The 122,852-nt window shown below is 36.9% G+C and overlaps 23 protein-coding genes across 32 annotated transcripts; 13 read left to right on the plus strand and 10 right to left on the minus strand.

The window, feature by feature from the left end:
- Positions 1 to 2,394: 2,394 nt before the first annotated feature.
- On the minus strand, positions 2,395 to 3,906 carry LOC117612461 (F-box/kelch-repeat protein At1g23390). The gene has a single exon (XM_034341147.1). It carries the CDS (start codon positions 3,851 to 3,853, stop codon positions 2,636 to 2,638), a length of 1,218 nt encoding a protein of 405 aa, XP_034197038.1. The 5' UTR covers positions 3,854 to 3,906; the 3' UTR covers positions 2,395 to 2,635.
- An 8,364-nt stretch (positions 3,907 to 12,270) lies between these two features.
- LOC117638465 (ATP-citrate synthase alpha chain protein 2) lies at positions 12,271 to 16,180 on the minus strand. The gene is made up of 13 exons (XM_034373592.1): positions 16,049 to 16,180; positions 15,847 to 15,947; positions 15,235 to 15,411; positions 14,957 to 15,118; positions 14,739 to 14,819; positions 14,420 to 14,471; positions 14,219 to 14,333; positions 14,016 to 14,097; positions 13,386 to 13,481; positions 13,176 to 13,277; positions 12,885 to 13,001; positions 12,674 to 12,790; positions 12,271 to 12,559 (listed from the first exon to the last, which is right to left on the minus strand). The coding sequence occupies exons 2-13, from the start codon at positions 15,943 to 15,945 to the stop codon at positions 12,488 to 12,490; spliced, it is 1,272 nt and encodes a 423-aa protein (XP_034229483.1). The 5' UTR covers positions 15,946 to 15,947; positions 16,049 to 16,180; the 3' UTR covers positions 12,271 to 12,487.
- A 4,813-nt stretch (positions 16,181 to 20,993) lies between these two features.
- LOC117616454 (E3 ubiquitin-protein ligase BOI) lies at positions 20,994 to 25,080 on the minus strand. The gene is made up of 5 exons (XM_034345781.1): positions 24,690 to 25,080; positions 24,536 to 24,594; positions 22,708 to 22,888; positions 22,159 to 22,520; positions 20,994 to 21,699 (listed from the first exon to the last, which is right to left on the minus strand). The coding sequence occupies exons 3-5, from the start codon at positions 22,811 to 22,813 to the stop codon at positions 21,139 to 21,141; spliced, it is 1,029 nt and encodes a 342-aa protein (XP_034201672.1). The 5' UTR covers positions 22,814 to 22,888; positions 24,536 to 24,594; positions 24,690 to 25,080; the 3' UTR covers positions 20,994 to 21,138.
- A 3,518-nt stretch (positions 25,081 to 28,598) lies between these two features.
- LOC117616777 (DNA-directed RNA polymerases I, II, and III subunit RPABC5) lies at positions 28,599 to 29,944 on the plus strand. Its single transcript, XM_034346188.1, has 4 exons — positions 28,599 to 28,753; positions 28,908 to 28,966; positions 29,423 to 29,517; positions 29,628 to 29,944. Exons 1-4 carry the CDS (start codon positions 28,718 to 28,720, stop codon positions 29,651 to 29,653), a joined length of 216 nt encoding a protein of 71 aa, XP_034202079.1. The 5' UTR covers positions 28,599 to 28,717; the 3' UTR covers positions 29,654 to 29,944.
- A 3,139-nt stretch (positions 29,945 to 33,083) lies between these two features.
- Positions 33,084 to 34,070, plus strand: LOC117616776. Its single transcript, XM_034346187.1, has 4 exons — positions 33,084 to 33,293; positions 33,375 to 33,480; positions 33,593 to 33,670; positions 33,862 to 34,070. Exons 1-4 carry the CDS (start codon positions 33,231 to 33,233, stop codon positions 33,909 to 33,911), a joined length of 297 nt encoding a protein of 98 aa, XP_034202078.1. The 5' UTR covers positions 33,084 to 33,230; the 3' UTR covers positions 33,912 to 34,070.
- Positions 34,071 to 34,567: 497 nt separating this feature from the next.
- Positions 34,568 to 36,486, minus strand: LOC117616775 (axial regulator YABBY 4). The gene is made up of 7 exons (XM_034346186.1): positions 36,350 to 36,486; positions 36,062 to 36,199; positions 35,787 to 35,925; positions 35,644 to 35,692; positions 35,479 to 35,554; positions 35,276 to 35,380; positions 34,568 to 34,879 (listed from the first exon to the last, which is right to left on the minus strand). Exons 1-7 carry the CDS (start codon positions 36,428 to 36,430, stop codon positions 34,802 to 34,804), a joined length of 666 nt encoding a protein of 221 aa, XP_034202077.1. The 5' UTR covers positions 36,431 to 36,486; the 3' UTR covers positions 34,568 to 34,801.
- Positions 36,487 to 38,901: 2,415 nt separating this feature from the next.
- LOC117626616 (ubiquitin-40S ribosomal protein S27a) lies at positions 38,902 to 39,638 on the minus strand. The gene has a single exon (XM_034358393.1). The coding sequence runs from the start codon at positions 39,565 to 39,567 to the stop codon at positions 39,097 to 39,099; it is 471 nt and encodes a 156-aa protein (XP_034214284.1). The 5' UTR covers positions 39,568 to 39,638; the 3' UTR covers positions 38,902 to 39,096.
- A 147-nt stretch (positions 39,639 to 39,785) lies between these two features.
- Positions 39,786 to 43,631, plus strand: LOC117626609 (CRS2-associated factor 2, chloroplastic). The gene is made up of 6 exons (XM_034358380.1): positions 39,786 to 40,615; positions 40,717 to 40,844; positions 41,011 to 41,236; positions 41,613 to 41,740; positions 42,084 to 42,225; positions 43,163 to 43,631. The coding sequence occupies exons 1-6, from the start codon at positions 39,958 to 39,960 to the stop codon at positions 43,567 to 43,569; spliced, it is 1,689 nt and encodes a 562-aa protein (XP_034214271.1). The 5' UTR covers positions 39,786 to 39,957; the 3' UTR covers positions 43,570 to 43,631.
- Positions 43,632 to 43,965: 334 nt separating this feature from the next.
- LOC117614202 lies at positions 43,966 to 47,134 on the plus strand. Its single transcript, XM_034342928.1, has 9 exons — positions 43,966 to 44,307; positions 44,909 to 45,260; positions 45,415 to 45,448; positions 45,704 to 45,904; positions 46,034 to 46,123; positions 46,208 to 46,273; positions 46,362 to 46,453; positions 46,557 to 46,604; positions 46,740 to 47,134. The coding sequence occupies exons 2-9, from the start codon at positions 44,938 to 44,940 to the stop codon at positions 46,849 to 46,851; spliced, it is 966 nt and encodes a 321-aa protein (XP_034198819.1). The 5' UTR covers positions 43,966 to 44,307; positions 44,909 to 44,937; the 3' UTR covers positions 46,852 to 47,134.
- A 549-nt stretch (positions 47,135 to 47,683) lies between these two features.
- Positions 47,684 to 48,513, minus strand: LOC117614204 (cytochrome b-c1 complex subunit 8-like). The gene is made up of 2 exons (XM_034342929.1): positions 48,305 to 48,513; positions 47,684 to 48,010 (listed from the first exon to the last, which is right to left on the minus strand). Exons 1-2 carry the CDS (start codon positions 48,472 to 48,474, stop codon positions 47,962 to 47,964), a joined length of 219 nt encoding a protein of 72 aa, XP_034198820.1. The 5' UTR covers positions 48,475 to 48,513; the 3' UTR covers positions 47,684 to 47,961.
- Positions 48,514 to 49,334: 821 nt separating this feature from the next.
- Positions 49,335 to 52,722, plus strand: LOC117625655 (pyrrolidone-carboxylate peptidase). 3 transcript variants are annotated; one of them, XM_034357184.1, is made up of 5 exons: positions 49,335 to 49,614; positions 49,982 to 50,286; positions 51,520 to 51,624; positions 51,745 to 51,792; positions 52,291 to 52,722. In XM_034357184.1, the coding sequence occupies exons 2-5, from the start codon at positions 50,026 to 50,028 to the stop codon at positions 52,528 to 52,530; spliced, it is 654 nt and encodes a 217-aa protein (XP_034213075.1). In that variant the 5' UTR covers positions 49,335 to 49,614; positions 49,982 to 50,025; the 3' UTR covers positions 52,531 to 52,722. The 3 variants fall into 3 exon arrangements, with proteins under 3 accessions (XP_034213075.1, XP_034213081.1, XP_034213086.1); XM_034357190.1 differs by having other exon boundaries at positions 49,491 to 49,638; positions 52,291 to 52,720; XM_034357195.1 differs by having other exon boundaries at positions 49,491 to 49,614; positions 50,017 to 50,286; positions 52,291 to 52,720.
- A 126-nt stretch (positions 52,723 to 52,848) lies between these two features.
- Positions 52,849 to 55,234, plus strand: LOC117625629 (putative pentatricopeptide repeat-containing protein At3g05240). The gene has a single exon (XM_034357161.1). It carries the CDS (start codon positions 53,125 to 53,127, stop codon positions 55,204 to 55,206), a length of 2,082 nt encoding a protein of 693 aa, XP_034213052.1. The 5' UTR covers positions 52,849 to 53,124; the 3' UTR covers positions 55,207 to 55,234.
- Positions 55,196 to 58,929, plus strand: LOC117625637 (probable polygalacturonase At1g80170). 4 transcript variants are annotated; one of them, XM_034357172.1, is made up of 10 exons: positions 55,196 to 55,304; positions 55,920 to 56,098; positions 56,292 to 56,420; positions 56,608 to 56,778; positions 56,890 to 56,910; positions 57,018 to 57,225; positions 57,530 to 57,611; positions 57,778 to 57,886; positions 58,075 to 58,191; positions 58,375 to 58,929. In XM_034357172.1, the coding sequence occupies exons 2-10, from the start codon at positions 55,925 to 55,927 to the stop codon at positions 58,690 to 58,692; spliced, it is 1,329 nt and encodes a 442-aa protein (XP_034213063.1). In that variant the 5' UTR covers positions 55,196 to 55,304; positions 55,920 to 55,924; the 3' UTR covers positions 58,693 to 58,929. The 4 variants fall into 4 exon arrangements, with proteins under 4 accessions (XP_034213063.1, XP_034213069.1, XP_034213065.1 ...); XM_034357178.1 differs by having other exon boundaries at positions 55,233 to 55,299; XM_034357174.1 differs by lacking the exon at positions 55,196 to 55,304 and adding an exon at positions 55,341 to 55,753 and having other exon boundaries at positions 55,905 to 56,098.
- Positions 58,930 to 65,287: 6,358 nt separating this feature from the next.
- Positions 65,288 to 69,580, plus strand: LOC117616779 (polygalacturonase At1g48100-like). Its single transcript, XM_034346190.1, has 7 exons — positions 65,288 to 65,725; positions 66,587 to 66,718; positions 66,822 to 67,049; positions 67,156 to 67,200; positions 67,309 to 67,516; positions 68,256 to 68,446; positions 69,006 to 69,580. Exons 1-7 carry the CDS (start codon positions 65,288 to 65,290, stop codon positions 69,396 to 69,398), a joined length of 1,635 nt encoding a protein of 544 aa, XP_034202081.1. The 3' UTR covers positions 69,399 to 69,580.
- Positions 69,581 to 70,066: 486 nt separating this feature from the next.
- On the plus strand, positions 70,067 to 72,721 carry LOC117616781 (1,4-dihydroxy-2-naphthoyl-CoA synthase, peroxisomal). Of its 2 annotated transcripts, none has more exons than XM_034346193.1 (9): positions 70,067 to 70,521; positions 70,631 to 70,753; positions 70,911 to 71,012; positions 71,104 to 71,142; positions 71,304 to 71,402; positions 71,606 to 71,653; positions 71,755 to 71,850; positions 72,049 to 72,171; positions 72,269 to 72,721. In XM_034346193.1, the coding sequence occupies exons 1-9, from the start codon at positions 70,261 to 70,263 to the stop codon at positions 72,383 to 72,385; spliced, it is 1,008 nt and encodes a 335-aa protein (XP_034202084.1). In that variant the 5' UTR covers positions 70,067 to 70,260; the 3' UTR covers positions 72,386 to 72,721. The 2 variants fall into 2 exon arrangements, with proteins under 2 accessions (XP_034202084.1, XP_034202085.1); XM_034346194.1 differs by having other exon boundaries at positions 70,192 to 70,521; positions 70,920 to 71,012; positions 72,269 to 72,573.
- A 289-nt stretch (positions 72,722 to 73,010) lies between these two features.
- On the plus strand, positions 73,011 to 80,212 carry LOC117616780 (phosphatidylinositol 3-kinase, root isoform). Its single transcript, XM_034346192.1, has 18 exons — positions 73,011 to 73,292; positions 73,383 to 73,485; positions 73,568 to 73,664; positions 73,816 to 73,974; positions 74,070 to 74,279; positions 74,528 to 74,706; positions 75,170 to 75,317; positions 75,743 to 75,838; positions 76,216 to 76,351; positions 76,529 to 76,650; positions 77,386 to 77,580; positions 77,704 to 77,874; positions 77,964 to 78,101; positions 78,322 to 78,476; positions 78,874 to 79,017; positions 79,171 to 79,318; positions 79,408 to 79,590; positions 79,952 to 80,212. Exons 1-17 carry the CDS (start codon positions 73,181 to 73,183, stop codon positions 79,543 to 79,545), a joined length of 2,451 nt encoding a protein of 816 aa, XP_034202083.1. The 5' UTR covers positions 73,011 to 73,180; the 3' UTR covers positions 79,546 to 79,590; positions 79,952 to 80,212.
- A 602-nt stretch (positions 80,213 to 80,814) lies between these two features.
- LOC117615486 (ADP-ribosylation factor 2) lies at positions 80,815 to 83,944 on the plus strand. The gene is made up of 7 exons (XM_034344568.1): positions 80,815 to 80,956; positions 81,490 to 81,652; positions 82,174 to 82,244; positions 82,397 to 82,516; positions 83,061 to 83,179; positions 83,263 to 83,344; positions 83,556 to 83,944. Exons 2-7 carry the CDS (start codon positions 81,505 to 81,507, stop codon positions 83,559 to 83,561), a joined length of 546 nt encoding a protein of 181 aa, XP_034200459.1. The 5' UTR covers positions 80,815 to 80,956; positions 81,490 to 81,504; the 3' UTR covers positions 83,562 to 83,944.
- Positions 83,945 to 87,810: 3,866 nt separating this feature from the next.
- LOC117615142 (galactinol synthase 1) lies at positions 87,811 to 89,451 on the plus strand. The gene is made up of 4 exons (XM_034344155.1): positions 87,811 to 88,315; positions 88,437 to 88,757; positions 88,858 to 88,992; positions 89,091 to 89,451. Exons 1-4 carry the CDS (start codon positions 87,974 to 87,976, stop codon positions 89,310 to 89,312), a joined length of 1,020 nt encoding a protein of 339 aa, XP_034200046.1. The 5' UTR covers positions 87,811 to 87,973; the 3' UTR covers positions 89,313 to 89,451.
- Positions 89,452 to 89,691: 240 nt separating this feature from the next.
- On the minus strand, positions 89,692 to 94,462 carry LOC117615141 (type 2 DNA topoisomerase 6 subunit B-like). 3 transcript variants are annotated; one of them, XM_034344153.1, is made up of 11 exons: positions 94,380 to 94,462; positions 94,164 to 94,272; positions 93,948 to 94,031; positions 93,831 to 93,857; positions 93,611 to 93,719; positions 93,407 to 93,503; positions 92,924 to 93,120; positions 92,606 to 92,750; positions 91,721 to 91,914; positions 91,479 to 91,602; positions 89,692 to 90,645 (listed from the first exon to the last, which is right to left on the minus strand). In XM_034344153.1, exons 1-11 carry the CDS (start codon positions 94,413 to 94,415, stop codon positions 90,340 to 90,342), a joined length of 1,428 nt encoding a protein of 475 aa, XP_034200044.1. In that variant the 5' UTR covers positions 94,416 to 94,462; the 3' UTR covers positions 89,692 to 90,339. The 3 variants fall into 3 exon arrangements, with proteins under 3 accessions (XP_034200044.1, XP_034200043.1, XP_034200045.1); XM_034344152.1 differs by having other exon boundaries at positions 91,479 to 91,608; XM_034344154.1 differs by lacking the exon at positions 93,831 to 93,857 and having other exon boundaries at positions 91,479 to 91,608.
- A 2,159-nt stretch (positions 94,463 to 96,621) lies between these two features.
- Positions 96,622 to 100,412, plus strand: LOC117616180 (pantothenate kinase 1). Its single transcript, XM_034345419.1, has 10 exons — positions 96,622 to 97,018; positions 97,132 to 97,323; positions 97,806 to 97,852; positions 97,945 to 98,061; positions 98,474 to 98,593; positions 98,694 to 98,788; positions 98,877 to 98,970; positions 99,158 to 99,289; positions 99,452 to 99,564; positions 99,876 to 100,412. Exons 1-10 carry the CDS (start codon positions 96,937 to 96,939, stop codon positions 100,099 to 100,101), a joined length of 1,218 nt encoding a protein of 405 aa, XP_034201310.1. The 5' UTR covers positions 96,622 to 96,936; the 3' UTR covers positions 100,102 to 100,412.
- A 277-nt stretch (positions 100,413 to 100,689) lies between these two features.
- LOC117624628 lies at positions 100,690 to 104,117 on the minus strand. The gene is made up of 6 exons (XM_034355995.1): positions 103,797 to 104,117; positions 103,124 to 103,269; positions 102,891 to 103,040; positions 102,311 to 102,433; positions 102,021 to 102,164; positions 100,690 to 101,411 (listed from the first exon to the last, which is right to left on the minus strand). Exons 2-6 carry the CDS (start codon positions 103,256 to 103,258, stop codon positions 100,959 to 100,961), a joined length of 1,005 nt encoding a protein of 334 aa, XP_034211886.1. The 5' UTR covers positions 103,259 to 103,269; positions 103,797 to 104,117; the 3' UTR covers positions 100,690 to 100,958.
- Positions 104,118 to 104,235: 118 nt separating this feature from the next.
- Positions 104,236 to 107,016, minus strand: LOC117624619 (probable nucleoredoxin 1). Its single transcript, XM_034355982.1, has 4 exons — positions 106,652 to 107,016; positions 105,897 to 106,376; positions 105,272 to 105,748; positions 104,236 to 105,132 (listed from the first exon to the last, which is right to left on the minus strand). Exons 1-4 carry the CDS (start codon positions 106,745 to 106,747, stop codon positions 104,482 to 104,484), a joined length of 1,704 nt encoding a protein of 567 aa, XP_034211873.1. The 5' UTR covers positions 106,748 to 107,016; the 3' UTR covers positions 104,236 to 104,481.
- A 1,985-nt stretch (positions 107,017 to 109,001) lies between these two features.
- Positions 109,002 to 113,143, minus strand: LOC117638705 (probable nucleoredoxin 1). 2 transcript variants are annotated; one of them, XM_034373801.1, is made up of 5 exons: positions 112,870 to 113,143; positions 110,750 to 111,229; positions 110,146 to 110,625; positions 109,330 to 109,972; positions 109,002 to 109,220 (listed from the first exon to the last, which is right to left on the minus strand). In XM_034373801.1, the coding sequence occupies exons 1-5, from the start codon at positions 112,981 to 112,983 to the stop codon at positions 109,198 to 109,200; spliced, it is 1,740 nt and encodes a 579-aa protein (XP_034229692.1). In that variant the 5' UTR covers positions 112,984 to 113,143; the 3' UTR covers positions 109,002 to 109,197. The 2 variants fall into 2 exon arrangements, with proteins under 2 accessions (XP_034229692.1, XP_034229699.1); XM_034373808.1 differs by having other exon boundaries at positions 109,002 to 109,972; positions 110,750 to 112,770; positions 112,870 to 112,985.
- Between the last annotated feature and the right edge of the window lie 9,709 nt (positions 113,144 to 122,852).

Here is a 122,852-nt window from a genome sequence, read left to right on the forward strand (position 1 = left end):
CACGACACGACCCATTACCATCTCTATCTTAAAACAAATGTCTCATACAAAATCCAAGTTCACCCTAGCTAACATATAATATAAGCAAGGGCACTATTTACAAACACAACAAATTAAAAATACTTCTTTAAAAAAATATGTATGCTGAACTGTGATTGGCATAAAAGTATAAGTTGTCACGGAATAGTTTTAGTTGCTTATTGTTTTCAGTAGTGACTTTGAGGTATTTTATTGGGATATGTAGGTATTTCTCCCAACTCACACCAACCCTTTGAGCTTGTTGTTTTCTTTTGGGTGAGGAGATAGAATTTGAAGCGATTGACATAAATGGATAGGGCAATTCGAGCCAGAGAGTAGCAAGCATGATTAGGTAAATGCTTTTTTGGAACCTTTTCCCTTTTCAAAAGAGAAACAAAAGCAGACTTTGAATTATTACGACCAACCTCACAAAAGAATACTAGAAAGTGCGACTTTCAATAATGAAGTTAGCCCCAGTGGTTGATCAGATCATTTCTGCTTCATTTTTCTTCATTTTTAAAGCTTAAAAAAGTTTAGTTGCTTGGTAATCCCTTTTTCTCCAGTCAAAGTCTCCAAACAGACAGGTAATAGTAGCAATCCCATTTTTCCAAACCTAACATTCACTCAATAATGATAATAATACATAATAATACAAATTACAATCACATCGAAGATTTTATTTTATTTTATTTTAAGAAAATATATATAATATTGGGTGAGTTGAACGACCATTCCTATCTGGGAAAATAAATCAAGGAAGGAGAAATGATTTGTTTTGGGCCTATAATTTACATGTTGGGCTAAGTGGGTCCCTTATGAGGTGATGTGCCTGTCTTGGTGGGCCAATGGCTGAACCCTATAACTCACATTCTTCATTCTTTTATTTCTTATTTGTCATATTTTAATTTGATTTTTCCAACTAATCTGTGGATGGTGTGACGCTGCACTGATCAAAGATTGACAGCGATTCCAGCGGGTGGAGCGGGCTGAGTGAAAAAGGACTTTATTTTGTACACTAGTGACATCAAGTTCAAACACCCTTAAAGGGTTGTATTTATGAAAAAAGAAGATTAAAAACGATGGTTGAGCTCTCAATCCCCAATTGCATCAGCATGAGTACACAAAGCCCACACAAGGAAGCTTTCTGGGCTTCATAACGTTTTGGTTGTGAAGTGGGGATCCTCAATCAGACTCAACTTTTTTTTGTTGTTTTTTCTGTAGGAGTAGATGCTTTGTAAAACAGAAACACCAGAAAATAATATAAATCCGAAACCCAAATGCGAGATGCATGAATAATAACGTAATCTTTAAAAATGATTAGCAGTCTGAACCAACACACAAGGACAATAATCTCCTTAACAATCTCTTAATTTAATAGTACTTCTCTTTTCAAGGTTGGAAGAAGTTGAAAGTTGGATGCCTCAAAGCCCAATTAATGAAGAGAATGACATACAATTACACAGCTAAACATAATAATATATATATATATATATATAAAAGAGGATAATACAAAAAGGATTGAATTCGAAAGGAAGAAGATAAGTGGATGTGATGGGCTTAAATTTGCCTGCCACGGCCCATGCGTGTATCGTTTATAACATGACAACTGAGGTATCCAAAACAAGTATCCATCAAAGCATAGCATCATTTATACTAAAAAAAATATCTTAGTTAGGCCCCTCCGTCGTGACAACTACTCATGGTTCGATTTGAAGCACACAATAAGATATCAAGAAACTCATTGGTCCAACTGAAGATTCCAAACTGTTGATGCAGCCATTGCATTTCAATTTCGTTTGAAAACTACAAGTCTTTAAATTATTGCTGGTTAAGAATTTTCGTATATATATATATATATAGGTGTTGATTTCTGGGAGATTCACTATTATATACCCAATATAGTAATTCAAATTATATATTTTTAAAAAATTATGTATGAAATAGACTTTAGAAATACATTCAAAACTCATTTACAACGTGATAAAAAGACTTTCAACTTCTTTTAAATCACAAAACTGCTATTGATTTCTTAAAACAAACCCAACTTTAATTCCAAAACCTCATTATAAAAAAAAAACTCAAAACACTCAATAGAGTGTCAAAGTAATTTAATAATCAAAATTAAACCTGTCATGTTTTGAATTTGTTTATAAAAATTAAATTAAATGGATTTGTGAGTACCAAATGTATGAATTACGAGATGAGTTGAGGGGAGTTGTCATTATTTTTCCACTACGCAACCGCAATGTTCAAATCTTTGAGTGTTGAGGTCAGCCTACCTAAAGTTGAGACTAGCAACGGAAAGTATTGAGAGTTGAAATGTACACGACTAAAATTCAGTAAGTGAATGATCACGTTACGAGAAACATATGTACATTACATTACAAAATTTAGTTATATTGCTAATAAAAACGGTGGACAACGATATTAGGAGAATTGATGAGAGCCGGTATTAATAATCCAATCATTACTCTACGGAAATAAGACGGTACATTATTAAAGTAGGATTAATTTTGCCACAATACATTGTTTAATGGGGATTAATTTTCATAAAATAAAATTAAAGTAGGATTAATCTCTCCACCAATAAGACAAAGATGAGTGATGCCGCCGCTTTTCACACGATTCTCGGTGCTCCAACTTGTACGGCTTTATGCAAATCCGGCAAACCAACATTCGAACACGTCACCACCAACCTCTGCATTCGGCTCCCGTCATTCACGACGTCGTTATGTACGCTTACCCACGTGCACCCTCCGCCCTCAAGCTCGCAGATGATAATCTCCGCCGGTTCCGCCGGGTTATGCAAGCACACCGAATTTCCCATGCAACTCATCCCGATCGACGTCACGCAACCGCTCTCCCCCTTTACCATCTCCACCATCTCCGCCGGCATCTCCCCGATCATCTCCTTGCGCTCAAGCAACGCTCCCTTCACTTCCCACACCTTCACGCCCTTCAAATTCTCCGCATTTCCCACCGCGCCCACCAAAATCAAACGGCCGTTTGCGAATCCGATCACGGAGATAAATACGCTTCCGTCGGGGCGCAGATCGTACGGTCCAAACCATGCCTTGGAATTCGGATCAAACGAGTAGGTCACGCCTGAGATTTTCTCCGTCACGTACATTTTGCTGTCGTCAACGGCGACCGAGAGCCATGTGGAGGCCGCGGAGTCCTTGAGAATAGCGGGCATGGAGTCGCACGTGTCCCACGTGCGGGTCGTCACGTCGTACATTTCCACCGCGAGGGGGTCGTCCTCGTAATCGCACGTGCCGCCAGCGACGATGATCCGGTGGCCCACCAGCGCAACAATCGGGTCGGTTCGCCAGACGAGCGGGGCGGCCGCGTGGTGCCACGTGTGGTGGAGTGGGTCGGTTGAGAAAGCAAACTTGGAGGGGGAGAGCATGTAGAGGAGCGTGGAGTGCGAGGATCGGAGGATGGGGATGGACGGGATATTGGACGGCTGCGGATGAATGTCGATCCACACTTGCGAGGCGGGGTCGTAGGCAAGTGCGGAGGTGACGTAGGGGTACCTGGTGGTCTGAGTGAGGACAATGAGCCAGGGCTTGATGTTTCTGTGGAAGTGGCGGAGGGAGGAAGAGACGGCGTGTCTCCAGGACTTGGACACGTGGCAGGCGGGGACTAGGTGGAGGAGAGGGACGTGAGAGAGGATGGATTCTAGGATGTCTCCGTAGAGTGGAGCTTCTTGTTGATCTTCTTCGACCTTGGACTTGGTGGTCTGAGTCTGAAACTCGGCCATTGCTAATTTCAGAGAGAGAAAGAAGAGGGAGATGAGTTTGAGTGGCAAATGTTTGCGGGTGGGGGTATACATTATATAGGAGAGGTAGGCCCAGCAGATATGGACTGTGGAGCCTGCACTGCTGGATGGACTCTGGATCCGCTTACGCTATTTTGAATTTTCATTTTTTAAAATTTTATATTTCCAAGTAGTTTTTATATTAGAAAATGCTAGCAATCTTCTCTCTAACCTTGTTCTTTGGACATTCTCCCTTTTTTGTTTGAAATGTGCCATTCTCCTTACACTTAAAACAATGTCATTAATATATTATACAAGTTAACTTTTGTTTTTCAAATTTACCCTTATTAAATGTATTCAATTTTTCTTTAAAAAATTCACAACTTTTTTTTTAATATTTATAAATGTCAATTATTTTTTTAAAGAAAATATATGCTTTTTAAAAAAAAAAGAGGAAATGTCCCTTTTTTTTTAAAACACAAAGGTTTTTTTTTTTTTTTTTCTATCTAAACCCTTTGTGTTTTTAAAAAAGAAAATAAAAAAAGGGACATTTCCTCTTAAAAGCAAATATTTTCTTTGAAAAAAATTAATAAGATAGTAAGAAAGTTGTGAATTTTTTTTGGATAAATTGAATACATTTAATAAGGGTAAACTTGGAAAGCAAATGTTAACTTGTATAATATATTAATGACATTGTTTTAAGTGTAAGAAGAACGACACATGCCAAGCAAAAAAGGGAGAAGGTCCAAAGAAGAAGGTTAGAGATAAGGTTGCTAGCATTCCTCTTTTATATTTGTGCATGACATCAGGAATAAATGAAGTTTTGAATGCACTGAAAAAGAAATCCAATGGGATATTAGTTGGATAAGATTTTGGTGCGTATTCAAGTAGTCTGGGTTCAAGTCTTCATGATACCCATGTGTGAGTTTCTCCCCTCTTCCTTTCTAAGAAGTTTGACAAAAAAATATAAATAAATAAAATTTGTTCACCGTAAAATTCAAATTTTGAATTAGCCTCAAAGTTTTAAATAAAAAAAATAGTATTTTTGAAAATTTTGTATGATTCATAGCTATTGAATAAAATAACATGAATGTAAAGCAGTGTAGCGTATATATAGGTACAATGCATTGTACTTTGTATGTACACATACACGTGTATATATAAATACAATGCATTTTCCAAACAAAGAAAAGAAGGTCAGTAGAATGAATTTTACGCAGTATTTGTTTGACAATGACATTGCAATGAAATAACATAAACGTATATATACTAGGTATGCAATACAATGTAAGTTGAAATATAATTATGAATTTGATTTTATAATTAATAAAAGAATGAATGAAAAGACAACGGCAATGGCGTGGGGTGGCCGGTGTGATGGGGTGGGGGTATTGTGGGTGGACCTGACCACGATCTGATGTTGGTGAAGAAATTATAACAAAAGAAAAAGAAGAAATCCCTGCCGTCCGTTTTGGGGCTTGACCATCAACCAAGAAGAGTGTGTAATGATCTAAGCCCAAACCAACGAAAGGCCACCATGGAAATGACATCTGTCTACTTTCAAACAAAGAATTGAGGGGTGCCACTGTTTGAATATTTTGGTCCAGGACTTGAGAGAGAATTATTTAGAGATATTTAGTGATATATCCATTTCTAGCACTAATATTATAAATAAACCCTACACAATTGAATTCCTATAAACAAACCAAAAAAAAACCCAAAAAATGATAGCTAGCCTTATTGAATTTAATATTGATTATTAAATTACTTTAATGCCCTATTGAGTGCTTTGGGTATTTTTATGAGATTTTGGGGTTGAGCTTGTTTTAAGAAATTGATGGCAGTTTTGTAATTTATAAGAAGTTAAAAGCTTTTTTGTTATGTTGTAAATGGGCTTTGGATGTGTTTCTAAAGTCCATTTTATATAGGGTATTTTTATAATTTGGGCCCCCATATTGGGTATAATAGTGAATCTTCCAATTATTTATATGGGTTGGATGAGAGAGAGAGAGAGAGAGAGAGAGAGAGAGAGAGAGAGAGAGGATTCAATTCAGTGCTGCTTGCTAAACCAAGGCAACCCAAAACGACCAGTTACCTAAGTCTAACGACTTTGAGAAAATGCAATCTGGATGAGATCAACCGTAGACTTTATTCTTTATTTTATTTATTTAACTACCAGATTAAATGTTATAAAATATAAATATATAAAATATCTAAGTATATAAAATACCCAAAGTTAGAGGGGTCAAAGTAAAAAATACAAGTATATAAAATACTTAAGTATTCAATAATTACATGTTTAGAGCAAAACATTTCTATTTTAATCATGTCTAATTTGTTTTAGAAGAAACTTTAATTTAAATTATAAGTAGTTTATTACAAATTATATATGTTATATATAATATCATAGAGAAGAAGATAAAAATTTGGGAGGGCCAGGACCACTCCAAATCTAGGCCGCCACTGAGCGTGGTCCCATCTTTGGGACCACAAGAGTCCAAGAAGAAAAGCCTAGACTTAAAAATAGAATGTGCCATTCACATGTCTTGAACCAAAGGGATCAAAATTATTGATTTCTATTTACCACACGTGGAGAACCAGTGTTGATTTCTGTATGCCTTTTGCTAGGGACCATTTTTTAGGCTTATGACATTATTTTATGTACTGTACACATGGACAGTATTATAAAGAGAGTCTTAAATTAGGCAACTCTAATTAGCATTTCTCTTGATTTAAATATATCAAATAAGGATACGAAAATATTTACAAAAGTGTTTATGATCGCTAATTGATGAGGCATATTAAATTGTGGTTGAGTAGTAAAACAACACAAATTGTGGTTTATCCATAGACCTATCTAATTAAGTAGCATATTATTCAGTCTCTTTTCTTTGTCCTTTCCTTTTGGGGATATTATAAAGCAACTCATCCCTATCCATCGTATGTTTTTGTAGGGGACATAGGTGAGTGAACCTAATTATATAGTAGAATCCCAAAAAAAAATTTAGTAGAAAAAAGCTATAATTATATCCATAAATTAGGCACAAAGATAAATACAAATACCCACAAAGGGGCATGGCAGAGCCATACAGGGACCAGTGTGGTCCTAAGTCCCCCCCTCAATCTGTTTACCCTTTGCATTTATATTTTATAATATATTGGATTAGGTTCTTTTGTCTAAATTGACCATTAAACTTCTTAATCACTCTTGTACTGTCAATTAAAACTACTAGGATAGATTAATATTCCACTGCAAATGGGTAATACAAATATGGAAGTATAATAATCACACATGGTTACTCGAGATACCATAGAAATTTTAACATAAAAATCACATGCCTAACAAACCAAACATAAATTGTTGCCCCTAAATCTATCAATACAACAACAACTTTTAAACCCAAATTTATTTTATATAATGAAACCAAGGGACAAAAAAAAAACACAAAGAAAATAGTTTTTGAGTTATTCTCAGTAATTACCAATTAAGATTACAGTGTGGCATGAGGCACCGACCTGTGCATGCCACCTCATCTAGATATATCTGAATCATATTTTGGTTTTAAATCAGCATTTATAACACATGTGAACTAGAACCACAGAAAGCAATACCATACGAACCAACCTAGCTGTCCAAACAGCAATGGATGATACATATGGCAGGCCGGAAAAAGAAAGAAATTGTACATGATCTGATATTATATACTCCGTGGGTCAAATTATGCGTTATTTGCATTAACGCCCCCTCGAATTTTTGACTTTTTCATAAATTTTTTTGAAGTTTTATAAATTACACGAACATTTCAAGTTGTTTTTATAAAACTCCTTTTTGTTGATTGTTCCTCTAAAATTTGATAATTTCATTTTAAAAAATGTGCGTAAATGACAAAAGCAACTTCAGTGAATGTATGTGCAATCTAGTTTCAAAGGCTAACTTTGTATTTTGGATAAATTTTTATATATAAAATCATCAAATTTTGGACAAAAAATCAATGAAAATGGATTTTGTGAAAACAAATTTAAAATCTCAGGCATCATAACATGGTCACATGTTCTAATGTTTTTTTTTGGGGTCAAGCGTAACATGTTGTGATATTTATTCTCAATTCTATGATCTATCCTAGTTATCTATTTATATATATAAAGCAAAACGCAGAGAATGGTGAAACATTCAAAATATCAAAAAATGTCCTTGGCTAATGCAAAACATTAAGAATTAAAATTATTAATTAAATGAGGATAATATGGTAAATTCACACTTTTTTCATATTAAAAAAATTAAAATTAAAAGAAAAATCAAATAATGAATCCTATTTTTATAGAACACAACCCATTATATTTTTTAATCTAAAAAAATTTAAATTTTTTAAAAAAAGACCTCTCGCAGGAGCAAAAACACGTGCTGAAAGGCTAGTATTTAGAAAATAAAAAGAAAAAGATGATAATAATAATAATAATAATAATAATAATAATAATAATAATAATATATTTACATGGGTAAGTTTTTGTTGCTCCATCTTTATCACTTTTTAGTAATCAGGTTTGGTGGATGTAATGAAACCATATTTAGACTGCATGATATCCAACTTTTAGAAAGCAATGTTTTTTTTTTTTTTGGGGTGAAAAAAGCAATGTTTTGGTCGGCAGTCGAAAGAACTTGGAAGATCCAATAAATAATTTGAACTCAGGGCTGTTAAAACCTACTAAAAATAGAAAATTCAACTTAGGGCTGTTAAAACCTTCTTGTAGTCCTACAATATAATGACTTCCTAAATGTATTTTCCGACCCCAAAATAAACTTAGAAACAACACCCAGATGTAGGATCATGAAAAAAACTATTAAGTATTAGAGGCATTAAGTATAATGTCAACTATTAATTTCATATTCTCTATAACGTGACATCAATTTCAGCATTAGATGATGTAATAAACCATATAGAAGGAGACAAATTTACAATACTTGTTATAGAGGAAAGGAACTAAAGAATACATCAACAAAATTTTGTCTGAAACAAATGAGTAAGGGCCAGTTTGGCATTGCTGTGCTTTGAAAATAATCGCTGTTAGATTTGCTGTGAGAGAAAACAGTTTGGTGTTTGATAAACTTTTTGTTAAAAGTATTGTTGGTACTGATTCCCGTATAATCAGAAAATGATTCATGCATAATCATTAAACCCAGTGCCCATTTGAAACTGATTCTTGCATAATCAGAAAATGAAAGTATCTTATTAGCTGATTTCCCTTATAGCTTTCTCTCACATCAATTTTTAACAATAAGTGATTTTCTTATAGTTTACCAAACGGGCTGGTCTTCTCAAAAATTTTAAAAAATCACTTATCCCCCAAAATAAACAATGTCAAACGGGCACTAAGAAGAAACTACAATTTACATAGATATTGAAAATAATAATTTTTTTGGTATGGACTACAACCTATACAGTCCACAACGTAAATTTGTTATGCGTGTAACATGTGTGAATTTGGTATACTATTATCCCTCTCCTAAAAAAATATATAGATAAATTCTCAAGGATTATATTTTACGTTACAATTTCAATGACTGGTTACTTGCGGCTTCAAAGTTGGTAAAGGTGAAGCCGCATATGGCAACCTAGAAACTAAGCTCAGCAACCAACCACCAACAACCCAAACAAGTCTATATAAATGTAATGTTACTGGTATTTAATCAAACAAATATGGAAGATGCATTTTAAAATATTTTGTTTTGTTGCTTGCTACGTCTTTTCATTATGTAATTTGTCCAAAGCGTTACTGCATGAATGGTGCATATACACCCACCCCGCCCTACTCTCGTATTAGTCTTCAAAGAAAAGAAAACCAATAAAAGAATATACATGGGTCATGTGTCAACATTAATATCAATATTTCATATGCATGATATATACACAAATAATTTTTATTTATTTAAATAAGACACGATAAGAATTTTGTATAGAAAACTACAAATATAACAATATTATTGATTAATTTGATTTAATGATTAAAAGATAAAGTCGTATCTAACAGCCTTAGATAATTAATGAGTTTGAATCAAGCTTTTGTGTTCATTCTGGTCAAGTTACTCTTGGTCAACTGTTGTTTTGAACCCCCACCCAAACCCATGACGGAATATGAACTTAGAAAAAGCCCATGCTCGTTCCCCCATTGTTTTTCATTTGCGGCACATTAGCATTTTGATGCACATTTCGACTTTGGTTAAGGTTTTTGGCACTGACAAGACAACAAGGATCTCAAAATGCAGAGAAATGAGTACGCCAATGTAAACTTTTTATTACAGTAACAAGGTCACACAGTACAATCACGCCACTATTACCCATTAGCACGTACAAACTACATTAACATGGTCACATGTTCTAATGTTTTTTTTCTGGGGTCAAGCGTAACATGTTGTGATGTTCATTCTCAATTCTATGATCTATTCCAGTTATCTATCTATATATATAAAGCAAAACGCAAATAATGGTGAAATATTCAAAATATTAGAAAATGTTATTGATTAATGCAAACATTAAGAATTAAAATTATTAATTAAATAAGTATAATATGATAAATTCACACTTTTTTCATATTAAAAAAAATTAAAATTAAAAACAAAAACAGATAATAGTTCATACTTTTATGGAAATGACAATGTCCTCCTCATTGGCCCCACATTCCAATCATTCAATTTACTAGGGAGTGGCTGGCGGCTAACCGCTCCAGGAATTCTATGCCTTCCAAACAAAATCTTAAGTTACATTGGTCTCCTCCTTGTGCTGGCTGTTTTAAAATTAATGTGGATGGCAGTTGTTGGGATCTATTAGTACTGGAGGCATCATAAGGGACTCTATGAGTGGATGGATCAAGGGCTTTATTACAAATTTGGGGTGTGGTAAAATCCTTGAAGCTGAATTATGAGGTGTTTTCAGAAGTTTACTCCTTACGTGAAGGTATCCGAAGAATTTAAGTGGAGCGTGACTCTTTTATTGCTGTCTCCTTAATTAATGGAGAGACTAGGTCTAGTCACCCTCTCTCTAACCTCATCCATAATGCAAAGACATGCTCTTGCGTGACTGGGAGTGTTCCATTTCTCATATTTATAAAGAACAAAACATTGCTGCTGACCATATGGCTCATATGGGTCAAAGTTCCAATTTGGGTTATCATGTTGTTGATCTTTCCCCTCCTTCTATTGTAAGTCTCTTGGCAAATGACTCTGTTAGGATGACCACTGCTAGGCTTGTCCCAGTGTAGTTTTCTTTTTGGTTTTCTCTTGGGCTTCGGCCCTCCTTGTAACCAATAATTAAAAATTAAAAAAATTAAAAAAATAAATAAAAATCAAAGAGTTCCTAAATGTATTTCCCGACCCCAAAATAAACTTAGAAACAACACCCAGATGTAGGGTCATGAAAAAAAACCATTAAGTATTAGAGGAATAAAGTATAATGTCAACTATTAATTTCATATTCTCTATAACGTGACATCAATTTCAGCATTAGATGATGTTATTAACCATATAGAAGGAGACAAATTTACAATACTTGTTATAGAGAAAAGGAACTAATAGATCAACAAAATTTTGTTTGAAGCAAACGAGTAAGAAGAAACTACAATTTACATAGATATTGAAAATAATAAATTTTTTTGTATGGGCTACAACCTATACAGTCCACAACGTGAGTTTGTTCTACGTGTAGTATGTGTGAATTTAGTAATACTATCATCCCTCTCCTAAAAAATATATATATAGATTCTCAAGGATTATATTTTACGTTACAATTTCAATGACTGGTTACTTGCGGCTTCAAAGTTGGTAAAGGTGAAGCCTCATATGGCAACCTAGAAACTAAGCTCACCAACCAACCACCAACAACCCAAACAAGTCTATATAAATGTAATGTTACTGGTATTTAATCAAACAAATATGGAAGATGCATTTTAAAATATTTTGTTTTGTTGCTTGCTACGTCTTTTCATTATGTAATTTGTCCAAAGCGTTACTGCATGAATGGTGCATATACACCCACCCCGCCCTACTCTCGTATTAGTCTTCAAAGAAAAGAAAACCAATAAAAGAATATACATGGGTCATGTGTCAACATTAATATCAATATTCATATGCATGATATATACACAAATAATATACTTTTAAAGTAAGACAGGATATGAATTTTGTATAGAAAGCTACAGATATAACAACATGATTAATTAATTTGATCTAACGATTAAGAGATAGAACCGCATCTAAGGATCTTAGATAATTAATGGGTTTGAATCAAGCTTTTGTGTTCATTCTAGCCAAGTTACCCTTGGTCAACTGTTGTTTTGAACCCCAACCCAAACCCATAACGGAATATGACCTTAGAAAAAAGCCCATGCTCATTCCCCCATTGTTTTTCATTTGCGGCACATTAGCATTTCGATGCACATTTCGACTTTGGTTAAGGTTTTTGGTACTGACAAGACAACAAGGATCTCAAAATGCAGAGAAATGAGTACGCCAATGTAAACTTTTTATTACAGTAACAAGGTCACACAGTACAATCACGCTACCATTACCCATTAGCACGTACAAACTACATTAACTTCGCTGAGGTTTTTGATAGAACGAAATTCGTACAAGGATTTAATGGAGACATGGAAACTTGCCACAAAATAAAAGAAAAGAAAAGAAAAGAAAGGAGAAGAGCGAGCAATCTGAAGAATGACTTATGCAGCAACACTGATGCACTGAATTGCCTGTTTGCAAATACCGGTCATTGTTGCTTCGGGTCCATAGACCTACGAGAAGAGAACACAGAAACAGAAGAATAAATTTCAGTGAAGTTCTTCTGACAGGCATTTCAAGTATTTGCATGTCTGCTAAAACAATAGAGATTTAAAAAACATTGGTACCTCAATTGGGATGCCGATTTCCTCTCCAAGTGCCCGCATTTTTGCGAGGCCCCTCTGGTAGTTGGGACCTCCTCTCCTGACATAGAGATGCATCCTTGCGGCTTTAAGCTTTGATTCCTGAGTAATCAAATATGTCATCGTCAATTTTCACACTTGGAAAGGACATTAAAATAACAAAGTTAGGATTCTTAGTCCAGTAGATTAAGCTCACCTTCTCCTTCAAGGCTCGAATGATACCATTGAAAGTTGCAGCTACATCGGTAAAGTTAGCTATTCCTCCTCCAATTACAAGGGCTCTCTTACGGCCATCAGGGTCTGACGTTGCACACTGTAGAAGGAATAAGATTATTATACACAAAACCAAAGTCTGAGTTGCGTTGGCATGTGTTGCCGAATGTTTGCATTTTATGAACAAAAAAGATGCACAGGTCAAATATGAAAGTGAAAGTGATACAATGGACATAGTAATACAATGCTAAGAGTGAAAGTGAAGAGTTCTTACATCAATCACAACTCTGGCATACTGCAATACCTCCTCTTCATTAGGTGCTCCACTGTATTCGGCATAGTTTCCAAGTTCATCAGCAAAGCCAAGATCTCCAACCTGACCAAGGAATATCAATTTGGGTTGGGTATGAGCAATTAATGCCAATGAAAAACAACTTTCAAAAAGCAACAAGGTTCAAATATTCCAAATCTTAGGTAACCGCACCGTGTCTGCATAGATGACACTTGCACCTCCTCCAGCTACCATAGTCCAAATTCGTCCCTTTGGGTTGAGAACTGTGAATTTCAAAGATGCACTAGTCTGCAAGCAAATGACAAATATACCTGATAAATAAACAATGACAAGGCTACTAAGTGGATGTTACTTAATGAAATGTGATGAGAGTTACCAATATAAAATTACAATTGAGAGACATTAGGGGATCATTTATCCAAATTCAGACTAAAGACATGCATACCAGTTGCTGAAAAAATAGGGCTTTATTTCTCAAAGATTTGAAGACACTGAACTTTAGAATGCATTTCTATTGACATTCATTTAGATAAACAACAATGGCAGGAATCCCAGCTTTCCTGCTAGATAATGGTTTAAAAAAATCATTTGAAAAACTAGGGATCAGCTGACTTGTAAAAATTTTAACGGAGGGATTTGGTAGTGCCAGGACCAAGCCATTTCCTTTCCTACTTAACAACCATGGATTTGGACAAGAAACAAGAAGGGTATTATTTAAGAGTATCAAAAGAAAGTATAAATACATGACTCAAATCTTCCATGGAAAAGTTCATTGACGAGATGTAAAGATTTCATCTCAAATTTGAAGGCATATGTGTGTACCTTTTCATCCAGGCCATGAATAAATTTTTCTGTAGAACTCATAACCCTTCCAAATGGCATTGGAAATTCAATACTGCCCCACCTGAAACAATTAAATAATGTAAGGTGTTATAGAAAGTGGTAAGCTAAAACACCAGTAAAGAGCTTGGCATATGCATGACGAAACAGAGAAGGTAATAATAACTAAAGGAAATGAAAGGTACTTTTTGAAGTTCTTGAAAGCAGCAGTGTCATCCAGCTCGCCTCTCATATCCAAAGGATATGGCTTTCCATCAACCAGTGCAAAAGGATTCATCTCCAGAAAAGTGAAGTCCAGATCTGAAACATACTAATAATTAATAATGTTGTTCTTACGTCTTGCAGCTCTAGTACAAAATGGAATGGTCAAAGAATTGTTAACACACCTTGAAATAGAGTAAAAACGACTTTGATAAAGTCCTCAAGTTCTCCTTTGATCTAAATTCAAGAACAATAATTGTCAACGACTTTCAATTTAAGCCAAAATGAACATGAACTCAATTGACATATAGCATATCATTGCACCAAACCAGTAATAAATTAAGCAAAATCAAGTAACATATTTGTTTCTTCCTGGTCAGAAGTGAACTGAGTATTGAAGTCAAGAAAATAGAAACCCAATGGTAGAACAAAGTTGAACATTGAATTCCTACAAAACAATAAAGAATAATGAAAATATGATATCAATGACTGCCAAGGAATTACCTCCAAGGGAAGGGTTGCAACAAGTGGTGCAGATACTTCTGATGTGAAAGGAGTTCCTGTAGGGACAAATATGGTCTTGACCTGCATCAAGTACAATTCTTTTATAAACATGAAGTGCTAAGACAATTTTATACAAGAGACAGATAACAAACAAAACGCTAAAAGTGCATCTTGTATTAGGAAGAAATATTGGGAAACAATTTGACATCCTAAAGTACCTTATCCCAGTTCTCCTCAATATCAATTCCTCCACACTCGGAGAAGCTTATGCTGTTCCCAAGTCGGTCTGAGACAATATTAAGGTAAAACTCCTCATTGTGGGGAATGAAGGGTTCAACTATGAATGTTGTTATGGGTCCTTTGCAACCACCCATCTCCACCTGTAAATCCCAAATGAAACATGTAATCAAAATTCTAAATTCTTAAAAGTAAATGATAGTATGAACTACAAAACACAAGAAACTTATGTTTAAGAAACAATGGGAAGATTAAATACCTCTTTGCCAAGGCGCTCCTTCACAAAGGTGGCAACTTGAGCGAAGTCAAGGTTCAAAGCAACCAAACCACTCTTCCCACGCTTTCCAAACAACATGTCAGGTTTCACAACCAGTTTGGAAGATGAAAGCCAAGATTCCTTCTCAACTAGCTCATTGAGATCGGTTGATTCAGTAATCTGAGGCGCGAGCCAACAAAAAACCCATCATTGAATTACAGTTTACAACATAATGTATGGCAGGATCAAATTTACTTCGACTGGCATCATACAATTAGATTGGTTGAATCTTAAACAACCCAGTTAAGGCCATTCAAACCCAACGGGGGCAAAACCCGATTTAAAATCAATACCCTCTTAATGAATAAATCTATTGAGCTCGGACTAGATCTATGAATCAAACCACATACTCCACAATTGGCATTTAAACAACACTTTTAACCACATGATCTCTTTTGTTTTAATTACTTATATATAAATCACAACGAAGAATCTTTCAAATCTTTCCAAATGGACCGCCAAAGTTTGAAACTTGAAGATCTAAATGCATAACAAACAGACAAGCACTAAGCAGAGAGTAAATCAGGAATCTGAATCAAAGAAATAAAGACTTACTTGGGCTGATTTAAGGGGCAATTCACGGCCACCGAATCTCTTGAAGTGTTCCTTCAACAACCTCTTGGAGTCGTACTCTCTGATCTTCTTGCGTGCCATGTCTGATTTTTTTTCCCCACACAAATCATAAGCCAAAGATCCAAACTTTATTTGATCAAATTGGAAGGGAAGCTTTGGGTTTCTGAGAAATGCAAAAACTTACCGTTGAAAAACAGAGAAGGAGAGAGGAGTGCGTGTTGGTTCTACGAACAAGAGTTAGGTAGGTAGATGCAGAGAAACTCACAACTGAAATCCTTGTGCCAATGGACTCGTCTATTTATAGCTACCAAAAACAAACGCAAATGTTTTTGGCCTTTTTCTAATTTTTTCTTTTTTTTTGGTGGGGGTTTAATTTGAAAGGGGTAGGTTGGTGTGCGCTGAAATTTAATTTTAGCGGCAACGTATTATTTTTAGACGTACCACTCACTCACACACTTAACAAACACATGCGGCACCTACCGATTTGGACCAGGGATTCAACCCCAGCCTGCCTGTTTTTGTAATTTTCTAGAGGGCTTTGATCCCCTGCTTCGCGAGTTACCATAAGTTGATGACTTTGGTGGTGTGCATCACCGTTGATCTCTTATACTTTTTAAGCATTAATGTCAATTGCCACTCGCTCTAGTCCAAAAATGGGAACTTCACAAAGGTTCGGACTTTTATCGTTTTCCTATAGATTGTGTGTAATATAAAAATTAGAGTGCGAAATATAAATTTTACAAAAAAACCAAGCATGTAAACTCTGATTTTTTCAGCAACCATTAATTATTAGTCAACTAGTCGAATAAAAAAAAAATCAATTTAATCAGTCATACAGTATCCTTCTATTAAATGATAGGGACACTTTTAAAGTACCTAACGAAATTTTTCTCAACGATCTAAATAGTTTATGTTTCAAGTATTCATTTATGGATTATTCTTATACAAAATCAAACAAATTGAAAATCATTAATGCATATAATTGAAACTGAGAAAATTAATAAACACGGTATTTCAAAAAAGTACTTAAATTTTAATAATTTAATTGAATAGTCAAATGATATCGGATTCATGTAATTTTTTTTAGAAATGATATTTGAATGAATATCTACAAAATAAACGGCTTGGATTAGTGAAATACAATGCGAAGTATGCCTTACAAGGATGTCCATCAAATAAACTTATTTAAGAAATCCCTCAACGGAAGCTCACTCCTAACTGTACCAAAAACAAATAACTTTAATAGCTTACCTTCTGTTATTTCCAAGTTATTACTTTAAATGATAATGTTAATAATTTGTCATTACATATAATCCACAAAAATTATTTTCCACAGGTCACATGTAACATATTTTAGTATTCTAATTTGGACACCATATGGTCAACGTCGTAGCGCTGCAAAAGTGGCGGTCATGACAAATTTTCTGCTTATGTTATTAAATGCTTGGCTGCTTTGTGTGGTGGGTTCCTTTATTTGTATGCATTCATGTTTTTCAAAACTAGTGTGCTGCTAGGCGATATGACTTATGTTATTTGCTACTTTTTGTTGTTTGTTATAACATCATCATCTACACCCATTTTTTTAGCGATTGAGAATTTTTTATTTTTTTTGGGGTCAAATAATAAAACCTTTTTATGAAAAACAAATAAATATACTTAAATTATGAGTGCTGCTAAACGAACTTTAAAATTAACTGAGTACACCCTAATATTTAAATTATAATGTAAAATTAATTAAGTTTACCTTATTTAACTACCAAAAATACCCCAATTACATCATAATACACCATTATAAAAACCTAAAACAGCTTTGTTTGTGTGTGTATATATATATATATATATACACACACTCAAATATGCTTTTTGTATGCATTGGTGCAGAATGATAGAGTCCCAAAGATGCGGAAACTGGAAAAAACTTGTTCTGAAGGCTATTGAAGAATCAGACATAACAGATTATGAAGCCAAACTCAATTCAAGCTCCAGATTTAAAGTTGAGAACAAGCATAAGCATGTTCATTTGGTGGCCAAGGATTGAAATACAATATGAAGTGGAGTAACTGGGAATCACACTGTAATGTCACCTTTAAATTTACAACGTTGTTGGCCTTGGTTGGCTAGAACCTCATTCAAATTCAGAATCAAATGCAAATGGTTGGCTAGAACCTTTTTTTGTATGCGGAGTAACAAGTCTAGGACTCATATTTTTTCTTCTGTTTGAAAAGTTTTCAGAAGAAATATCATCATTGTCATTAATTATGCAATTCTATATGAATCAGACAGACATTGTGATGGTTGTCTCATAGTACAAGATCCAAAAAAAAAAAGTTCAATTTGGTTGAATATGATGAGTAGGGTGTACTATGAGACAACCATCACAATTTTTTTGTATGCGGAGTAACAAGTCTAGGACTCATATTTTTTCTTCTGTTTGAAAAGTTTTCAGAAGAAATATCATCATTGTCATTAATTATGCAATTCTATATGAATCAGACAGACATTGTGATGGTTGTCTCATAGTACAAGATCCAAAAAAAAAGAGTTCAATTTGGTTGAATATGATGAGTAGGGTGTACTTTTTATTTTTTTAGAATAGGGTGTACTTATTAAAATTACATTTGTTTCACAATTTAATATATCCTTTTTGGTCATTTTATATTAGGGTAAATTAGTAATTCAATAAATAATTTGGTACTAAGGTGTACTCAGTTAATTTTAAAGTTCGTTTAGCAGCACTCTATATTATCTGTTAATACATCAGTAAGTTAATTGAATTGGACTCAATTTGAACTAGAACAACATTCATGTCGAAACATAAAAGAGGTAATTAAGTGTGCGGCTCCATTAAAAACGCATTGAAGGTATAAGAGGACCACAATCCTCAACTAGTTTGCCAATCTCTTAATATCAAACCCAAGCCTTCCACCATGACATCACTCGCCGTATCGGCATTAAACATATCAACCAAAACTTTTTTTTGAATCAGTTTCAATCTCCACCTGAAGAACAGCCTCTACACACTCATTTTGCCTCCATATTTTAATTAATATGTACATATAAGGGCGTTATGTGTAAATACAGAGTCAATCTTATTCATAGTAAAACCCAAACAAGAAAATAAAATAAAATCTGAGAGGGCAACTTCGATATAGGAGTGTATGATAAATTGTATTGTTTGATGAATCCTACCAACCCTAGTCAAAGGTGAGTCCTTGGTCAGCACTGCACAGCTGCTCTCTCTAGTTGACTCAGTTTTGCAACTAGTTTTTTTAGTAGTGAATCACAATAATTGTAGTGTTTATCTATACAAATTATACCAAAATTATATATTATAAGTAACAATCTATTTCTTTGGGATTGGGGATTTGGGATTTGGGATAAAACACCATATTAGCACCAACACAACACTTGAAACACTATACTGGCCTTGTATTTAATAAAACTTGATTCCGAACATAAACAGTATGATAATTGGGAGAGAATTCGAAAATAATAATAATAATAATTGATGAAGATGAAAGCTAATTGTAATTGCGTAAAACGTGAGACTTTTTCAGTATTTTTTGTTTTCATTTTACAAAGTCATTGTCTTGGCGGTGTGCACATTTGAATATTGGGTTTTTATTATTCATGGGCCGACACTGGTGAACATTGACTTGATGCCTTGATCTTGATGGCTGAATGCTGCTCATCATGCATGCATTATTATGCTGCTGCTGCGCTGCATCACATAAGTTTAATTCAGTTTTGGCCTTTTTTTTTCTTTTTTTTTTACCTACATTTCATTAGCGTTTAGGCTTTATCAATTCAAGGAGAAGCCACAAATCCAATTTGAGTCAGTCATCATTCAACACCGCAGTCAAGTCATAACCATATCAATGCGTGTGTGTGTGTGTGTGAGAGAGAGAGAGAGAGAGAGGGGAAGCGAGTGTGAATGGAAAATCTACGTTCTTATACTCAATTTTGTTCATGCTTTGCTTGCTTTCATTAAGTAAATAGAAAGTCAATCCTGCACTCTGTTGACATTTGGGTTGCAACTTGCAATTCTTGGTGGGTTTTTTGGTGCTGTTTTGCTAGACTCTTTGCGGGCCATGCTGCTAATGGGTCCATATGCTTTGGACCACAATAGGGTGGCTTGGAAGCCCAATGCTGGTAGGAAATCGGCTGAAAGCAGAAAGCCTGAAACCCTGTGTTCTGAATAAGTCATTCTATAGTGAGGACCTTAGATCATAATGTCTCTAGATGAAATCCTATCTCTTAACTATTGAATCAAACTAACAAATTTGATCTAACGATTAACAAATTAGACCTCATATAAGGTCTTTAGATAAATTCCTCACTATAAAATTCTACCTTGTGGATGCATGCATATAAAATATCCTTAGATATGTAACAGATTTTCTGCACTTTAAAATTTGATTTCACCTAAAACTTGATGCACCAGATCATAGAATATTGATTTGTGTGTAAGTCTGGATGATGCCATGGCTGCCTCTGTTTGAGGAATAATGACCATGTGGAGGCAGGCAGGCTGCACCTGATTATAATAGGAGGCCTCAACCAATGATCTTTCTGACGCTCCCTTTCCCTAATCTTTATCCTGGCTCAAAAATAAATATTATTATTCTTTCACATGAAATGGCTCTGCAAGGTAGGATGGTGCCAACCTTGGGTGGCTTCAACTAATTATTAAAGGAAGCAAAGACACCATGGTGGTGGTGGTGGTGATATGGTGACAGAGATGAATGAGATTCTTGCAACTAGTTTATACTATTAATCTTTTATTGCCACTATTAACATATTAGCAAATGCAGCAAGAAACTTTAACATGTTTTGTTTAGATATTTTGATGCATCACTAGCAGTAAAAAGTCTTAATGTTTCTTGAAAAGTTTTGACAGTCCAGTTTCTGCAAATAACAAAAGGAGGAGGCCAACACGAGCTGTAACAAAGTAGTCATTATGAAGAAAAGTTGAATTTATTTTATCTAAAAAGAAAAAGTCTTAATGTTTCTTGAAAAGTTTTGACAGTCCAGTTTCTGCAAATAACAAAAGGAGGAGGCCAACACAAGCTGTAACAAAGTAGTCATTATGAAGAAAAGTTGAATTTATTTTATCTAAAAAGAAAAACTCAAAACAAAAGCCTAAGCTCATTTTATGAAGACAACTAGATCCTCTACATACAAATTTTGATCTCAATGAAACAAAATCACATACATCATATATCAACAGTGCACATGATTTTCCCTTTTTAAAAGTTTACTAGCTTTCATAAGTTAGGACAAGTACACTTGGAAACTGGCGGTTTTCATTGACTCACATACAGGGCAAACACTCACAAATCCATCACAGTCCTTACATAAACACAGGTGCCTACAAGGCATCAACAAGATGGAGACCTCCTTAGCTTTGCACGCCTTGCATGCTCTGGAAGCCATTTGCTCCTTCAAGCCTAGGTAATTCTTGGATACAGATTTCACAGGCCCGACTGGAACACTCAGGTAGTTATTTGGATCAATGTATGAGGCCGCATCATCAACTTCACTGTCGCCAAATCCCTCCTTCCCTTGGTCAGCACCCTGTGAAATTGCTTGCTGGAGGTTGCTTTTCAGGACATTAACAACTGACTCATTGTACTTTGCTCTGTAGTGCCAATTTTGGGCTTCCACAGCTACCTGTTTAATTCTATCAACCAGTTCTCGGTTCTTACGGTTCATGTTCTCAATTTCCAAGTCTTTCTCACGTATCTTTTTGCTGACACCTTTCTCTATAGCAGCAAGGAAAGAAGCCATATGTCTCTGCTTCATGTCCCTTACCCCCTTTGCCAAGTGTTCCTCCTGTTGAATAAGAATCCAAGATTAAATTTACATGAGCAAATAAACCCTTGAAAGTTATAGCATGATGTCCACACACAAAAAAGAGATAAAAAGGGTAACACACCACGACCTGTTCGAAATTTTAAGCCATATTCAGATGGGATTCATCATTTCTTAGTTCAAATGATTATCTAGGTTTAGTGAATGGATGATTTGTTATATCATAAGTAGCAGAAATCTTTGAAATTCAATCTGTATGAAGTAGGATGATTGAAATGTCAAATTGAATGCCACATAATGAAGAAAATAGAGTAATTGGATTTTTTTTGGATTCGGGAGGGGAAAAAGGAGAGAGAGAGAGAGATATATATATATATATATATGGAAATTTGTAAAAGGAAACAGAATGGCCATTGATAAATATGGAAATTTGTACTTGAAGATCATAAATACCTTCTATTAAAAAAAGATCATAAATACCTGAATTTTGATGTACTGATCAAACTCCTCCTTCTGCCGATCCAGCTCAGTTCTGATATTGTCACCTAAGGATAGGATCATTGAAGGTGATGCTGTCATACTTCCACTTGCAGAAGTAACTGTTGAGTTGCGCTCATCGTCATCATATGATAGCCTTAACCCAGTTGATACAGGGTTTGGGTTTGGAATGCTAGCCGAGCGATCAGCTTCATCTTGACAGACATTATAGTTCAAAGAAATCTGAAGCTTCTGCTGTCTTGAGATATCTTCTATTTCCCTGCTTCGTTTATTAGGCCGAAGCATGGGAGTGATGTGCTCAGTTCCAAAATAATTTACTGGATCAACATTACATCCAGCTGGTACTGCAACATAAATTAAACATTCAATTTTCTTAGAAGGGAAATTTTGATGCTGAACAAAGATTGAGTTACATGGTCTACATATGAAGGAGTAGAGATGATTAAAATCAGAGAATCTCAACTATGTGGAAGTTCTAACCGGAACGAAGAATGTAGACACAAAGTCTAGCAAAGGCTACAGATAACTCACCATTTCCAAACAACTGCAGCTGACTTGAAGCATTTGTCGGATATGGGAAGCGATTTTCATCCAGGAAAACAGGAAGCATGGCGTTACCATTGTTGCCTCCTAACATCTTATTAAACAAACTATTCTACCTCAAATTGTTTTCCTGGGGCAAACGCTGGTAAAATAAACAGCAAGAATCCACCTGGATAGAGGACAATTAAATCTTAAATTAACAGGCTGGCAGTGGAAAAAACTGAGTGCTTTTAAAGGAGGCCTATGCAGCAGCCGATGCACAACAACAAATAATTCAACCAAGAAACTTTTACCCGATTCAAGAACTAATTACCTAAAAGACATGTAAGGCTCACCCTTACTACGGGTGGGCCTTTTTAAAATGAAGTACATTGAGAGACTGAGTTACAAAGAGAAGTGTCGGTTCATGTCTTACTCCGCACACTTCTCTTTGTAACTCAGTCTCTCAATTAGGATATTCTCTTGAAAAATACTTACGTACAAGAATGCTTTATCATAAATATGGTATAGGAGATGAAAATAATAAATGTGAATATAGAATATGCATGAAAAATATGAAGCAAGAAAATACTTAGACGAAGCTGGCAACCCACAATTTTACTTCATTCAATTGAATACATTCCTTCTAAGGCAGGTCTACAACTTAAGCATAACTTCAATAGGTCTTTTGTGTTCATGTCGGAAACCCATGTATATTCTCAATGCGAGAATCTAGGAGACAAAAAAGATAGGATCAACTCTAGGAATGAGAGTAGTCCATTAATTATAAATGACAGCCAACAGATGCCATGTTGATCTTGAATTAACATAAACAATATGATGCAAGTAAACAATAGAAAATAACCCTCAGCATATTCAGACAAATACATAATGATAAAGTTAGTGTCTAAATTTATTAAGTTTGTCCTAATACAACGTCCTGTTGCCCCCGAGTTGGCTCAAGTTATAATGAGTTTGTTGGTGTCGAATTAGGTATGAAGAGTTCAGATGTACAGTTTAAAAAGGAAAGGAACTAAAGTGCTTCATTCTGTTTTCTATATAAACACTTGAGAGGATGCACATGTGTGTATGCAGAAGCATGCAAGAAGATAATCATCCACAACATAAACCTCTACATCAGCTACATCCAGAAATTCAAAAAAATTGAAGATCAAAACAAAACGCTTGAATGTATAACAAATTCACAATCCATGCAAGTTTTAATATTTTAGATCAGCTGTAAATTTAAAATCCGTAACTTCAAATCATGACCAATATATTTAAGGAGACAATGAATTCAAGCAAGTCGTCTCCTGCACTGGTGTTGGAAACAAGAAATACTGAACATTACTCTGGACATGATCGGGAGGGGAAAAAAACAAAAAACAGCCAAAGAAGTGATATTTTTCCTAGAAATCAACGGCATCCACCAACAAGAACTGCAATCATAGATACACTACATACCACATACGGTGAATCAAGCAAGGACAGACACAAATGGAAGCTCGATAGATAAATCAATAGTTGCATAAAATGGATATGATGGGAAAGATATGGGATTGATATGTCAAGTGGTGTTTTCATTTTTTCTTTTTCAAATAGAAAATCCTTTCCAAGTTAAGAGGTTGGGAATCCTAAAAATCAGGTAAGTCAACAAGATACCCATCTCAACAAGGAAAAAAATGCAAGCTTTCGATCTTTTACGCTATGAATTCAATGTCAATCTCATCTCATACTGAAAAAAGATTCCTTTCCTACATAATATTACTTCAAATCAACAACAATCAATAACCCAAAAAACCAAAAGTGCAGCAGCATCGCAGATAGAACAAGTTACCTAAATATCCAAAACCGCTTTGATTCAGTCAGAAAGAAAAACCAGTGCTGACCCAGATCCTGCAATCCCATGCCAACTCCAATCAGACCCAGAAACGAAAAGAAAAGCTTTGAAAAAGAGTTCCCAATAGCCAGAAAGCAACAATAATACATACCTCCTCAGGAAATGCACCTGCTTTTTGGAAAAGAGAAGGGCACCGATCGTTTAGGATCTTCTGGGATATGATTTTTAAGCGCCACTAAGCAAACCCATCAGCAGTGAAATGCAAAAACCAGAAAGGGATGAAAAGAAGCGATTTTTGGAAGAGAGAGAGAGAGAGAGAGAGAGAGAGAGAGAGGGATCTGGAAATGGTAACGGAAGAAATAAAGAGAGTGAGTTATTGGGATTCAGAAGGAGATGGAGATGAAAATGGAGAGAATGATAATGGGGAAAGAAGGAAGGAAATGGTAGGAGGTGGATGAGAGTGGGAGAGAGTGCCCAAGCTCAAAAAATATTATTCATCCAATCAAACACATTGATACATACATTACATATCTCCCGTGTGCTTGTGGTTACGCAAACGGATTGCCGTTCTCTGCTTATTTTCCATAAATAAATAAATAAACAATATTTACACAAAATAGAAAAGCAAAAATGAAGCGTCCAAAGATAACAAGGGAGAGCGGACCCCACAAAGTTTAGAGTAGAAAAATAACTATTCTTCATGTGAGGATAAGAATTAAAAATAAAATGCTGGTTTTTTTTTAAAAAAATTTATCTTTAAAAAGTTGATATTATTATTCCAATTGTAACCGTTAAAATCGTTCATTTGTGTAACCCGAAAAACCAAAAAAGAAAAAGAAAATTATTGTTCACTTGAACAGTTCTCTGCCCACTACTCACTTTACCGCCCTCCTTTGTTTTTCTTTTCCCACCACCACCACCAATTATTACCTTATTTATTGGCAGTTCCTTATTTACTCAACAGTAATTGCGTTTTTTTTTTTTACTGTTGGAGCTTCAGCTTCGGCTGTTGAGTCCGAGTCATAAATACAATAAAAAAAGAGTAAAATCCACTAAAACAGCCATTCCCAATTTTAAGTTTTATGGGAAATAACGACGGATCGATAAACGACGGCACAATAACGGCCCAAAAAGGGGTCGTTTTCGAGACTCAAGGGCAACGCTTAGTTGGTAACAAAGTCAGGGGTAGTTTGGTAATAACTGGAAAGCATTTCCATTTTGACGTACAACGAATTTTTTTGAATTGCATTTGTGGCTTTTGTCAGTCGGTCAAGATAGTGTAATTGTCCTCTTATACTCGAGTTTGATCTCTCTTTAAATGCGTTAGAGTAGTTTATCATATGAAGACGTGAATTATGTCAGTTAGTCAAGAAAGTATGCTTATCCTTTTGCCCTCGAGTTCGATCTCCATTACGTAATTTGTTAAGAGTATCTTCTTGTTAAAATTAAATAATAATAATAATAAATTTGGGTGTTTTCAATGATTTAAAGGTGAATTATTATGAGAGGGTACGCATTACAAGTCGTGGTGTTGTAGTGTGGGTGTGGTGGGTAGAAGGAGAAAAAAGAGGAGGCCCATGAGTCAGAGGAAATTAAATATAAAAGCGGGAAAAGGGGGGGTGAGTTTTTAATAGCTAGCTGCCTGCCCTGCCTCATAGCTCATGGCTGACTGAATCGCATGGATCCCACCACCGGGGCCCCATGCACCCGCTTTGTTGTTGGCGGGTAATTTTGGCGGGTGAGCGGACAGACGAGCCATCATCATTCCTCAGCATCCACCCCATCATTCACGGAATTGGACATAACGGACCAACCACATCCACTTCAACCATTACCATTATATATTTAGTCTATTTCAAAATATATCTTTTTTTAATTCTTTTTTATTTTTATAAATAGAGTATTAAATTTCAAAGGTGACGAAATTATAATTTTGGTTTTTAGAAGTTGGGATGACATCTCAAGACACCTCTAAAGACTAATCTAATGCAATTCTATACAATTATCAAACAAAATCAAATCAAACCGTATAATTGAAAATGTGTGCGTTGAACAAGTACTTTATAAAAATCAAATCTTCAAGTTATTTAGACCATATACTTAATACATTTACAATGTAAACCTTTTAAAAATAAATAAATAAATATTATAGTAATCGGATAGGCAACTAAAATTAGGCTATTCAAAGGTTAAAAATTGTGAATTGTAAAGATAAAACGCCATGTTTCATCTTTTTCTTTTTCTTTTGGTGAGGTGTTGTCTTCAATAAATTAAAACGAAACAAAATCATGTGACTCTTACCTACCAATAAAAGATGTGTGTGAATGACTTATACTTGCAATAAAAAAAGGATTTACTAAAAATGTATATACTTGGGTTTTTTCTAGCATGCATTTATGTCAGAGTATTTTTGGCCTTGTGTGGCTTTGAATGGAAGTATGAGTTTGATGTTGCGGATGCATCCCTTCGTCTGTGTTGCTCTCGTGACATAGTTTATAAATGCAATTTGCGCCCCCCGACAAAAAAATAAAATTAAAAAATTGTGCTCCACAAATAAAATTTTGGCTTTGTAAGACTAAAAAAAATTGACCATTGAATTCACCTTTATTAATGTGAATCTATCTCCCTCCACCTATAATATAGTAAGAAATAATAAATTGGAAGGTGGACAGAACCCAAAAGAACGGCAAATTAAAAGTTGTGGTTGGTTCTTGTTTGCTTGCTTGGATGAAAAAGTAAATATCATTTGGCATGCCATATCTGAATTTGTTTCTTTCTTCTTTTTATCTGCTCCTTCAAGTCTAAGTCCAAAGTCCAAGTTCAAATTCTAAGTGCCATGCCAATGCGATGATGTTGATTATGCTACGTAAACCCTAATTCAACTCTCTCTCTCTCTCTCTCTCTCTCTCTCTCTGTGCGCATATACCATATAGTACAAAAATGAAATGATATATAGTGGGTTTCGTCAAAAAGGCGTGTGTGTGTGTGTGTGGATGGAGCCTCACATGCTTTGAAGTTTGAACACGTCATTGAATGGAGGCTTGGCCTGCAATGCATTACGATTTTAGGCATATTTTACTTTTGATTTTTCTTCTTGGACAATAATGGAGGGGTCGGTGGCTTTCATTCATCTTCCCCAACATCACAACACACGATATTTCATACACTTACATTTTCCTTTTTTTTTTTTTTTTTTTTTTCTTTCTTCTTCTTCCTTTTTAATATAAAAAATATATAGTAGATATACTATCATTTGTATATAATCTTGAGTGATATCTACGGCTAGACTTGGTATGAAAAAGGCAGATTTGTGAAAGGACGAGAAGGGTTTATTTATTTGGTGATGGAGAACCATAAGGATTTAGATTTCAACGTGATCTTTTTTGTCTTTTTGTTATGTCGACGTGAATTTTTGGTGGCGGATAAACATTATATAAGATCATTTATTATTAAAGGAAATAGATTTCAAAGTAAATGCATGCATATAGATTGAGATTCCTTCATGAACAAAAAAGATTAAGGTTTCTAGATGTTAGTGGAAGAAAATCGATCTCATACAAGGATGGATGACTCCTTTTTCTTTCTTGTTCCATTCATATTTGGAGTCATTTTTGAAGGATTATTATTCGCATAAAAATCAACCCAATTAGAAATACTTTGATAATATAAATATTTTGGTATTTAATTAAAATATTATGTTCATCTGTATATTTCATAGTAACCTACAAAATATACGATTTAAATCACAATATCAAGTTGTAGGATGAAAATAAGAACGGAAAAAGTATCTAACATTCCTCCATATAATAAGCATTTAGAGTCCCTGATTCACTGGTTGATCAATCACTTTAAGAACATAATATATACAACGTCCACTGAAAAAGAAACATAATAGATAAATCCCAAATTCTTCAACTTCATATAATTTTATCTTAAAAATATATAACCTAAATACAAATAGATTCTTTTTGTTCGGAAGGCCAAATTACAAGATTGCCCATAGATAGATCCAACCATGTCACGGCCCAAAACTTAAAACCCGGCCCAAGTCGAGGTCCGTATATAAAGTATAAACCTCGTAAAAACCCTCCGATTCTACAGACACGCAAAGACACGTGACAGCGGGAGAGCTGAAGAACGAAGGGGACTCCACAACCCAGAGACTTAGGGCAAAACAAGATGATCATCCCAGTGCGCTGTTTCACCTGCGGAAAGGTACCCCCATTCGCCCCTTAAACTGACCCTAGGGCTAGGGTTTTCAACCCCTTCCGTTTCGTTAGACGTTTCGATATATCTGAAGTTGCTGCCTTTTTGGGGCTGATCTGAGTGCTTCTAATTGTAAATTGGTATGTTCTATGTTCAATTTTAGGTGATTGGAAACAAATGGGATACGTATCTTGACCTTCTGCAAGCAGATTACACCGAAGGGTGAGTTGCTCAAATTTGAAGTGTTTTGCCCTAATTTTTGAAATTCAATAAGGTCATTGATTATTGCATTGTTTTCCTTAGCGGTTGAGAATGAGCATATAGGGCTGTTTCGTGTTGTAAATTGCACAATATAACGCTAAAAGTAATTTATTTTTTCATAAATAGTCCAATATTTTTTCTCTTAGTTGATTCCGGAGGGGCTTATAATGATATGCATTTAGGAAGATTTGGGAAAAACCCACATGATTAAATGAGCTTTATAATGACATGGAATACAAGGTTTGTAGATGGGCAATGCTCAATTTTCAATTTTGACAGAGTAATCAGTTGGGTGAAGTTTATAGTCTTCACTGGTAGTAGACAGCCAGTCTTATGAAAATTAGGGTTGGAATAAAGATATGAAAATTAGGCCCTACAAGAGAGTTTAGTTAATGGTTCTAATTTCTTTGAGTGCAGAGATGCACTTGATGCATTGGGTTTGGTCCGTTATTGCTGTCGGCGAATGCTTATGACTCACGTCGACCTCATCGAGAAGCTTCTGAACTACAATAGTAATTTCTCTCTCTGTCTCTGTCTCTCGCACACACACACACACGCACAAACATTCTACTACAAGTTTGGCTGATGAGTATATTTCTACTTACACTGCGCTTTGTTACAGCTTTGGAGAAGTCTGAAAACAGCTGAGGAAGCGTATGGTGTAACAATCGACCCGATTTCTGGTTTTATTTGAATTTTTGTTTAAGTGCCTGAGTGTGTGGTACATGTTCCATATCTGTTTGTCTGTTTCAGTGTTTGGTCCTTATTACCATAGTTGGAATATGTCTAATAGGATTGTGCAGATGTGGGGAGATGCTTATGGATGCGCGTAAGGCATGTATGTTAGTGCACTAGTTTATGTTTAGGTTGTAATGTGTATGAACTTATTAAATAGAATGAATGACTGAATGCTTGCGAGGCATCGTGTTAATTTAAATATTTTTTGTTGCTCGGCATATATGATAATTGCTATTTGCTTTGCATATAATGTTGGCATGCGTATATGTCACAATGATGGCTTTCTTTAAAGTTGAGTTTGTTGCCCATGTTATCATAGATGCAGGATTTGCTTGGCTAGTTCGTAAAAACAGAGCGTTTTTGTTTTTAGCAAAATGGTGGGAAGGAACAGGTAAAGGAATAAGATGTGAGTTCATTTTAAAACTAATTTGCACAGTCCAGCTTTCCATCTGTTATCATTTTCTTTTCGTTTTCCCCCACCTGCCCAGAAGTAAATTCCTTCAACTCATTACATGTTTCTTGTTGTAAAAGTTCACTAGGCCCATCGGCAGTGACACCTAATTCCAACCGCACAACATGATGCATATGTATTTGGTTAAGTAAATCACACAATTTTGCGCTTAATTTGGAAGAAATGTCGTATGTCTGTTGGAAAACACGTCAGTCTCATAAGCAAACAAGTTATTCATCAATGTTTTCTTCTTGGCTGAATTCCAAAGTCATAAGCAAACAAATGCATTTTAGTAATCAAACTAATTTCAATTCCGATTTATGAGAATTTTGTAGATAATTTATAATAATTCGATACAGTTCCTACCCTGATTCAACATGGTTTAGTAAACAACTTTAATGAGAATTCATAATCTAACTCCTCCTCAATTCAATTCCTCCTAACATGATTATAGATTACTAAACATGTATCAATGTTTTCTTCTTGGTTGAATTCCAAAGTCATAAGCAAACAACACCTAATACAGACCCACCAAAACAGATTTGAGTTTTAAACCATGAATTTCAATTCTTGAGAATATAAATCATTGTGTTTGTTTTTACGCGTTTTTTCTTGTTCTTTTCGTAATGGTTGGTACTTGGTTGATTAAAGTTGAACTGGAACCTCTTCCTGTTTTAGGGGAATAAGTTCCCATTTGGTTGCATCTTACAATGTTGGTCTCAGTGGTTGGTTGTGCTACTTGTTTCAAATAAACGTGGTTACAAAGAGAACGGTTGGCAATACAATAATCTATTCATTGATGGTGGTATTATTATGTGTAGCATAATCAATTATAAAAATGCTTGTTTGTTTGATAATCTGGTGGATTGGCTTTATGTCAATGGATTGACTTGTCCATCCGTATCTCATCATCGATAGTGGAATTTGGAACTTGGAAATGCATTTCCATGACATGTTTGCTTGTAATGAAGGCAATGAGGCTGGGGCCAAAGTCTTGAAGAATAAACGCACCCATAAAGGAAAGAAAAAACCAACCATTATCATACAATGGCAACATTTATTCGATGCACCTTGTTGTACAAGGTTCTTGTTTTCTAGGCCAGCAATTATTTATTCCCACAAGCGAATAACTTATGCCCTTCCAAGTGTCAACTTGGTGATGATTATTGTTATCACTAATGTGAATTATGATTTGTAGTTGAAGTGATTAAGAGCAGTTGTCTTTGTAATTCATGTTCTGTATTCAAATCTTTGTTATCTTAATATCGCTTGTGAATAAAAAAAATTCAGCATGGTGCTTAGAATTAGGACCACTAGCTACACACATCGTTAAGAGCACCTCCAGCGCAAGCCCCAAACCCTTGTAAATGATAGCCCCAGGCCCCAAACCACCCTCCAGGGCTCAAGGTCCAACCCGGGCAAGAATCGACTGGGCTGTTGCCCAAAGGTTGCTGACGTCAGTGGTTGATTTTTTTTAAAAAAATTACACACGCCAATAGTAATTTTTTTTTGAAAATCAGCCACTGACGTCAGCACTGACCTACAATTGCCAGAAACCAACGGCTACAAGCCACATTGCTTCTCCTGGAGCCCAGATCCAATCCAACAGCTCTCCAAGTTTGGCTTTAAAAAAATTGAAAAAAAAAATTGAACATTTTTGTAAAAGATATCAAAAAAATTCTAGAAATTTTTTCCATAAATACCCACAAATATTGTTCACTTTCACACCAAATCTTCATAGAAATTCATCTCCCTCCAATCTTTTTCACTTTCCACACCAAATTTTCTACTACAAAAACTCCATTTGTGCAAAAATACAAATGGCCTTTTCCATCAAAGTCGGAGGGTCGTGGACAAATGTTCGAAGAGGTAAATTTTTTTTTAAAAAATATTTTATTCAATTTAATGTCTTTTTTTAAAATTTTTTAACTTTTTAAAAATTTCTTGCATTTCTAATTTCATTTTTTAATAGATTATTCAAGGCAAAACAAAAAAGAGGAAAACCATTACACATGACTCCTCAAGTGAACAATCCTCGCAGTTGGTTCCAGTGGTGCGCTCCGTGTCTGAAATAATGGCACTATTACGTCATCCGAAGGAAAATACTCCCCCATGTCGTGATTTGGTGGAATTGCCTTCGCCAATTATTGAGTCGTCCTTGTACTCGATTGTGTCGGACTATGAGGACTGAGAGTATTTCAATTGTATGATAAGTGAGTAGGTATTTAAATTGTATGATGAGTGAGATGTGAATTTTATAATAAATATGGACACATAGCAACCGAAAATCTTATTCGAAAATTTTATAATAAATCATGACACATGGTAACTAAAAATTTTATTGAAAATTTTATCAAAATTAATGGTTTAAGTATAAAAAATAGAAAATAAATTAAAGTAAATAATAATTGCCCTTGTCCTTACCCTTTGGGATGGAAACAAAAAAGATAAGGCTGCCACTATTTACATAAATAGTGACAAATTTTACCTTGCTTTTGCCTTACTTTTATCCTTTGAAGTGGAGGTGCTCTAAGTCATGGAAATGGGAATATAGAGTAAAGAATGTTTGAACAAAAAAAAAGAAAAAAAAAAGAGTAAAGAATGTAGGACCCGAAAAAAAAAAGCAGGTAACAAATGGTTTTGATAGGGCCTAGCTTAGCCAAGGGTGATGGGTTTTAAGTCCTGATCAAGTGGCTAGAGGCCTAGCCACGCGCACTTGCCATCATCATAAACGCAATTGTTTTGTTATCTCTTTGGAGATGAGGTGTGAATCTATCGTTCGGATTTCTTGTGCTCTTTTGGCCCCTCGCTTGGATTTCTGTGGATAACATAGCAATGTGCCATTTTAGTATCCTGGCTCTTCTATTTTGTATATGGTCCTCCAAATATCTTTCCCATCATCCTTGCACTTTTTGGGCTTTCTTTGTTTTCTTGCTACCTCTCTCTCCCTCTCTCTTCTCTTTTCTATTATATCCTTCTTTTCAGTCATTCATGCCTTTTGGTTTTGTCTAAACCGTACTCAAGACTCAGGAGAAAATGTATCACAACCATCACCTCGGTCCCTGTTTGCTTTGCAACCCTCACAGCTACATAAGAATGGTATACTCTCTCTCTCTCTCTCTCATTGGACTTATGCATGGTCTTACTTTTGCATGGAAATACTGATACATGTAAAAACAGGTTCAACATCTTATAGAGAGATGCTTGTTACTTCACATGAGTTGTGACCAGTGCATAAAGGCGCTAGCAGAGCATGCAAGCATTAGGCCAATTGTCACACTTACAGGTTAGGCTCTCTCTCTCTCTCTTCTCTCCAACATTATATGTATAATATGTATGGATTCACTATTTATTAGTTAGTTGGTTGGTTTACACACACATGTAAGTTTGAATTGCAGTGTGGAGAGAGCTACAAAAGGAGAATAGGCACTTCTTTCAAGCTTATTTCCACTCTATCTCTCCCAGGCCTTTAATGGGTAAGATCCCAGCTCATCTATACTTTTCTTATTTTTTTTCTTTCAGAAGTTGCATTCAATACCCTCATAAATTAATCCCACAAAATTAAATATAGGTATATCTAACCACAACCATAGCAATATCATAACTATGTATCCATTCAATGCCCAAGATTTCATACATATATGTTGCTGTATTTTGTTTTTTTCAGGTAGTTATATTCAAAGGGGGCCAAGATTTGCAAGAAGGAAACACTACTGAAGTGAATTGAAACGTACATATATATGTTAAAGCTACTTAATTAGAACTCAAAAACTAGATGATTTTGAATATCCTAGATTGTAATTACAGCTGCTAAAATAAGGTTCCATGGTTAAAGTGGATAAAATCCCACTCAGGTATGAAATATTTTTTTATACTTTTGCTGACCAAATTCAAGGTGTATCATCACCACTTTTCTCCTCAACACTTGACACATGTTTATGGACATAATAATATTTAAATCTTTACTTTGTATTTGTGGAACCATAATTATACCCATAAACACGTGTCAAGTGTTGAGAAGAATAGTGATGATACACCTTGAGTTAAAGTAGTAATAAAAAATGCTCGCATTCACTTGTGTCTCAAGAACATGATTGAAGTTTATTATCTACCTGTCATATGATTCATGAGTATTTGATGCAAAACACATTGGAAAATTAAACTTAAGCAAAACCATGAGAAATAATTATTGAAACACATCCTGAATCTGAAATGTCTCATTAATTAATGTCTGTTTATAAGAGTTTCAGCTAGCAGGTAACCAATTTTCTTGCACATATTGTTGAGGAAATCTAGCTGTCTGTCACAACAACCACCATGGAATTGCATGCAGTCCATAACCATAAAGAAATTTGATTTACTTGGAAACAGAGTAGAACTAGAAAATTATGTCTGCTTTGAACTAAATGGATCAATATTCCATCACAATCAGTAAGCTCATTTGAAAGCTAGACTACTTCTTTCTGTCAGTGAAGACTTGTTCAATCAGAAACGAAAACCACATTCCCTAGAGAATCTAACCCTAAAATAGCAAGTGACTTGAACCCAAATCGTGGGCCTGAGAGAGAAACAGCTTTCTTGTTATAGAAGTTTAGGTCAAGCCTCATTCACTCGAAGGGTGTCCTTGCCCATATGGAATGCCTTGGGGCCTTTCTCTCACGGAAAACTTTGCCATCTTCATGGGCCTGTAAAAAATTTCACAACAGAAAGTCATGCATACATACATGAGTGGCATAAATTTTTAAATAATTACAAACACGTAATATCTAGCAAGCTAGGGATCAAAAGGAGCCTTGAGTCTTTTGACACTGCTTTCAAATAATAAATTTGGCATTTACTCGTTGAACCACAAAGAAAGTGACAACCTTTGGGATATTCAATATTCTGGTGTGGTGTGGTATGTGTCATGGCTAATTCTGATCATGAGCTACATTAATTTATCAGATTAATATGATGTTTAATTAGGTTTTGTAGGCCATGGTCTCCAGTTGGATATCTATTCTGGTCATCATGATCAATGTCCTCCACTAATCATTTCAATCATATATATGCATGGTGATGGTGAATGACTAAATATTTACCTCAGGAACATCAGAATCCCATGTCACATTTTCCTCTCTCTGGCTAGTGCAGCTCTCTCCATCAGGACCATCTCCTTTGTACTGAATTGGAGGGAACTGGGCCCACTACATACAATCAAACATGCATATTCAGTATTGAACAGTCACTTAATGAAAAGATTTAACTTCATTATTACTGATCTCGGCTCTAACTTAAGCTTTACATTTTTTGCAGCTGTGCTGAAAGCTTCCTTGTGAGTCATGCTTGGATTCTCAGCTTTAAGCCTCCTGATCTCTTCTCTGATTTACACATAAAAGATTCACATAATTAAAACTCCCAAATGCATCACATTCACATCTTCTAACTTATTATAAGTTGCAAATCTTACTTGATAAAATGGTTGTAGGCCGACGGAGCACGTTGTCTCTTCTCTGGTGCTGCATAAATTTAATAACAAGAAACTAAAAAAAGTTAATACAATCCAGCCAGTTTAGTTGCACCAGATTTTATATGACTTATGAACGTACGTACGCTTGTTAACTATGGGATTCATAGAGACTGTGTCCTCCTCTTCATTGTCAGAATTGGAAATCACCATGGATGGGCTGCGCATGTCCAGGGGGTTGTTGTTCTGTTTGTCCACTTCTTCTAAGCAGAGTTCTTCTCTTTGCTGCAAGAGATTAAGATTAATTATTAGGACTTGATAAATACTCAGAGAACAGTACTATAATATCGATTATGATCACTTAAAAGTGACTAGGACTTGATATTCAAGATTTGATGAGATTGATGTATGAAACAGTTACCTCATCTTGGGTAAGGGAAGCTAACAGATGGAGGGGAACAAAGGAGGCCTTCATCATGTTGACAGATAGGAGGCAACTGCAGTGACCACATCTGACCGTGACGGCCAACATTGACAAGCTGCTGCATGGGACACTTACCTACATTTTTACGCAGAAACAATCGGTCAAACTTGGACAAAAATGAAAAAAGAAATTAAGAAACAGATCAAAACCCAAGAATTAATGCAGTCATGCTATATGACTCTTTTTCAATCTATTAGTACAGAGTTAGAGCAAATGTTGAGCAACCAGTAATATGGTGGCGCAGAAACCACATTGGACATAGCAAATCTGATCGGGGAGATCGAAGAGATGGTTCAGTGCAGACATGTTTGTTACGTTTGAGCTTGTGTTTGTATGTGTTTCAGAGAGAGAGAGAGAGAGAGAGAGAGAGAGAGAGAGCCGAGCAGAGCAGAGGGAAGTGTTTAGTTATAGAAGGGAGAGGATTTATAGAAGTTGAAGGACACAAATCATTAAGAATTAATAATCACTAACTCTCTTTGATGATTATTTAGTTACGGTCAAGTAGAGTACTTTAATGATTTTATCCTTGTTGTTTAAAGGAAAAAGACGTGTGCTAGGTTTCACATGAGTAAATAAATGTTGAAGCATTTCAGAATGTTTCGAGTCTGGGGTTACTTAATCACTCCTTGGCAAAATTACAGTCACACCCCTGACCCTAAATGCAGAACTGGTAGCAATTGTTGATGTAAAATGACTAGGAAAGGAAGAGAGCTCCTTTGTTTTTCATGTGTTGTTTTCTCTCCATAATTGACTCTCTCTCTCTCTCTCTCTCTCTCTCTCTCTCTCCCACATGAAAATGAAAGTGAAAGTGCAGCAAATTTTACCAAATTAAAAAAAGTGGATGTGTTCTAGAAGGATGCATGGAGAAGGAAAAGTGGCATCTTAGAGTTTGTCTGTTTCCTGAAAGAGAGGAAGTGTTTTTGACATGAGAAGCTCTCTCTCTCTGCTTTTTGTGCTATGGATTTTTGGTAACTTTCCCATTGCTTATATTTTTCGGCTGTTTCTCATAATGACCACATCTACTGCCTCAGTTACCGTTTTAACTCATTCACATTGATCAAGCTTTCCCCTTCCCCATGTGATTTGTAAGTGAGAGTTGAATTGAAGCTCTAAGGTCCCCACTTTCCCCACAGTGATTGAAAATTGAAAACTCAAATGCATTGCATTGCATTGTTTGAAAACATTTGCTGTCGCGCAAAAATAAGTGCCAGTCATTGAATTCAACTTCAACTAGAGTAACTCTGACTCAGACAGGCAGACCAAAATAATTTTGGACATGTAACCAATCAGTTATTCCCACGTCAGCAGCACAAATCTGGACTGCTGGAGAGTGATCCTCTCATGGCACTGGCTAGATGAAGAGGGCATTTAAGATTGGTGATTGAGGACTGAATTGCCACAGCGTCTACGTAATGAAAAAAACTGGAATGCATGGGCTGCTCCTGCTATCATTCTTCATCAGGTTTGTTCTGCACGACTGTTGAGACCAATGTTGTCAGGCCCAGTTCAGTCTATGGGCTGGTTCGGATTATGGGCCAGTTTGATAAAGGGCCCTTTTGAACCCTTTATCTGAGTTTCTTTCGTTGGATCTCTCAGCTAGGCTCAACAAATTTGGGCACCACTCCAATCCAAAAGGTCTCCCGTAAAGTCTTGGGCCACAGAAACCAATTTCGCTCGTTTGGTACTAAAACTCTAGGAAATACTATGCTCATAAGAGCTTCTAGCGAAAGCGCTTTATTATAAAAATGTTGAAGTTTTCATTAACAATCCAAGTGCCGGAAAAGCACTTGGGAGTACTCCAGAAAGTACTTCTGAATTTTTCTGTCAAATGTTGTCAGAAGCGCTTTAAACCATTCCAGAAACATTGTGAAAAGTGCTTTTAACCATTTCAAAAACACTCCTGAACAAGACCTTACTCTATCCCAACATGAGACTTAACCTAGTGCGTGGAATCTCAACTCTTTCTAAACCTTATCACATCTCGCGAATTTAGTGGCTGAAATCAGTGAAATGAAAGTATCCTTGCAGATTGTTGGTACAAAATCATTACCACTTTCAACGGAGCTTTGTAAATTTTTGTAGTTCCTTTCCCTTCTTGTTCTTTTGGGCATGGATGATTTACAACTAAATGGACTACAACACGAGGATTGTATATCGTTGTCATTTCTGATAATATAACCAATGCGGTGTAATTCTATGTTCAGTTGAAACACCATTGTTGATTACAACTAAGATGACAATCCTAAGATTACGTAGAATGATCAACATGGTACCACATTGCCAATTTATGATCTCACAACATGGGTATCAACTGGGGCAGCAATTTAGCATGTAATGTTCTATTTGGAGATTTTATTGCCCGACTCAAGTTTTGGGTTGAGCACAGATAGTCAAAAGGGATTCGAGATATCATGACTGACAATCTTCATGTCTTTGACCAATTCACCTTCTTAAGAAGCCCAAATACATTCTAATCATCGGCAACATAACAAGCATTTAGATAACAAGGAGCTATATGTGCGATGATGGTCCTCTGCCTCAACGTAAAAGATGTAAAAACTACACTACAACTACATAAGAACATCCCTCTCAGAAAACTAAACCAAAATCAATAACACAAGACCAGCAAAATTCTTTGATATCAACCCTGACAAGCAAATGAAACCAAACACATTGCAAATTAAATCCAACTCAAGTCAATTCCATCACCAAAACCTGTGTGACTTAACTTTCTCAAAACAAAACCCAGCATCATTTCACAATTATCAATCAGCCAATGAACAGCAGAACACGAATCATAACAAAATTAGGATAATCATTCCATCTGGCATATGCAATTGAAACAACGACAATACCTAAAATTTCAGAGGTTTTTCAAGCATGAAATTGAAACCGAAAATACCATCATAAAAAAAAAAAGCAGCAAAATTTAAATCCAAAATGATATATTTGAAATTTAAAGTTCTAAATCTCTAATCACCGCCAGCCTTCTGGTAAACATAGGTCAACCCACACTTGCCGCAGTAGTGCCTGTCGAAGTGGTTCGCCATGAAAGTCCCGGCTCCGCACTCAGCATTAGGGCACTCTTTCCTCAGCCTCTGGACCTTCCCAGAATCATCAACCTTGTAGAACTGAAGCACCGCGAGCTTGACCTTCTTCTTCTTGTGCTTGATCTTCTTTGGCTTGGTGTAGGTCTTCTTCTTACGCTTCTTGGCTCCACCACGGAGGCGAAGCACAAGGTGGAGGGTCGATTCCTTCTGGATGTTGTAATCGGCTAGGGTTCGGCCGTCCTCGAGCTGCTTGCCGGCGAAGATGAGGCGCTGCTGGTCTGGGGGAATGCCCTCCTTGTCTTGGATCTTGGCCTTCACATTGTCGATGGTATCAGAGGACTCGACCTCTAGGGTAATGGTCTTACCCGTTAGGGTTTTCACGAAGATCTGCATGTTTGCGGCCTCAGAATCGCAGAGAAGGAGAGGGAGGCGCAGGGGCTATGAATGGGACTTGGCAAAATGGAGGCTCTATGCTTATATACTGGTTAGAGTCTAGGGTTTGGGGAAGATTCGTACGCTCATTATTCGCTGCTGTGCGGGTACATGAGGGTTGATGTGGTCGCGGAAGTTCACAAAAATAAAACGACGCAAAAATATATGTCGTGCGAGAAATGAAAAATCCCCCACTCAAAATATCATCCGTCTCTTTTCAGTGGAGGCAAAAGCAACAGAAAAACCAGAAAACTCCATGAAAGCTTATCCTATCTTCTTCTCCATTTTGCCTGGCATGCCTACATGAAGAGGTAAAAGAAGAGGATTTGGCTTGTTGGGTTTTGAATTTCCATGGCCATAGTTGCATCACTACCAGGCTTCAACCTCTTCTCTTCGCTCCCTTCAAACCCACCCCCAAACGACCCAAATTCCAGCACCACCTCTGCTTCTCCTTCCCCACCAATCCCAATTCCTAAATACCCTCCTCCCCTCAAAAAGTCCCAGAATGCCCCTCCCAACCCGGCCCTCAAAACCGTCCACCGCCGCACCAAGTACTACAAGCCCGTACGAGACGGCGTCATCTCCTCCGACGGCGACCGAGCCGTCGTCATCGGCGAAAACGGCGTGTCATATCTCCTCCCCGGCGCACCCTTCGAGTTCCAGTACAGCTACTCCGAGACCCCAAAGGTCAAGCCTTTGGCCATTCGTGAACCGGCCTTCTTGCCCTTCGCGCCGCCTACAATGCCGAGACCGTGGACCGGCAAAGCTCCATTGAAGAGCGCCAAGGAGAAGAAGCTGAAGCGCAAAGTTCCGCTCTTGGACTCGTTCGGTCCAATGGCGCCTGGAACGAGTGGAGTGAAGGAGGTGGTAATGGCGAGGCCCGTTGAGCTGGGCAAGTACCCAAAGCAAGAAAAGACAAGGGAGGAGATTTTAGGAGAGCCCTTGAAGAAATGGGAGATCAAAATGCTAATCCAGCCCCAATTATCAGATAATCGCCAAGTCAATCTCGGTCAGTTGTTTACTGTTTTGTTTCTTTTTGGTGTTTTTTTATCACATCATTTTCATATTCGGCGTTGAATTGAAAGAATGACTTTGTTTTTGTTGGTTTAGGAAGAGATGGGTTGACTCATAACATGTTGGATTTGATACATTCGCATTGGAAGCGGCGACCAGTCTGTAAAGTAAAATGCAAAGGTGTTCCAACTGTGGATATGGATAATGTTTGCCGTCATATTGAGGTATTGGGTATTCCTTTTCAGCTTCTCAGCATCATACCCAATTGTGGTTGCTCTGCTTTTCACTTGCACTATTACATATACATCTGAAATTTCAACAATGCAGTTAAAGCTGATGACGAGTCTATGGAGAAACTAGATGAAACTGAGGTTTTGTTTATGGTTACAGGAAAGAACTAAGGGGAAGATCATTCATCGAGTTGGTGGTGTAGTTTATCTTTTCCGTGGAAGAAACTATAGCCATAAAGATCATCCTCAGTACCCATTGATGCTGTGGAAACCAGCTGCTCCAGTCTACCCCAAACTTATCCAAGAGGCTCCAGAAGGGTTGACAAAGGATCAAGCTGAAGAGTTTCGGAAGAAAGGGAAAAGACTTTTGCCAATATGTAAATTAGGTAATGCCCCTACTAAATTGCACTGCTTATTCTTATACGTGAACTTATTTTCATAGAAGGGTGGTTTGCTGACTTAGTCTGCCGTTTTTATATTGTTCCAATCCAAGTAACTGGAGCCATAAGATGTGAAGCAAGGCTTGTTGAATAACATGACATAGACACTTTATATGGTTTAATATTCCAAAAGGGTGTAAACTTGATCCTTCAGTGACACTGGTCATTGCATTCCAAAATTCTTGTGGCTTTATAGCGTTGCAACCATTTTCTGTATCACATGGTTTGACTGAATTAAGATTAATAGACATAGAACCAAGGCTCTTTTTTTATAACTTAGATGTTTGTTTCAAACTATTTATAATGTTTTGTGCAATTGCAGCCAAAAATGGAGTATACATCACCTTGGTGAGAGATGTTAGGCATGCTTTTGAAGGAAGTCCTTTAGTAAAAATTGACTGCAGAGGGATGCATGCAAGTGATTACAAAAAATTGGGTGCTAAGCTTAAGGTTTGTATGCCTCTTCTGTTCCTGCAATCTTCCTCCTGTATCTTTTAGCCTGTTCCTGTAATAAGACATGTAACAAAGAGTTGCGTTTTTAAGGTTTTACATAAGCATATGGTTTTCTCTTTAATTTCTTCGTTTCTTGCTTTCAAAACCTTTCGGAGGTACTTATGTCTGTTTGACACCCAATGAACAATAAGTGGATGTGGATGGGAACTGCTGTACAAGTGCCAGATAGCATTTTTAAAATGTTGCTTGGTTGTGTGTATATTATGCAAAGAGTTACCTCAATCATTCTGTCTACCAATCTCTTGGTTTCCTAACCCTTTTCATCTACACTCGTGTACAGGAATTGGTTCCTTGTGTTCTACTTTCTTTTGATGATGAACATATATTGATGTGGAGGGGTCCAAATTGGATATCAATGCACCAAGCAGCACCTTCACCTTCAGATACTGCTGATTTTGATATTCTATCATCAACAGGGAGGGGTACGAGTTACAATCCATATGCATGAATATTTTTAGACCAATTAGAAATTACTGACCGAAGAATTAATAGATAATAAAACCATGTTTCAGGAAACTTCATAAGCTGATATTATCCTAACATCGTATCTAGATAAGAGTGGGATGATTCTATTGCAGGGGAACAGTGAGGCACTTGATTCTTTATCAGTTTATAATCTCCTATATTGATCATGTTCGTTTTTAACTGGAAAAATTCACAGATAGATTTTAATTAAGGGCTTTAAGATGATTTCACAAAGTCATGCAACATCATTTGGGGCCTTCTGTTATCAGCATCATGGATGGTAGATCTCATGATTAGAATAGACATGGTGGGATATTTTAGGACGTCTCATCCAAGTTGAAGGAAACTTCTGTTTTTTGTTTTGAATATTAGTTAAATTTAGTTGATATTACCCTTGTAGCTACCAGAGTTCAGTATACATCAGTCGATAAGACCATCATTACCATGTGGTTGGCACCCACCACTTTCAAGGAATCTTGGAAAAGGCAGTTATAATTGCAATCTGTTTGTTGGGAAAAGTACATATCAGTTGCTGACAAGAGAAGTAGTATCCTAGAAATTGCATTTTTGGGAACTAAATTCTTTTGAACTGACCTTAAACAAAAGACGCAGCATCCTAGAAATTGCATTATTGAGAACTAAGTTTTATTGAACCAATTGTAAGAAAGTTGCTCTCTCTAGTTACCAATTCGTTAGGGATTGATGTGGACAGTCTTTATAGTGTCTATAGCGTGATACATTGTTTTGTTTTCTTTCTCAGTAATAATACAATAGCAACTCAATTTAATATTTGAAACACTAAATTTCTCTTGTAATACTAATGCAGTCATTCTCGATTGATTTTACAAGGCTCTGGCTTTGACTTCCATTTATGTTTTGACCCTGCTTTTTCAGGCAAGGATTATGATAAACCTTGTAAGCCTGATACCAAAACAGTGATGACAAGCCCCAAAATGATGACACTTTGGAAACGCTCAATTGATTCAAACAAAGCCCTGTTGCTGGATGAACTTGACCTTGATCCTGATGCGCTTTTGAAGAAAGTCGAGGAATTTGAGGGTGTTTCACAGGCGACAGAGCACTCGTATCCAGCATTGATCGTGTCAAGTGAAGATGGCACGAGCAGCTCAGTTCAAGTGTTTGAAGAGGTTCCTCAAAGTGACCCTTACAGTGAATATGACGATTACAGCGACAATTATGATTATGAGAGTGATGATGATGATGCATTTTATGATAGTGATTCCATCCCCTTGGGGTCATTACCTGTTGATGTAATAGTAGAGGAACTGGATCATGATTAATTTCAATAAAATCTACAAGGCAGCCTCTTCTGGTTTATAGTGTCACCTTGTTATTTCTTTTAGCCCCTTCTTGGCATTTACCCTGCTCATATAAATTATTATCCCGTTTAATTTCTTAAATATTGTTAGGTTGGCAGATGATAATAACATCCCTGGATTTTTCTTTAGCTTATTTTCAAAATACAATTTCCTTGGTTTAATTGATATTATTTGGTCCTCAGATATTAACTAGAACCAACAAGGAACTATAGGAGGAAGAAGCAAACACCAACAAAAGGATCAAATTTTGTTTGTGTTCATGAGGTCCACGTGGAATTGTTTGAATGGTTTGCTCGTTCTGAAAAAAGAAACGTGCATCACCTAATCACAAACAAATTTGAATAAAAAAATGAAAATTTGTTCTTGACATAAAAGAGGAAAAGCTTGTTCTGTCTTCTCTTCGATCTTCTCCAATCCCGCTACTGCAAACATCAGACAACAAAACCTCCCGCGAACCCAACAAAAAAGAAAAAAAAAAAGAAACAAAAGGCAAACTCTTCCAGACCCTCCATTTACCCTCTCTATCTCTCTCTCTCTCTCTCTCTCTCTCTGAGAGAAAGAAAGAAGCAAAGCATCTGTCTTTTACCTTTGAATTTCGTTAGCGAACACACCTTTCATTTTCAGAGGAATCAACCTTACTATTCTCGTTTGGATGTGATCGTGAATTCGTGACATTCTTTGGGTAAAACCCACTTTAAAGTAAGGAATCTCTCTCTTCTTCTTTTCTTAATAAATTCATGAGAAACCATAACAGTCCTTAGCTCCGGTATCTGGGTTTTGCCTGCATTTGTATATGGAATAGTTCAGCTATAAAATTATACTTCATTCATTCTCTGTGTGTACATATTCAAATCCAAAAAGTTTTGGGTTCTTCAACCTCTAATTTTTAAGTACTTTGCTTGTAGATTTTGTATTTGAAGATATTTTTCTTTATATTTGATTTGTACTTTCAAATACTTATCATTACGTATTTGATAAAATGTTTATGTTTTGTTACAACGGACTAACAATGAAGCTTACCTTAATACTGGGTCTAAGTTTCCAACTGAGTTCAATTTATTTATTTATAATCCTTTTAACATTTGGAACTGCTTTTGGCTAACATTTCACATTTCAACTGTTGTCACATTTGAATTGTTTTGATTTTCATGCTTTCTGATTCCACTTTCTTTGAAAAAATTTCGGCATAGACTTGTTCATGATCATTTAATTTAAACACATAGCCTTTGAATCCAAATTGACTAACATAATTTCTGGAGCAAGTACAAGTGAAGTGAGTAACTTATGAGTTTCTTAACAGGATCTTCGAACCATACTTGGCAGCCCGTCATGACTGCCAATACTACTGATCCAAGTTACTGGTTGAACTGGAGGTTCCTCATCTGTGCAATATGGATCGCATCTACTATGGTTGTAGCCTCAATTCTTATATGGAAATATGAAGGTTTCAACAAACTTAGAACGAACAGGAGGGCAGCTCAGCGAGAAACAGTAGGGTCTTTGTATGAGGATGAAGCCTGGAAGACATGCCTTAAAGGAATACATCCCAATTGGTTACTTGCCTATAGAATAATTGCTTTCATTGTGATGTTGGGCTTGATAGTTGCCAATGTTGCTCTTGATGGATTCGGCATCTTTTACTTTTATACACAGTAAGCTATCTATCTGTATCTGCAGTTTTCATCTTCATAATCACAAAAATATCTCTTTGAGGAGCGGATGCCAACAAATTTGAAGCTCATTGCACTAATTGTATTTGCACGATTTATATGCTGATGTAGTCTGTTCCCTTTTTGCGCTTAACAGGTGGACATTTACTTTGGTCACCTTTTATTTTGGGGTATGTTTTTCAACTCTTGAAGGTCTTGAACATAGCATTTACATTGGTGACCTTGGATTGCTCAGGCCAATCTTACCACTCAAAGATGCTCAATAGGATAAGTCGGCAGCTTTTCAGTTCAAAACACATAAAACCCTTCTATCTGTTAATGTCCCAGTACCTTTAATCGATTAATGAAGTATGGCAAGCATTATGCTTAGTTTACTTGAATGTCCCTGTCCCTAATTTACTTATTCTCTGAACTTCATTTTGTAGCTGGCATCTTTGCTCTCTCTTCGTGGAATTTGCAAGTATCGCAATAGAGTTGGTGAGGATGAAGAACGAGGTACTTATGTTGCTCCAACACTTGGGGAGAATAGTAATCCATCCAATGCATCTAAAAGTTTAACTGACGAGGAATATCATGGCTGTGAAGACGCAGGTGCATGTGTTTATATCTTTCAGATTATTTATCAGGTAGGTTTCCTCCTATAAGGGGCTGTAGTTCTGGTTTAGAAATGAGGACTTGGATTCTTTATAAGTTGTGTAATTTCTGAGTTCTGTTATCTCAACCTGGTCATCTCCTTCCCTTTGTATCTGTGTTAGATGTGTGGAGGTGCCGTTGCGCTCACTGATTGCATATTTTGGCTCGTTCTGTATCCATTTCTAACAGCTGCAGATTACAAACTGAATTTTGTAAGTATACAAGCCTGGCAATTTCATTGACAGTTTATCTGTTCTTGTCTTCTTGTAATGAGTTTCCTCTCCATTCAACTGCAGATGATTGTCAGTATGCATTCAATCAATGCTGTTTTCCTCCTTGGCGAGGCATTGTTGAATTGCATGGTAAGTTTGGTTCCTTATTCATTATAATGGCATTTCTGCTTATTATTTCACCATTAATTACAAAAATTCAATTGTCTCCTCCTTCCAGCGGTTTCCATTGTTTCGAATCGCTTACTTTGTGCTATGGACGGGTATATTCGTGATATTTCAGTGGATATTACATGCTTGCAAATCTATGTGGTAAAACTACACTCGAAATTGTCACATTTCCTTGGGTTGTTACATTTCTTTTAGAGATTGAAGAAATTTAACTATTGTTCATAATATTTTAACTTTACTGCAGGTGGCCCTATCCATTTCTTGACTTGTCATCCTCATATGCTCCTTTATGGTATGCTGTTTACCTCCTTATCGTTAATTGTAGCAAAGTAAATTCGAGATGAAATTTACCAAAGTAAATAAAAACTACTTGCTAGAAACTGTTTCAGCTCTATCATCGTTTACCTTACGATCACTCACCTTGCAGGTATCTTGGGGTTGGATTGATGCATATCCCATGCTACGGTGTCTTTGCTTTAATAATTAGGATGAAGCAGCTTTTGTTGTCAAGAGCATTCCCGAATTCTTATCAGAATTGAGAGATGAAGAAAGATTGGTGCCACAAATTGCAGAACCATTTCATATAAAACGATTAGTGATGTTAATCTTTTGGCCTGGATAAAGAGGAAAGATTGGCTTCAGGCTTCCAGTTGTAGTTAGCCGCACTGCACATCATGATTATCTTCAAAAGCAGCCATTGATTGCAGATTTGCACATTCAATATTATGATTAATTATTCCATCATTTGGTAAATAAAATTTTAATTACAAGCTTGAATTTTAATTTTAATTTTTAAAATTTTATGAAACAGCGTGTTGTATACTTTCGAGTTTCTGCTGTGGATGTTTTTGACAAGTTTTAAAAGTGTTCTCAAATTGTAAAGTTTGCCTGTGATTATTATTAAAAATAAAAATCTGCAACAGAGCCACACCTGGGTTGGCGAGCTTTAGAACAAACCGTGGGATTTTAAATAATAGATTGGTCGTTCCCTATAATGATAAACCAACCCATCACAGTCCTTACATAAACACAAGCTTCATCAAACAAATTAACCTGCAGATCATACGTCCAAACCAACTACAGCTTTACAGGCATCACCACATTACTGCACAGGCAGCACCCCATTTACCGAAGTTGAGACCTGTATGGTTAGGATTCATGGCATCAATTTTTGCTTTGATGTCCGAAGAACCTTGCCATAATGCAGGTTCTTCATTCTTGGCCTCATGCTCTCATTAAGAGGTTAGCATCTACCAGCAGAGGACCAAGCACCTTGCATCAAACCTGCATCTAAACTTAACCCTAGGAATATTTTGCTCATCGATAACGAACAGCATGCACTCATTATCTACTACACATTTAAAAGCAGAAGAATGAAATAGAGCCTGCACTCTCAATTTATTATGCAGTTTGAATTTGTATATCAACTTCAAGAATCTGACAAACAAATTACAAACTTGTTTACAGAAGAATAAAACTCAAACCCTTCTGCAATTCACTGCAAATGTCATCTCATTTTGATACAAAACAACCAAATTACAACCAGTGTAGTTTCAATATGAGACGAGAGTCTATCATTCATTGCACACAGAGTTGCAGCTAAAAAGAAATTTTCCAATATTTGTTTGCTCAAACTAAGGCCTCCATCTTCAGTACCTGTGTTCCAACTTCTCCTTCTCTTGGTATTGCTGCACATACCTGCAAACCCACCCCAAAAAAACACTCACTTGATCTACTAATTCAGCTGATCTTAAAGTCTAAAAAACAATCCCCAATTCAACACCTATATCTATAGATAATCAAATCAGTCCAAAATGCAACATTTTGACCATAAATTTCAACAGTTCACCGCAAATACTTATGACCTGCTCCTAATTCCCATTACCAATTGAATATTCATACCATTAATTAACTAATTAAGCAACATAATTGAAAAAGAAAACCCTAATTTTTCAATCTGTCCAAAACGATAGAGTTAGATCGAAGAATTACGTGTAGGTGGCGACGAGAGGAGCGAGAAGGAGAGTGGCGCTGAGCCAGTTCTCGGAGACCTTGTGGTGGATCTTGCCGGTGAAGTCCTTCCACAGCCCAGGCATCACCTTCTGCTGGAACGGCGACAGCGAGTACACCACTGCTCTCATCTGCACCGGATGCTTCCCCATTTTCTCAATCAATGACCTGTCGTCTGTTCACTCCACGCTCTATATACTACTCAAATCAAACGACGAGACAGTCAACGTCGTTTCCATCTCATGAATGACGGCTCGAATCTGATTGACGTTATTCATCCAACCAGAAGATGCCACGTTCTCAGCTACTCAATAAACCAAAAAATTATTGTATGATATTGAAATAAGGTGATGTGATGAGTAATCCACATGACATATTAAAGGACTTACTAGCGTAGTGATTTGAAATAATTGTTTTTTAAGATAAGTTCTTAGGTTTGAATCTTATCATATGTGTAATGTGTGTGAGTTTAATATACTATCACTTCTCTCAATTGGAAAGATCCTAAACGTGATATAATTTGTTCGCGTATTATAATATTGGTGTAGTCAGGTACTCAGAAAACTGAGAATATTATATACTACTGGAATATTAGTATAACATGTCCACATGTCATCACATATATGTGTCATTAGGTACTCAATAAGCTGAGAAATTATTATGTGGTATCGAAATATGACATGTGATTTGTTCGCCATCTGCCATTTGAATAAGGCTATGAGGTTTGGTTGGATTTGCTCCCCAGTTCGAGTTCCAGCAGTTGCAACACCTGATGGCCAACGGCAGGTTCAATTTTGTGAGTGAGAATTAGTCAAGGTGCACGCAAACTGACTAGGACACCAAATAGTACTTACCAAAAAATAAATATATGGCTGGCATGTGATAAAATCTATAATTTGGTTGGACAATGTAGTTAATCTATTACTTTTAAAATATAATATTAATAAATATTCCCTTATATATTATAACACGTGAATGAGTTATCCGTGCAATCATACTCTTGTACCAGACTCTAATTAGTCCAAATAACCGGCGACTTTTAATTTAAGGAGGATGACGTATCCCACCGCCTTACTATGGCAGTACTATAATGTGGATCAGACACACCATCGTGGCATTTTCGTAAAAGATTAACGACCAAATGGCTATTTAATTGAGACTCGTTTCCAACGAGCAAAGTAAAAGAGTAGGCTGAAGAGACCAAAACTAGCTTTGCTTTCTCCAACTTGAGGACGGCATTTTCGTTCCTTGAACTCTACACGGAGTTGAGAGTTCCGTCCTGAATTTCAAAGGTCTGCTCCATTCCGACTCTGCAAGTACATTTTTTAATCCATTACCTTATAGATTTTCAGTTTTTTTTTCCTCTGTTTTCATTGTTTTTGTTAAGAAATGCTGATCGGTCAACTGCCAATTCCTAAGCTAATTTCCATTTTTGGCTGTCAAAGCATACAAATTTACTTAAATTTTAACTAATTGATCGGCCTCGTTGAAGGGTTGATATGATGCTTGATGCTTAAATCACTAGTGAACCAGCCTGATTACTTCAAAATCTTTGCTGGGTTTTTGTCTTTGACAAAAAAGTTTGAAACTTTTTCAAAAAGAAAAGTCGGGTTATTGTCTAATAGCATTGAAAATTTGAACTTGTTGTGTTGGTAGCAGAATTATCGAAGATTGGGAACTGTATTCTAGTGCAGGACGAGGAAATGGGATCAGAAGGACCGAAGAGTGTTGTCATTCATGTGAGTGGATTCAAGAAGTTCCAAGGCGTTGCTGAGAATCCCACAGAGACCATAGTTAAGAATATAAAAGGCTTCGTTGAGAAGAAAGAGTTGCCTGCTTGTCTTACTCTGGGCAGCTGCACTGTTCTTGAGACTGCAGGAGATGGCGCACGTCCTGCTCTTTACAAGACCATGGATTCCGGCGTTTCAACAACTGATTCTACCACTAATGAACAAGTCGTATGGGTCAGTGTCTCATTTATGATTGCTAAATTGACTTTCCTTTTGGAGGTTTGAATGGTCAAAAATTAAAAGTTAAAAAATTCCAAACCATTTTGAAATGTTAAATGCTATTCTCTGACTGTGTTTCGACGGGGTCTAGCCAAGGAATTGGACATGTTTGGGATATTGGGGACTCATTGGTTTCAAAAGAATTCAGAAATATTCTCAGGAGTTAGGCTGGCCTTGAATGGTGTTCTCCAGGATGCACTTAAAGTAAATTATAAAGACCTCAGTGATTTGAACACTACCAGGGAAGTTACTAACTCTTCCTAAGAGTCATTCTATAGTGAGGGCCTTATATATGGCCCTTCTTTTTTGGGTCTTATCTCTTAACTGTTGGATTAAATTCGATAGCGGTTCAATCAAATTGGTTAGCATGATCCAACGGTTAAGAGATAGGGCCTCACCTAAGGGCCATATATAGGGCCTCACCTAAGGGCCATATATAAGGCCCTCACTATAGAATTCTTGGAAGTCCTAAACCAGTATGTTTTTTCTTTTCTTTTCTTTTTCCTGTCAATGTGGGTGGGGAGATTCGAACCTAGGACCTCTTCCAACATTTGGAAGAGAAATACCACTAGATCAAGAGCTAGTTGGTTCCTAAACCACAATCCGTTAATGACTCCAAGCACATATCTTAGATTTAGTAATTAATTCATTGCTGGTTCCTTATCATCTTTATTAATATGTCCAGAAAAGTTATTGTCTTTGGGACTCTATCACACGAGGAACTAACTTACAGTGTAAATTTTATGCATCTATTGAACTCCCCTTATGCTTGGCTTGTTTGGCCTATGAGAATGTCTGCTTTGTGAGGACCTAGAGGACATTTTGGTCTCTGATTGTTTAGCTGCTTTTGTTAAACGCTGAATCCAATAGACCTTTCAGTTCCAATCATCATTATACTTCAATGATCTAGCCACTCTCCTGCCATGAATCAATCATATGTAGCCAAAGTTTAAGGCGAAAACATTGATATCTAACTCGCCTTAAACTTCTTGTGCCTCACCAAAGTCTTCTCGTCAGGTTTTGTTGCTTTGCAGATAAATCTTTAGAACAATGATCGTATGGCTAATTTTATGAAATTGTGTGAACAGTTTGCAATAGAAATTTTAAAAGGATGGTCATGTAGAAGCAGTATGCTAGTTTCAGTCCCCAGTATCTTCTCAAAATACTTAACCTTCATTGCTTTTTCAGCTTCACTTGGGGGTGAATAGTGGGGCTCTAAAATTTGCTATTGAGCGGCAAGCGATAAATGAAGCCACTTTCCGTTGTCCAGATGAGTTTGGATGGCAACCTCAGGTGGGTGCGGTTCGTTGTGTTTTAATGTTTAATGGTGTGTTGTTTATTTATTTACCAATGTTTATATTATCTTCACTTTTACTTGAACTTAATATTTTAAATTTTTTCTTCCTTTTCTAGCAACTGCCAATAATCGCCGAGGATGGAGGAACTTCTCGAGCAAGAGAGGTACTTGTATAATCTGTTTGCAATGTTATTCATAAAATTAAAAAGTAAAAAAGTTTTTCATTCTTTACTGAGCAGTTCATTTCCATTATGATGGAAAAAAAGAAGTTCCTATTTAGAATTTTGATACGCTGTGAGTTCATCAATACTTAGGGAGGGACTTAAACGTATAGTTTGAGTTGTACTGAATTTTCATTTTGCAGAAATTAGGGGAAGGCCTCAATTGTGCAGGTTTTAACATTGATTTATGTAATAAGTAATGTTATTGTGACATACTGTGATGTGCTTAATTTATCCAACCAATAAATTGTTAGATGAGTTGTGGCTGAAATAGTCTCGTCAGTTATTGCACTAGTTCTAATTAGAACTGAAAGGGGAACTGCTGCTTACCCTAGGAAGTTTTGTTGTAAAATTATAATATTAACAAATTAGTAGTCCATACCGTTTCTCTCTCTCAACTTGTCCATGTTGGCTAACTTTTCCACCATTTGGTTCTTGAAGACTTCTTGCTCGACGGAGGCAATCCATAAGATCTTGAAGAAGAAAGGATATGATGTGGCAATATCAGATGATGCAGGGCGTTTCGTGTGCAATTATGTCTACTATCATTCCCTCCGTTTCGCTGAAGAAAAGGGTCACAAATCTCTATTTGTCCATGTTCCTCTCTTTTCAAGAGTTGACGAAGAAACTCAGATGCGCTTTGTGGCCTCCCTTTTGGAGGCGATTGCAGCAACATGTTAATGTTAATGATCTGAATGCTTCTTTTTGTGTTATCTTGCCATCTGCTGCTAAATGTAAATCAAGGGTGTTAATATCATTACAATTGTAAAATAATCTATATGAACGTCTATTGCTGTTTGCTTTTTGGGTGAGGGAAATTGCTGTCCTTATTGTCCAGGAATGTCATTATATATTTAAAAAATTTCAGCTCCATCGTGTGACGGTGTACAAGTATTTGCTACCATTTGTCTGATTATTCCTTTTCCAAATACATCTTGTGTTTTTCAATTTGCATATGTCAGGCTTTAATTTCTAAAATGAATTGATTGTCTGCAAGTGGATCGAAGATAAGAAAGTTGTATTAGCATGACGTGCAGATTTTCCATGATTTTGATTCTTTTTCTTTACAGTTTGGTTTGGACTGGAAGACAAGTTGGTGGGAATTGTGCTGATAAAATGCAATTTGCAAGCAAAGCAAAGCCCTTAGCTTTGTTGTTTGGGGATGTTACTAAGTTTGGTTAGGTCAAAGAAGGTGTCTTTGGGTAAACCAAAAAAAAGTGTCTTTGCATATAGTCAAAATTCCTTTCACGACAGCGAGGGTAATTAAAATGGTCAATGATTAATACGAATCATAATTTAGATTTTCAAATGTCGTCAATTTCACTTCGGAAAGGCGCATGGGCAATGCGAATTGCTAGGTTGCTATCTTCTGTACGTTTCAAAACGACGTTTGCACCAAACTTTAACGTAGCCATAACCTCATCCACCTCATCTCTGCATTTTGACTCGTACTGTGAACCCAGTGCTCAAGACCATGTTTACTTCAACAACCGGAAAATAGACAGCTTGATCAAATCCGGGGACTTGAACTCGGCCCTCAACTGGTTCGATGAAATGCTTGTATACGACGTGGTTACCTATAACTTGTTAATTTCTGGGCACGGCCGATATGGTTTTCCAGAACAGGCTTTTCACCTCTATACTGAAATGGTTTCACAAGGAATTAGAGAGAGTGCTTCTACGTTTTCTTCTGTTTTGGGTATTTGTGTTGACGCAGGGTTTTGTAGAGAAGGAATTCAAGCTCATTGCAGGGTGGTCTCACTTGGGTTCAGCTTGAATTTGTATGTGGGGAGCTCCCTTGTTGACCTTTATTTGCATATGGGACTAGATAATGTAGCTTTGAAGTTGTTCGATGAGTTGCCTGACCGAAACTTAGCCATATGGAATTTGTTGTTACGTGGGTTTTGTGAATTGGGTAGGGTGGATGGGCTATATGGTAGGTATTCTAGGATGAAATTGGATGGTGTCGAACCAAATGGGCTAACTTATTGTTATTTGATTCGCGCATGCAGTAATAGGAGGCTCTTAGATGAAGGAAAGCAGCTACATTGCTATGTTGTTAAGGACGGATGGGTAGAGTCGAATGTATTTGTTGCCAATGCTCTGGTGGATTTATACTCTTCTTGTGGGAGTTTGATTGATGCAACAGAAGCATTTAAAGCTATTCCAACGGAGGATGTGATTTCATGGAATTCAATTGTCTGTATCTACACCGAAAATGGTTTACTGCTTGATGCTCTTGAATTATTTGCTAAGATGCAGTGCTGGGAGAAGAGGCCATCAGTCCGTTCCTTTGTTGGGTTTTTGAATTTAGCTAGTAGGACTGGGAATATTGAACTTGGAAAGCAGATGCACTCTTATGTTGTGAAATCAGGTTTTGATCGTGGTGGGAATGTTCATATTCAATCTGCTCTGATAGATATGTACGGGAAATGCAGCGAGATTGAGAGTTCGGTGTCCATATATGAAAGTGTTCATGAGAAAACTTTGGAGTGTTGTAATTCATTAATGTCCTCTTTGTTGCACTGTGGTGTTATTGAGGATGTGGTGGAGATGTTTGGTTTGATGGTTGATGAGGGAATTGGTCTTGATGAGGTTACTCTATCTACGGCCCTGAAAGCTTTATCGGCATCTGCCATGGCAAGTTTGGGCAGCTGCAAATTGGTACACTGTTCTGCAATAAAATCAGGTTTTGAATCTGACATCGTGGTTTCATGTTCACTCATCGATGCATATGCGAGATGTGGCCATGTCAAGCTTTCTCGCCAGGTCTTTGAAGAACTTCCTTCACCTAATGCTGTTTGTTTTACATCGATAATACACGGATATGCCCGAAATGGAATGGGAAGTGAAGGTCTTCATTTGCTCCAAGCAATGATCAGAAAGGGCCTGAAACCTGATAAGGTGACAATTTTGGGTGTGTTAAGTGGGTGCAACCATTCAGGGTTGGTGGAAGAAGCAAGAGTTCTGTTTGATTCAATGAAAAATCTGTATGGGATTTCTCCGGACAGAAAGCACTTTTCATGTATGGTTGATCTTTTAGGCCGGGCAGGTTTGCTAGATGAAGCTGAAGAGTTGCTGCAACAGGCACCAGGAAATGGCGACTGTGTGATGTGGAGCTCATTGCTGCGAAGTTGTAGGGTACACAAGAATGAACTAGTGGGAAGGCGAACAGTAAAAACTTTGTTGGAGCTTGACGTTGAAGATCCTGATATTTGGTTGCAAGCTTCAAACTTCTACTCTGAAATTGGAGAGTTTGACATTGCAATGCAAATGAGGGAAATTGCAACAGCACGGAAAGTGAAATGGGAGATGGGTCACAGTTTGGTCGAGCTAAACACTCACCGTACGATTTAGATCTTGAAATGATGGAACCACCTGACCAGATTCTTCATTGACCCCCAGATTCTTCAGCAACAATTTCAAGAAGCTGGCCTCTGCTTGTAAGTTGTAAGGTGTAGTCTCCCTCAATAGAATTATTATTACTGTAGTGTTTTTTACTTCTTTTTATATTTTTTTCTGGGTGAAGCGTTTGGTGTGCATGCAGTGAATAAAAAAATATGCATCTGTGTCCTTGTGTTTGGTATAACTAACTCGTTGACCTTTTCTTTTACTTTTTTCTTCTTAGTAAGAAATTCATTTAATTTTGTTGTAACTGTACATTACTGTTATTATTATTTCAAATCCATCAAATTCTCATTTCCCTGAAAGTATTGCACTTTGCAGATTTCAGTTTTTCTTTCCTTTTTGCTGAAAGAGATGCCACAGGCTGAATCCATGAACACTATTACTAGTGCATTTTTGTGCACTGATTTAAGAGTAAAGCAAAGAACAAATTTTCCCTTGCTTTAAGTGTGGGCTTGTAGAAAATGTAACATCTTCATCTACTTCCAAGGCAAGCCATGTAGGCCAGAAAACCCTTAAACTAATCTATACATATAAATTATAACCCATTGTTCATTGAAATTATACAAATCAATCAATCTGCAAAACAACAGAAAAGACAAACATGGATAAATTATTGATGGTTTCCTTTCTTGGTATGCTGATGGCAGTTTATGGAGTTGCAGGAAACATGGTATATGCCAACATTGGAATGCTTAATGAGCTTGAAAGCTTTGACATTGAGGAAGACAATGAGGTGAACGTTTTCGACATCCCGTCATGGACAAGTGAACGTGGTTGCAAGGTTCTTGTTAACGTGGATAGCTTTGGTGCAGTTGGAGATGGAGTTTCTGATGATACTCAGGTGAGAATACACAGTTGTATATTTGGACATTTTTTGTCATTCAAGTGCACTTCATTTATTAATTTATTGCAAAGAGGACATGACGCTTCACAGCTTTAGTGTCTGAACTTGCCAATTTTTAACCGCGAAAAAATCATTTACCAGAACTAGTTAATTGTTGATATTTATTCTTCTACAATGCCATTATTTTTAGGCTTTCCAAAAAGCCTGGGACATTGCCTGCTCTACAACACAATCGGTTTTCTTGGTACCCCTGGGACGCCAGTATCTAGTAAATGCAACAAAATTTCAAGGGCCATGCAAAGATAACCTAGTCATCCAGGTAATCTGTAATACAATGTTCACGTCTAAACGAACATCTACCCTTCTTAGATCTGTTTTGCAAAGATAACTCTTTGTAATCCATCTCATTTGTCATCATCGATGATAACTCTTCATATTCCATCTCTTTATACTCCTTACAATGTAAGACAATGTTCATGTTTGTAAATGGTACGATTGATTCACAGATTGATGGAACTATAGTAGCACCAGATGAGCCTAATAACTGGGATCCAAAATTCTCACGAGCATGGCTTGATTTTTCTAAATTGAATGGTGTCCTTTTCCAAGGGCATGGAGTTATTGATGGCTCTGGCAGTAAATGGTGGGCCTCATCCTGCAAAAAGAACAAGTCAAATGTATGTTTTTGGATTTTTATAGTTTCTACCGTATTCAAGTACTTCAATTCAGGAAATGATCATTAACAATTTGACATTAATTTATCTTCCTGTCTCTTCCCTTTTCTACAGCCTTGCAGAGGGGCACCAACAGTATGTACCTTTCCCTTATTTACAACCATAGTTTGAAAAAAGAAATCATTCAAATCATATGGGACCATGATCACTGGATAGAATTGAAGTTGAGGTTTTTATTGCAGGCATTGACTATTGATAAGAGCTCAGCTATAAAGGTAAAAGGCCTCACCATCAAGAACGGCCAACAAATGAACTTTGTCATCTCTCAGTGTGACTCAGTGCGAGTTAATGCAGTACAAGTCTCGGCTCCAGGAGACAGCCCCAACACTGATGGAATCCATATAACTTCCTCTACCAATGTGGTTCTCCAAGACTGCAAAATTGGAACAGGTTCTTAAACTTTCGTCAACATAATTTCTCATCTCACTTTTCATAGCTCAAAAGGCAGGAACTGGAATAAAAAATGAAACCAAAATGGTTATATGGGGAATGAATATCATCCTGTAACATAGTAGTTGAGAAAAAAATAATCTTTGAGTAGATAACCCGAGCATTAAGCGATGGGAAACAAGTGAGTACAATTAACCTGAAATAAATCTCGCACATGCATGACCAAGTTCCTCCGAGTGAAAGGTGCACAGCCACAGCGCATTCATATTTCAACAAAAGGTACTGATGCGTTGTGTTTCTTCAGGGGATGATTGCATTTCAATTGTCAATGGTACCTCCAATATTAAGATGAAGAGAATCTTTTGCGGACCGGGACATGGAATCAGGTACCATCTACTTTTGTTGTAGGCAAACCATACAGTTTGTGCCCCATGACCTCCCAAAGAGATATATGTCAGGCTGAAAATAATCATTCATCCTTTAATCTTTAAGTAAATGGAACTGAAATTTTTATGCTTATTATCTTTGTTGGTACAAACCTATGTTACTTAGCATCGGAAGTCTTGGGAAGGACAACTCCACTGCCATAGTCACAAAAGTGGTCGTGGATACAGCATTCCTCAGGGAGACTGCCAATGGCCTCAGGATTAAGACTTGGCAGGTTTTTAAGCTATTAATTGGAGACATTTTTCTTTATTTTTCATTTTTGACACCTCTCTCTTATGGTTACATTGTCAATGTCTTTTCGCATATAACCCGAACACATTGTCTCCTATAATGACTGACTAATTTTCCTTCTTTTTTTATTTTTTCTTCTTCTCTTTTTCCATTTGGGGTGTCCTTGTATAGGGTGGTTCTGGTTATGTTCGTGGAGTCCGTTTTCAAAATGTGAGGATGGAAAATGTATCAAACCCCATAATTATAGATCAGTTTTACTGTGATTCCCCCAAATCTTGTCAAAATCTGGTAATGCTTCAAGTTTCTTTCCTTCATCTCTAATCTCTGTCATTTGATTTTGATCATATCATAAATTATTAACTCTTCACCTAGATCAATCATAGCCAAAATATTTCAGGCAATGTGTTATTACCGTCAAATTTCATTAACTTGTGACCGTGCAAGTTGCTTATCTTATTCATGGTATTTCAGACATCAGCTGTGGAAATAAACCAAGTCATGTACCGGAACATTTCCGGGACTACAAAGAGTGCCAAGGCCATGAAATTCGCCTGCAGTGACACAGTTCCATGCAGCAACATAGTCCTGACTAACGTCAACTTGGAGAAGAAGGACGGCACGGTGGAGACATATTGCAACTCTGCCCAGGGCTTCGGGTATGGCATTGTGCATCCTTCAGCAGAGTGTCTAAATTCCCATGACAAAGACTCTATGGTCATCACCGATCCGGCATCCGAAGTTGAGCTTGCAGATCTCAGCAGGGAGGAGATTGTGCACACTGAACTCTGATTTGGTTCCTTATATGCGCATAATTAAATAACTGTTTGATAGTATACTGAACAGGGTTAATGAGCTTGTTGAGTGGTCTCTAGTAATGTTAAGGATTGTTGGAGGGAGGTTTGAGTTGCTCTTGTCAAATTTTAAGGGAAGTTGCGGACAATGTGATCATATATGTAGTTATAGATATAACCAAACAGAAAGTACCAATGATTATCTTATAGTTATATAAAGAATGATTTCCTACTATATCTTGTCCAGTTTTTGAAGAAGTCCAAATTTTGTGATTTGACCCTGGGCCGATACAAATTTTCAGGAAAAATCAGCCCCCATCCCAAAAAAGAAAACAAAAAAGGTCCATGACCATTCAAAAATGGTATGAACTACGCGCTGTTGGGTATCTTTTTTTTGGAATAGGGACCACTGGGATATTAAAATCCAGTCTGACTGAAACTCTGATTTGTCTGCATTCTGCACTCTGCAAAATAGAACCTGTGCATCATAAAAAATAAATCACCGACTGATTGGTGAAGTTTCTGCTTGCTAATTGACAAATGATTATATTTTTGTTAATCAGCCTACATATTTAGTGTTAACACAGTGGTCCTGGCAAGCAAATTTATAGATGGATTGAGTATAGATGTCGTGTGCTGATTGCTTGAAGAAAAACCAGCAATTCTGAACTGTTCTTTCTGTCGCCTCATTATTTTAGGAAAAATTCGATTGGGATATAGATGGAGAAGATGAAAATACAAAAGCATGAATCAGTCCTGTCTTTTTCTTCTCTCTGTTTTTGTTTCTTGCAATTATCATAAAAAGAAAAGCAACAAGGCAAGAACAAGAAGAAAGGGTGCCACTCCAAACAAGAGTTGGGCAAATAGGCATCTTAAGCTTGGATGAGATTGGACCCAAACTTCTCTTCAGAAACACACACAAAAAAACAAAATTCCAAATGCGGATGAAAAGGGGCCACCAAGATGACAAATTTGTCTATAGCCTATAATTTGAATTGGGTCCAGTCTAATAATGACAGGCCTGGTAGATAGGGTGCAACAAACCTCATACAAGTACCGCGTATGGTTTCAAAGAATGTAATGAATTTAGTTATATACCTATTCTTAGCATTAGTGATATATATAAATATCATACTATTTAATTTCTATAAATACACACAAAAAAAACTCAAAAAATAACAGTTTGCCTATTGAATTTAATTTTGATTATTAAATGACTTTGATGCCCTATCGAGTGTTTTGGATTTTTTTTTTTAATTTTTAATGAAGTTTTGGGGTTAATTTGTTTTAAGAAATCGATAACAGTTTTTGTTATATTGTAAATGGGTTGTGGGTGTGCTTCTAGAGCTCATTTTATGTAGGATTTTTTTAATAATTTGAGTCCTTATATTGGATATAATAGTGAATCTCCTATCAAACAAAGGCATCTATCTCCAAGTCATCACAAGATATGGCGACCTAATACAAACACAGTCTTTTTAGTTGCGAAGGGCCAGTCAATCGGCAAGCATAAGATACAATTCAAGTATGTGAGTGAGATTCAGCTGATCAAGGCAATGTGTCTATTTCCTCAACATACATAAGAATAGTTTTAATATCGCATGGGTTGTTTTGTCCTTGAATCTTGAATCCTGATTGTTTGATTACAACATATATGTGTGTGCACCACTCGAATGTACCAGATGGATCATGAAACAATAGACGCACGAATTTTTTTTAAATTTTTTACTCGCATTTATTAATGCAACAATGACCCCTTGGAAGCATTGAAAAGCAGCAAAACTATACCATGCTGATTTGACCGCACAGTAATGTCAATGCAGACAATCACGTTCTTGAGCATCGTCGATCAAGGAGACAGACTCGGTATTCAATTATTTTACCATGGACCATTTTTTTCTTTTCTTCTCTGGTGTGTTTTAAATTTACCATATTTTATATTGCAGTTTTCATGTTTTAACAGCCATATTCTAGAAGGTTAATTAGTAGGTCGTAGTACTGATGGTACTTGCATCATGCCTGATACATTCCAGACTGCTCAATAGGGATGCACATGTATGCGTAGTTACCTTGCACCGTCATCATAACCCAATTCCCAATTATGGTCTTTCAATTCTGATCAATTTATCCGTCTTGCAGTTATATGTTATGAAACGGTGAATTTAGTATTTCTGAGGGAGGTAAATTCGAATTTGAGTGAAGAGAACATGTTCACTGTCCTGACTAACTAGTTTAATTCACATCCGCTTCGAACGTGTGGTTTAAATTCACATTATTGTGTATATATAATTAATGTGCCTTTGATTATGAGCAAATGTGTGGCTTGGCATGCATGCATTATATGTTTGGTCAGAGGGAGAGAAGAGAAGCAACAGAGCAAAGTCTCAGGATCTTGTCCCCAAGGAAACAATTTAAATGGTGCAAGGGAACTTCGTCAGGGGCTCAAAGCGATCCGTGATTGTAGCTAGAAACTGCGGTTCAAGGTTAACTTCATACAAAACAAAGAGGTGGGGACAAAAGCGCTTTTGTCTTTGTGAAATATTTTAAGAATATGTTGAAATCATGGACATAAGCAAATTAATGGGTGTTTTTCAAACTGAAGAATTCACATGCACAACAATGTCACGACCCATGCCATGAGGAGGGCCATCACCCTATCGTCAGCATCTGAGCTTAGCAGCAACAACAATGAGAAACACTAAATGGGGAAGCTTTAGCTCTGATGCTTTGTGCTTTGTGAATAATAATAATATCTTAAATAATAGCTAGCTTATTAGCGTAGCTTAGCTTAGCTAGCTCCAAACTTTAGAAAGATCCGTGACCCTTTGCTTACAAGCTAATTTCAATCGGGTCATTGCCATCTGTAGGACCTATTTGACATGTAATTTGGATGGTGATATGTACTGATGTTATTGAAATGTGTACATGGTCATGGTAGGTTTTGTCAATTTTTGTTTGTAATTATCTTTAAGATCCACATTGGGACTAAGTAATTAGACCCCACTGTGATTAATTAATGAAAAATGCTTCTCTTATTATTCCGTAGGTAAGAACTCTTACATTCTTTTTAAAAACAGTTTGACATATGTGTTGATAAAATTATATATATATTTTTTATAAATTATTTTTGCACATGTATCAAATCAAATCGTAATTTGCAGAAATGAGTAGTATCTCTTTTCGAATAAGGAGGTAGCAGTATCCTACCAACTGCAACATATAGATTAATAGCATGAAGCTTCCGAGTTTTCCAAGGCACAATGTTTTTAGGTGATGGGAAAAAGTGCTTTTTCATCTCGTAAGTATTTGTATTAAAGTTCCAAAGGGCAACAATTATTGCATTCAAAGATTGAAAAAGTAATTTGATTAGATGCAGGGATGTAAAAATTAACTTTTGTGTTGTTGCTTTTATTCCCAATATTTAATTCAAACTATTCGCTTGTGTAAATCTCCTTCGAACATGACAACACGATGTATAGTCCAACCGAGAGACCAGAGCTTTCAGATCCATATACATACAAAGTGCACGTATCACCAAATTTACATGCAACCAAACTTAATTATATTGGATGGGACTTCTTGATCGCTTGATTAGTAAAATTAATATGATTAGCGGAGTTAATAGATGTTGCATGAAAAGTTTGATGCCTTGGCGAGTGACCAAAACATTGTCTCAAAATAATAATGGAAGAGAAGAAACCCTAATCATCTATTTGTACGCATGGAGGAGATGGAGAGAGATCACGAGAGGGCTCAAAAGTTCACGAGCATGAAATTTAATTGAAGCACAAAAAGACGGCTAAGAAGGTCGTACAGTAGCAATCCCATCCCCTCTCACTCCAAGTGTCCATATTCTATTCGCTATAATTGGCACCCAAAAAATTATTAATTAAAAATAAACAAACCAGCCAAATTGGGATTAAAAAAATAATGAAGAAACGTTACATATGTATATCATGTGTACGTTTGTTGTTTCTTATTGTGTAAGAAACATTTAATATAATTAATTATAATTAGTTTGTTGAGTTTATGGGGATTCATTTGACCTTACGTATTCTTTTTGTTTGATTATGATTGGGGATTTATGTGTAATAACTAAAATAATTAAAAACATGCACTGGTGCATAGACCTGCAGACCAACAGATTTGAGAATATGTCAGGGATTGACAGCAAATACCCAATTTTAACGGTTTTCAGCCCAAATTATAATGCTGCAGATTAAGAAGAGTTGTAATATGCTAAGCAATTTTAATTTTCCATTTGCGAAATAGAGATAAAAATTCATAAATACTGAGAAAAGTAATGTATGAGAGAGAAGAGAGAGCTTTTTTTTTTTTTGGGGGTTGGAAATCTAAGGGGAAAGGGACGGGAAGGAGGAGGTCAAGGGGCAGCTTGGGTTGGGTTGTGGGTGATGAAATTGAGGTGTGCATGTCATAGCTTCGCAGCTCTGGCATTTATTGAGATTCATAGCCACAGAAATATAAAGCAATAGCGATGGGGACGTTCATGGCCTAATGTTTTCTTCAAGCTTTAGCTACCTAGCTCTATTTGATGAATCATATGAGACACATCCAACTTAATTCAACGGAAACTAACCGTAAATATTCCAACTATATTCCCGCTGTTTTTTTAGAATTTTGGGAGGCCTAAATAGGGGTAAAACGGACCGAACAGACACGAGCATAGTAAGAAAGTAACGTAACATATATAACATGAAACATATCAAGTGAAAACTTAAAAAAATAAACAGGGAAGAAGAAAATAGGGGAAGGCCTAGTTTTAGTTGTTTGCACATGGCAATAAATATTCGAGAGATTTCCATCATGCACAAAGAATCTGATCAAATATCGAAGATGATCGATGCTGTTACTGCAATGTTTATTTATTAGTTTTTATAAATAGAAGTAACGCCAAAATTTCCGCACGCTGTAAGCCATTCTTTCTTGCTATTTTATGTGAAGTAATCTATTATTATCTGTCTTCCAAAAGCCAAAGCAAATCGCAAAATATTGGACATGTGACTTGAAAGAAAGAAATGTTTTCCAAATGTTTTTTTTTTTTTTTTGACAAATTAAATTCAATTATTAACAGTTGTTGTACTCTCCTTTGGATGCTTTGTACTATTTTTGTTATGCCCTCAGAATTCCGTATAAGCAGGAAAGGCAAAACCATGTGCGCATGGGGTTTTCTTTTTAGAGATTATCTTATTTAAACCCTGATTAATACATTTAATTTCAGTTTTTACATCATCATAATTTGTTTTGGAGTCACTCATACAATAACAGATTTTTTTCATATGCGGACGTCTGTTTTCTACTACTTCTTTCTGCTTTCCTCAATGTCTACAATAGTATCCGCATAGTAATAACGTTCAGTTGAGAGAAGAACTAATAGTATCCATAAGTTTAGCATGGTTTAATATTATATAAACCCAAATACAAATTACAATATTCATAGAAAAGAGTGATAATATAAAGATACCGTAAAAATATGGCAAAAGAGTAGTGCAAACACCCAATCCAACACTTTTAACTCAAGCCCTAGAACTATAAGACAAATCTCATCTTCTTATGAGAAAAGAAAGATTTAATTTCTTTATTTCCGCCAGCAAGCAAGCTCAAATAAGCAATAATTAAATGAAAGAAAAAAGAAAAAAATTGGGAGGAAATTGGAGCAAGTTCATTTGCAGCCATGGCTGCGGGTCAAGAAGACAAAGTACAAAGAAAGAGTAGCCCGTGAACGTTGCATGTGACCATAAAGTGCTGTTATAATCAGTGCCGGGCCTTGCCACCTAGACCCACTCACGTGTGTCCTTTGGCTTTTACATCCCCCTGCTAGCTTAAAATAATTTATTACTGCTTAAGCAGCTCAAAGCTAGAAAATAAAAACATTGCAGACACTGCAGTTGTTTAAACAACGTTAAAATTCGAGTTTTAGGTTAGATCAGTTGGCTAATGCAGTTTATCTATCCTTTTATATTCGAGTTCGATTCTTCTATTTATACATTAAAATAATTTAGAATATCGTTTCGTCAAAAAAGAAAACATTGCAGATAACCATATTGGAGGCCTTACAAAGAAAATCTCCACAAAATAACATCCATTTGAGATTGGTATGTTTAGCTTGCCATATAGTTGGTTATTAGGACTAATTAAATAAGATTAGCAGAGCACAAAGTGTTCGCATATAAGCAATTGAATGAGAGAGTTGCAACAAACAGCTGCAATATTGGCATGTGGCATGAGATGGGCCCTGGTTGCGAGGCAAAACAAATTCCAACTATAATTTCATACCAACTATAATTCACAAAAAAGAAAACATGGTAATTAATAAAAGAGAAGCAGAGGATGAAATGAGAATGAAATTAATAAATTCCTAGCATTATCAAAATTATGCGTTTTCCCTAGCTAGCTTAAGTTTGTCTTTTCTGTCTGCATAACAGTAATCTCATACTGCTCAAGTTCTATATAAACACAGCCACCACATCTTTTAGCTATCTAAAACTAAAGCAAGCCCTCACACACACAAACACACACCTCTGCCTCTCTCTCTCTCTCTCTCTCTCTCTCATTTCTATCCACATTACGCTAAAATGAGGGAGATTAGCTTCAGAAGCCTCACATTCATGCTTTTAATTGCCCTTCTGGTTTGGTCATCTAATTTTGAAGCTTGCATGGCCAGAAGAGGCAGGCATTGGAGGCAGAGCAGAGCTGCCTCTGCTTCTTCTGTTTCAAAGAAAAAAGGAAAAAGCAGTCACGGCGGCGGCAGTAGTCACCACAATAGTGGTGGTAGCAGTGGATCAAAACCCAAGTCCCCATCTCATAACAAGGCGCCATCTCCATCTCATAACAAGGCGCCATCTCCCTCTCATAACAAGGCACCATCTCCACCTCATAACAAGGCACCATCTCCACCTCAGCTCCCAAAGCCAAGAGATGACACTCCACCAAGCACACCGCATAAAGGCTCCTCCTCTTTCAATGTGCTGGATTTTGGTGCTAAAGGAGATGGAAGTACCGACGACACAAAGGTTTGTTAATTCATATGTGCTCTGTCTCTCATCATAATTTTTTATCTGTTTCTTAATTAAGAACTAATTAATCATGATCAAGGGCTAATTGAAAATGTTGCTCTTTTGAGCTCATCATGTCCATGAAAACGACTAGAAATTCCAACATGTAGAAGGATATCTATCTGTGACTCTGTGAGTGAGGTACTTGACAGGTAGTAATGGAAAAAGCAGCCACTTAATCATTGAGAGAAACAAATAGTTATTTTGGTAAACTTTATGCCTTTTGGATCAGTTGCACGTGACTGTTCTGGGTTGATAACTATAAACGACATGCGTCGGGTTAGATGGTCATTTTGCCCAAATTATCGTTAAGAAGCATTGTGGTCAATTTAATTAATTTTTATTGGTTTCATTAATCATTAATTAATGGGAGAGCATTTCTTGAACAACCGACTAATTTTGTTTTTAACTTTAGCAGTGATAGGAGAAAATGTAAGGTGTACAAAACTTACAGGTGAGCACAAATTATAACACCAGAAGAGGTTAAAGAGCAGAGACAACAGAACAGGCCAAACTGGGTGGGGCCCTTGGGCCCACTAAATAAATTTATATTCTCGTTACGGCAGTTGGGGTCACGAAAGATGATTCCAAAAATAGTTATATACAGTTTTGCTTTGTTGTAGTAGTTTAGAATAATTATTTTTTTAAAAAAAAGTTCTGAATTTAAGCGTGAATTTAATATACTATCGTCCTTTTTAATAAGAAAGATTTAAATAATAATAATAATAACAACCACAACAATCGTATTTTCTATGTTTTTAAAGTTACTTATTGTTACATAGTGTAACGAAGATATTTTTGCTATGGTGGAACGCGCAGGCTTTCCAAGCTGCGTGGGCTGCTGCTTGTAAAGTTGAGGCATCACAGATCATTGTTCCGGCCGCATACAAGTTCCTTGTGGGGCCCATCTCCTTCTCTGGCCCATACTGCCAACCAAACATCCTATTTCAGGTAAAAATGGATTAATGACTCCACCCGTATGGACGACTGTTGTTAGCATTTATCTAATTATCATTTCCGTTAAGACTGATGAGACGAATTATTAATTTCTCAGTTGGATGGCACAATCATAGCTCCAACAGACTCCAAATCCTGGGGTAAAGGTCTGCTGCAGTGGCTTGAATTTACAAAGCTGAGAGGAATAACAGTTCAAGGGAAGGGTTTAATTGATGGAAGAGGCTCATCTTGGTGGCAGGACACTCCCTATGGAGACCCTATAGATGATGATTTCAAGCTCATTGTGCCACTAAACAGCACAGCCCAACAACACCCGCCAATGCCGGTACTAAAACTAAACTTAAGATTGTCCATTCTAATTTATGCATTAAATCTCTTTGATCATCCATCTTAAAACTGATCATCATTCTGTGGCTCAAATTCTGCGGCAGATAAGAAGCGAGCTGAGTGGGAAAATGCCAAGCATCAAACCCACGGTAAGGACCACTTGGGTGTCAGAAACTTGAAGCTGATATGATCTTTGAGTCTTGACCATGCAGCTTCAGTAACATAATTGTTGTATTTTTTGTGTGGATTTTTCACAGGCACTGAGGTTTTATGGAAGTTTTAATGTGACAGTCACGGGGATAACAATTCAGAATAGTCCCCAATGCCACCTCAAGTTTGACAACTGCGCGGGAGTGTTGGTCCATGACATGAGCGTCTCGTCCCCCGGCAACAGCCCCAACACAGATGGAATTCACCTGCAAAACTCCAAACAAGTGCTCATCCACACCACCAATCTTGCTTGTGGTAACTACAATCCTTACTCTATAATATCTAGTCTCGGCAGTGCAATGTATCGGACTCTTATTAATACTTTGTTAATTAGATCTTGATACGTTAAATACATAAGTAAAACCTGCAGAATTATGGTGTTTGCTAGTAGATGATTTGAGAAATTTCATGTTCAATCTTATCCCGCCTGCAGCCTTATGCATTGGTTGGCATCTATCAACAATCCCTTACCACTAGGAGTTTGACACATGGCAACAGGCAATCTACTACATTCCAAGAATTATAGCCAACCTATTATATGATGATGCATTTCACACCCTTAAAACATCAGCGCGCTATCCAATGTAGGATTAGGTTTCAAACCCCACTGACAACTCTTGTTCTGTAGTACCCCTGAGCCTCAAATCAATATTTTGTCTTCATCAGATGTTAGAACTACTACCAAATTCCCCTGCCCTTCTGTCGAGTTCAGCTTAAATAGTGGACCACATACAACAAAGAAGAGATAAGAAATTCACATGTTTCAAGTAGAGCACTTCACATCACACTTTTGAGCAGTAATATTGATCATTCGTATAAACCTAACTATAAACTGAAATTTGCACATAAACGTTGCAGACAACACATGAAATAGGCACCAATCTGAAGGCAAAGTCAATTAGTATAACATGGATAAAAATGATGATCATAAGACAGGTTTACTCGTCAAGTATAACTAAGCTAAAGGCTCTTACATTCTAAATTATTTGTGCAGGCGATGACTGTATTTCCATACAAACGGGGTGCTCAGATGTGTACGTACACAATGTGAATTGTGGACCTGGGCATGGAATCAGCATCGGAAGTTTAGGAAGAGATAACACCAAAGCCTGTGTCTCAAACATCACCGTTCGAGACATCATCATGCACAACACGATGAATGGTGTCAGAGTCAAGACATGGCAGGTATGGATACCATCTGCAATTCCTACATGATTTTGGAACTTACCAAGTAATGAAATAAGACTGGTCCAGAATATGGTAAATGAGCCATGACAAAATAGCATCCATAGCCAAGTACAACACTTCTATTTTTAAGCAGAGCCAAGATTTAAACCCTTCATGGCTTGTTGAATGCCTCATTCAGGAACTAAACATACAAGTCAATAAAAATTTAAAGGGGTTTTAAAACCTCCTGATTATGAGTCATTTTAGACTTTCACATTTCAAACATAGAACTCTCTTCTACATAAAGGTTTTCAGAATTCAAAATAGTCTTAAGAGAAAGAAGAAAACGGAGATACTGTTTGATTTCTACCAAGAATAAAATAATCAAATGTTACAATCTCAGTAATCCATGCACCTCCAGCTAGATCCCAATGCTAAAAATGAGTCAGTCGACTCTTAAAGAATTGTGTTCTTTATGAACTAAATATTGGTTCTTCCAACACCTCAAATTAGTTACTAATGCTTGACAATTTACCTTTTTATTTTACATATACCTGATTCAATTCTAAATCTGCAGGGTGGATCAGGCTCTGTTCAGGGAGTGCTGTTCTCAAACATTCAAGTTTCTGAAGTTCAACTTCCTATTGTGATTGACCAATTCTATTGTGACAAAAGCCAATGCAAAAACCAAACTTCCGCTGTGGCTCTATCGGGGATCACCTATGAGAGAATAAGAGGGACATACACCGTAAAACCTGTACACTTTGCCTGTAGTGACAGCCTACCCTGTGTAGACGTAACACTAAATGGCATAGAGCTGAAGCCAGTGCAAGAGCAGTATCACATGTATGAACCCTTCTGCTGGCAGACGTTCGGAGAGTTAAGAACCCCAACTGTCCCACCCATTGCTTGCTTACAGATTGGCAAGCCATCAAGCAACCGAGTGAATTCAGATCATGATGTATGTTGAGATCATTTTAGTACTAAGTATATATATATTTATATAAGATGATGATGGTGCATTCGCTTTGTGTGGTCGGCATGATTTCCTGACCCCTTTCACACCATCAGTTTGTTTGCTCTATAGTGTGTATAATTTGGCAGTCCTAGTTTACAGGAATTCTTCTTTATAAGAGGCTTACATTTATTTCCCATTGTGATTACAAGAGAACATACGAGGAGGAAGGCGTGTTCTGGAACAATTTCTATATAAATCATGTATGACATTTTCATCAAAAAATAATAAATACAGAACTTGCATCAATTGCCTACAGCTCAAAAAGCAAGCAAATTCAATAAGCACCATAATAGTTGTAAACTAAGAAAGAAGAAACCCAAAAGAAAATTCATTCTAAAGATTTAAGCTTTAACAAATTAGGGACTGAAATCTAATCCAAAGCAGCAATTAAGAAAGCAACAAAGTTATTGATTCATTTCATTTTATAATTAGCACAATGGAAGCATCAGAAACCCATCAATGCAAGTTCACAATTTGTTTCACCTCATGATCCGAACAAAATTTTCACATGAAGTTTGAAAACGTACCGTTTTCGTCTTTTCCCGGGATTCCGATTTCTGAAATCTGAATGCACACACCCTGCTTGCAAATTGCAATTGGTTCCAATTTTAGGTCGTGGAGCACCAAAACGACGCCGCATTCTCTACCAGGTTTAGTGAACAACATCCAAAACGCACCGTTCTAGTGTTCGCGCCTTATCTTCTTTATCCAATCCAAAAGGCTCATCTTCAACCTCTCCCTAGTCTCCAAGTCCTGAACTTTACTCAACAACAGCTCCAATTCCAAAGTGTGATCTTTTCTCAGTTTTCCATCAATGGCTGAAAGTTCAGAGAAGAACCTCATGACCACCATGACTAGGAGAGTGGCCTCCATCGCTAACCATCTCAGACCTGTCCATTCACCTCCCAACTGCATCTCAATTTCTCTATCCAATGCTTCCATGAACGACACCTACCACCGGACTCACGGCGAAGTCTCCACCCACCAAATTGTTTGGGAAAATGTTCGTGACGATTCCTCCGAGGCCTTCACCGACATTGTCTACGAGAAGGCCGTCGGCGAAGCCATAGCAAAGGTCAGGCTCCTGAGGTTGGTTTTGATTAATTAATACTAATTACTGATTAGTTTGATATGGAGATTATGAGATTTGATATGTCACTAAATCTCGCGTTTTTTGTTTGTAGATTACGATTAATAGGCCGGAGAGAAGAAATGCGTTCCGGCCTCAGACAGTTAAGGAGCTCATTCGCGCGTTTAACGATGCCAGGGACGATGGTTCCATAGGCGTCATCATTCTTACTGGGAAGGTACCTCCTTCACGTCAAAACTTAAGTAAGGAAATGCATTATGGATGTAAAAGGAGATAATATTTTTTGGGGTTTGATTATGCTGTATGTAGCTAATAATTTGATGCACATATGTCAATTTTGCACTTTGTTTTGTTGGTAATTTTGATATATTTAGGGAACCAAGGCATTCTGTAGTGGGGGTGATCAGGCTTTGAGAGGCAAAGATGGTTATGCGGATTATGAAGATTTTGGTCGTCTTAATGTTCTAGATTTGCAGGTAAAAGAAATATTTTGGACCTTTTAAGTTTAGGCAGTGAACTAGCATTTGTTCTTCCGCTATATAAATCATCTCAATTTGCTATGTTTAGGTCCAGATTCGTCGTCTTCCGAAACCAGTAATAGCCATGGTATGCCCTTTTCAACCCACATTGCAAGTTTAGGGCTTTGTTGTTGTTGGACAGTTGGGGAGCTGTGAAGCAAAAATATTGCTGGTTGTCGAAAACTTTGCCAGCACCCCAAATTAGTGAACTACATCATTAACCCTTGTTTGTATTAAATGGGTTATCAGGTGGCAGGTTATGCTGTTGGGGGAGGGCATATATTGCACATGGTCTGTGATCTTACCATCGCAGCAGACAATGCTATTTTTGGCCAAACTGGTCCTAAGGTACTCACTTTATCATGTCCCTTAAATCTGGTTTTTCACAAGTAAAGTTTTGGTCAGGGTGCTACAGGAACTGATTGAACTTGGCATACTTGCTTTTTGATCACCATCAATCTTTCATCAGTCCTTTCATCTTCAATCTAGAGAATGGGTAAGAGCAGCATGCTAACAGCATATAAAACCTCCCCAACTTGTACATTTGGCAGGTTGGAAGCTTCGACGCTGGTTATGGGAGTTCCATCATGTCCCGTTTGGTAAGCATTGAAGTTGACTTCTGCTCTGAAATTACTTGTGTCAAATTACTTTAACTTGATATGCGGCGGAGTTCCTTTAATGAATGGTTTTGGTCAATCAGGTTGGGCCTAAAAAAGCACGGGAAATGTGGTTTCTGACAAGGTTTTACACAGCTGTTGAAGTTGAGAAAATGGGACTTGTTAACACTGTTGTACCGGTAAGTTCACTCTCAATGTGACGGAACCTGATTGTTGATAGTGTATGTCTTTTGTACTATGAATTTGAATGTACATGGCATCTTCCCGGAAAGTTAGCCTTATTTCATAAGAGATAAAGCAAATATAATGTTCATTTTCAATCGAAGTTTGTAACTCTGTACATGATAGCATTTTCACTGTTTTATACTACTATCCAGCTAGAGAGTTTGGAGCAAGAAACGGTTAAATGGTGTAGAGAAATCCTAAGAAACAGCCCGACTGCAATTCGAGTGCTGAAATCAGCTCTTAATGCAGTTGACGATGGTCATGCTGGACTGCAGGTACCTTCTATTATATTATCTAATATCTATCATACAACATGTAGTTTATATATGCATGGGTTTAACTGCTTCTGCTTGGCCAATATTTCCAATGTAGCAACTTGCTGGAGATGCCACGCTCTTATTCTATGGCACTGAGGAAGGTAACGAGGGGAAGACAGCATATATGCAACGTAGACGTCCAGATTTCTCAGAGTTTCCCAGGAGACCTTAATATCGAGCACTTTCCTTGTCATGGTTTTATTATAACTTCGGATAGCTTGCTCATTTGACCCTTTTTGGATGAATGGTTAGCTGTGTGAGAGGAGAATTGAAATCAATGCCCTCCCCCACCCCCACTTCCCCTCTTCTTTATGATTTATGGCTTATTTCAATTGCAAGTTACTTTGTCATATAATAAAAGGGGAGACAATAACTCTTTGATAGTTTGAGTTTCTTCAACTTTCAAACGAATTCTAGCTAAAATGGTTAAGAGTAATTATTCATGCACATGAGATCCTGGATTAAATCTTCCGAAATATTGCTCGTATTAAAATACAATAAGATTCAATTTTTGCACTAAGTTTCTTAGTTGAAAAAAAAAATCATATATAACTCAAAAAAAATCAGATAAAAATATATCTGTTGTTTCGTAGGGAGAGTGAATCATATAAATCCATAGAAAGAAAAAGAAAAAAAAAGAAAAAAGAAAAGTTCATGAACTTCGGAATTATTGAGTGCATCATATTGGGCTTTTGCCTGCCAGCTTAAAAAAGAAGCCCAGTCCAGTACGTTAACGACCCAAAACTCCTACCCGCTTCACGCTGACGTGGTAGCCTCCTTTCTCCAATCGTCCTTCAGTCCCCTGCTCCCTCAAAGCAAAATTCCTTTCAGTTTGCATTGCTCTACGCGACCTTGATTCAGAAACTTCTAAATTACGTTATTGACCTAACTCTAACTCCTTTTTCTCGCCAATTCGAATCCGGAAACCCTAATTATGAGAAAACAAATATCCTAAACCCTAGAAGAAATGAGCGGGAATGAGTTCCGTTTCTTTTTGTCCTGCGATATCAATCTCCCAGTAACCTTTCGGATCGAGAGGTTAGAAGGAACCTTGCGTCCGCCCAAGTCCCCTAGCTCTGGTACTTTCTATCTCAATTTTCCGTTTGGTTCCCGAGAAACTGTATCATTCAATCATTACTCTTCAATTCAGTTTTCTTTCTGCACTGCAGATGTTGATCCCACTTCCACAACAGAGGAGAGAAGAGCTGAGCTGTATGTGGAGTGCGCATTATACATTGATGGTGCTCCGTTTGGCCTTCCCACTAGGACCAGGTTTCTCCCCTAAACTTGTTTCTTCTACTTCAATTATATCAATGCTGTTATTAGGGATTTTGAATTTTATTTCTTCTGTTAGGTTGGAATCTTCAGGACCATTATATTGTTGGAACGAGCTCATCACTCTGAGTACTAAGTATCGAGACTTAACTGGTCATTCACAACTTGCTTTAACAGTATGTTAGCTGTTTCACTTCACATTTTAAACAATTAGGGCCAGGGCTTCAAGGCCAATTATCAATTTTCTATAACATCTGGCATATTAATTAATAATTATGTTTTTTTCCCCTTTGGTTTCTCTACTTACTTCACTTATTGGAAATATAGGTTTGGGATGTTTCATGCGGGAAGGATGAAGGGTTGGTTGGTGGTGCTACGATTCTTCTGTTTAATAGCAAAAAGCAACTCAAAACAGGGAAGCAGAAGCTGAGACTTTGGCAAGGAAAAGTAGCAGATGGGTCATTTCCTACTTCTACTCCTGGAAAGGTTTCTGATTACTTCCTTTGCAGAAGTTATTGAAATGGAACTTAGCTTTTTGCTTTGATGGTTTCTAAAGTGGTTTACGTTTTATTTTCCTGTAGGTTCCCAGGCATGAGCGTGGGGAGTTGGAACGTTTGGAGAAGCTTGTGAATAGGTATGAGAGGGGGCAGATCCAGTGTGTTGATTGGCTGGATCGCCTAGCTTTTAAAGCAATGGAGAGAATAAAGGAACGTGAAAGCTCTAGAAATGGAAGTTTGCATTTATACCTGGTTGTTGATTTCTGTAGTTTTGAGCATCGTGTTGTTTTCCAGGTAATCCAATCTGCGACAAGTCTTAAGTTATCAAAGTTACCTATCAGCTGATATTTAACTAGATCCATTTCGTTAGTTTTTTTTATAAGTCTAATATTTTCTTACCAGTAATATGTTTTCTCATTAAGAGTGCCTTAGGTTTTGACATTAATGTGCTTGTTATTATGTTGGTGGTATTTTTCTACTAGTTTAGGTTCCTTATTGATGGTTAATTTCCATAGCAGTAACCTTCATTTATTGGAATGTAGGAATCAGGGGCAAATTTCTTATTACCTTCCCCTATTGCTTCAACAAATGATATTGTTACTGTCTGGGACCCAGAAGTAGGAAAGATAAATCCGTCAGAGCACAAGCAACTAAAACTTGCAAGGAGTTTAACCCGTGGTATCATTGACAGGGATCTTAAACCAAGCTCCAACGAGAGAAAGTAAGCTTGAAATTTACTCTGAAGATTCATATGTTGGCTAAAAGTTTTTTCATAATCTTTATTGTCACAATTACTTTCAAAATGCTCATGTACTGCTGATTAATGGACTGGAGTTGTGTTCTACTTTTATGGTATCCACTGTAAATATGCAGATGTGTCTCATTTGGGTTTTTTTGTTTGTTTTTGTTTTTTGTTTTTTGTTTGTTTGTAGTTTAATGGCTGAATTATTTCTCATTTCATTTTGTGTCCACTTTTCTGTGTGGTTTTTTTATGATATAAAATTTCTTAAATTTATCCTTTAAAAAAATTATCATTTCATTTTGTTGTCGTCTTATAGATGGACCAGTCTTCTTAATTTAGCCATATTTTTTTTCTTTCAACATCACTGCTATATGTTCTTTTGGTTGATTTGTTTTCTAATAAGTTGGAGGTTTATCATTTTTTGCCTGCTTTTTCCTGTAAGGTCAATACAAAGGATTTTAAAATACCCGCCAACAAGGACTTTGAGTGGCGATGAGAGGCAGCTCCTGTGGAAATTTCGTTTCTCATTGATGTCTGAGAAGAGGGCCCTCACGAAGTTCCTCAGATGCGTTGAATGGAGTGATGTTCAGGTCTGCATTTCTATCTTCTCCTTCCTGCTCAGCATCCTCCTTTCTTAACCATTAGTTTATGTGCCATATTACTAGTGCATCACAGTTTTATTTAATTTTTATAATAGTATATTTAGTACTTATTTTTCCAGCTTATTCTATTGCTTATATATGACAAGGAGCTTGATATTTAATCCTAGGCCTTTGGTTTAATTCTGTTTCATCACCAGTAAGCTGCAGGCCAGCTGCCGGTTAGGATTATTGTAACTTTGGCAATGTGCATGGTGCTGCACTGAAATATCAATTCTTTTTTACATAAGAAATTAGTTTCTATGCGGATCTTTTGTTGATATCTATAGTTGATCAATACCAGATTTAGTATTTTCCATGCTATCTTTTATTGATGAATACCAGATTTCAAGATGTCCATTTTCATTCGTTTGCAGGAAGCAAAACAAGCATTAGAACTGATGGGAAAATGGGAAATGATTGATGTCTGTGATGCATTGGAGCTGCTATCTCCTGTTTTTGAAAGTGAAGAGGTGGGTGTGTGTGTGAAACATCTGAGCTGCTGTTACATGTCCTCTGTCACGTAAAACTGTTGCATGGAGGACTTCTTTTTACTTCCTACTCTTGTTAAAATCAAGTTCAAAATCCTGATAACTAGGACTTGAAGTTAATCACATCTATTGGTCTGCTACTGAGCTCCGTCCAGAGCCATATATATCTGATTATTGATTAGGCCAAATATGGGATCGTAAAGAAAGGAGAGAGTTGCATCTTGCATCTGTAGTATAGGCACAAACTATAAAGTCCAAGCTTTCATTGGAATGCTAAGCAATAGGATATGATGTCTTAGATAAGTATAATTCTGTTGATCTGGGACTGAGTAACGCCTAACTTTAATACCTGCTACCAGGTTCGTGCATATGCTGTCAGTGTTCTTGAAAGAGCTGACGATGAAGAGCTTCAATGTTACTTACTTCAACTGGTTCAGGCTCTTCGGTTTGAGCGCTCTGATAAATCTCGCCTTTCTCATTTCCTTGTGCAACGTGGTATGTGGACAGATACTATCTTCATGTATATACGCACATGCACATACCTTCATGCTACTTATAATGTTTTTCTTTGGAGTGTGTGCATGCATGTTCAAGTGCTACACACTTCAGTACTTCACAGTATCAGAAGTTTAATTGTTCATGGCATCCTGATTGTGTCTTTGACTCTGACAGCATTACGAAACATTGAGTTGGCTAGCTTTCTACGCTGGTATGTTGCTGTGGAACTTCATGATCCAGCTTACGCCAAGCGTTTTTACTGTACCTACGAACTACTGGAAGAGAATATGATGAAGGTGAGAGTTTATAAACTTCTGTCATGGGGTCACTTGTTGTGTCTGTTTTTCTTAGTGTATAAATCTGGATCCAATTCTTGAAGAAAGAGCAACAAAAATTGGTGCAACTTTGACACATTAAAATAACATAAGCATTATTACTGTGGATTCTCCAACCATGAAAGGGAGTTTTTGGGATTGCCCATTTATTGGGCAGATATGATAATGCCTTTTTTAGATTCTTAATTGCTGAAGCCAGTAATGGAAAGGAACCCCACACTAGAGGGGAATTTTCTATAGAAGGCACATGGTTCTGTGCATTGACAAGCCACAAGAAAGGAATGCAGGAATATTGCTAGACTTCTTTTCTTACAGATTATAATTGCGTTGCTATACCTATCCATATATAGGATATGGGTCAATCTACACCAACCTTTACACTGACTCGAGAATATTAAAAATCTATAAAATTATCCCATTCCTATCTTTTCCATATTTTATATTTATAGACACTCTCACCTAAAAGACAATAAGGATAGGAGTGAAATGATTTTTGTCTTATTTATTTATTTAAATTTTCATGTCAGAGTAAAGGTTGGTGTTGATTGACTTATATGATTCTTGGTTGTTTATGGATGAAGCAAAGCAATGTTCCACCTATTAAACTTGGTAATAAAATAATGGCTTCATGCTGGTGAAAATTTTCGTTTGAATACTTGTCTCTGCAATTCAATAACCATATCCACTTTACAACAGTTGGCAGCTGGAATGCATGGAGATGAAGATGGATTTAAATTGTGGCAAAGTTTGGTGCGCCAGACAGAATTGACTGCACAGTTGTGCTCAATTATGAGAGATGTAAGAAATGTACGTGGCAATACCCAGAAGAAGATTGAAAAGCTTAGACAGCTGCTTTCTGGTCTTCTTAGTGAACTTACGTATTTCGAAGAGGTACTACTTTGGTTAATGTTACTTGTCTACTGATCTTGTTTATCTATTAAACTATGAGTTCCATATAACCTCTCCAATTGTATCATTTCCTATGTTGACTGTGTTGGTCTATGAATTTTCTAGCCGATAAGATCACCACTGGCTCCAGGAGTCCTCATCACTGGGATTGTGCCATCTGAGTCATCAATATTCAAAAGTGCCTTGCATCCTTTACGTTTGACTTTCCGAGCAGCAAATGGGGGAAATTGCAAAATCATCTTTAAGAAGGGGGATGATATTCGCCAAGATCAATTGGTAAGTATTCACCTTCACACAAGCACGCTTGTGCGTGTGCACATGCACAGACATGAGACCCTGATTAAATGGATCTGTGGTTCCTCTAGGTTGTTCAAATGGTATATCTGATGGATCGATTGCTGAAATTGGAAAATCTTGATCTGCACTTAACTCCATATAGGGTTCTTGCGACTGGGCAAGATGAAGGAATGCTGGAATTCATACCATCCCGTTCATTAGCACAGGTATTAAGTCCTTTAAAGATGCCTCTTGGATGGAGATGTCTTCTCACTGCTTACAGTAATTGATGTCTTTGTTTTGTTGTATCTTGACTTGTTTACTAATTTTGACCACAAGAATGTTAAACATGCTGTGTATTTTCTTTCAGTTTTGTTTCCAAATGAAATATTGTCTTGATCATAGCCTGTAAAATTGTTATAATTGGTAAAATGTTCTCCTTTCCAGATTCTCTCAGAGCATAGAAGCATCACAAGCTACCTGCAGAAATTTCATCCAGATGAGCATGGACCGTTTGGCATTACTGCCACCTGTCTGGAAACATTTATAAAGAGCTGCGCTGGCTACTCTGTCATCACATATATACTGGGCATTGGAGACAGGTGAAGATTCAAAGATTATCATGTGCATTGAAACTATCTTGATCGCTAGTTTACTTTTCTAGTACATGTGTTCAAAATATTCTTGTACTCTCAGAAGGAAACTTTGTGATGTTACAATATTATAGGAAAACCATCACACCTAAAAGAAAAGAAAAAGAAAACAAGGGCTAAAGAGTTATGAGCATTATACAAGTTTGGAACATAGGATCATTTTCTTTGCTCAAGTTCTATATTTCTGCCATATGTATAGTCAACCATTCTGAATTGGTTAATTGTACCAAATATTTGCACTGTGTATCTTTTTATTATTATTTTATTTGTTGGCCTGAAGTACTATATCTGCACCACGGCTGTTGATTGTGCATTCAGCATATTTTAACATTAGTCTTTTCTGTAGGCATCTTGACAACCTTCTCCTTAGGGATGATGGACGTCTTTTCCATGTTGATTTTGGCTTCATTCTTGGTCGTGATCCAAAGCCATTTCCACCACCAATGAAGCTATGCAAAGAAATGGTTGAGGCTATGGGTGGAGCTGAAAGGTACTTCATAATTAACTTCCTCTCTTCGATGCTTTTATTTTTTTTCGTGTTTGCTAGATGGAGTTGAATTTATGACATGAAATCCATATCATACGGGGTGCAACATTAGCATACAAGAATGCAAAGGGTTGATTACATTTATTCCTAGTGCAGCCAGTACTATACCAGGTTCAAATCCTACTGTTGTGAAGCATACAACATTATTCGCAAATCTAGTAACCTAATCTTGAACCTGTTTCATCTAATGGCGGGTTCCAACATTCCTGACATAGCTTCTGATCCTGAAAAAGGCATCCTCAAGGTTCTTTTATGACTGTAATCTTATTTTTCTTTTCAGTCTAAAAAATTATGTCCTTTTGTTTTGATTTCGACTCTTTTGATATAATGTAGCTCCAGGAGAAGTTCCGGTTGGATTTGGACGATGAAGCCTGCATACATTTTTTCCAGGATTTAATCAATGAGAGTGTTAGTGCATTGTTTCCTCAAATGGTCGAGACCATTCATCGGTGGGCTCAATACTGGCGCTGATCCTCAAAATAAGTTCGGTGTCATCTACATCTTTGAAATCTATCGGTAATTTCTACTTCTGTTCTTTCAGTTTTCAGTTGTTGCATTCTCTGCAAAAGAGTTCAGCTCATTTTGAACCTTGCTGTCCCTGATGCTGGAGTGGGTTTATTTTTTTTGGCTGATTTTATTGTGTGTGGCGCCCGTTCTGCATGTATGTCTGTATTTGAAATTTTCTGATCTGGAGCTACTTTTTTAAATGGACTCAATGGAAACCCTCTTTCATGGTGTGGACGTCATTAACATAAGAAATTCATATGAATAAGTTTTCGTTAAATAATATACATTTCAAATTCAGATCTCTTACTCTAGATGCATAAATCCAAACACAATAAAATGAATTTACGTAAGTCATTTCATTTTTTAACAGGTCCAGATCTGAGAGCTCCATCAAGATGAAAGGGATATGCTTGAAACAGAGGAAGCAATATTGTGCATAGCTGTATATAAATTGTATTTTTCTTTCACCTTCTGGTGTAGGTTTGGTCAAAGAAAGACTCAAGATGCAGCATGTAACTTTTTTTTTTTTTTTTTTTGGGTAGATGCAGCATGTAACTTAAACGACTAACTTTATACCCCAAAAAAAATAAACTTAATTGAATACCTGTATATAAATTAATTGATTTACTTTTATGCCGTATAAGTTGCCAAGTAGGATCAATTTGTAACACGGTTAATATGTTTGCAAATATTCACACAAAGGAGAAAAATTATGCTAATAATTGAAAAATATTATAGAAATACAGATATCAAATATAAATTCAGATGAAAAGGTCAAGAAATTTAAAAAAAAAAAAAAAAAAAGAACTTGAACTGCATGTCGTTTGATGCGCATAGTTTATTTAATTTTAGCTGCACGTTCAATTCTGTGCCTCTCAAAATTGAAAATTGACTTTGAATTTGAACCACCAGCGACGCTTTTTCTTTTATTTATCAAAATTTAAATATTTGTCTGAACAATTAAACCCGTTTGGTTTGGTGGTGGTGACTCCTTTGCATTAAATCCTACGGAACATTTAAAAAAAAAAAAAAATTTAAATCCCACGGAACATTGTTAACATTTGGGGGGGCGGGTTTGGGATGAGTCTGGATCTGCCGTCGTTCAAAATCATGCAATAAAATAATATTCATGACTTGGCGGTTGCTGATTGGGCAGGCTATATCACCCGCAGGCTTAACATTTACGCTGGATATCAGGGGCATTTTCGTAGTTTATTCCAAGTACAGAAAATAGTCTTGGAGTTTATAAACCCCCTAGTTGACGATCCTCACCCCCACACATTCACGCGTTGATTTAAAGCTTCTCTCCCCTCCGCTCTCTCCCTCCCTCGATCTCCATCTTTAACTAAGATCCCTCTGCGAAAACTCATCGAAGGTAAAATCCAAGTCTCAGATCTCGACCTCTCTTCTCTTGCGCTTCAACAATTCTCTGAATTTTCTTGCATTTGATTCATTCTCGGTTCGATTTCACGACTTTTTCGTGCGATTTTTGTTTTGAATTTCGCACTACTTTTTTCGATTCTGGTCCAATTTAATGTTCATTTCGTGCCTGAATTCCGTTTAGTTTTTTTTACTCTGATCCGAAGATCATGTGTTTTAATCATTTGGATCTCTATGATTATGCTCGAATTTGTTAATGCTACTTTTGGTAGTTCAATTACAATGCATGAGGAGCTCTCATGAATTTTCTGCATCTCTATGGTGTTAGCTTAGACTTTGTCCCCAGATCCGCTCGATCTGTTGCTGCATGCGCATAATTGCTAGTTTGAGTGCTCCTATTGCCTAGTTCTAAGTTAGATTTGATTAGATGATATCAACTGCAATCGTTTGGCTCCAGAGCGTTATACCTTTGTCTTTGTCAGTGTTTGATCTGTTGATGCAAATGAATTGGTGCCTCTCACTGTGTAGGGATCCACAGCCGGAATGGGGCTTACATTCACGAAGCTTTTCAGCCGGCTTTTTGCCAAGAAAGAGATGCGAATTCTGATGGTTGGTCTTGATGCTGCTGGTAAGACCACCATCCTCTACAAGCTCAAGCTCGGTGAGATCGTCACAACAATTCCCACCATTGGTGAGTTCTTTCTTCCTCGACCAAGGCAATTCTGTGCTCATTATTGTTATACTTCATAGAATTCTGCATATGAAGATCTGGTGGAAATGAAATTGATATGGCTTAACTATGATGTGATGGAAATGAAATTGTCAGACGAAATTGCCAAATATTGACGTGTATATTCTAATTAATTTAATGTTAAATGTTGCTTGAGATCTGAAAGTAGAATGTTGTTTCTTACATGATTTAATAGCAATGGTGATGATTATCGTGCCTGTTTATTGTACCCTGAATCATCTTGAAGTTCAATGAGTTTGCAACTAAGATTATCTTCCACAACTTAACTGTTATTGAAGTTTTCCCCTCTCTTTTTTGCCAAGAATGAATGCAAATGTAAATGTTTTGGTCAAAACCTAAGGGGGCGCATAATTTTTCTTCCCTATCCTCTGTTTGCTTTCAGTTTGAAGATTCTCCTGTTCCTTTGTAAAGTTCATTAAATATGCAATTTTAGGATTAAGAAAACAATACTTGATTGACAGGGTTTAATGTGGAGACCGTGGAGTACAAGAACATCAGCTTCACAGTCTGGGATGTCGGGGGTCAGGACAAGGTATGAAGTTTAGTTCTTATTTCCGAGTGATGTACAGTTATTAAAAGAAGTTTAAAGTGATGATTTCAGAGTTTGTTATACTCTTTTTTTTTAATCTATACGGCTTTGGAAGATTTGACCATTGTGAATGAAAACCCTTTCTTTACTTTCAGATCCGACCTTTGTGGAGGCATTACTTCCAGAACACACAGGGTCTTATCTTTGTTGTGGACAGCAATGACAGAGACCGTGTTGTTGAGGCAAGGGATGAATTGCATAGGATGTTGAATGAGGTATGTTTTATCTCCCTTTATTTGCACATTCCAGGATGTTGTAATTTGTGCCAACTTATTTTCAAATCTCATCCTTTCCTAGCTTCAGTATATGAAATTTAGGATTATGAATGGACTTGAAAACTTGTAGATTATAAGAATACATACAATGTTAGGTCTTCTACAAAATAGAGATGATAAAGATCCACCTATATTTCTGTTGTTGGAACTGATCAGCCAGTGGCTTAAGTGGCAGCATGCTTTGCAATTTGGTGGTGTGCTATTGATGCGTGTTGGATCTCGGCAAATTAATCATTGTTTTTTCTTTCAAAATGAACTTATTAGTGAGGAAATTAACTGCTTATTCTATAGACATGGCTAATCTTCTATGCTGTGTTGGCTTTGAATTGAGCAATTTAATTCTTATGAATTTGAAGGCTGAATCTTTTGTTCCTGTTACCTGCCCCATTTCACTTTCCAGGATTTATCTGATTGATGTTGTAGACATTGGGATAATTTATATTCTGTTCCATATTTTAGCTTAATTTGAATAATCCGGTTTCAGGATGAGCTGCGAGATGCTGTGTTGCTTGTATTTGCCAACAAACAAGATCTTCCCAATGCAATGAATGCTGCTGAAATTACTGATAAGCTTGGCCTCCACTCTCTCAGACAGCGTCACTGGTAATCTTTATGAGCTTCATTTCCCTTGTGTGATTCATTTTTTTAACCTTTATTAGTCTAATATGGATTGTGTGGTTTTCCAGGTACATCCAGAGCACTTGTGCAACCTCTGGAGAGGGTCTATATGAGGGGCTGGATTGGCTCTCCAACAACATTGCTAACAAGGTACACTATTTTCTATTTCACTGTTTTTAAAAATTTTGAGCATCATGGCAGCCTTTGATGTTGTCTGACTTGCATGACGGTTAAATTCTAAGTTTGAAGGTTGCATATAACAGTTCTCTTTGTGGAAATTCAAATAAGTAGTTAATTATTGTTTGGAACTTTGTGAGATACGGCTTCTCCTTCTGATTTCTTATATTCCTTTTAATTGCAGGCATGATCCTATTGGGGAGTCATTTTGTGGACTGGAAATTCTGGATGCAGGGGTGAATATTATCTAGTTCTTTTTTTCTTTGAGACAAGACGATCGAATTGTTGTTAAATCATCTATTTCTTCCTTCTGGGAGTGGTCTTTTTCATTTAGGACGTTTTAATGGTTATATTGTGATAGAAAGAATGGTTGGTCAAATGTATACATTTGAGCTTTTGGTTGGATTTTGGATACAGTTCGGAGTTGTAATTGGATTTCAATAGATGCCTCCTTTTTTTATTTTTATTTTTTTCAAAACTGCTCTGAGTTGTAATTGGTTTTGGTTGGATTTTGGATACATGTTTCAAATGTATACATATTTCCGAGAAATGCAAAACCACACTTGAATTAAAGGAGCTGCTTATTAATTGGGGTCCCATTTTTTGGTTCCTTTGGTTTGGGACCCTCCAGAGGAGAAGGGAGACCTCACACTCATAATAAAAATCCCATTTTTGTACCACTTGGAGATGATAGATAGGTGAAGGTTGTACACAAATATCCCCACATAACAACAATGTTTGTATTTTTGTTAATTAGTGGATCCAGGTTATTTTGTAAAGGGAGATTTACTATTATACCCAATATGGGGGTCCAAATTATAAAAATATCTCATATGAAATAGACTTTAGAAACACACTCAAAACTCATTTATAATATAACAAAATTTTTTTTAACTTTTTATAAATTACAAAACTGCCATCAATTTCTTAAAACAAGCTCAATTCCAAAACTTCATAAAAATACCTAAAACACTTAATAGGGCATCAAAGTAATTTAATAATTAATATTAAATTCAATAAGGCCTGCTGTCATTTTTTGAGTTTTATTTTAGTTTGTTTATAAAAATTCAATTGTATAGGATTTATTTATAATATTAATACTAGAAATGAATATATCACTATATATCTCTTTCGTAAAGCCGAGAAAACTTGAGAGCTGTTGCACCAGAATTAAGAATTGGATGGGCAGGGCAGGCCAATTTTCCTTCACTCATTTTTGGGCAGTCAGAAAAGTTGAAGGCGCATGCTTGTCCATGGAACTTTATATTTGGAGACCTCTCCTCCTATTACATGAGAAAATTTTGTGTCAAAAGTCGGCCCAAACCAGACTTAAATTGGTTTGGGTTGGTCCAATTTTTTCGGGTATTTTAGTGAAAATCTTAATCGGATTAGACCAAATGAACAATTGATTTCGGTTATGGTTTTAAGTGAGAACCGGGCCTAATCAGACTATGTATAGCCCTAGTAAAACGGAAATAGCATTTTTTTGCTATCCCTTCTAAATGGAAAAGTTATTACGCATGACATATCGTGATTGACCGAAGATAACAAAATAGTGTAGGCCAAATTAAAGCTCAACTTGTAGGCCAAATTAACTCATAATAAAGATAACCCTCTGCCAATGAGGGTTGGTACAGTTGGTAAGGTCCTTGCACTGTGTGTAGCCCCATTAGTGTTCGAGTCCAGTTGCCAGCAATTCTCGTTGGTGCGTGATTTGTAATTTCCTACATAAATCCATATTGATGATAACTGGCAGTTGGGTGTCACGCGTAATTCTTTCAGACTCGAGATTGTGGGTTTGCCCTGGTGCTGGTGGTGAGTGAAAGTAACCAATATCCCCATAAACTTTTTTAGTTCATTTAAAAAAAAAAAAATAAAAAAATAGCCCTCTACTCTTGCTCTGCCATGCCATTTAACTTGCATTGCATGTGTATTTGAAGATTGATCAAGATTGTTGAGCAAGTACGTATGATCCAAGCATTTTTCTTTTTCTTTTTCTTTTTCTTTCTCTTTCTCTTTCTCTTTCTCTTTCTCTGTTTGTCCTTCCAGTCATGGTAGGCCCAATTGCCTATTCTGCTTAATTCATGGAGACATGATTCCACTTTGGGGTTTCAGGACTGGTGTGTATATATCAAGCTTATAATAATAAAAGTGATATCAAGTGACAAATATGAATATATTACCAAGTTTTAATATCTACTTTTGGACCAAGTTTTTTAATATCTATCATATCATTGCTCAGCGAATATAGTAGTAGTTTATGTTTCTTTTTTCTTTCTTAGTGCATGGTTATCCATAGATATTTTCAGATTCAGATGATATATTGTAATGTAATCAAAGGGACAGATATTTCTATTAGATAATGTTAATTAATTAAATTACAGTACTACCGACTTAATTGATCTTTTCTTTTACATTCATATTAAGGGGACTAGTTCACCTTTCTATTGTATTTTCATTCAACATTGCACCAAAAATAAAATTAAAAAAAACCAATGGGTATTAGTTCGATTGGCCTATGTTTTTAGTGTACTCCTAAGTTGTCATGGGTTCAAATCTCTACGGCACCTGTGTATATGAGTTCCCCCCCTCTCTCCTCCCTAACTTTGACAAAAAAAAAACCAAAAAAAAAAAAATTGAAAACATTACGTTATTATGAATTGCAATGCTTTTTCTTTTTTTCTTATGTCTATGTGTTGCTTTCTTAGTGTCAAATGCAAAATGTTAAGTTTGAATTTGATGGCTTATGTGGAAATTTGATATTTTGGAAAAAATTTAACTCCACGCGAAATGCCAAACATCATATTTTTTATATTATATTTTTAAAAATATATGAGACCCATATGATAGTGGGGTCTATGATTAAAAAATTATTAAAAAAATATTTGACATCAAGTTTTTTGATATGTTATTTTTTCAAATCTATGTATGATTTGACTACTAGGTTTGAGCAACTTTAACCTTTAATTTTTAACATTTCATGTCTATGTGTAGCAATTTGATATATCGGTTAGAGATGCGCTTAGAACGTTATTCATATTTTATATATTGGAGACTTTTTTTTCAATATCAGCTTTAGCCAACCATTTTATATTTATTTTAAAATCCATTTTACTCTTTGGTTCTTTTGACCATACTTACATCTGTTGAAATGTTACCTTTAAACATTCTTTTAGATTGAAGTATTGCTTTCCCTTCAAGAAACCTATGTATGTGAGAAATGCCATGGCAAATTTTTTTTTGCTGAGTGCTGGTGTCTGCAGTAAAAGCCCAAAAGAAAAAGGAGAAACTTAAAGAAGTTCATCAAAATGATAAAGCTAACAATTAAAGAAGTTCATCAAATTGATAAACTAATTTAAAATTTGGTTAAATTTATGGACAAAATATATTTGGGTTTTAGTGAACCGATCGCATTGAAAAAAAAACTAAGAATCTTGCTATATTCTTGTCCCAAGCAATCTTGTTATTTTCTTTGATTTTGTTTTTGTTATAAATAATGTCGTTTGCCAATTGGTATACAGAAGAATATACTTAGGTCAATTAGCACTACTCTTCCCAATGATTAAGTTAATCAATCTTTGTTAATCTTGTTAATCATACATTCATCAACGTGTTTGATTGGCATTCTAAGTTACTGAAATTCTATGATGTTTGTGTTCCACCAAAAGAAAGCATGATGTATTAATCATGTCTTAAATTTTTCACCTTAAACAAAAGAAAAATCTAGAATAGTTTGGGTTAATGAATAAGCTTTGGCCATTGACCATGACTCTCTGCTAGATTTGCATCTCATGTTTCAAATTAGTGGATTTTAAAAAGAAACCGCTGACTGAAAAACCTCCCTAAATCTGGTCGACCTCAAAATTAACTTGTATATCAAGGTCCCACTTCAACCGACTGCTCCACCCCATTGATGCTAACTTTCTTAAACATATCTTTTCCACCAAGGAAAATGACTCCCACTTGATCATCATACCTATACATTTTCTCAATAACAAATTCATCAAATGATGTGCTTGTGGACGTGTCAAAGTCTTATTTGTTAAAAATAAATTAAGTTAGAGTAGAGTCAAATTTGAATAAACGATAGAATAACATATCAGTCGACAAGTAAAATATAGTGAAAACATTTGGTGTGTGTATGAAAGCTTCCATATTTCTATTGACCATGACACTAAATAACTCCCATTGTATCTCAGCGATCCATCTTGATTCTTGATGATAAGGCTATGTAGATGAATGGTGGGTTGAACACCAGACATTGTTCATTCATTTCTTTTTCTTGTTTTATTTATTTATTTATTTCTCCAATACCATCCTAAACTCCAATAAAACAATAATTTAAAAGACCATGCTTTGCATTTGGGTTTCATTTGCGGTTCATATTACATGCATTTAGTCCTCATTTGATGTCTATTTAAGACATCCAAAGGGTGGAATGCACAACTCAGGAACATAAGGTTTGTAGGGTGGCTTCCTCAGTGTAGCTAATTTACTTTCCCCACACTCCTCAACGCACCAAATCTTGTTTTCCATCAAACCACTACCCTAAAACTTTTCTAATCACCCCAAAATCTTATAAGCAGACACAAAATCTAGGCAATGGCCCCCCCAGAAGTTCCAGTAGATGTCTTCCAGGCCACAAGCAAAGTCTCAACGCTAAGTTCTGCAGCCTATTCTAAGAGGGCCTTTGTGACGTTTTTAGCCGGCAATGGCGATTATGTCAAAGGGGTTGTGGGATTGGCTAAGGGTCTGCGCAAAGTGAAGAGTGCGTACCCTCTTGTGGTTGCCATATTGCCTGACGTCCCTGAGGAGCATCGTGAGATCTTAAGGTCTCAGGGTTGTATTGTCCGTGAGATCGAACCAATTTATCCTCCGGAGAACCAAATCAAGTTTGCAATGGCCTACTATGTCATCAACTACTCCAAGCTCCGTATTTGGAATGTAAGTACATACAAGATTACCGCTACTTCGCGTCTATGTTTTTCACGTAGCGATATATGATATGTTATGTTGTTAGACTATCGATCCGATTAATCTTATGATTGCAATATTATATGTGCAGTTTGAGGAGTACAGCAAAATGATATATTTGGATGCGGATATCCAAGTGTATGAGAACATAGATCATCTGTTTGACACGCCTGATGGCTACTTCTATGCTGTGATGGACTGCTTCTGTGAGAAAACATGGAGCCACTCACCACAATACAAAATTGGGTATTGCCAGCAGTGCCCTGATAAGGTTTCATGGCCTGCTGAGTTGGGCTCCCCTCCTCCTCTGTACTTCAACGCCGGGATGTTCGTGTTTGAGCCTAGCCGGTTGACCTATGACAGCCTTCTCCAGACTCTCCAAATCGTCCCACCCACCCCTTTTGCAGAGCAAGTAAGTTGTATTAAATCAAGTACACATATATGTGATGTGTGATAAATATGAATCTTGTTTTTGTAATTAATGAATTTTTTTTGTTTCTCATTTTTCACAGGACTTCTTGAACATGTTCTTCCAAAAGACATACAAACCAATCCCACTTGTATACAATCTAGTTCTAGCCATGCTTTGGCGCCACCCCGAGAACGTGGAGCTTGATAAAGTAAACGTGGTTCACTACTGTGCTGCTGTAAGTACTCTTTTAACAGATTGATTAAGCACACCATGATACATAATTAGTCCCTCATTAATTAACTCAATCTTGTTAATCTCCACGACTAATTATAGGGATCAAAACCGTGGAGGTATACTGGGAAGGAAGCTAACATGGACAGAGAGGACATCAAGATGTTAGTGGCAAAATGGTGGGAAGTTTATAATGATGAGACCCTGGACTTCAAGGCTGAAAACCCAGCTGATGCAGAGGAAGAAGCTTTCGCGAGGTCATCGATCATGGCTTCCATGCCTGAGCCTGCCATCTCTTACATTCCTGCTCCCTCTGCTGCTTGATATATATATATATATATATATATATATGAGAGACTAATTAATTATTGTTCAGAAGTTAATGGTGTGATCATCAGTGATCCTTTCTTTCTTCTTTTTCCTCTTTTTGGCTCATACATCTATAATATATACTCTTTATTAATTAGGATGCTTGGTTTGCTTGGCCTTATTTTCTTGGTCGTGACAGTTTACAGAAATCACATACATATAAAAATATATAATATATGATGTGAGAATATGTATTTTGTATGACTTAATTACATGTATTAATACTTACATGTAATATATACAATACATACATATTTTAGTCTATTTGATATTATATATAACATATATACTTTTTTTTGGTGGGCTTACAATAAAACTTGAATTCTAACTCCTCTACCACCCACCCAATGCCATTGCCATTTGACATAAAACTGAAATTCAAGTCGGTTCAAAACTCAGACTGAAACTCGGACTCGATTAATAATCCCTGCCCAATTCATCCAATTGGCTCTGGCTTCCAACCTTTCTGTACGGGTGAGAGAACTCTCTTCCCATACACGTGGCAGTCTTATGATGGGTCTGGAACTCTCTTCCCATCGACATACATTCGATTTTTGCTCAGCTGTAGATTTTCGAAATGGTTTTTCAGACTACATAGTTGTGCGATCGCTCTCACAAAGACTGGACCGTGTATTTTGGTCCCATCCTCGAGAGTGTGATGCCATATATGACAGCCGCACAGAAGAATCACTGTAGTGCAAGCTCTCACATCATCCTCATGTTTTTGTCAAAAACGGCCCAAAGGCTTGCAGAGACTTCAAAAGCAAGTGCAACCACAGGTGACAGGTCACAAATAAAAACAACAACACAACTGATAAAAGAAAGATGGCCTTAAGGACAATTAATCACCCGACCAAATCATGTGATCAATGCATTAAACGATTGTTACTTACGGTCATTTGTGTCAAACGACAATGGCACATGATTTAGCATAATCATATGAACAAATCACCTCAACTGGTAAATCAGACCGTGTTGCATTTTAACATAAGTCCATGGAGCTAAAAGCATCCTCTACTTCAAATTCCTCATCTTGAGATCCCGAGTCTTGCATGTGATCATCTTCAAAAAGAAAAGTTGGGATTTCTTTGCTTCTCTGGGGATCTCTATCATTCATTTCTACAACTGTAATTAGCCTTTCCCTTATACAATCATCAAGAACTTCACCTCCAACTCCTTGAGATGGCAAGCCAAGAAAAGAAAAGCATTCTTTTCGGAATTCCGAGTCGTTGGAAGACAAGATTAAGCTAGAAATTGTTTTCGCAAGATCAGGGGCATAACTGCGAATCTGTAAAACCAAGGCAATCAGTAAAAGTCAGCTACTAAAAGGGGGCCATAGCGTTGCTAAGCCAATGCAGCAGATGATTAAATAAAGATGCTTTACCATTTTTCCATTAATAATACAAACATATTGCTGCATGGGATGTACTGGAAGCTTTTGAAAACTCACCAGAAGTTAGAAGAAAAAATTGTTGATTTTGAAATACCAGAAAACATATAAGATTGATCTTACTATTTCAACCTTTTAAATAGGATAATGTTATATAAGAAAACAGTTGAGATTATAATAACATAAAATGAATTTATAGATAAAATAAATGAGAGCCTATCAAAGTCTACGGATGTACTGTTAAGAGGAAAATTCAGGTTTCAGGTGTTTCCACACCATTGCATCATCTGTCATTTAAAAGTAGAATATATCTACCATTTGGAGTTTGACAGAGTAGTTAACAACCAACCACACAAGGTATGATCACATACAACAAAGACATGTAACTAAATTTTGGTGGAAATATTAAATAATTAGGGAATTCAACTTCATTTCAAGCATTTTAATGATAAGAATTCTAGCACTCCAGAATGAATAGTTTACCTTCGGAAATTGAATATTCAGCAGATATTTTGCTGCATAATCTAAATTTTTATAACATGTTTACGTGTAAGACAATTCCAGCAATAAAGACGAAAAGTAAAACCCAGTATAGGATAATTGCGTGTAAGAGAGTAACCACTGATGCATTACCTAGTTATAGTGCAATTTTCTAGTCATTTATCTCATAGAAGAACCACTATGCTAGAAATTTCAAACTTGACAGAAAGTCGTGAGAGTGAGAAATTTACCTTCAGGGCTTGGGCACTTAGAAGAAATCCAGCATAATTGTCCTTCAAATCATCCAATGCCAGTCTAATTGCATTTTTAATAAGATTCTGATCACGTCGTGTCTTTAGCCTTCCTGATGGTATTGTAATCTTGGCAGTATGTCAAGGAATAGGCATATTTGGAAGGAACCAGAATGAAAAGCATGCAAGGGGGAAGTTAACCATATAAAAGAAAATTAAGAATCGAATCCAAATTTGGATATTGTTCATGGTAGTGGTGCAGGACAATATCAATTTGAACATACGGGGGCAAGTTCTCCCATTCCACTAATGCAAAGCCACCCTGAACCACAACACTCCCAAAGCTCAAGCCATAACTTTTCCAGTCAATGCTAGTTAATGCCTTCAAAGAGGATTGAGGGATTGGGCAAGGTGAGAAATCTTTAAAATACAAAACCTGAAAATGAATATTTTCATCCAAGTTAAGCATAAACTTCAGAAAAGAAAATATGAATACGAGCATTAACAAAAACAAAACAATACATTTCCCCACCAAAAAACAAGAAGCAAAACAATGCATTTGTCACTTCTGTAATATTATTATCCTTTCCAGATGAGAACTAAAGAAAGCATACTTCTTAAATAAAAGTTTAAATTATCAGTAAAGTTGTTAGACCTTACTTATAGCTTTATCTGATGACCATAACTTTATTTTAGGTTCCTTGCTATCGTCATTAGTTTCAACATCAACAAGGTCAGTCCTATGCTTAAAGTCATTTGCATATGGTTTTGACTATATTAACTTATCCCTTCACTGTGATGACGTATGCGTACCAGATAACATCATACCTCAAGACAATAGAGATCACACCCAATCCAAAGTTGAAAGTTCTATAGAGGCAAATAAGTTGAGAAAACAGTTCACCAATTGCCTTATAAAAATTCCACACATAAATAAACACATGTTGGATTGAACCAAAGCAAAATTCCAACAAAAGACTGGAAGGGCAAACAGTTATGTAACTGCTGCCAATCACAAGGATTTTTAAGCATGCATCTGCAGGCTCACAAGTGACTGCTACATATTTTACGGTTAAAATAAAGTAAAAGGAATTGATAAACAGCAGAACAAAAGTGATCAAACAAACCTCTGTTTTTGAGCCATGTGTCCTTGGGCAAGTACTGGCTACCTCTGATATTTCACTTATTACAATCACTGCTTCCATTACTGATCCAGAATACTTACTGCTTTCTGTGCAACATGCTACTCCACTACCAACCTTGAGATGCTCCCTTACAAGAGTTTAAGTAGCAGTTAAGACTCAGAAAAGGAACTTTCAATTTCGGTGCCATGGAATCTCCAACCAGTTATAAAACAGTTGCAGTCTGATGTATTCTACTAACATTTCAGTCAATGGCAAGTCGAACCTAATAGAGAAGAAGGCATGAACTTCATAGTAACTTACCAACTTGAGAAGCACAACTCACATTTTGTGCTTAATGTATTCCCATGCTTAAAAACATAATCTTCAAGCCCCGACTTTAAACGTTCAAGATTTGAGGCTGGAATAGACAAAGGATTCCATTCATTTGCTAGAAAAACATTTACGTATCTGGATCTAGGATCATCCCCATGTTCAACCACCAATTCAATTGCAACATTCTGGGGAAAAAAGAAACAATTTAAGCTGATTGATTAACTAGCGCTGCAGTCACCATTGCAGTTAGGCACACTACTGTCCACATATTATATCAAGTAGATAAAACGTGCAAGGTTCCAAGTAAAACATGCAAAATTGCTGCAAAGTAGATTCCAAGTATTAACCGATACTTCAGCGGCACATTGTCAATAGCTTCTTACAACAATGTTTCAGTGAAATACAATATGATTGCTAACTTGAAAAGTTTTTTGACACAGAGCATTAATTTCTACGTAGATCTCATCTTACAGGGATCTTTAGAATGAGAATCTTTTGAAAGAAGAGACTAAACTCTGCCACCAAAACATCAATGCTTTCGATAATTGATAGACATACTTCTGTCCCACTGGAAACCCAAAAGAAAAAAAATGAAGAAATTTAGACCATAATTTTAAAAGATAAATAAATAAAAGAAAATATTCAGCAGCACAAAAGTTGAAGTGATTTGCATGCCTGAATTTGAGTCCATTCTTAGGATTTGAAGGTAGCCTGGTCAACTTCCTGGCAGACACATTTTCTTTTAGATTGAACTGGTAGTGATATATTTCATCATCAGCAATACCTGCAATTTTCGCAAGTTCATTCTTTTAGCAGCCTGTCAAAAACAAAAGTTCAAAACTCATCGTTTTAATCAAAACAAAGCATGGTGGTAATGTAACTGATGATGACTCACTGGTGGCTGTGACAAAAAGCAATCCATCTGCATCAAGAAGCTGCTATGTAAATTAAAACTGATATACAAAGCCGCTAGCCAGGCAGTTTGGTCAAGTCACTCGAGTCTTCTACTTACCCCAAATCTGCGCGCCAAAAGCCTCCTTACGAAGCTTTACACCTCCAAACTCCTCCAAGCAGCTTCCCACACCCGTATCGGAAACTGCTCGTACGGAAACCAAGGACAACTTCGTCATTTTACTAATCACTCACATTGTTCGCCACATTTCTTTAGACTACACCGTTTCATTTCTAATATAAAAATCCGAATTCAGAATGAGAAGCACAGAGATACCTGAAATTAGAACAGAGTGGGGATCGGACTGTGGAGAGCGCTTGAGAATGACGGAGAGCCTGCAAAGGTTCTCCGACGCATGGCATCGTTGAAATGCAGAAGAAATCAACTGTAATTGCATGTATATAAGTTTTTATATAAAAGAAAGAAAAATTACGAAAATTACAATCGAATCGATCGAAATGCTATGGAGATTAGGTTTAGATTGAAACTCACTTGCAGGCAGAGGTCTCGAACTGAATCAATAATCATCTTTGTGTTTTTGGATTTTGGGAGAGAAATCGAAAATGAAACTCCCGCCGTCCCGTGCGAGAATGTAGCATACATACATCCTCACTCGCTGTTCTATCTAAAGAAGAATGTTTTGAATTGTGGGCTTCGATATGGGCCCAGTTTAATCTTAATGGGCCTACGTTTGAGCCCACTTGAATAAAACATGGACGTGGGCTGCTTGAAATTATAGCATTCTTGGGCCTATTCTTGGATCTCGTACCTAATAATTATGATTTATTTGTACCGTCCGATTAAATCCAGAAAGCTTTAGACCGTGGATGCATTAAGACTGAAGCCAGCACTGAAAGTGGAAGTCAACTAACGAGTGCTGGACTCTGGACTTACGTAAAAAAAAACTAGGTCAAATTGATTGAAGTCAACAAAACCATATAGATCAAATTGACCGAAGTCAACAACCCCAGATTTGAAAGAGGGTTAACAAGCTTAAATTTTGATCAGTAAATGGCACGTTTTAATAGCTTCAGTTAATATAAATAATTAATTAATAATGAGCAATAGGAAAATATAATATTACAATTTGCATTTTAATTGGATTTTCGAATTTGGGTGTAGTGGAAATTCAAAATAATGAAAAGCTCATGGTGTTTTATGATATGAGTATTTTTGTTCACTACTTTAACTCAATGTGTATATTCATCGCCTTTTTAAAAACTTGACACATGTCTATGGCTATAACTATAATTAATTTTTTATTTTAAAATTTTTAAAAGTATTTAAATTCAAAAATAATATATTTAAAAAAAAACTCTCTCTCTTTTCTCCTTCGCCAACCTACCCTGCCCCTGAGGCTCTATTCTCTACAACCACCCCAGCCACCATTCACTCCTCCACCTTGTTCACCCTCGACCAGAACCACCACCCACATCGAAACCCCAAAACCCTGGCCACCCCTACCACGACACCATAAAGAAATATACAAACAAAGAGAAAGCAAGCTATTTTCTTGGATACGGGGTTTGTGTATTGAAAAGCTACTGCTTCTTTTATATAGCGAGAGAATACTCTAGAGAGAGAGAGGGAGAGAGAGGGAAATGAGTGGAAAGAGGAGATGGTGATGACTCATGAGTTAATAAGAAATTGAAAGATGAGCTATCAAAAGAGGCTGGTCCTAAATTGATTCAGTCTCTCTGCTGAAGTTGGTATGTTTTATTTAATTTAATTTGCAATCCAATGCATGTAAAGAAGGGAATTGTGGAGTTGAGGAAGGGAATGATGTCTAGAGTTGCGGCAGGGGGAATGGCGGCTAGGGTTGCTAAGGGTGGTGGCTAGAAAGAGAGAGTTTTGAAAAAATGTTATTCTATTATTATTTGACTTTATTTTTTTGTTTTCAAATACTTTTAAAAAATTAGAAAATAAAGAATTAATTATTGTTATAGTCATAGACATGCGTCAAGTTCTTAAGAGAATGATAAAAGTACATATCGAATTAAAGTGATGAACAAAAATACTCTTGTGTTTATGATAATGTTGTAAAGTGAGAGCCAAGACAAAGAAATAGCTAGAAAACAATGGGATTGGAATATAAATATAAGCACTACTATTAATACACTTCGCTAGGTGTTGGTGGGAATCAAACAACTAACCAATTATTGACTAGCATCTTATCACAAGTTCTATACATAATAACATGGATGATGTATCTCTTTATTTATTTATTTTTTTCTTTGACAAAGGTCAGGAAGATTACATGATTTATGATTTGGTAAGTAAGAACATCTCCAATCGAGATGTTAAAATGTTAGGTGGAACTTCAACGTTTTAATTTTGAAAAAAAAACATCACAAATTTTTGTAATCAAACGGGCTATTCCTATGTGGATTTGTTAAAGATGCAAGTGCATCAACGTTTTTTAGAATAATCGATAGTAACTATTGATGAAAATATACAAATATAAAGTAATTATGGTGCCAAATATAGACAAACATTCTTTAATGACAAAACACAATAACAAATTGAATTAATCTGAAGTGATTACATATGAATATTGTTAGAACAATAAGTAGAATATATATATATATATATCAAATAAAAGAAGGGCTCTAAAATGAAGATGGTTCTGAACTTCTGATACTGCCAAAACCTAATTAAAGCCTTCCGGTCAATAAATAGCATCTCTCATATGGGTGGAGTGGAGAGGACAATTGATCTCCCATTGAAATGACACAACTACCCTCGACCAATACCCAAATGGGCAGGCTTCAGGGCGAGGGTAGGTACGTACCGAGGCCAACGAACCCTTCCCCCCCTAGGAAAGTCAAAAGGCTAGAAATTTGACATCAACAGAGTGATCGAGAAAATCCAACGCATGGTATATTATTGAAGTTCGGTGTGAATGGACCACCAGCAGCAGCAGCCACCAAAAAAGCACAAACGTTTATAAAATGGTTTCAAGGCAGAGATGCAGCAGACTGCAGACCAACAAGTGCACAATTTGATTCGAGGTGCATGAAAAGCTAAAGGAGAGAGAGGCCGAGCCAAAATGGATATTGTTGAAAGCAAACAGATTTCAGAACCCATCAAATCGGAAGCTCAAATTTCCCATCTTGCTTTGGATATTGGAGGCAATTCACTCTGAATCTTCATAATCTTATGGCCTCTGTTAGATTTCTGATTTCTTGAGTTCCATTTACTCATTTCTCCTGATTTTCTGTTGTTTTCTTTTGTTTGTTGCCAGGCTCTCTGATAAAGCTGGTTTATTTCTCAACAAACAGTGATTCTTCTTCTTCTTCAAAGGACAGTGTAGCAGTTTCTAGTGGCAATGAAGGCCGTCCTGTTCTTGAAGGGAAGCTCCATTTTGCGAAGTTTGAAACCGCCAAGATAAATGATTGCATAGACTTCATTCGGTCCAAGCAACTTCGCCTTAGTGGTATGTTTCTTTCCTTTTTATCAAATTTGGGAATGTTTGCTCCGGGGATTAATTTTTACTGCTTGAGACTATCTGAGCTTGTTTTGTTCAACCAAGTAATGAGGTTGGAATCTTGGATTGAAACTAGCATTTTTTATTGGTTCACGAGCTTCTGAAGAAGTGTAAGCCATACTGCTCTTCTGATTTGCTTAACATCAGCTGACATTCGTTTTGAAAATGCCCTCCATCCTTGTAAGTAAACGTTGGAGCATTGCAACTTCAACAAAAGTACCCTTATTTTTGATTGAGGAAATCAACCCAGTTGAAATTTCCTTAGTCTTGAAAGATTTCAGCTTCCAAAAAGGAAATATGAAAGAAGATGATATTTTCCCTGAATATGGCTGTTCATTCTCTCACACTCAGCTTCTTACAGATGCACTGTAATTGTTGTTATCATTTCTGCTACTTCTGGGTTATGTGCTTATGGTTGTAGATTATTTCAGGCTTCCAGAAACATGGGGCTCCAGCCGGCGAGAAGTGCACTATTAAGGTAAAATGATTGTTTACCTTGGCCGTACTATATGATTGTGGAATATGCTTTTGGAGTATGCAAACGTGTTAACTTGTGACAATGGTGAGAAGGCCACAGGTGGTGGGGCATACAAGTACGCGGATCTCTTTAAGGAAAAGCTTGGGATTTGTCTTGACAAGGAAGATGAAATGGACTGTCTCGTGGCTGGATCAAATTTTCTGCTTAAGGTGGGATCCTAATACCACATGCATAGATTGGTATGTACAAGTTGGTGCCTTTCTTAAGTCCTGTCATGTGTTGCATAGGATGTGTGGGTTGGGATTGGCAATAGCGTGCACAAGCTGAGAGGAAGTAACTTTTTTTTTTTTTTTTTTTTTCCAGAAGGAAAAGAAATGTGGATGAGTCAAAATGTGAAACTTGCAAAATTCAGCTACTACTGTAGAGATATTTATGATTCTTTAGTATACTGAAATATATGGCTTATGTGCAATATAGATCCATTAAAAGAGTATAAAAAATAATAATTCCCTTTGCACTGTTTCAGTTACAGAACTGGCGACAATATCATTGACATTCTTTTTTACATTATGAGTTCCTTGCCTGACAATAACATTCACATTTTGGTTGTTATTTAAGTAGGCAGTTCACACCGAAGCATTCACATACATGGATGGTCAGAAGGAATTTGTGCAGATTGACCATGATGATCTATATCCCTATATGCTTGTTAATATTGGTTCTGGTGTCAGTATGATCAAGGTATTCTCATAGTAAAAATCAGATACTTTAGTTACTGAATTAGCTTCATATATTTAACTTTTAAAGGCTTGACAGTGTCGTCTGTGTTGTGCTTATATAGGTAGATGGACCTGGTAAGTTTGAGCGAGTAAGTGGAACCAATGTTGGTGGCGGCACCTTTTGGGGTTTGGGGAGGCTTTTAACAAAGTGCAAGAGGTATACGCTTTCTCTTGCTTATCTTTATAATTATTGATATTCTTGTTATATGATTTTCTTAAGAACCAAAGCTGTAATTGTGTCTCAGTTTTGACGAGTTGCTGGAGTTAAGTCATCGGGGAAATAATAGGGTGATAGACATGCTTGTTGGGGACATCTATGGTGGAATGGACTATACAAAGGTATATGTATATTCTTGATAGACAGGTCCCTCTGTCGATTAGTATGATGAATTATTTCTGGTTTTGGTATTTCTGTATGTCAAGTTAAAGGGTTCCTAAATTTAAAAGATAATGAGGGGCTCCTAGTTTCCATTAACTTTCATCTCATGTTTATTAACTGCAACCGTTACTTTTCTGATGATCGCAGATTGGTCTTTCATCAACAACCATTGCTTCTAGCTTTGGCAAGGCAATTTCTGATAACAAGGAGCTGGAAGATTACAAACCTGAAGATATCTCTCGATCCCTCTTAAGAATGATTTCAAATAATATTGGACAGGTAAGTCATCACCTGCTTAAGGCATGGTGAAAAACAAGTGACTTCCTTGCAATGAATAAAATTTCTTTAACTATTTGATTATGTCAACCTTTACCATAAGAGTTAATAACTGTTTTTGTCAGCATGCCTATCATATTGTTTCTTTATGTATCTTGTCTCCAGATCTCATACTTGAATGCACTGAGGTTTGGGCTCAAGCGGATATTTTTTGCTGGCTTTTTCATTCGGGGTCATGCTTACACCATGGACACGATTGCTGTTGCCGTTCATTTCTGGTAATCATGATGGATTTTCTTTTTCTTTTTCTTTTGCAAGCATCAGAACTGATTCATGTCCAGAATTTAAGTATAAATTATCTAAAAAGAATCTTCAAAATGGAAATTTGATCCCATGCATACAACGCCTTGTTGATGCCACAAAAATGGTCCTTCCTGGGTTGTGAGGAGATTTGCTTTTCCCATTCTGGCCTCAGGGTCAAATCACCAGGAAGGCCGTCATACTCTGCCTGATTTGTCTTTGTTTTTACTCTTCCATTTTTTCCCATGGTTTTGGGTTAAAATGTCATTCATTTGATCCTTCTTTGCAGGTCTAAAGGTGAAGCAAAAGCAATGTTCTTAAAACATGAAGGATTTCTTGGAGCTTTGGGTTCATTCATGAGCTATGAAAAGCATGGTTTTCTTAACTTGAAGGTCCACCAGTTGGTGCAACAATCTCCAGTTGATGCATCCCGTGGAGGAGATAAGATTCATGATCCACCAAACGGGGAATTAAATGAAAATCAAAGTATAGATTGCAGTATCTGCCTGTCATAAAAGTTTGCGTTAGATTTTCTCCTCCTGGTGTTTGGATACGAGAACTGAGAGGCAACTCTTGGTTGCCTTTCTGCAGTCTGTAACTCAATGACTCGAAACTTGCGTAGCATTTGTAACATTGTCTATAAAATTACTAGGGACATGTATGCAAAAGTGAAGAAAAATTCAGATGAAGAAAGAGAGAGAACTCATATATTGTACGCTGTAACTTATGTACCGTAAACATCTGTCAAGATTTTGAAATTCGTATTTCTTTTCCAAAATATTGTAACTGCGCTTCATTATTCAATAAAATGAATTCCTTACTGTCATTGCAGGCTTTTATTTAATTTTAGCTTTTAAACTTTTTCTTCTTCCGCTAACTGTGCATTTTCCTTTTGTTTTTATTTTTCCAGATTCAAGATTTGTTCCACTTATTAGGATTTTGGGATACAAATGGTAAAAGAAAGAAAGCTGTCATTCAGTCATAGTCGCATTCACACACGTCCTTGCCCATTGCACCCGTTACATGTATAAGTTCTAGAGAGAGAAATGAGAACGAACACGTATACAAACCATCTAATTTGATGTTTGCTGCAATTTATAACATCATCTTTCAAAGGAACGTTGATTTAGCAGACAGGTGGATACAACAAGAAGTTTTTGACAAACAAGAACACTTTACAACATACACGAGGATTGAATCCTTGATCTCATCCTCCACCCTCATCTAAAGGGAGAGGAGTCTCCACTGGGCCGAAGGGTCATTACACTTGACAGATACAAGAAAAATTGATGGACCTTTTACATATCAACTTCCATAAATAGTGACTACAGATAAGGAGCTTGCATTAGTTACTAACTAAACACAAGTTGGATCATTTGGCGGTCGGTAGCCTCCGATGATATTGCTTTGCATTTCTCCTGCGCAGGGCCCATCTTTCTTTGATGTTAGATACATTATCAACCTGACTAAGTATTTCCTGATCCTGAGACATTTCAAGCTCTTTATTAGACTTCTCAGGGTTTAATTCTCCTCGTATTCTGGCAGCTTCAGCAAGCAGATCATTTATCAGCATCTCGGTGGTCTTGCTGGTGATACCCCTTAGATACCAAGAAATGGGAGGGGGTGGAACAATAGCTGGCTGGATCAGTTGCTCCAAGCTGACCTTTGATCCAATCCTCCCTTTGCCTCCAGTGCATGAATGATAATCTGTCCATGTCTTGGGTTTGAAGGGAAAGCAGGTCTTTTCATCGACAAAAAGAGGTTCCACTCTCCAGCAGCCTTCAAATCTCTTCATAAACCCTGTTTTGACTTGCTTGAACTTCATCTGGCAAATGTCATTCTTAGATATTAGAGAACTGATTTTCCCATGGCATTACAGAGATCATTTACCCTTAACCCAGTCATGTCCTACGTTGGATATAAGAGCAAATTAGGTGGAGTAATGAATTATTGACTGGCCTGTTTCAGAACATTACTGTCTCAGACCACATGGAGCAAACCATGGGCCTGCGCTTCTAACTAATATATGCAGACAAATAAAGTATAGTGGAGATCCTGAATGTGATAGGTCAACATCACAAACCTGATATCCACTTCATGCAGTGTCACTGAAAATGTGAAATTCCTTTTTTTGGGTGAAATAAGAAGAGAGTAAACTATCAGAAAACTAGAGAATTTAGCTCTGATCCACAGATGGGGAAAATTGAAGCTTCAGCAAATTGGTTGAAAACTGCTTCAAAATATCAAGTAAATATAGCAACAACAATTATATAGTATGTACTTGATCCATAGACACTGTTTCTGTCACCCACCAGCCTAAATAAGATGTTGAGGCTTATGGTACGCACATGCATGACAGAAGAGAGAGAATGTGGAATAGCAACAAAGATGCAGTTCTTAAGTCACAGCAACAAGAAGATGATCAAGTCCTTACTGAATGGTCTTCTCTGTTTTGATCTACTAAAACATGAACTGCAATGGTCCCTGACCACCAAAGGAATCTCCATAAAGCTGCTTGCTCAAGTTCAACCACCTGCCTAGAACCTTCATCAACCAAAACTTTTCTGGATATCACTTCCTGGGACAGATACCTAATTTGTCAAATTGGCGAATACACTTTCATATAAAAGAGTATGCATCATGATAGGGGAGTAGGGAAAAAAAATTAAAAAAACACCCACATAGATCGAATAAAAAGAAAGTCAATTAAATAGTATCACTTGCCTTAATGTTCTTGAAAACCCTCTTATTGTCAGGGTCAGTTACAATGTTATATACTGCATCTGGGGGCAACCCAACATTGACGTTCACACTGAGGTTGCAAAGAGAACCTTTTGGTACACTGACCTGCAAAGAGTAAGAATATGTTGTGGCTTAAGATTAGTAGATACACAGAGAAGCCATAAACTCTTGAGATGCTCCTTCCAAAAAAATGGTGGCATGATATTTGCAATCACTAAAACATTCTTGTTTCTGGCTTAAATTATTTCTCTTAACCAGCATATCCTAAATAAAAGTATCCATGTTAAAGGAACAGAAGCATGGTTTGCTTGCTTACACACTAACATTTAGTATATACATGGAGCAGTGCGTCAAAAATCAAGACTATACATGTCAGAACCTGATTGATATGAAATATTATATTTCCAAAGGAAATGACAAATATTGATTAAAAAATTGAATTAACTTTCTTTGACGTCCATTACCAATCACATTTGGCATACAACAAGCTTACAACAGGACAAAGCCAATTTAGTCCCACACCAATGGAAACTAATTCAGTAGAGGGAAGCACATCTCTCACCTTTATATCTGGTGGTTGATCAGCCCATGAAGGATTTTCTCTCCATGCCTGCAACTGCTTCTCCAAATCAACCTCCAAAGATGTAGCCTTTTTAGGGACCGAGATAACTGTTTTCACTCCATCATCTTTTGCCAGTCTCTTGAGCTGTGACTGTTACATTAAAAGGGTATTAAATCCACATATCAAATCAACATCCATAAGAAAATCACAAGCTTTTAGTGAAAACGACTGACCTTTAGACAATTCTGCAGCATGTGAGGAACCTGCAGAAGAGTTTTAGAAAACACAAGATCAAATGCCTTGAGGTGCCCATTTCTCTCATTCTTGGTGACGTTTACGCTTGACGTGGTCACCTCTGTCTCGCCCATTAAAGCTGGAACTGTTTGGAAACACCAGTTCAATGAACATTTTCATTAATTTCATAACTTGCACATGGGAAAGTAAACATTGACTTGGTTATGTTAGCTTATAATGGTTGCCTACTGTTTAACGACAATTAGAAAGTAGTTAATCCATTTTTTCTTCTTCTTCATTTAAAAATTAGTGCCTCAAGCCAACAATCAATCAAATAATAACAAAATTCAGTGGCCATTCTATATCCCAAGCTGGTAAACCCAAACACTGAATACATATTTGTGACCAAACTGAATTTGATAAAAACAATTCGCCATCTGCATTACCCATATTAACATTTGCAGCAAAATCAAGAAAAAGCATGAACCATCTCAAATTCTAGAGAGACAAACAAAAAAACAGAGCACCGAGACGCACATAAACTGGAGAAAGAAAACCCCATAGCACTGGAAATTAAAAGAACCCAGTAATGATAGCTCAAGATGAATAAACGAGCCACAACTGGACTAGATATTAAGCAGGGAGATAGAATGAAATGAATGGTTCACTTACAGTTACAGAGAAAATCCAATCAGAAGAATAGTCATTCCAGTCTCCAATTTATGAAGCTGATCCAAGAATCTGCTGTTTTTAATTCGCTGTTCATTTTTTGAATACTTTTGTTCCAACTTTCTACAGATTTTGGAGAAGAGCAAGCACGTGTTGCACATGTAATACGCAGCCAGCACTGAAATTCATCACTCAAGTAATAATCTAATGGTGCCGGTGCCTACACTTTGGGCTGTGGACCCCATGAGCTAAGGCCAAGTGTGACAACAATAGTTTGGTAGACGCCTAAACATGGGCCTTTCACATTCGAGGAATGATTTGGTCCAAGATTGCGGATCCCATATAAGCCCCTCCAAGTTATTTGAACAAAATACAGAGTATTTGTGTGATTTCACATCCAATTATATATAGTCTCTTGTCACAACTTATTTATGAAACAAACTTGGGCAGAAAGTATTCTCATTCATCATCATGAGAATATGAGATAGCAGAAGGATATCCACCCTCAACATTCATAAGTTCATAACACAACATCTCCACTCTTTTGGATCACAATTTTACATCATCCCATAAGCTTTAAGCCTCTTGACTTATGTAATTAGCATAGCACACAAAACACCTTTGTATAAAGAGTAAACAGACAGCACAGTTACAAAAACCAGAAACATACTGTAACTCAGATAAATTCTCAAACTTTCCGGCACACATCACCATCACAAATATATCCCTCCATTGCATTTGGAGCATCAGCTTTTGTTCCTTCCTTGTTGCTCAAAGCACATCTTGGGTGGAGATGAAAGTCACATTCTTTGCAGTAAAAAGACCAACCACTTCCCGGCTCCCTACACCAGCAAACATATTCGTGGTGAAGGACCCGTGTGAGCTCATGTTCAGCATGGAGTTCACTCTTCACTTTCTCAGGCCACCCCTTTGCTTCTTCCTCTAACTTTTCTTCCAAATGCTTCAAATGCTCTTCTGTGAATGGATATGCATCAGCTCCATATGCTTGTATGAGCTGCCGTGCTTGCGTGCTGAGTGTCTGGCCATTGGGGCTAATGGCCACCAATGCAGGAATGCCTTGGATTCTGAATTTGCGCTGCACTAATGCCTTCCTTGGATCACCTAGCGGGAGGGCTAACCAAGGCATGGTCGAAAAGAACTCTTTGAAGGAGGAATGATCACGATCACTTGAAATGAAGATAATTTCAAATGCACTATCCTTTGCCTTAATCTGATTGTATGCTTTTATAAGCTTAGGCATGAATGCGCGACATGGGGGACACCAATGAGCTGAGAAATAGAGCATAATGTGCTTCCCAGCAAGCTCAGATACCGGTACCTATAGTCAAAGATAGAACAGAAACTTGAAAAACGCAATTAGAAAACCTCTAATTAATGACCATAAAGAAACCTTTGAAATTCAATGGCATGGAAGACTAGAAAAGATTGAAGATTTTGAACCAAGAAGAAAATTGTACCTTGGAACCGGTCTTTTCAATCACAAAGTTTCTGTCCCCAGCAACCAACAGTGACTCCAGAGTCTGTTCTTCGAGTTTTGCCTTTGAAATATCAGCAAGCTCAGCAATCTTCTCAGCTGAAAATGGGTAGGCTTCAATGCCATACTCTTCAATGAGTTCAACTGCATTTGGGCGTAAGGTCTTCCCATCTTGCCCGATTATAACCAGTGTAGGTACATTTTCAAGCTCAAAGTGGCGAGCAAGTTTTTCACAGCTCTTGGCCTTAAATGGCAGTGCCAACCATGGCGCTTGAAACCCTTGTTTGAAGTGTTCCTCTTCATAGTCTAGAGATATCAACACAATCTCAAAGTTCTCTCCTTTCTCCTTGAGTTTCTCATGGAACTTCAGAAGTGCCTGAGTAAAATCTTTGCATGGCTTGTGAGTATGAAGTGAGAAGTACAGGCCAACCATCTTTCCTTCAAGCTCAGATACAGGAACCTGCAAATACATGTACTCATGATCATCAACTATCTCATTCATGTAAAAAAGAAAAGAAAAGAAAAGAAAAGAAAAGAAAAGAAAAGAAAAGGGACAACCCAATATCACAGAAGTTCTAGCAATGTTGGCATGGGACAAAAAGTTGTACCTTACTCCCATCTTTCGAAATCAAATAATCCCGAGACCTAGAAACCAAGAGAGAACTCAAGGACTGATTCTCCTTAGCAGCTGCTTCTTGCTCTTTCAAGAAATTGATCTTTTCCGCGGTGAATGGATAACCATCAACACCATGTTCCATCACAACTCTAGTCCCTTGATCAGTAGAAACCTTCCCATTGGCAACAATAATGACAAGATTAGGAATCCCCCTAACCTTGAACAACTCCTTTAAGCGTTTTCGGGCCTCCAAATCTGAAAATGGAATGGCAAGCCATGGCATTTCAGAGAAGTAGCCACTGAATGACTTATCATCTCTATCAGAAGAGATAAACACAACTTCAAAATCGCCTTTGGATGCCAAGTCCTGGTAGACCTCCACCAAGCTTGGGGTGAAACGGCGACAAGGACCGCACCATGAGCCAGAAAAATACAACCCCACAATCTTTCCGCTCAAACTACTGATCTCAACCTACATATTCATCAAAGATCACCATCACCCAGAAAATCAAACAGAGTCATCTCAATCTGTTTTTCATATAATCAAATGTCAAAGTCAAAAATTGGGAAAAAAAGCAATTGCAAATCATTTAATCAACTGGGTTTCTTCTATAACACATTCAGATGAGCATTCTAATATTCCCAAACAAAATGCGAACACTTCGGTCTGCTTTTTTCTTCTCCAATCTCCATGAACATAAAGATGAAAACTTTATCAGAAATAATCAATTTCTGAGTATGGTTTACCTGGTCGGCGTTGTTGCGGACGAGGAAGTTCCTGTCCTCGGAGGAAAGCAGCGAAAACAGGTCATGAACAACGCCGTCTTCGTCGCCGTTGGCCATGCTTGCTTTGCTGAGTCTCTTGTGCTGTATTTTTGGTAATTAACTTCGCCGGGTAACTTTGTGACTTTTTGAGGTTCTTTGAGACCACTAATCACTGAATATAATAACGCGCAAACACGCAAATAGGAGCTGGTTGGCTAAGTGATTGAGTTGGATGCTTTTTCTGTGTTATTAAAATATTATCTCTCTCCTCCAATCTCCATAGAGATTTTCAGACTCTTTGTTTTCTCATTAAAGAATAATGCTTGTTTCTTTTTTAATAAGATAATGCTTGTTGTTGAACAACAATAAATAAATATAAATCAAGGAGCATAAAATCTCCTTAGGCCAGCAACAATTTTTTTTTTGGGTCCAAAAAAAAAAAAAAAAAAGACAGCAACTTGTATGAAACTGGAATTGGTGGAATTTGTCCTCCAAAACAATAATTAACAAAAGGGTTTATAAGAAGAAAAAAAAACCTTCCAACAAAAAAACAGAAAAGAAAAAACTAGATCGTGGTTTTGTTAACAGAATATAATATTATTTTATTAAATAAAAAAAGTTGGCCACGACTTTGGATCAAGGCTCCTTTATTTCGTGTTTATGACAAAAAGAAAAGGAACCTTTCCTGTGTTGGCCATGGGCCATGCCTTTTTCGCCTGCCCAACATATTATATACACACGTTGGCAGCGTGCAAATAATCATCAATGGGAAAGGAATGTATTTTTTTTTTTTTTGGTCTGAATGGGAAAGGAATGTATGAGTTATTATATTCACGTCAATAGCAATATAACATAAGTGTTATTATTTTCACCTACTTATTTTATTTTTTTATTCATTTTATTTTTAAAATTTTAAAGATAAATTTATCCCTTTATAAAATTACTCCTAAGAACTTTAAAAAAAAACATATTTAAAAATTCATATAAAGTAAATTTATTTTCTTTCACAACACAACATATTAATTTTAAAAAAAGGAAAAAAATGAAAAGGAAGCAAGCTCAGGAAACTTGCAAGATAGGAGAAAACAATGGCATCTGCAAACCTGTACAACTGCAACATCAAGGAAGCAATGCGATGAACTCACCATTCATATGGCAATTCCCCTTTAGAATAAAATTTTAAAAACGAAAAGAAAAAAAAAAAAAAAGAACCCTCCCACCCCAACCCCGATGGCAAATTCCCCTTCATGGCCGCCCCTGCTGCCACCCTCTCTGTTTCTATTCCTTCCTCCATCTCTCTTTCGTGTACAAAGAACAATCTTATTTAACATCTATTGTTCGTTTTCAAAATTTTCCCTTTTCTTCCTTAACATCAACAACGTAATCTTAATCTCAATTCTTCATATGGGTCGTCTCCATCTTCCTCAAAATTAAAAGAATAAAAAAATCAAAAAAATAAAAGATTGTACAGAAACCACCAGCCATCACGAACCTAGCACTACCTCCCCTAGTCGACTCCTCCCACCACAAATCCGTCAATTATATGAGTGGATGGGATTTTCAAATAAGACTTGCTGGTGTGATATGGATCGCAGGTCCAACTAAACCCTGTCAACTTATAGTAGATCCACAATCAACTTGCATATTCCTTGTTTTTTAAAGAGAGAGAGGGAGAAGAGGACCCCCTAACATAGTGGTTTGGAGTATTTATTTTCTCAGGTAAGGTCCTGGTTCGAGTTCTAACATCTGTGTATAGTGTGTGAGTTTAGTATGCTATCACTCAAAAAAAAAAAAAAAAAAAAGAGAGAGAGAGGGATAGAGAAAAGAATAGAAACAAAGAGGAAGAGGGGGGTGGTGGGAGTATTCTTTTCGTTTTTTTATTTTTTAATTGTTTAAATTAATAATTAAAAGATATTTTAGGAATAATAGTAGGTAGAAAGATAAGATTATATTTTTTCAAATTTATATGGTGAATGAAAAAATAAGATAAGAGAGTGAAAATAACAACACTCTATAACATATATGCAGAAAATTTACTTTTTGAGTTTTCAATATATTATTTTTGCATATATGTCAAATTATAATTTGCAAGAAGAAATATCTCTTTACCAGTAAAAAGACAAGTAATATCCTTATAATTTTATTAAAGTGATGCATACCTTTTATTTAAGCAATATTGATAGAGGAGAATCAAATACATGACATTACTAGACATTAGATACTAGTAATTCTTAATAAAGTGATATTGGAATGAAACAAAGACAATGGAATGAAATGAAATCACAGATCCTAACAATGGAATGAAACAAAGACAATGAAATGAAATCACAGATTTATGTAAATGCACAACCTCATCAAATCTTATAATAACACTGCAGCATCTGAAACGACAAGACATTACATTGGGACACAACAGAAAGAAACTATTCAACATAAACAACTCTAATAATCTCCATATGAGATTTTACGCCTTAAATCACACACAATCTCCATATGAGATTTTAAGCCTTAAATCATACACATTCTTCTTAAGCTTTTCTACACACATTACCATCGCACTTAAATCCTTCTTGGGGAGGATCCTGTTCCTGCTTGGCATCACTTTTGCTCATAAGCCTTAAATCACACACATACTTCTTAAGCTTTTTTACACACATTACCATCGCACTTAAATCCTTCTTGGGGAGGATCCTGTTCCTGCTTGGCATCACTTTTGGTTCTCTTCTCTTCCTCCAATGCACACTTTGGGTGGAGATTAATGTCACACTCCTCACAGTAGAATGACCATGCCCCTCCCGGTTCACCACACCCGTCGCATACATAATTTTTACGGCGAGCAAGCGCGAGCTCGTGCTCCTCATGCTGTGCACTCTTCAACTTCTCAGGCCACCCCTTTGCCATCTCCTCATACTCTGCTTCTATCTCTTTCAGCCGCTCTTCAGTGAAAGGATAAGCATTAGCCCCATGCTGCATAACGAGGTTTCTTGCTTCTTTTGTGACTGTTTGGCCAGTAGGACCAATGGCTACGAGCATGGGGATGCCTTTCACCTTGAATTTGCGGCTCAAGGATGCTTTTCTCAAGTCACCAAAGGGAAGAGCAAGCCATGGCATTCCAGAGAAAAACTCATCAAAATCGCCTTGGTCTCTGTCACTAGAGATGAAAATAACTTCAAATGCATCATCCTTTGCCTTAATCTTGTGGTAGGCTTCAACAAGTTTTGGTAGAAAGGCACGGCATGGAGGGCACCAATGAGCTGAGAAATAGAGGAGGATGTTCTTCCCCACCAGATCTGACACAGGAATCTGAATCCACAAATAATAGTTGTCATTCAGTTATTACCACAAACAGCACAAACACGCATACAGAGAGTTGTCACCTGCCCTGACAAAAGGAACCTGCGGGATTTTTGCCCCACAATGCACAAAAAAATCTCACTTTTAAAACCATAAAAGGAGGTTAAAAACTATTATCTTACCTCAGTTCCACCTTTTCCAATGACAAAGTTTCGATCCCCAGATACCAAAATTGACTCCAGGGTTTGAGCTTTCTCCTTTGCCTTTTCTATCTCAATAAGCTCTGCAAACTTCTCTGGGGTGAAGGGGTAAGCCAGAACCCCATGCTCTTCAATGGCCTCAGCAACGTTCTTACTAACAGTTTTACCATCTGCCCCAATAATAACCAAAGTGGGTAAGGTTGAAAGCTCAAAGTATCGAGCCAACTTCCCAATATTTTTGTCCCCGATTGGCAAGGAAAACCAAGGCATGTTCTTAAAATCTTGCTTGAATGATTCTTCATCATCATCAAGTGGTATCACCACAACCTCAAAGCTCTCTCCATTTGCTTTTAGCTTCTCATAAACCTCCAAAAGTTTTGGAGTAAAGTCAACACATGGACTGTATACAGACAATGAAAAATAGAGACCCACTATCTTCCCTTCAAGTTCAGAGACAGGCACCTTAATATATGCGCACATTGAGAACAACAGTCAGATTGGGGCCCGAAATACATTTTATGATACATGTATAAAAAATGAGACTAGTAGTTAGTAAGCATAAACAAGCAGTGACATTGAAACTTACATTCTTTCCGTCATTTGAAATTACAAAGTCACGTAAGCGAGAGACCAAGATCGTTTTCAAGGACTGATCCCTTCTGGCTGCTGCTTCTTGATCATTTAGTTCTTTTATCTTTTCTGGTGTAAAAGGGTAGCCGTCTACTCCATGCTCCTTAATAATCTCAACTCCACTATCACTCAAAACTTTGCCATCTTCACCAAGGATCACAAGATGGGGTATCCCTCTGACCTTGAACAGTTTATCCACGCGATCACGTGCCTCGTTATCAGAAAACGGAATTGCAAGCCACGGCATCTTGGAGAAGTACCCATTGAATGACTCATCATCTTCATCAGCTGAGATAAATACAACCTCAAAATCACCTTTGGGAGAAAGTTCATTGTAGGCCTCCACTAAAGAAGGGGTGAACCGTTGACATGGACCGCACCATGATGCAGAAAAGTACAACCCAAGCTTTTTCCCCTTCAAGCTTTCAACTTTAATCTGATCAAGAATTTAACAAATGATTCCTCTCTCTCATATTATCCCCACAGGATCCTAAGATATGACTACCAATGCCTATGCTCGATCCAAACCCCTCTACATCTTAAAAATCAATCTTCTTTTCCACTATTTCAGTGAACTTTTCTAATCACTACTTTTAAATAAACCACGATTCGAATTAATACATTGTACACATATCCGAACAGATTAGAATTCAAATTCATATATGCATAAAAACAATATAACTATTGAGCATATATACACAAACAAATGCTGAATACAATTCACCCATCCCTGATATGAACTTAGCCTAACCCAATCCAAAACCTTGCAAACAGAGCAATTGAAGACAGTAACTTGGTTTTTCTTATGACACTCAAACTCAACCTCCATTTATTTTCTAGTTGCGAATACATCTATCTACCACTATGATGACAGACCAAATTCAAAGACCCCAAATTGACTCTAATTGTGTTTGTGGGTATTGTTCGTGTTAGCTTGATTTTTGTAGTGGAGTTTGCATTGAGTAGCTTGTGGGTTTGTGACCACAAAACAGAGATAAGGGGTGGCAATTGAGGTGTTTGTTGGTTTAGCCATACTCCCCATAATCTCCTATGGCGATTTCAGGGCGGAAGGTGATGAAATTGAAGGTTAGAGCATCTGACAGGATGGAAGAGGAGAAGGGAAAAGGTGGGGTGTGGGTGTTGGTGGGGCGAGTGGGTCGGGCTGGGGTGGTGGTGAAATTGGGTGGGAGGGGAGGAGGTCGTACAGGCAAAGATTTTTCAAAAAATATATATCCTTCTTTATTTTTGTAAATATATATACTTTCTAATTTTTTTATTGATTAATTAAACTATTTTTCTTTTTCTTTTTTTTAAAAATTTTGTCCAACCACACTATATGAACGTTGCCATATTTACTAGACATAAACAGCAAATACATCTACCTACCAGTGTGACGACATACCCAATTCAACGACCCCAAATTGACTCTAATTCCACGACTCTCACAAATTTTCCATATAAATCTATAGAAAAAACTGATTTAAAAATCCATATAAAGATTCATATTATTTTAACTTACCCTACGTTTTCTGGGAAAAAAAAAAATAATAATAATTAAAGAAGCAGCGCAAAACACGTTCTTTCTTCTTTGTTCTGTCGCTCAAGAAGCTTGTAGCCGCTGCCTCCTCCTCCAATTCTCCATCGCAGTGGAGGGAGGTGTGGCTTCAATTACACACCCTAGCGTCATCGATTCCGAAAAGTGTGACCAACCCATCATTGAACATCCGCTTCAATATTCTTTGGGTGTGAATCTAATAATTCTTCTCTGATTCTTTCTTTGGTCTAAGAAAAAACAAATTGTTTTTTAAAAAATTTTGATTAACCTCCACGAAACTCTCATATATGTTCATCTTCAGTTTTTAGATACTATTTTCTTCGGTTACAGATTGTAAACCACAGTATATTTTCTTCCACTGTTGTAGTTTTCTTCTGGGTTTGATTGCAACGGGTGCATCGGTGTTGAAGGTTGATTGTCCTCTGTTTTCATCGATGGGAACAAACCTCATGGTTTTACAGCTTTCTCTTCTGAGGTGAAAATAATGTAAAACAATCAGATATTGAGAGGTGAAAATATACCTGATCACCATTGTTGCGGACAAGAAAGTCCCTCTCGGAAGAAGAAAGCAGCGAGCAAAAGTCGTGGGGTTCGCTGTTGACCAGCTCATCGACGTTTTGTTTACTATCGGACATACTGGTTTTTCCTGGATTTTCTTCAGCAGGATTGGATTACTCACCCTTTTTATTTGACCCTCACTTATACTCCTCTTCTTAAGACCCTCACTTATAGTTGTTGTTGCGGACCCTGCTCTCTATTCCACAGCCCTGGCTATTATAGCCACATATTTGTTTATCTTCTAGACAATTCTGGCTGCTGACTTACTTTTCCAGATTTTTCTATACTGATTCCACCAGGCGCCAGGTGCATGGATGCGCCCAAATTTCAGCCCTCAGATCACTTTGAATCTATGGCTCTTAATAAACACTGAAATTGAATACCACCAACCTGTACAACCGGTGAAGAAAGAAAGAGAAAAAAAACAAACCAAAAAGGCTGACAGCCAACATGGGCTATTTAGGAAAATTTTACAGTGGGCTTGGAGAAGTAGATGTGGTTATTATTCTTGTAAACACAACGGTTTACAATATTAAGGAATCTTTTTACAATTACTTAGATGTTAAAGTTCCATAAACTTATAAAGTGTATTCATAAACTTGTAATATTGTAATTTACAATGAAAATGATATCCATTACAATATTAAGGCAAGGGTGAACTTTGGAGATGTAAATTTGGTCCTTATTCTTATAAACTCAACAGTTTACAACAATAAGGGCTTGTATTACAATGGTTTAGAAGTAAACATTCCATATACTTATAAAATGGATTCTTAATATGGTATATTACAAGATCTGGTTCCCATTTATGCATTTTTGCACCATAATTACAACGTAAAGATTCCTTATAATCCATAATCTTGTAATACTATAATTTATATTAGAAAGGATCTCTCTTACATTGTTAAGGTAATGATGGATCTTGGAGAAGTAAATGTAGTCCTTATTCTTGTAAACACAACGGTTTACAATATTAAGGACCCCTTTTACAATTACTTGGACGTCAAAGTTCCATAAACTTATAAAGTGCATTCATAAACTTTTAATATCGTAATTTACAATAGAAAGGATATCAATTACAATATTAAGGAAAGGGTGGACCTTGGAGATGTAAACTTGATCCTTATTCTTGTAAACTCAACAGTTTACAACAATAAGGGCTCGTATTACAATGGTTTGGACGTAAATGTACCATATACTTATAAAATGGATCCTTAATCTAGTATATTACAAGATTTGGGTTCCCATTTATGCATTTTTGCACCATAATTACAACGTAAAGGTTCCTTATAATCCATAATCTTATAATACTATAATTTACATTAGAAAGGATCTCTCTTACTTTGTTAAGGTAAGGATGGACCTTGGAGAAGTAAATGTAGTCCTTATTCTTGTAAACACAATGGTTTACAATATTAAGGACCCCTTTTACAATTACTTGGATGTCAAAGTTCCATAAACTTATAAAGTGTATTCATAAACTTGTAATATCGTAATTTACAATAGAAATGATATCCATTACAATATTAAGACAAGGGTGGACCTTGGAGATGCAAACTTGGTCCTTATTCTGGTAAACTCACCGGTTTACAACAATAAGGGCTCGTGTTATCAAATGGATCCCTAATCTGGTATATTATAAGATTTGGGTTCCAATTTACGCGGTTTTGCACCATAATTACAATATTAAGGTTCCTTATAATCCTCATAAATGATATTCCTTATAACGTTAAGGCAATTGTGGACCTTGGAATGTAAACGTGGCCCTTATTGTTGTAAATGCAACACTTTACAACATAAGGACTCGTACTACAATTTTTTGGATATAAGCATTCCATAAACATGTAAAATAGATCCTTAATCTCATAGATTACAAAATTTGGGTTCCAATTTACGCGTTTTTGCACCAAGATTACAACCCGGAATGACCCATTTTATACAACCAAGTACAAAGGCCTTGGAGAAATTTGAACATGTTTCACATACTATATATGCAATTGCCAAACAGGTAATGGTAATTGCATACCGTAATGCAATTGCCAAACAGGCGACAGTAATTGCATAGGTTATTGCTAGTCCAAGTTGGTTTCTAAGTTTAGGCGATTACAACTTTTGTAACTTAATGCCAAACCTCGTAGCGCCATAATTGATGATCGGCCATTATTTTTTATTATTAATATATATATATATATATATAAGAATGTCTCCAATATGAATACGAATGAAATACGCACAAAATTTGCTTTCTATTAAAGTTCAAAACGACGTATAACTACAAAATAACAAGACCATGTAATTTGAAATTTTTTGTCTGTAACTGATATATTCTGGCTCGGCAATTGCATTTACTTACAATAGAAACAAGGATTACACAAGCAATTGCATATTGGTCCTCATGCAATTGCATAATGTCACTTATGCAACTGCTTAATAGTAATGCAATTGACAGACAGAAAAAAAACTAAGCAACACGAGAAATGCAATCAACTGCCAAAACTTGGCCTTTACTTGATTTCTAACAGAAATTGCATAGCTTAATTATTTTCTGAGACTACCAGAATTAGAAATATTTGTATGCATTGCATGAGTTGTGCTATTATTTAGATCACAAGCTACACCACAATTTCTGCTCTTCTTTTTGCCAGTGACACTATTTATGGTCTTAACCGCATAATGCACCACACTAGCTATCAAAAACTTGTGTTTTTCTGAAACAATTGCACTATAAGTTTCTGCTCTTATTCACTTGCACTTCCTGTTCAATTTATATAAACGAGTTCTTATAAAGAACCATGGAAGAAGAGAATAACTCAAACGAAATCCTACATGCAAGCATTTGTTTTGTGCATGCAGATGCAGCAACCCCAAATAAATTCACTCATTATCCATATCATACACAAGTACAATATTAAAATAGAAAAGCCACCAAAATCACCACCAACTTATTATTAACAATATGAAAAATATGAATGGAAATTTCAACATATAATAAGAACTTGAGGAGCGCCATTCATATTCAACAACAACAACAAAAAATCATATAATATGAATGGTAAATTAATCACAATAAAGAAACAAGTTCTAGAACTTCAAACTAGCCTGGCAAAAAAGGGAATTTAAATATAAAATTGCATACCAAGCGGATCTAACCAATAGTAAAGTAAACTTGGAATGCCAAAAATATTCAACAAAAAACCTGAACAACATAAAACCCGTAAAATATTAGGCTAAATAAGAAATGGAAGAGAATAAAAAAGAAATATGAAACAAAACCAAGGAAAAAAAATTGTTCCTGATGGGTGAGGTTTTCAGTGAAACTTAAATCTGCAATGAGATGAGGTTCAAGATTCGAATATACAGCAATAAGACATTATAGCTGGGCTGAGATGAGATTGAAGATGCCGCACGCAGTTTGCATCGAGCCTTTGTCACTGTTGAGAGAGAGGAGAGCTTATCAATCTGTATATGGGAGGAAGACTCAGTCACTGCCGTGAAGAAATAGAGGAGTCGACGTGTTAGATGGGTTGTTGGTCACCGTCGACAAAGTGATAAAAGAGAGGGAGCTTTTCTGTTTTTGAAAAAAAATCTCAAATGAGATGAGGGATTAGGATTGAGATGGAGAGATGCTATGGCGTACAAAGGCCCATCATAATCTTTCTTTTTCTTTTTCTTTCTTTTTGATAAATAAAATATATAATATTTACCTGCTACCTGTTGGGGCAGTTTAAAAAAAGTAGTACATTGGTGCGCTGGGTGCACTATAGACGTTGCCCAAGTGTTGACTACCTTACATGGGCTAGGCTTTATTTTCCTTGGGCGGAGTTAAGAGCAAGTCCAACGGGCCAACCGAGCCCGAGGCGAGGGAGGGGAAAAAAAAAAAAAAATTCGTTCCAGCGACTAGCCCAAGCCCGAGGGGCTTGTGGGACCCACCAACTCAGACCAGCCCGAAGGCGAGTTCAGCTCGAGCTTCAGCTCGCAGGCGCTGACATCAGCGAGCGCGCTCAGATTTTTTTAACCGTTGGCTCGTGCATTGCACGCAACAACGGTAAAAAAAATTTGAACCAGCGCGCTGACGTCAACACGACGCCAGCTCCAACGGGAAGTTGCCACGTGTCGTGCCCCTAGCCCTCTGATCAGCATATCCGAATCCAATCCTACGGCTGAGCCTTTTTTGGGCAATAAAAATATGAAAAAAAATCAGAAATTTTTTTTTAAAATTCTAAAAAATTCAGATTTTTTTTTTCTGTAAATACCTATCAATACCCTTCACTTTCAACACCAATCCTCATACATTTCATTATATTTCTACTATTATTCACTCTTTACTCAACATTTTCCTCTTTTTCACCTTGTATTTTGATTTCATATTTTTATGGCTTCTTCTATCGAAACTGGAGGGACTTGGAGCACCATGGAAGATGTTTCCTTGTGTGAGGCTTGGCTCCAAATTTGTCATTGTCCCGTGTTCGGCAATAAGATGAAATTTTTTCATATGTGGAAAAAAATTCATGCCGAATTTTGTGAAAAAATTCTGCGGTCTACTCGTACGGAGATGGCATTATTTAGTAGGTGGAAAATTCTCAATAAAGAGTTGGAAAAATAGAGAGATGCCCTAGCAAAAGCGATGGACAACTATAGATGCGGGGAAAATTGTACTAACACTATTACGATTTACTATTTGCGCGACGAAAGTTTGCGCGACGAATACTTTTTCGTCTCGCAAAAAGCACTATTACGACGAAAAAAAATTCCGTCGCGCAAACAACAGAAAACTAGCGCGACAAACAGTTTCGTCGCGCAAACAATCTATGCGCGACCTAAATTAATTTCGTCGCGCAAAGGTAGTGGATAAAAACCAGGTTTTTTTTTTTTGCGCCAAAATCTTGCGCGACGGCAAAAATCGTCGCGCATGACAATATTGCGCGACAATTCTAAGCATTTGTCGCGTAAAGATGGACAGAAAATTGGCTCTTTTTTTTGGGGGTAAAAAAATTTGCGCGACGAGAGTTTTCGTCTCAAAAGACAACTTAGCGCGACGAAAAAATGTACCGTCGCGTAAGAAAACGAGGGATACTTATTTTTGGCGCCAAAATGCAGGGTGGATAAATTTTTTTTTTGCCTGACGAAATTACCTTCGTCGCGTAAAGTTTAATGCCGGTGCGTTCTTGCGCGACGAAAGAAATAATTTGCGCGACGGAATTTAAACTTTGCGCGAGGAAAATTGTTATTTGCGTGACGAAATTTTGTGCGACGAATAATATTTGTCGTCGCGCAAAAAAGCAGATGTCGACACGTAATTGCGCGACGGAAATGTTGTTTTGTGCGACGGAAAAGTGGGTTTTCGCGACGGCATTTTGCGCGACGAATTTTGTTGTTCGTCGCGCAAAGTCCTTCTTCTTCATATTAGTATCTGCCATTGCAGAGGCAGAATGCAGAAATTGCATTCTGCCTCTCTCTCACTCCCCCTGCCGCTGCTCTGCTGTGAATTCAGTACGTTCATTGGGTATGTATTTTTTGTCGTTAGTTTAAATGTATTAATGTAAATTCGTACTAATGCTATTAATTTTGTTCTCGTTAGGGATATTTGTGATTAGTGATTAGTGGAGAACGATTGAGAAGGTATGTTATTGTAAAAGTTTGTTTGTTATGTTTGTAATTTTTTTGTGAAGTTATATGTTTATAATGTTGTGAAATTGTGCGTGACGTAGCACAATGTGTTGTGATGTACGAAGTTAATTGAAATTAACTTCGTACTTTTATTTTTATGTTTAGTAACACGTAGTTTCCCGTTCGAGATTAGTTGGATTTCGTGCATGGATGCGTAAGGCATGACTGCGGTCCAATTAATTCTTGAATTGTCCCATTATTTGGACAGTTTGGTAATGCATAGTGTTGTCACATAATCTTCGGCTACAGGATTAGGTTTCGATTGTGGAGATTTCGGTGTCATCTCGGTACGTTCTTCGGGTGGTGCGTAGGTATTTATACCTATGCCCACTTCAAGAACTGTGTCGAGATGCTGCCGAAATTAATCCACGTCGAAATCTAATCTCATGTAACCGTAGGTTACGTGACAGGACTATGCATTCCCGAATGGGATAGGGCCCTTACCGGAGGCATAAGGTGACATTATAACTTCGTATGAAGTTGTTGTGATTGTTGTGTCGTGATTGTGGTTTCAGGAATTATGAGCAGAAGGTGGATACAGAACCCGAATAGATGCGCAGACGAATACTTGGATGGAATCGAGGATTTTATTGAGTTTGCACGTAGACACAACCCGGGTGCAACTAGAATCCGTTGTCCTTGTAGGAGGTGTAACAACACGTTGTGGGAGACAATTGAAAATGTTGGATTTCATTTAGTAAGGAATGGAATGATTGAAACATATAGCATTTGGAACCTTCATGGCGAACAAGTAGACCATGCTTCGTCTTCAAATGCCCCAAGAGTGGACAATGTTGAACCTATTGTGGATCCTAATGATCAAGTCATGGGTATTATACAGGATGCTTTTCCATTCGCATCGACCAACATCAATCAGGAAGGGGAAGATGACGTGCCTACACCAATAGACAGTGCGGAGTTTGAACAGTATGAAAAACTGTTAAAAAATGCCAACCAAGAGTTATACCCGGGGTGCGAGAGCTTTTCCGTTCTCACTGCCATTGTGGAGCTAATGCACGGAAAAATAAAGTATCGTATGTCGAACTTGTGTTTCGATTACTTTTTGGGGGTTTTCAAGAGAATGCTTCCGACGGACAATTGTTTGCCGAAAGACCATAAACATGCACAGAAGGTGTTGCATGGTCTTGGATTGGGTTATGAAAAAATCCACGCTTGCAAAAACAATTGCATGTTATTCTACAAAAGAGCATGAAACGTTGGATACATGCCCTATATGCAATGAGTCGAGGTTCAAAATGACATCCCAGAATAGAACGACTAAGATACCACAAAAAGTCATGCGTTATCTGCCCCTTAAACCTAGGTTGCAGCGATTGTATATGTCGACGCATACTGCCACAGACATGAGATGGCATAAGGAAAAACGGGTAGACGATGATGTGATGCGGCATCCTGCAGATGGGGAGGCATGGAAAGAGTTCGATCGAGCGTTCCCCGAGTTTGCTGCTGATCCCCGAAATGTTAGATTGGGACTTGCCACTGACGGATTCAATCCGTATGGGGTTCTAAACCAACACCACAGCACTTGGCCGATTTTAGCATTCCCATATAATTTGCCGCCTTGGAAATGCATGAAAAAAGAATACATGATGATGACTGTTTTGATAACTGAGGATCCTGGCAGGTCAATTGATGTGTACTTAAGGCCTCTGGTTGATGAGCTGAAGGATTTATGGACAAACGGTGTTCGCACGTACGATAAATCAACTGGGAGGATGTTCACTTTGAGAGCAGCAGTTATGTGGACTGTGAATGATTTTCCAGCATATGCAATGGTTTTTGGGTGGAGCACAAAGGGTTATATGGCATGTCCTGTATGCAAGGAAGATGTAACTTCTGGTTGGCACGCGGGAAAAGTTTGTTACCTTGGTCATCGGAGATGGTTGCCATGGGACCACGAATGGCGGGAAAAAGATAAANAGTTCGACGGGAACACAGAGCGCCGCCTCAGACCTAGAGAATGGTCCGGTGATGAGATCTTGGAACAGCTGAACCGTTTGGATTTTGCTCCGTTCGGAAAAACAGTTAGTCGGACCAGACCTTCTACACATTTGAACTGGACGCACAAGCCTATTTTTTTTGAGCTCCCATATTGGTCGAAACTGAAATTGAGGCACAATCTAGATGTGATGCATGTTGAGAAAAATGTATTCGACACATTGGTGGGCACGATTCTAGATATCGAGGGGAAGACGAAGGACACGATCAAAGCTCGCCTTGATTTGGAAAGAATGGGCATACGAAGGGGTTTATGGATGAATAGGGACAGTGATAAAGCTAGAAGGGATCTTGCATTCTTTTCTATGAAACCGAATGACAAAAAAGAGTTTCTAAAGTTTGTATCGTCTGTCAAATTTCCCGATGGGTATGTTTCTAATATCGCACGTTGCGTGAATGTCGATGGGGGTAAATTTAGTGGACTTAAGAGCCATGACTGCCATGTGTTTATGCAACGCCTACTTCCTGTGGGTATTCGACACCTACTGCCGGAAGATGTGGTGAAGCCAATCATGTTGTTATCCAGATTTTTTTCCCAACTAACGGCAAAAACATTGCGAAGTACAGACATGTTTCAGTTGCGCCATGACATTGTCCAAGTCCTATGCAAGTTTGAGATGATATTTCCTCCAGCTTTCTTTACAAGTATGATGCACGTGATGGTTCACTTGCCAGAAGAGGCATTGCTTGCTGGTCCCGTCAACTATCGCTGGATGTATCCAATAGAAAGGTATATAATCTTTATCATTTGTGTATGCATCATTATCGACAGTTTGCTAATTTGTATCATATCGCTTTATTTTGGCAGGCTTCTCGGAGAGCTGAAAAAAAGTGTACGCAACAGGGCAAAGCCCGAAGGATCAATTATAGAGGCTTGGGTTCAATATGAGTCGCTTACTTTTTGGGGAATGTATTTAAAAGATGTGGAGACGGTTTTCAATCGTCCTCAACGCAATAATGACGGAGGTATGAGAAATGAAAAACTTTCTTTTTTTGCCCAAAGCGCACGACCATTTGGAGATCCTGGACGAGGAGAGTCGTTTTCTAGAAATGACATGGAGGTAGCGCATTGGTTCGTACTTAACAATTGTGATGAGATAATGGCCTACTTAGATGAGCATGAACAGATGATGAAGCGAGAACATCCATCACATTTGGTTGCCCGAAAACACCGTGAATTATTTCCACAATGGTTTTTGGGTTCTGTAAGTTATAAGTGTTTTGTAATTGACAAATATAAATTGTAGTATTTAATTTTGTCAGACTAACATGTCAATGGTTTTGTATACTATTAGGTGAATAAATTGAAATCATCGAATTCCCCCACTTACAGTGATGAGTTATATAACTTGGCGTTCGGCACAATTCGCGCTGAATTGTTCTCGGGTTGTAATGTTAACGGCGTCAAATTTTTGGGGGCCGCACGAGATGACAAGTTGTGTACGCAAAACAACGGTGTCCATGTCCCAGGTGGAGGCGAAAGTACGGACATTGATTTCTATGGCAAACTGACAACTGTCGTGCAATTGCTTTAAAAAGATCGATACCAAGTCATCATGTTTAAGTGTCGATGGTTCGATACCAACCCAAATAGGGCGGGAAGTGTTAAAATCGACCATGGAGTACTGTCTGTGAACATTAACAGAACTTGGTATGATGACGACCCGTACATTTTGGCAAACATGGCGCCCCAAATTGTGTATCTAGATGACCCTAAAGCCGGGAACGGGTGGAAAGTTGTGCAGAAGATGGATCATAGGAACGTGTATGATATACCAGAACTAGACCCAAGTGACAACGACGTCGACAATGTGGCTGACCAACGCTTAGAATCTTCAATGGAAAATGATGCGGAAACACTTCGAGATACAAATGTTATACAAGAACCGTTTCAAATAGAAGGAGTGTCTTCAGTCAAAATACCGATTCAGTCAATTACAATTGACCTCGGTGATCTTCCCCGATACGATGTTGCAGTGGGCCCTAGCAACGCCGATGATGCAGTTATAGAGGAGGAGGAGGAAGAAGATTGGGAGACCGAGAGTGATGATAGCGACAATAACGAAAATTATTATAGTTCAGATGATGAATAATGAATTTATTTGTAAATTTATTATGTTAGTGTATTCATTTTGTGTAATACAAATCTTTGAATATATGTAGTTGTCCATATGTAGTTGTGTATTCATTCTCCATATTTCATCACAAACTTCATTGGAATGTCAATACTTTAGTCAATACTTTAGTTAGTACTTATGAC

The sequence above is a fragment of the Prunus dulcis genome, chromosome 1, assembly GCF_902201215.1.
Source record: "Prunus dulcis chromosome 1, ALMONDv2, whole genome shotgun sequence".
Taxonomy (NCBI): domain Eukaryota; kingdom Viridiplantae; phylum Streptophyta; class Magnoliopsida; order Rosales; family Rosaceae; genus Prunus; species Prunus dulcis.

Coding starts and splice junctions, on each gene's coding strand:
- LOC117616780 (XM_034346192.1), top strand. CDS start 73,181: ATGAGCGGGAATGAGTTCCGTTTCTTTTTGTCCTGCGATATCAATCTC. Junction 78,102..78,321: donor CATCCCGTTCATTAGCACAG/GTATTAAGTCCT, acceptor TCTCCTTTCCAG/ATTCTCTCAGAGCATAGAAG. Junction 79,319..79,407: donor CTGAAAAAGGCATCCTCAAG/GTTCTTTTATGA, acceptor GATATAATGTAG/CTCCAGGAGAAGTTCCGGTT.
- LOC117626616 (XM_034358393.1), bottom strand. CDS start 39,567: ATGCAGATCTTCGTGAAAACCCTAACGGGTAAGACCATTACCCTAGAG.
- LOC117616779 (XM_034346190.1), top strand. CDS start 65,288: ATGAGGGAGATTAGCTTCAGAAGCCTCACATTCATGCTTTTAATTGCC. Junction 66,719..66,821: donor AACCAAACATCCTATTTCAG/GTAAAAATGGAT, acceptor TTAATTTCTCAG/TTGGATGGCACAATCATAGC. Junction 67,201..67,308: donor TGCCAAGCATCAAACCCACG/GTAAGGACCACT, acceptor GATTTTTCACAG/GCACTGAGGTTTTATGGAAG.
- LOC117614204 (XM_034342929.1), bottom strand. CDS start 48,474: ATGGGGAAGCATCCGGTGCAGATGAGAGCAGTGGTGTACTCGCTGTCG. Junction 48,011..48,304: donor CCTCTCGTCGCCACCTACAC/GTAATTCTTCGA, acceptor GTGGGTTTGCAG/GTATGTGCAGCAATACCAAG.
- LOC117612461 (XM_034341147.1), bottom strand. CDS start 3,853: ATGTATACCCCCACCCGCAAACATTTGCCACTCAAACTCATCTCCCTC.
- LOC117625629 (XM_034357161.1), top strand. CDS start 53,125: ATGATTAATACGAATCATAATTTAGATTTTCAAATGTCGTCAATTTCA.
- LOC117624619 (XM_034355982.1), bottom strand. CDS start 106,747: ATGGCCAACGGCGACGAAGACGGCGTTGTTCATGACCTGTTTTCGCTG. Junction 105,749..105,896: donor TTTCGAAAGATGGGAGTAAG/GTACAACTTTTT, acceptor ATGTATTTGCAG/GTTCCTGTATCTGAGCTTGA. Junction 105,133..105,271: donor TTGAAAAGACCGGTTCCAAG/GTACAATTTTCT, acceptor CTTTGACTATAG/GTACCGGTATCTGAGCTTGC.
- LOC117616781 (XM_034346193.1), top strand. CDS start 70,261: ATGGCTGAAAGTTCAGAGAAGAACCTCATGACCACCATGACTAGGAGA. Junction 71,013..71,103: donor TTAATGTTCTAGATTTGCAG/GTAAAAGAAATA, acceptor TGCTATGTTTAG/GTCCAGATTCGTCGTCTTCC. Junction 72,172..72,268: donor ATGGTCATGCTGGACTGCAG/GTACCTTCTATT, acceptor TTTCCAATGTAG/CAACTTGCTGGAGATGCCAC.
- LOC117616454 (XM_034345781.1), bottom strand. CDS start 22,813: ATGTTAGGAGGCAACAATGGTAACGCCATGCTTCCTGTTTTCCTGGAT. Junction 22,521..22,707: donor GCTGCAGTTGTTTGGAAATG/GTGAGTTATCTG, acceptor TTTATGTTGCAG/TACCAGCTGGATGTAATGTT. Junction 21,700..22,158: donor ATCAGTACATCAAAATTCAG/GTATTTATGATC, acceptor CTTATTCAACAG/GAGGAACACTTGGCAAAGGG.
- LOC117638465 (XM_034373592.1), bottom strand. CDS start 15,945: ATGGCACGCAAGAAGATCAGAGAGTACGACTCCAAGAGGTTGTTGAAG. Junction 15,412..15,846: donor TGCCCCTTAAATCAGCCCAA/GTAAGTCTTTAT, acceptor CTCGCGCCTCAG/ATTACTGAATCAACCGATCT. Junction 12,791..12,884: donor TTCGAGCCTTGAAGGAGAAG/GTGAGCTTAATC, acceptor TTGATTACTCAG/GAATCAAAGCTTAAAGCCGC.
- LOC117626609 (XM_034358380.1), top strand. CDS start 39,958: ATGGCCATAGTTGCATCACTACCAGGCTTCAACCTCTTCTCTTCGCTC. Junction 41,237..41,612: donor TTTGCCAATATGTAAATTAG/GTAATGCCCCTA, acceptor GTGCAATTGCAG/CCAAAAATGGAGTATACATC. Junction 42,226..43,162: donor TCTATCATCAACAGGGAGGG/GTACGAGTTACA, acceptor CTGCTTTTTCAG/GCAAGGATTATGATAAACCT.
- LOC117614202 (XM_034342928.1), top strand. CDS start 44,938: ATGACTGCCAATACTACTGATCCAAGTTACTGGTTGAACTGGAGGTTC. Junction 45,261..45,414: donor ATCTTTTACTTTTATACACA/GTAAGCTATCTA, acceptor TGCGCTTAACAG/GTGGACATTTACTTTGGTCA. Junction 46,274..46,361: donor AGGCATTGTTGAATTGCATG/GTAAGTTTGGTT, acceptor TCCTCCTTCCAG/CGGTTTCCATTGTTTCGAAT.
- LOC117624628 (XM_034355995.1), bottom strand. CDS start 103,258: ATGGGCGAGACAGAGGTGACCACGTCAAGCGTAAACGTCACCAAGAAT. Junction 103,041..103,123: donor TGCTGCAGAATTGTCTAAAG/GTCAGTCGTTTT, acceptor TTAATGTAACAG/TCACAGCTCAAGAGACTGGC. Junction 101,412..102,020: donor AAAACAGAGAAGACCATTCA/GTAAGGACTTGA, acceptor GACATTTGCCAG/ATGAAGTTCAAGCAAGTCAA.
- LOC117615142 (XM_034344155.1), top strand. CDS start 87,974: ATGGCCCCCCCAGAAGTTCCAGTAGATGTCTTCCAGGCCACAAGCAAA. Junction 88,316..88,436: donor CCAAGCTCCGTATTTGGAAT/GTAAGTACATAC, acceptor TTATATGTGCAG/TTTGAGGAGTACAGCAAAAT. Junction 88,993..89,090: donor TGGTTCACTACTGTGCTGCT/GTAAGTACTCTT, acceptor GACTAATTATAG/GGATCAAAACCGTGGAGGTA.
- LOC117616777 (XM_034346188.1), top strand. CDS start 28,718: ATGATCATCCCAGTGCGCTGTTTCACCTGCGGAAAG. Junction 28,754..28,907: donor GCTGTTTCACCTGCGGAAAG/GTACCCCCATTC, acceptor GTTCAATTTTAG/GTGATTGGAAACAAATGGGA. Junction 28,967..29,422: donor CAAGCAGATTACACCGAAGG/GTGAGTTGCTCA, acceptor CTTTGAGTGCAG/AGATGCACTTGATGCATTGG.
- LOC117615141 (XM_034344152.1), bottom strand. CDS start 94,415: ATGATTATTGATTCAGTTCGAGACCTCTGCCTGCAA. Junction 93,504..93,610: donor AAGAATGGACTCAAATTCAG/GCATGCAAATCA, acceptor TTGGGTTTCCAG/TGGGACAGAAGTATGTCTAT. Junction 92,751..92,923: donor GAGTTGTGCTTCTCAAGTTG/GTAAGTTACTAT, acceptor AACTCTTGTAAG/GGAGCATCTCAAGGTTGGTA.
- LOC117625655 (XM_034357184.1), top strand. CDS start 50,026: ATGGGATCAGAAGGACCGAAGAGTGTTGTCATTCATGTGAGTGGATTC. Junction 51,625..51,744: donor AGTTTGGATGGCAACCTCAG/GTGGGTGCGGTT, acceptor TTCCTTTTCTAG/CAACTGCCAATAATCGCCGA. Junction 51,793..52,290: donor GAACTTCTCGAGCAAGAGAG/GTACTTGTATAA, acceptor TGGTTCTTGAAG/ACTTCTTGCTCGACGGAGGC.
- LOC117625637 (XM_034357167.1), top strand. CDS start 55,859: ATGGATAAATTATTGATGGTTTCCTTTCTTGGTATGCTGATGGCAGTT. Junction 56,779..56,889: donor GCAAAAAGAACAAGTCAAAT/GTATGTTTTTGG, acceptor CCTTTTCTACAG/CCTTGCAGAGGGGCACCAAC. Junction 57,226..57,529: donor AGACTGCAAAATTGGAACAG/GTTCTTAAACTT, acceptor GTGTTTCTTCAG/GGGATGATTGCATTTCAATT.
- LOC117615486 (XM_034344568.1), top strand. CDS start 81,505: ATGGGGCTTACATTCACGAAGCTTTTCAGCCGGCTTTTTGCCAAGAAA. Junction 81,653..82,173: donor CACAACAATTCCCACCATTG/GTGAGTTCTTTC, acceptor CTTGATTGACAG/GGTTTAATGTGGAGACCGTG. Junction 83,180..83,262: donor TCTCTCAGACAGCGTCACTG/GTAATCTTTATG, acceptor GTGGTTTTCCAG/GTACATCCAGAGCACTTGTG.
- LOC117616775 (XM_034346186.1), bottom strand. CDS start 36,430: ATGTCTGCACTGAACCATCTCTTCGATCTCCCCGATCAGATTTGCTAT. Junction 36,200..36,349: donor TCTGCGCCACCATATTACTG/GTTGCTCAACAT, acceptor GTAAAAATGTAG/GTAAGTGTCCCATGCAGCAG. Junction 34,880..35,275: donor GGGATTCTGATGTTCCTGAG/GTAAATATTTAG, acceptor AATTTTTTACAG/GCCCATGAAGATGGCAAAGT.
- LOC117638705 (XM_034373801.1), bottom strand. CDS start 112,983: ATGTCCGATAGTAAACAAAACGTCGATGAGCTGGTCAACAGCGAACCC. Junction 111,230..112,869: donor TCCGCAACAATGGTGATCAG/GTATATTTTCAC, acceptor ATTCTTGATCAG/ATTAAAGTTGAAAGCTTGAA. Junction 110,626..110,749: donor TTTCAAATGACGGAAAGAAT/GTAAGTTTCAAT, acceptor GCATATATTAAG/GTGCCTGTCTCTGAACTTGA.
- LOC117616776 (XM_034346187.1), top strand. CDS start 33,231: ATGTATCACAACCATCACCTCGGTCCCTGTTTGCTTTGCAACCCTCAC. Junction 33,294..33,374: donor CTCACAGCTACATAAGAATG/GTATACTCTCTC, acceptor ATGTAAAAACAG/GTTCAACATCTTATAGAGAG. Junction 33,671..33,861: donor CTCTCCCAGGCCTTTAATGG/GTAAGATCCCAG, acceptor TGTTTTTTTCAG/GTAGTTATATTCAAAGGGGG.
- LOC117616180 (XM_034345419.1), top strand. CDS start 96,937: ATGGATATTGTTGAAAGCAAACAGATTTCAGAACCCATCAAATCGGAA. Junction 98,594..98,693: donor CTGGTGTCAGTATGATCAAG/GTATTCTCATAG, acceptor GTGCTTATATAG/GTAGATGGACCTGGTAAGTT. Junction 98,789..98,876: donor CTTTTAACAAAGTGCAAGAG/GTATACGCTTTC, acceptor ATTGTGTCTCAG/TTTTGACGAGTTGCTGGAGT.